A 135,470-nucleotide genomic window follows, 5' to 3' on the forward strand; every position below is an offset into this window, starting at 1 on the left:
AGAATAAGACTTGCATTTCAACTGAAAATTCCCAAGAGAAATAAGTCTGACTTTGTTCTTGTATGGAATAAAAATAGTGCATGCACATATCTACATATTCAGAGAAAAATGGCATTCACTGAGATCGGCTTCAGGGAGAGAAGACACACTGATGAGGCGGCAGGAAGATATCTGTTTTTGGAGTATACCGCAGTGGGAGCTTGATCTGATCTATTTGTTTTGGTCCCTCATCTCCGCAGTGCCTTTGAGTTAAAGAGTCAGATCACTGTTATTACAGAGTCGTATCACTATGTTACTGCATACTGTAGGGTAGAACCGGGACGAACGACGCGCAGGGACGGTTGCAACACGGACCTTTTTTCATGCTACACTTAAAATTCGTCACATCCGGCGACGTCACCCTCTTCGTCTTCGGTCGAAAACATCAGACACGATTTCCCCAGTTCTGATCAAAATTGGCAGAGTTGAAGCCACTTTTGTGTATTTCCACACTGTAGTAAAAAATACCCTATTTGAGTGTTTTCCATTTGTACTGCTGTGTTTATTTGGTGCCGATTGTAAATGGATTTTGTCTGTTAGGCTAATCTGTGGGCTAACTCTCAGTGAAGGTTCCATTGAAAAATATTCATTAGCTTTTGTGCTAGCTAGCAAAACATCCGGGGAGGGCAGGGAGGGACGAACGGCGCATTAAGCCACTCGATGCATTACGGACAGGGAGGGACGAACGGTGCATGTGTAAAACACAAAGTTGAGGAAACAGACAGAGGGGACATTAACATGATACATTTATTTGACTATCAGCATGGTCATTTGCTCGTAGGGTTCTACTGAAGCATCAATGAGAGTTAGATGCCAGAAATTTAATGTTTGTGCTTGTTATAGGACATTTCATCCGACCGCGCCGTCCGACCCCCGTGTATGCACCGTTCGTCCCGACTGGCGGCCGTGTGCGGAGAGTAGCGCAACGTCACTTTACTTACCGATTGCGTTCGACTCGTTTCACTAAAATTAAAACGGACTGCGGGTAATGGGAGAGGACAAGTGTCTCTTGTTCACAAAAAAAGTATGGTTACATGAAATTAAGTAATCTCTGTGCAGGGAGGGAAATAGAAAAGGGTGCGTCGTTGGACCCCACTCTCCCCTACTGTATAATAAGGTTGGTTGGCCCTCCCTTGCGAATAGGAGAGATCAGCATTGTTTTTTGGGTTATTTATTAAGTTTTAATTGGGAGTTTACCCTCTTATATAAATTCTCTTTATATGGAAAACTAGTGCCTATCATACGCACTTTCAGGACTGTTTGATGCTTGAGATTCTGCGTGTCTCCACTGAGTTTGGAAAGTCTGCTTTCAAGTGTTGTGCCCCGCATACCTGGAACACCTTACAGGCTTTGCTTGAGTACAGCTCTCTTGTTCCCCTTGGTCGCTTTCAGTCAGATATATCAACTTATATGTTCAATCAAAATTGTACCTTTAATTGATGTTGATAAATCAGGTTATTTTATTTATTTATTCATTTCGTATTTCATATTCTTTCTTTTCTCGACGGCACCACTGGAAAAGAGGGTCTCAGCCCCTGTGTTTTCTGATAATTAAATAAAGGTGGAAATGAAATGAAATACTATAAACAGAGTCAGATGATTACATTATATCACTGTTACTACACAGAGTCACATCACTATGTTACAGAGTCACATTATGTTACTAACCTAAGTGTCAGATCACCTTGTGTTACTACAGAATCAGAACACCTTGCTGTGACGCTGAGCATCCAAAGTTGCTTATTTTTAGATTGTAGTCAAACAGAAGAACCTTAATAGAACACCTTTGACATAACTGCGTGTGTCAGCCGTCAACTGAGGCAACGTTGCCTGTAATCTAAAACAGAAACACACTGTAGCTCCCATTAAAATAGATTTTATTTAGGATATAAAAAACATGACGTTTCGAGCGGCTGCTTTTCTCACTTTTTGGGACCAGCACCTGCCCTTAAGAGGTTATTTGGATGTGCGCAACCTTCTTTGATCTTGTTTAGTACTCTAAAACAGCTTGCACAGCGTGCACACACAGCTTTTGTCTTCGAGTAGGGGTCGGGTTGGGCTGAGGTGGGGTTAGTGTTTATTATAGCACTAATGAAGGAGCGATTCAAATAACGCACATTGCATTTCACGTCCTCACAGGACAGGGAGCATACAGTATGGGTGGAGCTAGAGGAACAGCCATGGGGTTACCAAAATCACTAGAGTTTGTCCTTTTGGGGGCCATAACCAAAGTAGTGGACAGACTTTTCTACACATTAAATTGAATTGGTCACAGAGGGCTACAAGCCATCAGTTTTTAAACAAATCTCTCCTAGCTAAATTAATATTACAACAATAATATTTTTTATTTTAAATCATTTCATGTAATATATACCCCCAGGGCTTTAACATTTGATGTACCACCCCCAATTTGAGCCACACACACGCACAACACGCACAGCACGCACGCGCACACACACACACACACACACACACACACACACACACACACACACACACACACACACACACACACACACACACACACACACACACACACACACACACACACACACACACACACACACACACACACACACACACACACACAATTAGCACACACACACACACACACACACACACACACACACACACACACACACACACACACACACAATTAGCACACACACACAAATAATATGGTTTTCTTCTAGATTTAAGGTTAGGAAATGATTTAGGGCTAGACTAGTCGAGGTAAGAGTTTGTAACATAAAATGTTAAAGGTGTAAATAAAAGGGTGACCAAGCAATTGGTTTTACGATGCAAACATATGTACTGTATTTACAATACACATAAACAAGTGTATTGAATGTATTGAATAAAAAAAAGAAAGACAACTGAAACATCAAAACAAAAGCCTGCCTACCTAACTACTCTAACCAGTTGGCGACGCCCCTAGTTGCCAAGTTGAAAAGTTTGCTTTTGTACTCTCTTGGTGTTTTGTTGTGTTTGGGGATTATCTGGCATATGTATCTGTTATGAAAGAGAAATTGTATCATGAGTAGTTAGTAGCTAGTCCTTGGGCCAGACCAGATATTGGTACCATTTGAGTGGGCAAAACCTTACAGGTAACTAAATAGTCTATACTAAACAAACATAAACTTTATAGGGTCATTATAAGTAAATTAATATGTGAAAGCCTTTCCTTAGGAGTAGCTTTTTACTACTGTATATACGCAGATTTTCATTATTTACGAAAAGAACACAAACAGCCAAGCATATTTAAAATGATTTAATCTTGAACCTAAGGCAACTAAAACAATTATAAAGGTTGTTTGCTGTAGTAAAAGCAGTGTGTTTGAATCTGCATACATATTTTGTTGTTTTGATATTAAATAAAAGCTGTTAAAACCGTACAGACTTTCAGGCGCAGGCTCGCGCTCCCCCCCAGCCGCCCAAGCCCGGTTGCAAAAGCGGGTGCGTGTTAAACCAGCACAACCACACTACAAACAGACAGTTGAAGTGGATGAGCACGAGTGGGCAGTTGTCAGCAGATGGATTGGATGGAGTGAGGAAGTGAAGCTTTGTAGATGGAAGATGATTGGACACATACTAAGGCAGGACCAAAACAACAACTGCAACATAGCAATGGCTTGGGCACCAGAACGAAAAAGAAGAAAAGTAAGACCAAAGACTACAGTACATGGCGTAAATATGTGAAAGCAAGCAGGATGGAAAGAAATGGCCTGAAGTGAGGACTGCAGCAGCTGCAGCACTGGAAGTGGAAAGCGGAAGCACTCACTGAAGGCCTCATGTGCCACAAGGCAGGAAGTGGGTAGGTGACAGGTAACAGATGGATTGGATTGGTTCAGTATACGTTCAGTCAGTGGAGCAGAACCAGAGAATGGGGAGGGAAAGCACAATTGAGGGAGAAGGGACCAGTTAATGGGTTGACTGACTGGCAGTAACTGACAAGATGATTGATGACTGGAGGTGCCTGCAGTTAAAGATAGAGGGGGGGACAGACAGGGAGGACACAGAAAACCCTCCCAGACACAACAAAACCACATGGAATGTAACAGCGTACGTCTGGGTGTTACAGGTGTTGAACTTTTCTGCACTTCATCTTTTTATGTTGCAGTTGTTCATTCACAGCTTTAGGTTTAATTTGTAGTAAAATGTTAGGGAGGGCAAAATATATTTATATATATATGGGAGAGACCAGAAAGGAAGATAACACCTTTAGCTGTGATCTGTTCTCTCAAACTTGCCGACCCACGTTCAGGTGCTTCAAAACTATGTTCATGGTTAGAATTTTACAATAATATATTGACTTTGTTTTACACTATACTCACATACTTTTAACTGGTAAAGAATAATCGGGTACATACAAGGAAAATCATTTGTATTGCACCTGCACGGTCTCCATCTGCATTTGGCTCTTTCCCCCCTGTGTGCCTAGTGTTGTATTGTTGAATGGCATTTCGTTTCCTGCAAGATGAAAAGCTTTTAAATTTTTTATTTTATATTTCAATTAAACAAAAGTCTTTCAGTGGTATACAATAAACCATTCCACATACAACAGTTTTTATGACATACTGTAGGCACCAGAAATGTACTGGAAATGTATTCATTAACTACAACTTGTTGCTGAAATATGTTCTTTATTGTAAAGTTACACTTTTAGGGATAGGATTTTAGTTCTATAGTTTTAAACTACTAACATCTATACTGTGCCATCTCGTAGCACAAATAGCGATATGCAATCAGCTGCTACAGGTGTGCCTTGAGCTTTTTTGTTGTCCATTTCGAGCAAAACTTTTAGCTGACCATCTTTCAGACAGTTTCTAAGTGGAGTCTTGACCTAACCATGAAATTGTTAATATCAGCATCTTCATTGTTGCACTTCGGAGGCCGGCCTCTTTGATGTGGGACCTGAGACGATTGCGTCAGGGAAGTGCAGAGAATATTAGAGAGGCAGGGGCAAAAAAATGCGGATCTACAAGCTCTCAACACGTTGTAGCGCGACACGTTGTGAGCTTGTAGATCCGCTATTTTCGGGGCGTGACCCCGCACTCTTTAGCTACTGAAGATGCGGCCTACGACATGGATTTCTACACAAGAACACAAATTATTTTAACGCAAAATGTAATTTGGGTTGAAGTTCAGGAGAGTTCGGAAAAAGGCAATTCTCCTGAATGCTGCCTTCGGGTATGGCATGGAAAGGGAGGCATTTGCATTTCTTTCACCATAGAAAATGCTGCATTCATGGTCTGGAGAGGGCAGGACTTTACAGATGGGTAAAAGGGCATGGGGGCTCAAGCCCCCTTTGATGTCTATATATGCACGTGCCTGGAGGGCGTGGCTGCACAACACTAAGCTGGACATCGATGATGATACTCGAAAGAAAAAGATGAATGGGGCCATGACCTAAAAACTTAGCAAAATGAAACAATGAGCTATTTGCTTCATCAGCTCAATCAATCTAATAATTTATTTTCAGAGTTCAAAAAACATGCATTGCAGAGAATCTGTCCCAGAAACCGTCTGCGGAAGTAGGCAAGCGACCTCATTTTGTAATGGCTGCAGGCCAGATTCATCATTCAGCCCCATGCAGCTTTCCCATTTCTCCTTCACCTGTGCCTGTGTCCTCGTGTTTCTCAATGAAGCAATCAGTGCAGTCACCCAAAATAACAATATAAGCACTCCACCTGATTTGTAATGTTGTGCGATGGTGCTGTACTACTCGCCTTGTTCCATTGATAAAATACTCTCCTCACCTTCTGCTCAACCTGAGTAAAGAACAGGTTCCTCTTCTGAGTTCTGTGTTTAAAGAGCCTGCAAAGGCCCTCCACAGTTGGCTGCATTCTGTTTTGGAAAGTACTTTTTTAACCACTTAAACCTTATATGGTTTACTGGAGTACCTTGGGGATCTATTCTAGTGTATTTTCAGTTTTCTGTTATTGTGGGGAAAGCTTTCGCTGAAAATAGCTGATTGACAAGCTTGTCGATCTGTACCTTTTACAACTATAAAACATTCATTATCCTATTGTATACTCTACAAGTCTACAAGTTTCACAACGCGTTGTGAGCTATTCAGCTACTTTTGAACAAAGTTGGACAAATGTTTAAAAATGTTAGTACCTTTGGAAGTATATTTCACCAGGTATGGCACTCCTTTCTGCATCTTGATGAGATCTGCTATACTGCCATCAGGCGGTGGGCAACTCAATGTACTGCGATGAGGCCAGGGTAAAGGTCCGACGATAAATGTGTGTGTGTGTGTGTGTGTGTGTGTGTGTGTGTGTGTGTGTGTGTGTGTGTGTGTGTGTGTGTGTGTGTGTGTGTGTGTGTGTGTGTGTGTGTGTGTGTGGATGGGTCGGATTGTTAATCAACTTATTTTCATTGTGTGGAAAATAATCTTTCTTACATACATTTAGGCCTATTTACTAAATTACAAAGACTGCAAAGGCACAATCAATTAAAGGACTTGAACGTTATCATAGTCTATGGCCTCCAGAATGACCTCTGTCCCCTGCTGAAACGTCAAATTCACACCAGTGACTATACCGTTGCTGGTGTGAATTGTTGTGAATTGTTGCCGGTTTTCTGCAAGACAGTTTTCCATTAATTTATCGAGTAGATTTTTCAGTTTGAGTGCTGAACGGTATAAAGGTTTTTTTTCTTCCTTTTCCATATCTCCTGTCAATTCTGCTTAGATGCTGCGCATAAGTATTTGAATAGCAGTGAAAACCTTTTGTTTTGCATGGTGCACCACTTTGTTACATTTTATATTTGACAGTTACAGACGCTACTGTAGCCTATAAGGTCAAAGATATATTTAGGAAAAAAAGTACAGTTTAAGCCTCCCGTGGTCCAGCAAGCTAAGGCATTCTGAGAAAAGAAATTCTTCTCAGCAATAGGACTACTTCGTATTGCTTTGTTGAGAACAATGTTCTGATAACAAGTTCATCCTCTGTAGTCTGTGTGATATGGAGAGACTCTGAAGGTTATGGTTAGGTTTTGTGGTTATCTGTCCTGGGGCCAGTCTCACCTTCAGCTGAGGCAAGGTTTACTGCTACTGCTTTACTCCCCTCTGTAGTGTACGCACGCGCGCGCGCGCACACGCACACACGCACACACACACACACACACACACACACACACACACACACACACACACACACACACACACACACACACACACACACACACACACACACACACACACAGAGAGAGAGAGTTACAGTTTGTGTGTGGGTACATAAACCCACACACAAAAGCACACATGCACATTCACATATGCACACACATTACTTTTTCACATTCTGCAGAGCAGCAAAACGCTAGTCTTAGAGTAGGTAGCCTAGTTCATCATGCCAGAAATGTGGTGCAGAGCTTCACCTGCACTCTCAATTTTTGTTTAAAGATGGCAGCTGGTCAACAGGCCTTGAGCAAGTTTATTCCTCTATTTCTAGTACAGCAATGTGCTAGCGAAAGTAACAAAAATGCTTACATTATATGTTCGAGCTACAGTACCTCAACTGGATCGCATCATGGCAGTCAAATATGAGCTGTACATGAGAGGGAATTCTCATCTTGGCAGGACAACAAGAGAAGCTTCTCTTCTATTGAAGCTATTGTCTCAGAGGAGTTAAGTGCCACTTCACTGAATGTCTTTTGACGGCTGGATGTGTTTTTGTATAGGTTAGCTGTATTGATTTCAGACGGAAACAACCACAGCATAAGGATGTACAGTATACAGCATACAATATACATCAAACCTTGCTTTATTCTCTTCTCTGAAGACTCAGCAAAGCCAAGAGAAGTATCCAGTTCTTCCTTACAGTATTTTGTTTGTAGAGATGGATTTTAGGCTCTGCAGGTGTGACCTAGTGGTATTCTGCACCAAGCTTTTTAGCAGTGGTGGAAGAATTACACAATCAGATTTTGTACTTTTCATGGTCAGAATCATGTCAGTATCATGTCAGTATCATGTCAATATCATGTTAGTATCATGTCAGTATCATGGTCAGTATCATGGTCAGTATCATGTCAATATCATGGTCAGTATCATGTCACTATCATGGTCAGTATCATGGTCAGTATCAGTTGAGAAACAATAGCTTACATACTCAAAAAAGTACAACACTCAAGTAAACTTACTTTGTTACTGTCCACCACTGCTAAACACTAATGATTATGCAAAATGAAAATGTACTCAGCTGTTCTTACCACAGCTGGTGACGGCAGTGATGCTGTGTCACTCTACAGGGGGTCTCTGCACACACACACATACTGTCCAAGTGGACGCGTCAATTCAGTCGATGCATGTGGCGCTGCCTCTCATGCACTGCCAGATACAAAGTGACGTTTGCTCGCAGCCCGCGGTGCAGCCATCAGAACAATACGCTGTAATTGAATCCCTGCTGCCATTGTGTACAATCCTCTCTGTATCACTGCTACTCTGGCTGTCTCACGCCCTTGTCTCACTTCCACCAAATCTGGTGTTGTGTTGAAAAGCTTTGCATTTGCTTGTCTTTCTATAGGTTTTAAGTGGGGGCACCAGGGAGGGGGAATTAGAAGGGAGAGGAAGGTAGAGTGGCTGTCTGGGCACGGCTTGATCGCCGGCATCTCCTGACATTCAAGGGGGTCTTTGCTCAAGTGTCCTTGAGCAAAGACACTGAACCCAGAACTGCTCCCAATGAGTGGGATGGTACTCCACCATCTGTGAGTGAATGGGTGACTATAACGTGGTTCATCTTCCAGGGGTCACTCGACCTCATCACCTGACTGGAGTTGAGTCCTCCAATACCTGGCAGCTACCTCCTATTTAACCACTTAAACACTCTAGTCTTAGAGAACCGGACTTGAGTTACAACTGTACTTTGCTTTTTTTCCATCTACACCAAATCTCTTCACCAAACTGACTGTGATTTATAAACAAATTTAGCTGGGGACCCCGTGGAACCCCTTCAAGGACTCCTGGTGGTCCCCGGACCCCACTTTGAGAACCACTGCTTTACCACACTGTCAAGTCCTTTTGTGTGAGCCGTTGTTAAATGGAAGAGGAATAGGTAAGATTGGGGTTCCCTTTACATGTTGCACACATAGGTAAACTCAAGAGTGCCACCCAGTGTATGTTTTGTTTGGCTGTTGTTAGTGTTTTTGTTTGTATATTTCTACTCTGTTTAGTGCATGTTTTTTAGTTTTTTAGTTAATTACTTTGATTTGGTACCATCAGTCCTATCAATTGGGGCTTTGTAAATATTGTATATTTGTTGGCACCGGTTACCTGTGCACTCTTTCCTTTATTAATACCCACTAATAATCATGGATATCCATCAGGCTATGTTAGATAATTTGCCTGTTGAAGACCTACAGTATGAGGTCGAAAAGTTGCGCCAATAAAGAAAATACATTTTGGGAGCTTTAAACCAGTGCACGGATGTTTTTACCTTCTTCTCCATCAGGTTATGTTTACATTCTTTATCCAGGATAGTGTTATTGTCCTTTTACCCCACCACCATTGTGGCACATTTGCCCTGCTAGCTCAATGGTAAATGGTATAGCACCTTTCTCCAAAGGTCTTTACAATGTGCCAATTCTTACACACTGAATCCATTGCATTTGTCAACAAACTATTGACAATTGTGTTTTTTGCTCGGCACAGCTAGGACATTGTTAAACTAGTGTGGATAATGGATAGTCGCAACCTTGTGGCTGCTGAATAAGGAGCCAAACAAATGTGTCTATATTATTGGCTACAGCCTGAAAAAGATAGGTTGTTGTTACGGTGAACTTGGTGACTTACCGAGTTATGTGAATCCGATGCAGTACCGAAGATGAAGGAACGATGCTTCTAACAACAGATCAAGAGCTGTGGTTCCCATCACACAACTTCATTATTGAGTTTGAAAATGCTCATCCAAACTAAAGTTTTAAGGGATGGCAGAACTTTAGACAACAACGCCTGTAGCCATCCCTAGCCTGTTTTCACCTGTACAAAGCTAAATGAGAAAACTTTTAGTTGATTTTAACTTTACATTTCTTAAATAATAGAACAGTAAAAAGCCTTATAAGAATATAATTGAGTGTACTGAAATGGAATCCATTGCATTTGTCAACAAGCAATTTTTTTTAATGAATGACAAAGTTGGGAAATAATTGAGACTGAAACCCGCCAGCCATATCAGACTCCCAACTACGTATCTACCATAATTACACCAATAGGCACACAACTTAACACCAACGGTCATGGATACACAAACTGTGCCACACTTGACTGCAATTTTAATGCAGGATGAACAGAAATCTAATGATGAATATGTGCACTCTGGCATAAATAAATAAATACAATAAATAAAGAAGAAACACAAACACCCTGAAGAGCACCTCTACCCCCCCCCCCCCCCAACATCAGTTTTGTGAATTTATAGCTGAATAAATTCATGTCCCAACCGCCTTTCTCATACAACATGTTCTCTTTAAATGCCAGGCAGACTTTGAACTTGGCATTGTTGTCTGTGTGACTGTTTATACTGCTAAAATATAAGCCTTTGTAGTCCATTTGTTGTACTGTAGTAGTGCAAGTTGTAGGTTTGGCCGAATGTAGTCTGTGTTGAATAACTTTGTGTGATGCTGTGAGGTCTAGATATACTTTTGGTTCCATAAGTTGGGTGACGTTACACAGTGCACATCAAGTTTTCCTAAGTGTAAAGGTCGGCAACAAGCCATACAATGTAATAGTCCCACTCACACAGGCTACGGGCATGTGTTGCTGCAATAGCAGTAATGACGAATGATTGATTTTCCTGGAGAAATACGTTGTTCGCTCTGTGAGGAAGGGAAAAGTAGTGAAAGTAGTGAAAGGTTGAATTTTGACTGATGACGTACTATGTAGGTATAGGTGTCTGTGTCTATTAAGTGGCATACACACAGTATATTGGATGTCTTCATTCTTCAAAATGGTCAGTCTTGTCGACATCCACTTGCAAATTGTAACAACATTTTCTATAACTCATTTCCCATAATCATTGGGACACATTCTGGTACACGCACACAAGCGCACGCGCACACACACACACACACACACACACACACACACACACACACACACACACACACACACACACACACACACACACACACACACACACACACACACACACACACACACACACACACACACACACACACACACACACACACACACACACACACACAGCTCTGCACACTTCCGGCTACAGCTTCAGTCTTGGACTTCAACCGCTATTACTGAATTTACAGGCAGCAATCTCCTTCCGTCTACTAAAACTGCTCCTCTGGGACTTATAAGTTCCAACTCAGCACTGACAGGCTGTCTCATTCTTCTGCACATTTCGCGTCGGCTATTTTTGTCTTTAGTCTTCTTGCCAATTTTTCTCCACCAGGTCAGGTAGGTTATTGTGGGCCGGCAATGTTTAGAATTCAGTCATGACTAGACATAATGTGTACCGATTTGCATATTTGGACAAAATATGTAGAAGTCATATAAAAAGATTTGTTTAGCAAAATTCGGCCTCCTGGGGGCACTATAAAGGCTGATGTGAAAAATGTGGGCAACTGGTTCTTCTTCATATTCACTCATGCTACCTGATTAGACCAGAAGCAGCTATCAGTTAATATTGACAAATAGGGACTCAAAATGCAAAATACGTAGACCTGGTTGTGGAGTGCATGGGAACTGGATGGTGCACAAGGACTCTTGCTGGGACGACGAGACAAGGGGAGTAACTAAGATCTAAATAAGTTCAGCTAAAATGTTTTGGTATGCGGTCAGGCTTAGGCCTGGCTCAGGGAAGAGGACGGCCCTGCCATGCATAGGGTTAGGGTCCACCATGGGCACCGTTGGAAGGTCGACAGGCCTAAGGCCTAGCAGGAAGACCATCCCTCTGTATAGGTTAATAACAAATAGGAAAAGCTCATGCACAAAAGTGGAGATTTACACATTATAAAAGGCAACTGCATGTTATCTATTTTTTATTTATTATTATTATTAACAATTTTAGAAAGGGCAGTAATAGAAAGGGAAATATACATAATATGTGTTTTTATATGTTATCGTAACGCAGAGAGAGAATATTCAATTCTTTCTTTTTTAAGACAATAGTTTGAGGGCTAACTTTGGGTGGAGAGTTGAAGAGGAGGGACAAAAGGGAATAGCGCCAAAGCAGGAAGAGGAACACTTTTTGATCTCGTTCTAAGAATATATTAAAATGGGGAATAAAAAAGAATAGCAACTGAACCTTATTTTTGTCTGGACCTGAATTATTCATCTTAGAATATTGGTACTGGTAGTCAGAAAATGTGATGTCTTAATGCTAACTGATGGAAAAGGAGCAATTAGGCAGGCTGTGAACAGAAAAATGTAGAACAAGTAAAGAGCGGGAGGATTAACAAATGAGCACATGGTGGCATGGTGCAACCTCTGAAAAATGTATAAGTATAACGCAGACATCTATCACCGGGCAAATCAGAATCAGCTTCATTGTCACATAAAAGGTTTACAGAAGTAAAAAAAAGTGGGTGAAATTAGTTTTTGTGCATAGTTCCCATCATATCGTTATTTCCATAGAAAAGAAAGGGAAGAGGATGAGGGGCAGGGGCGGTGGGGGGTGGAGGGCAAGTGGGAAAGGAGATCGAAGAAGAGAAAAAAAAAGAAAAAGTTATCTACATATTCACACAAGTACCTGATATGATATAAAGGTGTGTGAGCATACATTAGCAGCAGATGTAGCCTATACTGTGCATGATATACTATGGACGTTAGTTAAGGTGCTAGCAAAAAAACAAACAATAAAAAGACAAAAAGTCAGTGGTTTACAGAGATGTGCATATTTTCGCAGTTTTGAGCTGTAAACAGATCTTCCATAATCTTTCACTTAGAATGGGAAACGCTGCAATCACTATTCACCACCCAACCAGTCTGGACCATGGCATCCCTTACCTGGAATCCGGCAAAATAGTGGCCACAACAACCAGCATGATCCGATTGGAGAAGAAAGATGGAGCTGCAGTGGGCTGTGGTGGCCGGGTCCAATTCAAGAAGACAGTGTCGGAGAGCAACTGGACCTACAGCGTCACTAAACAAATCTCTAACAATTTTGGCATTGGTGAAGAAATAACTGTCACAGCCTACACCCAGCCGGAGGCAACACGCAAGATTGCTACGAAGTTTGGCATCTCAATATCTGAAGCAACAGAGAGTCTAACCTTTATCAAGAGCAATGTATCTAACGAAAATACCTACTCTGAGCTGTACTGTTATGTCGACTACCAGGGAAAGAATTGCGGAACGCACCGCTGGACCAGGAATGATCTAAACCTCAACGCTAAGCACAGATGGGCTGAAGATTCAGAGATGATTATCGACATCACTTTTTAAAAAAGTTGCAATTCTGTTTTCTCTTGTCCACATTCATATTGTTGTACTCATATCTACTATTAAAAGGCTCATAGCCGAAACGCGTAAGCCTATAAAAAAGTGCAAATAATGTGAGTACTTTGTCCTTCATTGATTTGCTACCCTTTTGGGATTTTTTCAATTCCTATTTTTTATATGTATACTGTATTTTGGGTCTGGCACTCCACTGAGAAAACGTTTTCTTATTCACCTACTATTAAGGTTGGCTTGTGGTAATAACTTGGTCTAATTTATTCTGATTTATTCTCTTGAATATCAGAAATCATTGTAGAGGTTTCACCTGGGAACCCCTTTTCCTTCCTGAAGGGAAAGGTATACAGAGCTTTGATCAGCCTGATCGTAAGAGAAAACTTTGGTGCTGTATGTTTAGTTCCTTATGCTTTGATTTAAAATGTTGTTGAATTTTTTTGAAGATTTGCAAAACTATACATTTTTGGAAAGGTTATTGTCTAAGGAATCAGAAAATCAATGTTTCCATTTGCCCAGATGTGTATATGGCGGCCATATTGGCAATTACAAAATGGCCACCCTAAAATGTACGTTTTTTAATATTTCTGCCTCTAAATAAGCTGGAACATTGATTTTAACTCCTAAACCTACATTTTCAGTGTCGAGGAATCCAATGGTGGTAATTATAAAGCTACAAAACTTTACAACATTAACCCTTAGATGCATGACTGAGTCCAAAATGACCAGATGTGGTTGTTTTCTTGCAATATCTTTGTAATAAAAAAATCTTTTATCAATTCATATTCCAGCTGTTCCTAAAAACATGTTTCACTTGCTCATTAAAATTAAAGAAAATGTTAACTTACCACTGATACTTTTAAAGACATGTTAGTTTTTGTATTATTGCTACTCTAAGCTTCCATAAGTGTGTCCAAAATGATCAAACTGTGGCTGATGTTTATTGCGGACATTATTACAAAGACATCCAAATCCTACTAGGATGGGTGCTGAATCAAAAAGTGTAGCCTACACTTAGTGTATACTTGAGAGTAGATCCACACACCAAGTAGTTCCCGTTGCAAGCATTTATTTGCAATGACTGTACAAAAGGCCAGTAATCATTGCCCTCGGACTGTATTTGTTAATTATTTTACGTTGTGGCATGTTCAGGCATTCCAGACCCCCACACTCCAGACCCCCGCGCGAGGGTGCCGGACAGAATGGTAATGATCCTTCCGCAGGTTCACCTACGGAAACCTTGTTACAACTTTTACTTCCTCTAGATAGTCAAGTTCGGGCGTCTTCCGAGCGCTCCGCCGGGGCCGTGACCGACTCCGGCGGGGCCCCTCCGAGGACCTCACTAAGCCATCTGATCTGTAGTAGCGACGGGCGGTGTGTACAAAGGGCAGGGACTTAATCAACGAGAGCTGGTGACTCGTGCTTACTGGGAATTCCTCGTTCATGGGGAATAATTTCAATCCCCAATCCCCATCACGAGCGGGGCTCAGCGGGTTACCCGCGCCTCTCGGCGAAGGGTAGACGCACGCTGATCCGCTCAGTGTGGTGCGCGTGCAGCCCCGGACATCTAAGGGCTCGCGAGTCGGCATCGTTTTTGGTCGGAACTATGTCGGTATCTGATCGTCTTCGTTCTTGATTAATGAAAACATTCTTGGCAAATGCTTTCGCTTTTGTCCGTCTTGCGCCGGTCCAAGAATTTCACCTCTAGCGGCGCAATACGAATGCCCCCGGCTGTCCCTCTTAATCATGGCCCCAGTTCAGATAATAAAACCCACAAAATAGAACCAGGGTCCTATTCCATTATTCCTCGCTGCGGTATTCAGGCGACTCGGGCCTGCTTTGAACACTCTATTTTTTTCAAAGTAAACGCTCCGGACCCCAAGCAGGACACTCAGCTAAGAGCATCGGGGGGGTGCCGGAAGGCAGGGACAGGGACGGACGGTGGCTCGACTGGCGTCGGACCATCAGCTCGATCCCGAGATCCAACTAGGAGCTTTTTAACTGGTCCATATATCCGTGCTGGGAAATGTTGCCGATAGTCCCGGGAGAGAATTTCAAAGGAGGGGGCCACGGCCGAGCTCGGTCCTGGGCTCGCCGAGCACCTCCAGGGTGCCAGGCCGCCCGGCCACGTCCGACGGGAGGCCTCTCTCTCGCCTGCCGTCGGCCCGTCCTCGGCGTCCGCACGCCTGTTCCATATATCCGGGCTGGGAAAAGTTGGGTCTGGAGTGCTTTTGGATGAAGCAGAAATTACAGAAGGAATGCTGTCAACACTGGAGTCCTTTGTATGTGCAGCTTACTCACCCAAGGGTATCAACATCAAGACAATCCCTGAACTGCGATGGCATCTGTTCTGCAAACACAGGGCAGAAATTGACAAGCTCCCTCCAACACCTGGAGCTCTGAAGCAGCACATCTTGAGAGTCCATGTCCAAACAAGGGCATGGGCACAAGCAGCCATTGCTCTGCAGGATCCACAGCTGGATCCCCTGCAAAATGGGTACTTCAAACACTTGGATGGCATGCTGAAACCAACGACCACAGAGGTCCTCCCAGCTCCAAAGGCCATCCTTGAGATGGTTCAATGCAAGTGTAAATCTGACTGTTCTTCTGGCAGATGTTCCTGCAAAGCTAAAGACTTAGCCTGTACTGAAATGTGTCAGTGCAGCAGCCAGTGCCAGAACGATGACGATTCCCAAGCTGTGATGCACGAAAGTGATGATGATGATGATGATGATGATGATTATGATGATGCATAGAGACTGTCTATGATTACACATGTCATGATGTTTAATATGGTTACACAAACATCCAAAGTTCACAGTTAAAATAAATAAAAAGAACAGTTAGTATCTGACTGACTGCCTGGGCTGTGCTGTTTTTTACCCATATGGTGGATTATATCAATGGGATGATACAAAAAAATGTAATATATAATAATAATATTATATATTATATTATAATAATAATATAATAACTTGCACCATTGGATTCCTTGACCCTGAAAATTTAGGTTTAGCAGTTAAAATCAATGTTCCAGCTTATTTAGAGGCCGAGATATTAAAAGACGTACATTTTAGGGTGGCCATTTTGTAATTGCCAATATGGCCGCCATATACACATCTGGGCAAATGGAAACAGAGATTTTCTGATTCCTTAGACAATAACCTTTACAAAAATGTATAGTTTTGCAAATCTTCAAAAAAATCCAACAAAAGTACATAGTGAACCAGACTAGTTTCTGCAAATCAGCAACAAGGGCTAACTGGAGAGGGAAAGGGAGGGCAGAGTGAACTCAGAGGCAATCTGGAGAGGAACAGAGGCCACAACCATGACATTAATTTTGTATAGTAGATTCAAGTGGGCTAAAGTCAAGAATCTCTGTCTATATATCTGTGTGTATCTGTCTCTCAATATGCCAACATATTGAGATGACTGATGTCATAGTGCTGATGTTATAGACTGGTCTCTAAGTACTCTGACAATGGGTACTGACATTGTAGTATTGGCGTCATTGTACTGATGTCATACGATTGACGTCATAAACTGTCATCTCTGACAACGAGTACTTCACTAGTATACCACACGCACGCACGCACGCACGCACGCACGCACGCACGCACGCACGCACGCACGCACGCACGCACGCACGCACGCACGCACGCACGCACGCACACACACACACACACACACACACACGCACACGCACACGCACACGCACACAACACGTATAAATATCGTCACTCCCGGCCGAAAACCTCTTATCTCCATATTCTTTTGTAAACTAATGCCCTAGGCTACTTCATAAAATAGCACATCTAAAATCTCACAATGCATCGCAATGCGACACGTTGTGAACTTGTAGATTGGCTATTTTCACAATTTTAATAGTTATTTTTTTATAATAATAAGAAACAAATGGTTTTGTTACTCAGGTATAAAGAGAGAGAGAGAGGGAATGAGACAAGCTTTCATTGGGACTGGCCCCCCCAGCCAGCAAGGACAATCTGGTGCCCGCCACATTCTGGAGGTTTCTCAGGTTGCTCACAGTGTGACAGTACAGATGCAAACACACACACACACACACACACACACACACACACACACACACACACACACACACACACACACTTCATGTCCTGGTGTGTGATAAGGTAATCCATTTACTGGTAGAGGCTTGTATCCTGCCATCATACTGAGCCACTAAAACCAGCCTTCATCTCTGACTGTTTGTGTCACACACACATGCATGGTGGAGAGAATGGTGAGTTTGCTTTGTTGACTTTCGTTCAGGTCTGCAGGCTGGTAGATAACTTCCACTCATTGATTGAGCATGGTCTTTCCCTCACACATACCTCTCTCTCTCTCTCTCTCTCTCTCTCTCTCTCTCTCTCTCTCTCTCTCTCTCTCTCTCTCTCTCTCTCTCTCTCTCTCTCTCTCTCTCTCTCTCTCTCTCTCTCTCTCTCTCTCTCCAGTTAGATCTCAACTTCACCAGTAAGGAGCTGATTCCAAGAAAAGTCTTGTTGACCATTAACCCAGTTATTAAACTAAGACCTCTCAGTCATTTAGATTTTAGAACGCTGATTCTAAACCTGTGGGCCGCCAAATGACTGATAAATAGGAATACTGTGTTAGTTCCATTGACCCATGCAGACCGGAACACAATCGATTGATTGATCATTAAACTAAACATGCTCTGAAAACGCACGCGGCCCACCCATCTGACCACTTAACACGGCAGATTTTCAAGTGCGCCCTGATCCAGATAAGGTCGATAACCTTAAGAACTATAAGTCTGTCTACAGTGTGACACGTCTGACAGTGATGGCATTAACTCTGGGGGTATCAAAAGCAGAGGCACCCCCCGCCACCAAACAAATCTAACCTTGAAGTGTTACATGTTACGAGACACCTAAGAAATGTTCTGTTTCTAACTCCTCTATTGAGATCAGTTCCTGCCCATCAACTTAAAGATTGGCTTTCGATTCCTCCACGGTGCCGCCGACTTGGCCAAGCGTTCCAAAAAACACACTTGGCTATCTTCACAGGTGGGAAGCTGGCAGGACTTCCCCTGCCAGCTTCCCACCTGAAAACATTATTCTCTTTTGTACCATTTAGGAATATACTACCAAACTGGTCTCAGATCTCAGATTCTGCTGTTAGCAGAATCTGTCAGCACCACTGCCCAAAACATGTAATGTTGTTGTTAGTAGGAATAAACACAAAGCACCCGGGAGGAAGTGGACTAAGAAAGGGGAGGAGCCGAACCGAGTTCCTGTTTCTACACAAAAAAGGTGGTGCCCTCAGAGGCTTTTAAGAGATAGTGTCTTCATGCAAAATGTATTTGGGGTTAAACATTAATAAGATATTTTATTTTAGTGAAGACGGGTAATTTTAGACCTGTAGGACAAGGGGAGTGAACAAAATGTGACTATACAAGGGTATTGCTGCTGGATGGTGGAATGTAATTTTCCTTTTGCATCTCCTCCACATTTGTTGTTCATTGCGCTAGGATAAAGGCTCAGCTACGTCTTAAAGGCAATGGCAGCCAACACTTCGATTTGTTTAATTCATGTAAAACCCAAAACAAACCCATGGCTAAGTAGAGGGTTAATACCAATTAGCCATTAGCACCGTGCGCTGGTGTAACTATTGGTGTGGACACACATCCCCGACACAGATTGCACCTTGCGTTCCGACAAGTCTCCTATTTTTGTCCATTTTAAATCTGCCAACCATTATCTGAGGAGCTTTTGGGCAGTCGAGTTGATCATCACCATGATACCTAATGTTATGAATGAGGGCTGAGAGTAAGGTTAACACCTTTGTGTGCGTGCGTGCGATTTAGTGTGGATATACGTGTATATGCGTGCCTGTGCGTGTATGTGATGCACTGAAGAAATCACACTTTAGTTTTATTATGTAAATGAACGTGTTCTTCTTTGTCCTACAGCCTGTTTCTTTGGCAGTGGATTCACCTTCTATTATTTGATCGTCTGTTATACAGTACAGCTAGAGCTCAGTGAGTAATTATTCTGCCCCATGGCCATTTGTGCTTCAGTCTCCCCTTTCAAATACTTGTTTGGCTCGGAAGAGGCTTGTGCCTGATTTATACTTGGGTGCCCTCGAAATAGACGATCCACAAGCTCCACAACGCGTAGCAGCGTGATGCGTTGTGAACTTGTTGATCTGCTATTTCCGGTGCACGACACTGGTATGCAACCAAGTATAACTCAGGGTTTACAATGCTTACGGTATAACGCGATCGCAGTTGTTGTGGGTGACATTTAAACCTTCACAATCTGAGGTGGCATTGTGCCAATGCTTGGCTGGTACAGCAGCCTCTGCTTGAGTGACAGTGCGGGGGCGAGGAAAGGCAGAATTTGTATTCCTTTTAAAATTAAATCACTCTTACAGATGTAGTCGGCAAGTTGCGCTTTCTGTATAGAACTCAGGGAGGTTTGATTCCTAACCAGTAGGCTACGTACCTTCGGAGGTTCTGTGTGTATCAGACTTGAAAATGAAATGAATTATTCATTTGAATTTGTTCTTTCAATTTTGACCACTGCAGCAAGACGGTCTTAAATCTGAGCAATCAAGGCCATAGTCTAGAGCTTTGTGGGGAAATGGACCAGGTAAGTGGAAGTGGGTTCACCCTGAGTACCAACATCACTTTAAAATAATTCTTTTTTTTAATCATATACTACATATCTTTGACCTGACTGAACTCTCACTGTGCGATCTGCAATATTTTGGTTTCTGTACTTTTATCTTTGCACTTTAAGATTTATTATATTTTACTTATCACTATCATTTATTTTCATCTGGAAAGATGTATTATATTGTTTCACTACGCTCTATAAACCAGTTGCACCCTGGCATCAAATATTGTGGGCATGTCATTATAGGCGGAAATGTAAAAAAAATAAAAAGATAAAAGGGGTTGCACAGCTCATAGTCATGATGCAGAAAGTTATTTACAAAACAGGTAACCAACATTTCAACAAAAGTCTTAAATCTGGGTTATTGATTAGTTTTGATTTTTAGTGTTTGTATTTGCTGTGGTCAGCACCTCTTCAGTGTTGGTCTGCTCACCATCTCCTTTATAAAAAAAAACAGAACTTTTCTTGAATTTATAAAATAGGGTATACAGTAAGTGGTTAGTTCTCCACTCTCATTATTCTTATATTTTCTATCAGTATTATGGACATATTGTCTTTTTATTTTATTGTGTTCATTGTGTTGTGGATTGAGACAGATGCATATGGGAACAATTAATCTTACTGTCATGTCTACGCCGTGTGTGTGTGTGTGTGTGTGTGTGTGTGTGTGTGTGTGTGTGTGTGTGTGTGTGTGTGTGTGTGTGTGTGTGTGTGTGTGTGTGTGTGTGTGTGTGTGATCAATATCTGTGTAAGCCTTGGACCTCCCTCTCAAAGCAATGATAAGTTGATGGCCAAAGAAAGTACCACAATACTTTACCACAAACAATACGACAAAGGCACAGTACCTCCTCACAGGAAGTTGAGGAGCCTTTCTCCCCAACATGGAGATACAGTAACATGTTTAAAGCTACAATCCGTAGTTTATTTTACTGAACTTTATTTCAACCAATCTGAAAGGTAAACTCAGGCAGTTTTTGTTTAAGCAATAAGTCTGCAGTCTTATCCACCATACTAGCTCTGCCACACACCGTTTAGTAAAGTCTCTCTCTCTCTCTACACCTTTAAGTAAAGTCTCTCTCTCTCTCTCTCTCTCTCTCTCTCTCTCTCTCTCTCTCTCTCTCTCTCTCATGCACACACACACAAGCACGCATGCACCTTTCACAGGAGAGCAACTTTTATATCTTTGTTAAAAGGATTTCAGTGCAGTGGCTGTCCATCTGTCATTCACTTTTAAAGCTGTCTGACTGTCTTGGTGAGTGCAGACACGTGCGCACGCACGCACGCACGCACGCACGCACGCACGCACGCACGCACGCACGCACGCACGCACACACACACACACACACACACACACACACACACACACACACACACACACACACACACACACACACACACACACACACACACACACACACACACACACACACACACACACACACACAAATATGTGATGTTTGTACATGTTTGTACATGTACAAACATGTGTGCAACACGTTGTACGACAAAGTAAATAATAGGGCTTAAGTAGCTAATCAGACTAATCGACAGACTAAATAAAATTTTACGCGTCGATTCGTTCATATTAAAAAACACGCTTCTTGATTATTCAAAAATGTAAATAATCGATAGCTGCAGCCCTACTCTCCGACATGTTCTGTAACAACACAGCGCCCACACATTGCAGGGAAGCTACAGCCTTTGGACACCCTGTGATCACACGTAGATGCTCTGAGATGTGCATGTGCCCCTAGGCACATCATTGCGGTAAGCATGCTGACACGCATATTCAGCCTCTCCCCATGTTGACGGATGAAAGTGCACCTACATCAATGGAAGGGGAGGCGTGTGTAAGCGCTTGCATTGGAGAGATAAAAGCAGTATGAAATGTGCGCCATCCTGCAACCAACCACCCTGTAAAGAACTTCGGGTGACATACGCGTGTCTGCAGATACACCAGACGAAACAAAACAAATGATCCATGTCATTAGCCCTACTGCAGGGATGTGTTCCTTTTTAGGGCCTCCATGTGTCTACTGTACATCTGTACAGGGTCTGACTGGAGGGAAAGATTGGACCGTGTGCTCCATTGAGAGATGGCTTCTATAGGTTAGATGGACAGAGAGACAAATAGGCTGGGAACCAAACAGAATGACAAACAGAAGCAGCTCTGATGACTTCATATCTTTTCTCTATTTATTCAACATCAATACTGTGCGCATAGTAGAAGTTCCTTCTCCATGGATTTATCCTGCATCCTGCTGTCCCATTATTTATTTATACAGTGTGGAGACAATTCTTTCTTGAGCCTCGGAGAGAAGAAACTAATTAGAATGTCGAACGACAAAACCACAGTATTTACTAACTGGAAGAAAAATAAAGTAAAGCAACAGTAACATCAGCTGCATAGTGACTAGACTGTTTGTCCAGTGAATTCCTCCTGCGGATGCATCCAGCATGCTGAAGCTGTGTCCCTAAGCTTTGCAGTAAACACTGGGAGATCAACTCCTCTCTGGTGCTTGGCCAACAATGATGAGGAATTGTTCCTTGTGGATTAAAACTGTGTTCTTCAAACATTTTCATGTCAAGGATTCCCAAATTTGAGGGGGAGGATTTCAACTGAAATACTACCTACAATGAATCAATTTCTGTCTCTCGCTGATTCTGTTCGCAGGATGACGCAGCTAGTTGTGACCCACACTCAGCACGAACTTCAGAAGCTGATGGACCACCTTTCCTAGGCCTGCAAAGACTTTGGACTGACCAACAGCCTGACAAAGACAAATGTCCTACCTATAGGACAGAGCCCTGAGCCCATCGACAACTACGATCTGGATGCTGTCCATAAGTGCACCTACCTCGGGTCAACCATGCATGGGTTAAAGCAAAATAAAATCTCACGACTGACAATGCGGCCCAATGTGTGATTTGAGAAAGGAGCCCCCACACTAGCACTGTTTCCTAAACAATTAACACAATATGTATAATTATGTTTTAGTGATATATTGTTCCAGGTGTAACCAGGTGAATAAATCACAGATTGAGGCTTTATCCTTTGCTTTTATGAAATATCTGAGGCCATTAGGGTTTTATGGATGATGCCTCTGAATACATTGCTAGTTTGACCACTTACTGTGAATAACTCATCTTAAACTAATAACCAAAAATAGCCTATCTACAAGCTCTCATTTGTAGATAGGCAATTTTCACTGCGCAACATGCTTCCATATAGAAGACATGCTGGCTTCTATGGAATCCAAATGACTGAAATCAGTCATGGCGAGGATTGGGAAAGCAGCAACACCACTCTCCCGTCTCACCAAACGAGTGTGGGGAAAACACAAAGCTGACTGTTAAAACCAAGATGACAGTGTACAACGCCTGCGTTGTCAGCACACTACTACTGTATGGCAGCGAGACGTGGACAACATATATACTGTATGCCAGGCAGGAGGGAAGACTCAACTCCTTCCATCTGAGAAGCCTCCGCCGCATCCTGGGCATAGATCTCCTGGTAAGACAAAGTGTGCAACACTGACATTTTGACGTGTGCTGGCCTCCCCAGCAGTGTTGATTTTGACAGCAAATTTTGATTTAGTTTTAGTCATAGTATTTTGAATGAAATTCCATTTAGTTTTAGTCATCTGAAATGTTTTACCGTAAGTCTAGTTTTAGTTGACTAAATATCATACGATTTTAGTCGACCAAATCTACAGTTGATTTAGTCGACTAAAATGTATTTTGGTAGGCCTTGATGGCGTCGTAATGGCTGATTTTACATGCTGAAAATAGCCGATCTACAAGCTCACAACGCGTCGCAGCGCAACGCGTTGCGAGCTTGTAGATCTGCTATTTTCAGAGCGCAACACCCGAGCTCAACCAAACCTATAATGACTTGTCTTAGTTCTACTGGATCTCTGGCCTGGTTCCAGACCATAGACCCCGCCCACTCTCTGAGTGGACTGCTCCTCTTGGTCTGGTGTGAGCCTATGGCTTTTCACGGTCGAAGAAAAACCTGTCAAATCAGAGTCGGAGGTGGGAGTGGTCTAACTACAAGCCAATCAGCGAATATCTGCTAAAACAAGCTGTGCGATGACGTCAGATGTAGGCGGATCCGTGGATCTCTTGTGACTGATTTAGGGAAATTTGAATCCCCTCCCCCTGGTAATCGCGGACACTGCAGCCAATGTCAGACTGAAGCTCCACGCAGCTTCAGGCTGATAATCAGGCTACTGGATCTCTTCTCGACTAGTCTATTTTTTATTTGTTGACGAAATTGTCACTATATTTAGTCTTATCGCAGCTTAGTTTTTATCTAGTTTTTATTTTGTTTACGTCAGTGAAAAAAGGTAGTCGACGAAAAAATTTCGTCATAGTTTTGGTCGACGAAATCAACACTGCTCCCCAGCATATATATGTTACAGGGAAATTGGAGAACCAGGAAAATTGGAGAAGGAGCACTCGTTTTCACCACCCCCCCCCAAGCAATTCTGTTGAACCAACACTAGAAGGCAATGCAAGCCACGAGGCTTCCCAACCACAGTGCACTAACATATATGGCCCTGACCACACACACACACACACACACACACGCACGCACACGCGCTCATGCTTTCAATTTGGTTTATTGAAAGCATGACTGTTAAGATTTTATTGTGTTCTGGCTTTTAACATTTGTTTTAGTTTATCCCTGACACACACACACACACATGGATAGTGATCCATGAAAAGATCTATTCTCTCCCTATCGGTTTAAAACTCGGACAGCGCTGATTCAACTAGCAGAGTATCGGCCGGTCGGCCTCCTCGGCCTGAAGCTCTGCTAAGTCGGCGCGCCTCCGTCATGGACAATAACTATTATCGCGTGTGCGCGTGAACGCGTGTTCAGCGTTCCCCTAGCGTAGCTTCCTGGTTCCTATGTGGGGAGAACAACAAAAACCAGGTCCGCCCCGCCTCGCGGCGCCGCCTCCTCCTCCTCCTCATCACGCCGCCTCGCATTAAAGCCCCGCCTCGCGGCGCCGCGTCCTCAAAGACTTCCTCTATGGAGAACTGGCATGTGGGAGGAGAACAACGGGTCGTCCCCACCTGCGCTACAGACATGTCCGCGAGAGAGACACGAAGGCCCTTGAGTCATCGACATCCTCTGAAGCTCTAGCATCCGACCGCACGAGGTGGAGAACACAGAGAGATAGAGAGATAGAGATATAGATAGATGTCATATTGGACCCATTTTTCTCTTTCTTTTTCTTTTTCTTTCTTTCTCTCTTTATACCTTTCCTCAATCTGCAATGATGGAGCTAGTACGACAACGTCGTATAAACCTGTAATGTGACAATAGGGCTGAGTTGAATTGAAACGTTCCCTGTAGAATACTTAAAGGTAGGGTAAGTGATTACTTTGGTTAAAATAAGTGTTAAATAGCTCTATATTCTGATAGTCCTCATTGCTATAGAGTGTTTGTTCAGTAAAAGGAGTCTCCCATATGTCTCTCCAGCTCTTTATTAAACAGAAAATGCATTTTCAGTGCTCTCTCCTGATTGGCTTACATTTTGTCACCTACCTGAAAATGATTCTGTTTACTAAAGAGCTGGAGAGACCCCTGTGACCAAACAAAGGCTCTGTAGCAATGATCACAATATAGTACTTTAACCTTTTTAACAAACAAAAAAAGGACAGAGAGGGTCCATATACAGGATGGTCTCCATCCATCCTCTATAAGGGTCAGCAAAGGACAATGAGAAATCGTCTACTCCAATTCTAAATCTACAAAAGCCATTATTGTAGCATTGGGAAATCTTCTCAGCCATTGTGTCAGTCGACTATATACAGTTGGCCTCGGAGTTCAGAGAGAAAGCCAGATAATGAGGTGGGGAAACAAGCTTCCTTTTCTTGCATCATGTGACAAGCTTTAGGATAAATCCCACGCCGTAACTGAAAAAGAGCACAATCCCACATGAGGAACAACCACTTACAGCACTACTCTAATCCACCCTTTGTAAGCATTGGATTTCAACTGAGATACGACCTACAATGAATCAATTTCTGTCTTTGTCTGTCTCCGTCTCTCTCTCTCCAAGTCGAGTTTCAAAAGCACACCCCCTGGTTTTTTAATCAGTTCATGTAAGAATGAGTCTGGGCATTCTTTCAGGGAGGCTCGGTATCTGGTTTTCAACCTTTTCTGGAGCCCATGGGCCCACTTGAATATCTTGAAAGCATTCACGACCTTTCGGCTCCCGTGTTAAGTGGTCAGATGGGTGGGCAGAGTGCCTTTTCAGAGCATATTTCAATGATCGATCAATCGATTGTGTTCTGGCTTGGATGAGTGGAACAATGGAACAATTTATTGGCCTCACAAATGAAACACATTTTCATCAAGGTTTGAAAGAAATAAAAATACCATGACATTTAAAAAATATATATATTAATTATATTATATTAGTTATATTATCATTAAAAATCTTAGTGTTTTGTCAATGATTTGGGGGCCCACTAGCAATGCCCTCGTGGCCCACAGGTTGAGAACCACAGACGTGACCCAGAAGACCCGTGTGGACCCAGAAGCAGACGGCAGGGTCACGTCCAGTATTCAAAAAGATTTAAAAAGACTTATGGGTCCGTGATACAGGCAAGGGGTACAAACACAGAAGCCGTCCAGACAACAAACAAACAAATCCATAAGAGCAAGCAAACTCCAGACTCCAATGTAAAGGCAAAAAAGAGATAACCGCAGATAACAAAACAAAAACAAGCCAAGATACAAAAACACACAGTAACACACTTTTAGCGTCTGATAGGGAACAGTGAAAATGGAAGTAGTACACACAAACACACGCACACACACAAAAGGTGAACACGATTCTGCAGGATTGGTTGGAGGGGAATGACATGAACAGGAGAGTCAAGACCAAGGACCCCAATGGAAACAAGACCGCAAGGACTTTTTTGGACGGACCTTTTAGACAAAGTATTATAAATGTAATTGTGATGTTTACATTTTTTTCGCCTAATAAAATATTCAATCAATCAATCAAGACAGGTAACAGCAGGGGTGGACTGACCAATTGGGAGTACCGGGAGAAATGCATATCCCCCCCCACCCCACCCAACATAATTATGCAGATAACCACACCACCCAGGTAATTTCATTGGCTAAGGTAAATGTCACGGGCGGAGCTTAGCGCAAAGACGAAGCCAGAAGATGAGAACTACCGTCAGTTGTCTATATGCATTTCTTTCCTATAGTAGAAACAACAAAAGTAGTTTCTGATAACATTTAGATGCTAATGAACTATTACATCTTTTATTTTTACAAGTGCACCTGAGCTGCTGACGAATCAGAGCCATTCGAGTTGCATACCAGCTGGAATCAGTTATGTATTCTGGAATAAATGTTGTAGTTTGTTTTAGTTTTGTAAACACACAATACATTTTCAGTTATTGATATTTTTTTATTTGTATTTCAGTTAACTGCAATAAATACAGCTGTAACCAATAACCTTGGCGGGAGCTGTGGCAGACTAAAGCTTGCCCACAAAAAAATCAGCAAACGGAAGAATTCAGCAAATCAATTCTCGCCCACATTCAACTGGTTTCTCTCACACACACAAATCTGTTAAGGTTCAAGGTTTCTTTATACTGTAGTTACATCTTGAGTACTAGGCAATGCATTACAAAGATGGTTGACAGTCTTGACGGTGGTTGTATTCTATTGCCTGTTACTTTTCCTGTCACAACAGCTCACAAATATTGCTGCTGTGTTGCATTTCTGTACTTCTTCCAGAAGTTATGGAGGTATTTTGTTATTAGTCATGTTTTTATGCTCTTTTTTGGTGTTCTGACAACATGTCACGCTGCGATGTGAGCTTGCAGATCTTGAGAGAGCTTGGGAGAGAAGGTATATTTTTTATTTGATCTTTTTTTGACCAAAATGCATATGAACCTGTACATCTGTCAAACGGATTAAAACACAATAAAGCTTTCAGAGAACTACAAAGCCCAAAAGAAGCGACTTAATAGGCCACATAAGCACCTTCAAACCAACATGCATCAGCTATTTGAAAATAGCCAATCTATAAGCTCATAACGCATTGCATCTGCTATTTTCCAAAATAGTCTTGGACAAATACATATCAATTTGGGGGCCCTTGACAAATGTTTGAGAACCATGGGTTAAACAACATTAAAAAGCAAACCCCAAAAAGCAACTGCACTTTAGAAACAAGCAACAAAAAAACCCGCAACCCGCAACGACCAACAGCAGACATGACAACACTGGTCTCTACCTCCTGTGAATGGGTGAATGTAATGCACATCGTAAAGTGCTTTGGAGAAAGGCATTATATAAATGCACCGTTTACCTGTGTTCGCATTGTCACACACAATGCACACACGCAATGCACACATGCACGCACATGCGCGCGCGCACGCACACACACACACACACACAAAACTGCATACATAGTGCCAGGAGCTCTGGTTGAATGGCCTAACTCTCCTCACAGTGTGTGTGTGTGTGTGTGTGTGTGTGTGTGTGTGTGTGTGTGTGTGTGTGTGTGTGTGTGTGTGTGTGTGTGTGTGTGTGTGTGTGTGTGGGATGGAAAGAATGTGTTTGTTTGTTTGTTTGTGTGGTGTAAAGCCCAGGTGGTACTTGTTGTCCTGGATAGAACTATCACCAAGGGGACAACTGTGCCAGCTTAGCTGCTCCACTGCAACCCACACACACACACACACACACACACACACACACACACACACACACACACACACACACACACACACACACACACACACACACACACACACACACACACACACACACACACACACAATTTAGTGGTGTCATGGTGTTTGAGAGTGGCAAGAGAAGGAGAGAAAAACAAAGGGAGCGAGACGCGGAAAAAGGAGGGGGGAAGCAGAGGTCGGAACAGTAGAGCGAAGAAAGGAGGGATGAGAGGTAAACGGAGAGAGAAACAGGCAAAACAGGCGAGGGGAGCGAAAGTAGAGGAGGAGGAGAGGAGGTGAACTGGGATGAGAAAGGGGCGGGGAAAAGAGGGGGAAAAGAGGGGAGGAGGGTGGGCAGAGGATGGAGGGATGAGCCGACACAACCCTGGAGGAGGGAGGCGTGCAGAGGAAAGGCCAGGGAGGAGGTGAAATGGGGAGGATAGACGGAGGAGAGCAGAGGTGGTTCCAGGAGAGACGTGATGTGTGAGACCTAAGTGTGAGGAGCTTGGGTAGAGGGACGGATGGAGGTTATGGATGAGGTGAGAGAGAGGACATGCAGGTGGCAGCAGGAGTGAGCAATGAAGATGCAGAGAACAGAAACATATGGAGACTGATGGGAATCAATAATAATAATAACTTTAACTTATATAGTTCCTTTCAAGACACCCAAGGATGCTTAACATCAACAAATAAATAAACTAGCTGCCAAACGCCTGTGTGAATAAGTGTCTCTTCAGTGCAGGCTTAAAAGAGTCCAGTGTTGGCGGCTGGCGAATCTCCATGGGGAGCCAGAGAGTTCATTTTCAATTCATTTTTTCATTTATTTCAAACATATTAAAAATATAAATGAGAAAAAGACAAAGGAGAAAAAAGGGGGGGAAAAACTAATAAACAAAACAAACAAACAATCAAGCATACAAGACAGTCGAAATGATGCTCCAGATCTAAACCTACATCTGTTATACTTAACTAGTTCCAGAGGGTAGGGGAATTAGCCGGAAGAAGAAGAAGAAGGGTAGACGGATGATTAATCACTTAAGCGTGGTTTATACGTTGTTGTCTGATGGTGTCGCACGGCAAAAAAAGCTGATCGACAAGCTTGTACAACAGCTATTTTCAAGATGTCATTTGACAAACATTTTGGAGGTTTTTCCGCCTATAAAGGATATTTACCCAAAAGGGAGAGATTTCAAGTGAAATGCCAGGAAAAAACGAATATTTGAGAACATCAGGTTCCAGCCAGGAATGTCAAGGCACGGGCGCTCCGCCTACTTGAAGAGTTATTATCCTCACCTGCTCCGTACCATGCAGAGCGGCCTTGTGGGTAAAATGTATACAGCACACGCCCCCACAAGTGAGTCTGTTCTATACATGGCTACTATACATGCAGTGGTGTAAAGTAACTAAGCACATTTACTCAAGTACTGTACTTGAGTAGTACTGTAATTTAGATTTTTACTTTTCTGGAGTATTTCCAATTGTCTATACTTTTACTTCTATTCTACTAGATCTCAGAGGCAAATATTGTACTTTTACTCCACTGCAATTGAAAACTTTAGTTACTAGTTACTTTGCAGATATAAATTATTACATTATAAAACATACATTAACCACTTTAGCCCTATTTTATTCATAGGCTATTTGAAAATAGCCGATATACAAGCTCACAAGGCTTAGATTATTATTACAAAACATACATCAAACGCATAAATCCCATTTTATGTTTGATTATGGCCATTCAAAAATAGCCGACCTACACGTTTTGTACTGTAATCGTGATAACAATACGTTTGTACTTTTACTCAAGTAAAACAGGCCTATAAGTTGTGACAGAGTATTTGTATTTCTACATTGTGATAAAGCTACTTGAGCACTCAAGCAAACACTGAAATATGCTCACGCATGCAAACAATGATCTCCCTGTTGTCTCCGCCGTTGACAACAGCCTGTACTCCTGATGTACGCTGAGTCCTGCTCAAACAAACAGTGGCAGCAGGGCTCCATGTGCCCAGATGATGACTGAGCATGCCTTGACCAAATCCCAACCCCTGTTGTTAGTGCATACTGTCAGATTCCAATCCTATGAACAACACTTAACCACCTAAAGGGGAATACCACTCATTTTCAACATTGAACCATGTCATAATATACCTTAGAGCATATTCTATGTCGCCTAGAACTGGAGAATTGATTGTTGGGGTCATGTGATCAGTGACATACGGAAGGTGTACTCTTTGGCCCGCCCTCTAGGCTGCCTCATTCACTTCCAGCTGAAACAGTCCGTATGTCACTGATCACATAGAGGGGGGGGGGGACTTTTTTTCTTATTTCCACACAACAGCTCTAAGGTATATTATGACATCGTTCAATGTTGAAAATGAGTGGTATTCCCCTTTAAACCCTCTATTCTTAGTGAAACAGACCTGAGTGGCAACTGTACTTGGTGCGCTGTTGACTTCTACACCGAATCTCTTTGCCAGAAATAGTAGATCTACAAGCTCACAGCATGTCGCGCTGTGACACGCTGAGAAAATAGATCGGCTATTTCTGGCGAATGTTCCCCCCAGAAAAGTAATAATATTACTTTTACTATATTATAGTAATAGTTGGGGTAGTTGGGGTTTAAGTGGTTAATAATATAATGATAATAATACTATCTATAAAGCACTTAACGTGATCCAGAGCAGTGTTGGGCAGTAATATATTACATAGTAATATATTACTGTAATATTATTCCCCAGTAACAAGTTAGTGCAACTTATTACAATTGCCAAAACAGCAATATTATTACATATTACTGATCCAAGTATGGTGCATTACTGCGTTACATTGAACGCGATTTGTTTTTGACCGAGGTAAGAGCTCTCTCCTTTCTGTATTGTTTGTCTATGAGCCATCCGTCCGTCTGGCTGTGTGTGTGAAGCGCCATAGTAAGAGGTTGTCACATGCACAACAAGAACAGATCTACAACTACCAACTATCAACATGTTGCAATGCGTAATTGTATTCTTGCTCTGTAAAGCACTTTGAGCTGCATTTCATGTCATGAAAGGTGCTATACAAATAAAGTTTATTATTGTTAGCTTGTAGATCTGTTCTATCTGTTCGATCTTAGAGCATGCGCCATGTGAAAAAGTAATATAATATGTAGGCCTAATATAACTATATAAGCTTTAAAGGTAGTAATAGTAACTAGTAACATATTACTCTTCCTGAATAATATGCCCAACACTGTTCCAGAGTGGAAGAGTCCTGACAGCATTTGTCTTCAGTCTCCACTCAGGAAACAACCAGCAGGGGTTTAATGACTCTAAAACATAATTAGGAACCAGGCAATGGAAGTGCCTTAAAAACAATCGGTAAAATCTTAAAAATCTATTCTAAAGAGATTAAAATGTTATTTAACTCTAATGAGTAGGCTACATTATGCACAAGCAGCAGGGCAAGAGATCTGGGGTAACACTGCCCCCCTATGGTTTGCTCAAGAAGGTACGCATGTATAATTCTCCCCCCAAAAACTGACATGATTCAAGGCCACACATGTGGGGAGTGAAATTCATGTGTGGGTGAGAGAATACATTAAAACATTTGCATAGGTATAAGAGGTCACAGGGGCTCTTTTATGTCTTCTTATATGGCTTGTCAAGCAGTGTCATTCATCCTCATGGTATGAATGTCCTCATGCTGAACCAAGGGCTTTCCCATTTGTCTCCATCTCACATTTTCTTCTGTCTGTCTCCCTCTTAGCTTCCTTAATGTCTGTCTCAACTGCACAGTCTCCATCTCAGCTTTCCTACGGTTTGTCTCCCCTACACTGTGTTTCTCTGAGCTTTCCTTCTGTCTCTCTTTCTCTTACACTGTCATTCTTTGGCATTTTACCAAGCTTCAGTGTAGTGCCCTGAAATGAGCAGCCCTGATCATCTTCATCAAACAGTCAGCCAGACAGACAGAGACAGACAATCGCTGAAGTACTTTTCCTTCCTCACTCACAAATCGGATTCAGAACACAAGTCTTCCTGCTTGTTGATTTTACCGCTCTGATTTTACTGCTCTCTCCCCACCCACACTGAACAAGAGCCAATCTAGCGCATTGTCACTCGCTCACAATCAGTCACCACTTCCCCAGCCTTCTTAAACAATAAGATAATCAATCACGTGACTATTATTTCTTTTTCGGAAAACATTTATTTAATTCCAATTGGATGGTTCTACCACGATCAAGAGACCCCTGGGCACATGCCCAAAGTGCCCATATGGTAGATCTGGCCCTGGTCCTAATGAGGATTTATGTAAGGGCAATGGCTACCATTTATTATGTAGGATCCACACGCTGGGCCACCCCACACCCAGGACATAAGAGTTTAGCCAACTTCTAGTAGATAGACACATGGTGACATGTTATTGGTCCAGAAACACAGGAATGCTACAATATTGTAATTCTATTCATTTATTAGGGGGCCAAGCCTGCAGGTGCATAGGCACCCTATGGTGTATCAGTTAGTTTTATTCTTCCGCTGTTAACTGCATAACTTCCCAGTCACTTTTTATTAAACTTTGTAGAATAGTAGAGGGTCATGCTAAATGGCATTGAGACGAATCATACTCCGATTGGCCAATCTCAGCGGAATATGTTCGCTTATCGAGCAGGGTGAGGGGTGCTGCCGACGTGATTGGGAACATTTTTCCCAAACTTCAGCAGCCCCAGGACATTATGTCGGCGCTGCTACTTGCAGTAGTCCAGTCTTTTTTCAATTTTGGTCAGGCGTTTTGGTGCCCCCCAGAGCTTGGTTCCCTGGGCTGCAGTCCCTAAATCCCATGCAGGAAGCGGGGCCTGGCTATACTGTATATCATTTTGTGATTTCCTACATTTGTGGGTCATGTAATGTTTATTTCACTTTTGTTGATTGGAAAGGGTTTTGTAAACCTTGATTTTTAAAAGGAATACACAAATTACCCCCACCCTCGAACACCTACACTGGCTTCCGGTTAAGTTCTGCATCACCTACAAACTGCTCCTCCTCACCTACAAAGCTCTCCATGCCCTAGCCCCACAGTACCGGTCAGACCTCCTCCAGAATTACATCCCAGTGTGGAACCTGAGGTCTTCTGACTTGGGACTCATCTCCATCCCTCACACCAATAAGCGGACCCTCTGCGATAAGAGCTTTCCGTGTGGCAGCCCCAACCCTCTGGAACTCTTTCAAGTCTGCACTGAAGAGACACTTGTTCACTCAGGCTTTTGGCAAATAGTTTGTTTATTTTTGTTGATATAAAGAGTGCTTGGGTTTTTGAAAGATGCTATAAATTCAAGTTATTATTATTATGAAATTAAACCACATAGAAAGAAAAGCCATCAGTCTGTTCAAAACTAACACTAAACCCAACTCTAACCGGAAGCCTAACCCTAAACTGAGAGAACAAAGGGAGGAGTGTGGCTCTCCATGGATAACAGCTGCTAAAAAGAAAATGTTAACATAATATACATTTAGTTAACACACAATATGGTTGAAAAATACACACACACAATGTGTGTATATGTGTGTGTGTGTGTGTGTGTGTGTGTGTGTGTGTGTGTGTGTGTGTGTGTGTGTGTGTGTGTGTGTGTGTGTGTGTGTGTGTGTGTGTGTGTGTGTGTGTGTGTGTGTGATATCAATACAATCACGGTTCAGGCAACTGAATCCCAATCCTCGCAAGTTAAGTAATCACATATTTGGCCTCTGGGGGATCTATCTGCTTTGTGCGTAAATAACGTTTTCTTATCCAGCCAGTGATGGGTGCACCCACCCTCGCTACGTGACATTTCAGGTTGAGGGAGCCACTCCACACAGTTGTGTTGGATGAATTATAAAATGTATTGAACGCCTGAGGGTCAGATGGGGAACTCGGCGAGAAAAGGAATAATAGAAATATGCAAATGCACTTTAATATCATCACAGTGCACTTTGAAGGGTGGCGAGGGGGTGTGTTGTAATCTACGAGACGTTGTGGCTTATAGACTGAGACTTGAGACAGGTTGCGGTGCTGAAGCTCTGAATGAGTAGATGGTGTGCGTGCAGTGGTGGAAAGTAACTAAGTACATGTACTCAAGTACTGTACTTAAGTACACATTTATATAAACGAATCAACTCGACTTTTTTATAATCTATTAAATTGATTAGTCTGATTCAAGGTAGGGTAAGTGAAATGTTTTGAAATGTTTTTTGTTAAAAGGTTAAAGCACTAGATTCTGATAGTACTCATTGCTATAAACATAGTGTATGACTATGTTCAGTAAATGTCCTGTCCCCGTCTCTCCACTGCTTCAATAAACAGAAAATACATTTCTAGGGGGGTTGCAAATTGTCAACCAATCAGGAGAGAGTACCCATTCATCAGCTTACATTTTTATAGTGTTCCAGTTCCAAATTTGTCTGCTCATTTCTTTGTATCATCACTTCCATTTCCACTTTTAATCTGTATCCTGTCTGAGTTCTCTATCCTGATTGGACAAAAATGGTATCCTGACCTGAAAATGCAATGTCTGTTTTACTAAAGTGCTGGAGAGACAAGGAGACTCCTGTTACTGAACAAACACTGTACAGTATATCAATGAGGACTAGCAGAATATAGGGATATACTTATTTTAATAACAAAAAGATCACTTACCCTACCTTTAACCACTTTAGCTGTTTTATATTTTGTGTTAAAACGGTGTGTCGCAGAAATTGTGAAAATAACCGATCTACAAGTTGTTGTTTCTTTATGTTGAATACATTAAATTAGATTTACAAACCGTCTTAAGCACGCACTGACACGCACTCAGACCTGTACGGAAACAGTGAGATGCGCGAGTACCTTTGCAATGTCAATGTGTCAAAGTCTTAATTCTAAAGGCTAAAGCTCTGCTTAATGACAGATGTGGTTTCAGTAAGAGAAAGCAGTAAGGTTTTATGCTTTCATGAGGAAAAGCAGACACTTTAAATAGCTCATACGCTGTGTTTGAGACCGACACTTCAAAAGCTCAGGTCCTTTCATTCAAATGACATACTTTCTACCTTGCAAAATTGGGAGAAATATGCCCCTGGCACAGTCGTACCAATTTCTGCCAATTGTTCCGTATTGCAAAATGTGCTCTGGAAAGCTTTGATTTGGTATCACAGTAACTTTAAGCAACTTGGACCATCTGGTCCATGCCATGGTCAGAGAAACGCAAATCAACTTCAACACCCTCATCAAGAAACATGAGAAGCACTCCTCGACCAGAGGGTCATGAGATATTCTCAAAGATTCACACACCATCTTGTTTTCTATAACAGTGTTTGATGAAACTGCATTTCCAGACGTAGAGTAAAATCCCATAGTTCTGTTTCTTTGTGCTTAACCACTTACAATTGGGCATTTAGCAGAAGCTCTTATCCAGAGTAGAAAATAATAGTCTATACATTGAAACTATAGGATACCAGGTAATCATTATTACCTGGTATCATTATTAAACATTAAACCCTATACTTAGTTGACAGGATACCCAAGTGCCCTATACTTAGTTGATCGCATTCCCAAGGGCTCTAAACAAAATGTTTTTGCCGGGAAATAGCTGATCTACAAGCAACGAACTGTGAGCTTGTAGCAATTCTTCGCCTAATGTCTGCCCCAGAATAGGGATGCTACGGTTGCTAAAGGGATGCTAAGTTGTTAATTATTCACTAAATCCAGATACTTTGTACAGTATATTTATTATGAAATGATAATAGGAAAATGGACACACACACACACACACACCCCACACACACACACACACACACACACACACACACACACACACACACACACACACACACACACACACACACACACACACACACACACACACACACACACACGATATCGTGTAATTCACTGTTCCTCAACATCGCGTTCGGCGATCACCAGGGGTCGACATGGACCGGTGCGGGTCTGCAACTCTGATGGTGTACAAACGGTAACAAATGGACCCATAATGGTTCCGCTTGTACACTCTGAGTTAGATAAACACGGAGGATTTTACAGTGTAGATTGGCATCGCAGAAATGAATGAAAACAGAAATTGTATCAAATAGGGGTCAGTGGCCTAGTCTAGTGCACATCAAACTTGGGGTCCTTGAAATAAATGTAAAAAAAGGTTGAGAGTCACGGTTTGAGAGTTCACGCTGCGTAAAGGAGTGCAGTCTCCTGCTGAGTTGCAAAGCCTTTGGTTTAACTGGGCCTCCGTGGGCCGGATTCCAGGGCGGTGGACACCTGGTACGTCTGAGTCTTCATCCTCCTCTTCATCTCTCTGATCATCTGACAGACGGCCAGGGGATAGCAGCAGCACACCGTGGTCCAGTCCTCACACACACTGCCCTGTGAACGTGCACGCACGCACGCACACACACAGTGGTGGAAAGTTACTATGTGCATTTACTCAAGTACTGTACTTAAGTACAATTTTGAGGTACCTTTACTTTACTGGAGTATTTCCAATTTTCACTACCAGTGGCGTCGTTACGCGGGGGCTTCGGTGGCTATAGCCACCAATGTTTTATCTAAAGCCACCAATAAAAAATATATATATATTAAAAAACTAAGCTAAAGCTGGGGGACACGCGGGGGGGACACATGCACGTGCGCTGGGGGACACGCGGGGGGGACACATGCACGCGCGCTGTGTCTGTTGCCTGGGGGGCTAAGCCCCCAACCTAGTAGAGACCTAGCAACGCCTCTGTTCAATACTTTGACTGATACCCCACTACATCTCAGAGGCAAATATTGTAGTTTTTACTCCACTACAATTATTTGAAAACGTTAGTTACTAGTTACTTTGTAGATTTTGATTATTATTACAAAACACACATAACCACTTCAGCTGTATATATATTTCGGCCATTTGAAAATTACAGATCTACAAGCTCACAATGTGACGCATTGTGAGCTTGTAGAAGATTTTTTTATACATTTTGAACTTGTGAAATGGGACATTCTGCACATATTGATACTTTTACTTAAGTAAAACATGTGAGTACTTCTTCCATCACTGCACACACACGCACGCACGTACGCACGCACGCACGCACGTACGCACGCACGCACGCACGCATGCACTCATCTGTGTGTTAACATCTGTGCCAAGCATCGGAAGTGCTCCATCAGCCCCTATAGACCACCCGCGTAGGCTGGATTACAAATTTGACCGGGCCAGGCCGATGCGGTGCGGGCAACATGCACCAAAAATGTATTCAATTAATTAGTTAAACAACCATAAAACAACAGTAACAACACACTCTTCCAGCCTTTGTATTGATAATCTACATGGTTCTGTGTCAGCTTGACTTTGTCGCTTGTCACAGCAAGTGAGCACACACGCCCTTATCCGCACGCGCACGCACACACACACACAATATCTTTCATTTTCATTTCCTCATAACTGAACTGAACTGCTGGAGCAACTTTAGGCTTTAAAGGTCCCTTAGTATAATACGATGGCAGAATAATTGTCTTTATTTATTATTTTTCATCACAGGTCATTCTAAGGAGTCATGGAATCAGGGACTGTCTGGAAACGGGCCTGTTTGTCTGAGCTTAGGGCTCCAGAGAATGCCCACATTTCAGTCCGTCATCATGGTATTGTGAGACACCATTACACCTAAGACAGACAGCCTCTGTGGATAGCTTTAAAGCACAGCTCAAGACCTATTTCTTCACTCTTGCTTTTAGCTGATTTTTAAATCTCTGCTTTTGCTTTTCTTTTTTTGCTTTATTGTTAAATTATATGTGCTTTTTCTGTAATTGTATTCTTGCTCTGTAAAGCACTTTGAGCTGCATTTCATGTCATGAAAGGTGCTATACAAATAACGTTTATTATTACTAGTTGGCCACAAAGCCTCTAACAATGGCTTGGTTAAAGCCAATAAAGCTTCCAAAATCTGGATTGGCATCGGATCCAAAAACCTGGCATCGGCTGGGCACTATAAAATACAGGTTCAGATCACATTATTTGTACCCGCAGTTACATTTAGTTACATAAACATTTTACAAATGCAGACAATAGACACACATGAAAAAGTGCTAAAATAATCAGACGTAAAAGGAAACAAAAACCCTCTAGTCTAAACCAAACTCACCACACACGGTCAAATACAGCTAAGGAATAGAAAAGTGCACGCCTCTGAGATCACACTGGGAGTGTGAAGGCAAAGTTTAATGCCAATCGGTCCAGCAGTGCCCGAGATTAACTGACACACACACACACACACACACACACACACACACACACACACACACACACACACACACACACACACACACACACACACACACACACACACACACACACACACACACACACACACACACACACACACACACACACACACACAGCACTCCCTGACAGGAGCTGTAGGCTCTGAGGTATTGATCTCAGCAGGATGCTCCCCAGCCTTGGTTAGTCCTGGCTATAAAGAGCTGTGAGACACACGCACGCACACACTTTCATGCCCAATTTAGTCATTATGCCATATTCCTCCCCTCACTCATTTCTGTGTTGTCACTGCTGTTGTATCCTACTGACTCACCATCTATCCATTCTGTTTTGGACTGCTTCAGGACATCTGACAGTAGCCTATGCCTCCTACAGACTACAGCGCTTAACAGGTCACACATTGACCATTGATATGCACGACTCGGCAGCTTTTGGAGCTTGGTAAAAGGTGCGAAAGGGGCAGGCAATGTATCTATTGTTGTCGGAGGAGCAGAATTCTTTTTTCTCGCCTTCGTCTTTCAGCAGCTAATTGGCAAACATTCGGTGAAAACAGAGTTGATGTAGAGGAGGGAAAAAAGGAGGGGATCAAGTATAGACCCATGGGGGACCCCGGTTAAATAATAATATATACTAATACACATACAGTGTACTATAGAGTTTTTTAAGTGGTTTTAAAGACTGCAGTCACCTTGAAAGAGTGTGATTGAGTTTTAAGTTTTTTACTGGATGCTACTGTGTTTTACATTCAGGAATAAATGTATTCATCTTAGAGCCCTGCATTGGGATCGGGATCCCGCAGGTCCCATGGGACCCCAACGCAAATCTAACGGGAGCAAGCGTTTTTTAGAATTGCTGTGGGCAAGAATGGGCGGTCAAAAAGAAAAGAGTGTCCTACAATAACCAAGGAGTATTGACATACAACTGTATGAATAACCACTATCCTATATTAAAATTGGTTAATGGGAGGCCCGGCAAACACTTCAGTGTTTGTGAAGATCATCCATTGCCTGCATTCACTCCTTAACCCTTAGCCAAAAACTGATGTGATTTGTCTTCAAAATATACGAAAAATGCCACCAAAAATATGAAGCTAGAACATTTTTTTCTTATTATTATTGTGGGATAATACATGTGCCCAGTGTGTTAATATATTTTAAAACAAATATATTTTCTGTCTTTTTTTTTCTTCTAAACCTTTTCTCTGTGTTTGGATATTTGGTCCTGTGGGAGGAATTCCATTTACACACAGATTTGCACACACTCACCCGTATTTTGTATCTCTCCCTGATGCCCACCCGCATGGCGAAGGTGGATCCAGGTAGCAGAGGCAGGCACAGACACTCTCCAAACTGGTGGGCTAAACGCAGGTCCAGACAGCATGGCACCAATGCCCCCAAAATACCTACAAGAACAAACAGATACAGCACAGCTTTATGTTTCTGACAGCCAGTGAAATCTATTCTCCACAGGTCTTGAACAACTCCAAAATCCTATATTTGATTGTGCATCTTAAATGATTTTAAGTAAAATCCTGAGGGTTTTATTTATTTATTATTATATAATTGTAAAAGTGGATAAATTAGCGCTCACATTTCTACTGCGTAATTGCTTTAACCTGTTTCACCAGTTCAGTGTCTGGCAATTTTCCAGATTAGAATCAAGAATCCAGGGGGGTTTATTTGTCACTCAGTCACTAATACAGGCACAAGCAGTGTGGCATGCTCCACTAGACTGTACAACATCACCAATGCAGTATAAACATATTACATTCGGTAGATAAGATCAAAATATGGTTAGAATATACAGACACACTCTAACCCTCTTTAAAAGCTCTTACTGTAGCAGCCATGGGGAATGTACAGAAAGGAGGGGAGGTAAAGTATAAACACATACATCAAATACACTTATCTATGCGTATATGTATTAGTGCAAGTACTGTAATAGTGTGAGCAAAACAAGCATGGTTATTTTCCAGATGAATGCAGTTGTTATTGTTTGTTCTTTTGTTTTGTTTTTGTAATTGTTCAGGTCTATGAAAAAGCTCTCTCTAAGCCTTGAGCAGGGCTTTGAGAGATTATATCCTATAAATGCACAGTAAGCTACTCCAAACCCAAACAGTAAACCATACTGGTTAAACAAGTGCTGAGGATAACTGTCTTAACACTAATGGTGGTGTCTTCTTTCCTGATTGAACCACTAAGGTGACTGAACAATGTAAGGGATAATATACACTGTCAGTGTATATTATCCCTTACATTGTTCAGCACTGAGGCGGTCATTACTGTAAACTAAACCCAGACACGATGATGTGATTTAATTTCCAATAATGACCCCCTCACTGTACATTATCCTCGGCTACTTACAAACAAAATCAATAATTTGAAATGAACATAAGCCAAAGCAGATCTCTGGTCAGTTCTACGAAATGTGCCTTGAATAACCATATTCAACAAAGCCAGATAAAAGGACTAAGATGGAGATGTGAGCTGATTGGTCAGCTGCCATATCTTCCCTGAGTTGGGATAATGCAAGTCCGGCTATGTGCCTATCATAGAGTTATAAAGGTGCCTATAGCCTGAATCACTTGGTTGCGCAACCGTTTGACACAACGGGACTCCCCTGCGTCGGACATTGACGCGACAGGGCTCTCCTGTCTCGTTGCATGTTGATGAGGACGGATGATTTACAATTCCAAGCCGATCGATATGCAACTGGAACAGCTCAGAGTCTTCAGAAGCAGACATTGCAACCGCTTGGTATTTGGCAATCAGCACGGCCACTCGCTCAGCTAACGGCTCGCTCAACTTAGTCCACTTCTGATAGCTTTTTTAATGTTTTTTTTTCTGATAGCCTTTTTTATGTTTTTACCAGACACGTGCGAGTTCAGAGTGAGAACAGCGGTTCGGCATTCTAGTCTAGTGGTTGGGAATACCGCGAACATTGAAAGCGGTCAAGGATGACACAACGGATGAATTATATAGCAGTCAGCGACCTGAGTGAGGTTATGTAGGCCTATTCTATTCTCATTGTATTTGTGAATGAATAAGGCTATGGATGTGTGATAAACAAACTATCATTTAACCTTCAGTTGGATAACAACTGCCTGGGTAATATTATATCATTTGACAGTATTCTCCTGCTCATTGCACACATTCGCACCTGGGAACTGCCCTTTACCACCACAGTCTGCTACTGTCAGTCAGCCACTGACAACAAACGCAAGTTCAAATCAGTTCCAATGCCTTACTCTATTAGTGTGTGTGTGTGTGTGTGTGTGTGTGTGTGTGTGTGTGTGTGTGTGTGTGTGTGTGTGTGTGTGTGTGTGTGTGTGTGTGTGTGTGTGTGTGTGTGTGTGTGTGTGTTACAGGTAGTCTTGTCTCTGCAGATATCAAACAGGCCAGAACTCCAGTCCCCTCCCGTCTGTGTAATGGTGGTGATGGTTGTCGTAGTGATTCCCAGGCCAGGCTGTGTGAGGAAGGGGTCCGGCGAGCCCTTCGTTGCACGGTCATCACCAACACCCGTGGTGGAACCGTCCGCTTCCTGTTCCACAAATGTCGGTGTCAGAGCATGAGTCTGTTTTGGTCTGGAATTAGAGGGGAGACAAAAAATGACAAGAACACATATAAGTGTGTCAGAGAGAAGAATGGCTGGGACACTGCTTATATTTTCCCCAGTACTTTTTTGCCTTAATGTCTTTTACATTTACGACTAATAAAGCGTTCAATCAATCAATCAAAACGACTGTCTGTTTTCCGAGGAACATATAATATAGTTAATATTGTTAACTTTTATTACAATATAGATTCAAAACAACATTCTTCCACAGTTGACTAGTTGGCTGTCTGTTTACGATACTGCGTGTCCCAGAGCACTATTCATGGTTCTGAAAGCTTTCGCTTTGACCGCTGTACTTTTCAAATACAAAATAAGCCTAAATAACTCATTTGAGTTATCCCACACAATATTGGTAAAACAACCATTAGCACCATTAGCATAATGGTGCGCGTGCTTCATAATTATAGCGTGCACGATTAGGGCCTGTCATAATAACGTGCACTGGGGCCTATCGTAACTATCTTACGCCACTTGGAAACACACAATGTAATGGCGTACAGTACCAACAGCACCGATACAATCCAAAAAATAATGCTGCTACCTACGTTTTGGGGGTCTGCCAAGAAAAAACTATAATAATAGTACGCCAAATAAATATTTGAATAAGTTGGGCTCCGCTATACACATTTATTATTCACAAGGTGGGAAGGGGAAATAAAACCCAGCTCATTTTTATAACTCAAATGAGCAATTCATGGGCTTATGTCCCCTTTTATTTCTTGGGTCCCGTTCCCTCCATCATATGCATAATTCATAAAGGTAGTCGCAAGTTCCACTTCTTAAATTAGCTATTGATTATGGTCTGGCGGCTGGCCTGCAATCTAATGGCTTTAAAAAAAAGTCCCGAGGCCAACTTAGCTGCCGACCCCTGGTCTAAAGGTTAGGGTGCTAGCAGGTAGGCTTTAAGCACCTCATTTTGGATTCAATCATTCTGAAAAAGCTTTTTTTTTTCCCGAGCAAATAAAGAGTTTGGTTATACGCTCTCCTTATTTGCCTGTATCAGCAATTTGTTTTGTATCTGTCAGGGGCAGTGGTGGAAAAAGTACTGTTTTACAAGTAAAAGTCCGGAATTCCAAATCTACTTGAGCAAAAGAACAAAAGTATTGGCATCAAAATATACTTGAAGACGTAGAAACGTAGAAACGTAAAAGTACTCATTGTGCTCAAAATGTATGAAAATCTTTTGAAATCTGCTATTTTCAAATGGCCGAAATGTATATAGGGCTGAAGTGGTTAATGTGCGTTATGTAATAATAATCAAAATCTACAAAGTAAGTAGTAACTAAAGTTTTCAAATAATTGTAGTGGAGTAAAAGTATAATATTTGTCTCTGAGATGTAGTGGAGTACTGACAATTGGAAATACTGAAGAAAGTAAAAATACCTTAATAGACTTAGTTACTTTACACCACAGGTCAGGGGGCTACTGGCACTAGCATTGCTATGGTGTTGGGAAGTGCACTAGATGTATACATTATTTGGCCTCATCCTAAGCTGTGCAGATCTGGTGACTGTCTATAGAGGACAACTACAGGTCCTTACCCAGGTAGTCCTTATCAGACAGTTAACAGCACTTGTACACCCGTCTCCTGTGTTTGCACCCATAGAAAGGCCCAATTGTTTAGCATTTTCTAATCTTTCTATGTATTTTAGTCCATATGAAAAATAATCTTTTTACCTTTATTGGAGGAAAATTGCCTATTTTGCTATCTAAGGATGACCAGGTTGGTCGGTCCATCTGTCCATCCAACACTCTAAACTACTTCTAATACTGGAATTTGGTGTGCACCTTCATGCTCCCCAGAGGATGACCCCTCCTGAAAGGCAGATTCTAAGATTAACCTTTCCTTGAGGGCCACACTTGAGCCAATATCTCCATTTCCCCAAGCCATTGACCGGAGGGGATGTGGTCCTCTCAACTTGCATGTGTCAACTCAACGTCATCTTTTATTTGCATGGCACATTTGATACAAATGGAAACCCACCGAGAGAGCTACAGGTAGAAAGGAAAATGTGCTTGATGTTGAAATAATGTTTTTTTTATTTAACAATCCCCTTAACGTTACTGTTAAAGCAACATTTTTACCTTACTGTATATAGAACCTCTTACATTCATTCTCGGTGAATGTACTTCAATTCATTCTACTCATTCCATTTTGTTACAGTAACCTGCATTCCTGTCCTCGGATAACATAGAAACTCCATCGATGGTACTGTGAGTAAATGCACATTGGGAACCCTCTGTAAATAAGTGATACAGCACAACACTTTCAAAGATCTCATAATGTATAGTGTCACGTGGCTGACCGTGACACTAGAAGGATCATGATTGGCCGTGAAGGGCTAGCTATGGACACAATAACACAGGAGGAAGCACCCTGATGTATAATAATAGTTATGATAATTGTGCAGCCGTGACCCATGTGTGCACTGATAGGGACAAAAATGACACTTACTGCTCTGTGACTGTCGTCTGTTCCATGGCTGCAAACAACTCTACCCTTCTTCTCCCTGCCAGGGCCGTGTATGCGTTTGCATTTGTGTATTAGTAGCGTGCATGTGTGTGTGTGAGTGTATTTGGAGGCACACACATGCATGTGTTATGGTGATTCAAAATGAGGAGCAATAGAAAGGGAATTAAAGGAGGGAGAACAAACGGGTACGAGGAGAGAGAGAGAGAGAGAGAGAGAGAGAGAGATCAGGATGTGATGATGGTGGGGGTGAGTGGGAGGAGGAGATAATGTGGCGTGGTGCTGGCTGGACCAGCGGCTGTGTGGCGGAGATAACCACTGTGGCTCTGTAGTCTGTACTGCTGCATGAATGAGAGAGGCTTACACACACACACACACACACACACACACACACGTACGTACGCACGCACGCACACACGCAGATGCAGACACTCCAGGCACACACACTGACAGAAAAGTATGTACATGAAGCGACTGCATGAATGCACATTTCTGCATGGCGAAGATACACACACACACACGGTAAGCAGTTCATGCAAACACGCCAAAGCGATACATGGTCTAAACTGATGGCTCCAGCATGACTGTATATATACTGTACACTGTATAATCGTGCTGGCCTGGGTTTGAATCCAGTTGAGTCAGATACAAAACCCAAGAGCAAGCATTCTACTGTATGACCTACAGCATAATGAACCCTCACCTCCTTCTCTTGCTACTCACATCCGAATACAACAAAAAAATGCCCCAAAGGATAGTTTTTTTATGGCCAAAACGTGGTTACATGATCCATGTTCTTTCCTTTTGCCTGGTGGCCTTGGTATTCTGGCTGTTTAACTATAGGGACTAGTTATACCTGGTATTTATTTACAATGTACAATTCAGGCATTTCGCAGAAACTCTTATTATGTAGAGTGACTTACTAAGTTCAGGATCAGACGACAAACGACTAACTAATGGACTGCAAAGAAAACAGAGGCTATACCAAGCACTATACAGTATAACAATAACAATAGTTGTCAAAGATGTAGGGGATTCTGCAATCCACTCGAGTTAGAAAGTTTAAAAAAAAAGTTATCTTTTATAGTTATTGTTATAGCTGTAATGTTTGGTGTGAACAGCCCGTAGGTGCTACAACTATAACTATACCAGGTACAGCATGTGATGCGTTACATTAGGCGACTGCACTTAACTACCCGGGTCCTGGAACATGTGGATTTAGAACCAATGAAAACAAATGACACATATGTGTTCCCGGTCTTAAACGGGTTACGTTTAAGACCGGGAACACATATGTCATTTTAAGATTTATTTGGCTATTGCACTCGGTGCTGCGCAATGAGCTTGTAGATCTGTACAAACTACATTTTGTGCAAATCTTTGAATACATATATTTTTTGAAACAACATTTTTAACGAAAATCTTTGCTTCTGGAGGTCCCTGGAACAAGATATTGTCAAAATTAATATTGTAAGATTTGCACACATTTTCACGATTAAATTGTTTTGGTCATAGCGCGGCACCCAGTGCCACTCTATGAGCTTGTATATCTGCTATTTTTGAATAGCCAAAGAAATCTAAAATGACACACAGATACTTTCCCGGTCTAAATGGGTTAAAAGACTGTCAAAGCAAGAGAGAGAGAGAGAGAGAGAGAGTGAGCGACAGATACACACAAGTGGCTGTGGTATCTCAGCCAGTCGGTCAGTTTGCCTGGGAGCATTTGACAGAAGCAGAGGCAGTGCAACCCAGAGGATTAAGCTTGGCAGGCCAGCAAAACAAAACACCACACAGAGATAGTCACACACACACACACACACACACACACACACACACAGACACGCACACACACACACACACACACACACACACACACTTACCTAGAGACTAGTGAGACAATGTGGTTCAATAGGTCATCCTTGCATAATGATCCACAGTTCACATGCATTAGAATATTTATAGCATTAAAAAATCACACCCTGTGTGAAGTGGGCGGTGTCTTGCTAGCTAATCACAATACTGAATGGAGTCAACCAATCATGTACAAAAGATAAATACATTTATTGAAACACTCTTTATGATGGACGAAACCATAACTTGAAAAAAACAAATTTTTGTTTTTTTTCAAGTTATGGTTTCTTATATAGGGCTATGCACATGTGTCATGTGACACTGGCCAATCACAGTCCTGAATAGACTGTGATTGGCCAATCACAGCGCAGGATAATTGTACAAATTTCCTGGGCCCAGATCACAGAGCAGGAAAATGTACATTTTTCCAAATCTCACTTATAGGGGCGGTTTCACCGCCCAAAAAAACAGAATTTGCTTCAGGGGTTCAATCAGGGTCAATCATGCAACATTGTATCTTTTACCCAATTTACTGCATCATGAGAAGGAAAAAAGGGGGGGGGGAGATTTTCAATGCGAAACAAACAATTTAAATTAAAACAGGATGAGTGCAAAGGAACATTTGATCTCTTCCAAAATGCTCAGTTGCCATTGGATGTGTAAATTAACCCATATGGGTTAATTAAAATAACGATTTCAATACATAATAATTATAGCCACCAATGGGTCTCGGTTGAATCCATCTATTGAACAGAAATTCTAAACTCACCAGTAGAAACACACGCAGACAACGCATGAGGCTTAAGACTTAATTTATACATCGCTGGAGGCTGTCACTTGTCAAAAAGAACAGATAAGCTATAAAAGCGTTGAGATGGAATGCATTGATAGCTTGTAGATTTGTTCTGACGAGTGAAACCATTTTAAAATAGAGTACAAATTAGAGGAACCAGCTGCTCAAGGACTAAAAATTTCCTGTACTCAGACACTGACCTCGTTATGGTCTTATTTTAACTATCTTATAGTGCAGCACTGGCGCCTGCGCAATGGAGCCAAGGAGAGCACCGGCTCTCGCACTTTATTAATGGGGGGAGCCGGGCTGACCCCACCCCATGAGTTATTTATGGGTTATTTCGAATAATAATAAATAAATAACATTTAAATACTTTTGAAATCATTCACACAAACACGATGCTTTTTTAAACACAACAGTGGAGTTCAAACACGGAAAGACAAAAAACATGTGGAATTGGCAATATTTAAACGGACTGTCACACATTTTGCAATTTAGTAAAGTTTGAATGACAGTAGGCTATGTGTTTCCATCACCAACGCAAGAATAAAATGTTATCTGCTGTGAGGTTTTTGTGCTCCTGCAGTCAACGTCAAAGTTAGGCGAGGCTGTACTGCAGGGCAGCTTATGACCCCCCATCAATATATTCTTATCTTAATCTATAAAAATCTAAATTATTTTGTTTGCATTGTTAATCTAAATAGCAAACTATAAGGAATGAACTAAGTAAAAAAAAAAAAACATTTACAGTTCACACCAAATTCCATGGCAATCCATGCAGTGGATGGATAAACCGACTGACATATCCATCCTTAGACCCCCACCGATAGTGGGGTTAAAAATAATGCATGACGCAGAGGCTAACTAGTCAATTAGCCTCTGCATCATGCATTTCTTTTTGATAACCCCAAGGCTAGTTTCCTACCATTCCACTTGCTTGACTGTGTATGGGTAGAATTTTTGGGGAATAATTCGGATCCCTCCTGCTGTATTTGCTCAGGGCCACGCTTGACGCTTCTTGTCCAAGGCACTGCTTTCATCGCAACATCTCGCCTTTCACAAAACAGGGGCCCGTGGCTACAAAAACGTACTGACATCTGATGCAGGTCTTCCGTCTAGTGGGGCGACGCTCTGCTTGTTTTATATTATGGATAGAAACCGAGCAGAACAGGTAAACAGAGACCGACTGCATGTTTCATGGGTTTTTTTATTATTATTTTCTTGAAAAAAGCACAATCCAATTTAACTGTCAACCACTGCTAGAAAATAGAAAAGCTGTCCGACACGCGTTTCTCCACCAAACATCAGGGCGAAAAACACTCCACGATGTAAAAAATAACAGCAGACGTTTTAACATGAGTAATCAGAGCGATGACCCCGCAGGCAAGGGCTAGCCAACAGCAATGCAGGATAACAGGACGGCAAAGGGACAATCTATTTCTTTTGATATTTTCTCCTTAACAAGTTCAAGCAGACGTTCGCTGAAAGCTCATTTAATTTCCCAGAGGGCCACAAAAAGGCCGGACGAAAATGCTCTAGCTATGCTGAGCTCGCTCGCACTTTATTTGGAGTCGAGATGAGCAGATAGAACAAACTGAGAAGTTTTGTTTTCTCTGTGTGACCGTGACAGAAAGAACAAAAAAAGGTGAACTTAAACAGAAGGGAACCAAATAGCACCTCCCACTGAAGGACAAGCAAAAACGTTTTGCACCTCACAGTTTATTTAGCAACCAACATGAGGCTTATGTATCCGACTCTTAAAAATCCCCAGGCGTCCTCTGCTTTATTTCGTACGAAGCAGAGTATCAAATCTAACATGTTGCTAGAGTCTAAGTACATTAATAGGTCCCATATTCATCTGGTTCTCCAGGCATTTACTGTGACCATGTTGGGGAAAACTTAGTTGAAATGTTCAAAAACAGAATAAGGACAGACTGCATATCTGATAAACCTCAGTGTGTATGGCAGCGGATGGTACAAGTACAGAAACACATGTGAAGCCAGAGTTATACTTGATTGTGCGCCGTGTCGCGACACCAGCATGCAACTAAGTATAAATCACCCTTAAAAGAAATCACATAAACCGCCTCCGTCTTGTTGTGAAGACGTGTGCTTCTGCTGGGTGGCACAGAGTGATGTGTTGTTCTACTGGAGGAGAAGGTAAACCAGGGAGTCTCCGATTTCCACGGTGAGGCCGCTATCAGCCATGGTGACCCTCTTGTCTTCCAGGTTGATGCTGAACACAGACTTGTCTGAGACGGGCAGCTTGCCCTCTTCCTCGCGACCCAGAATAGGAACCCGTCGGGGACCCAGGACTGGGTCCTCATAACGCATTAACTTCACCCTGGACAGGTCTGAAGGAGGGCAGGGAGAGAGAGGGAGGGAGAGAGAGAGAGTGTGTCAGAGAGAAAGACAGTGAGACAAGGAGAAAGACAGGAGAGTGAACGTTGGGTGAAAATAGTTAGAAAGTGACATTTGAAGGGAAGAGTAAGAGCTATTTTTGAATGTCCAAAAATCTAAAATGAAACGGATGCTTTGAAGGGAAGAGGGAGGGAAGCAGAGGTGAAGGGCGGCACAGCAAGAGCGAAGGAAAGAGAGGTAGAGACGGAGCAAGGGATGACGGAGGACAGAAGAGAACGCTGGTTAAGAACCCAGGTCAGAATGACAAGCATCTTTAAACGGCGCAATGATGGGAGAAACAATTCACCAACATGAACGGTTTCACTAAATGAAGGAATAGAAAACACAGAGGTACTGTAGGCTGTGGAATTGTGTCATTAAGGAATAATTAAAGAACAGTTCACCGCACTGTGTGTGTGCGTGTGTGTGTGTGCCACTGCTAGCATCGCCTGTGAAAGTCCACAACACTTCTTGCCCCGGCGATATCACCATGGACCATTTCCGGCGTGTTGTTTATTGCATTCGGCGAATACAGTGATTGAGATTAAATGAGCCACGACCCAGGGACACTGCCTTCATAAAATCTGGGCGGAAACGTTGTCGCCTACTTAGACGACAGGGATGAATGTACCGTCCTTACACTACTGACCTTTTATGAGTCTGTTGACTTTGGCTAGTCGGCGAATGACGCTGTCTCTGTCGTCTCCTTGTCGAATGTCAACCCTGGTTGAAAACAACCCGTTGAACGGCTGGGGGTTGATGAAAGACACAGACACGGCAGGCTAGAGAGAGAGACAGACAGAAAGAAAGAGAGACAGACAGACAGACAGACATACAGAGAGAGAGAGAGAGAGAGAGTGAGATAGAGTGTTCTGATAGGCTGTACCACAGTGTGGTTCGGCAACCTGACTGCTCAGGGCAAGTCATTATAGGCAAAAACGTTTTCAAAAATAGATACGACACAATGGTTGGAGGAAAACCAATCTACCTGGTTATGGATTTTAGACCATACATTCTCACAGTGCTGTAACTATTTAGGTCTCATAGTAACATTGCTATTAACACATATATATATATATTTCTTTCAATTAAAATAGCTACTAAATTAGCCCATTATTTCAAGCTTGCTGCGCCAATCGGAGGTTGTTTCTGGGCCAGATGTGGCCCGCGGGCCGCCAATTGAATAGGTGTGATGTACATAGTCTATGTAGGTCTGTAGTTAATTTTGGGACGGTGTATCAGGGAGAGCCAGAGCACAAGTATTTAATTGTATTTTTAATACACATGACAATTAAGTTGAACATGAACATGAACGTAAAGATAAAGTGAGAGAAACATACACTGCATAAGAATGGAAGACTTATTGGACAACAGTTCATCTCGTTAGTCATGGACACCTAGACACTACTGCAGAGATGGTGCATGGACACACACACACACACACACACGGTTAAAAATAACTGTTTGTCAGGTACACACTTAGCTGCAGACACACAAAACTTTCCACTGGGTGGCTGATGCAGAGACGAGAACACAGAATGCTTTTACAAGAAGTGTGTGGGTTACATATACTTGTTAAAGTAGTGTGTGTTCCTTGAAACTACCCAGTGGGTAGTTTTAAAACACCTGTGTGTGTGTGTGTGTGTGTGTGTGTGTGTGTGTGTGTGTGTGTGTGTGTGTGTGTGTGTGTGTGTGTGTGTGTGTGTGTGTGTGTGTGTGTGTGTGTGTGTGTGTGTGTGTGGTACATACATACGCATGCGACAGTTAAGACACAAGCGCCTACCTCTGATCTGAACACACTGAAGGGTTTCCCTGGGCAACAGTCCTCCTTCACCTTGTCATCAGCCTCCGACGCAGGCAGCACGTCAATCTGATCCAGCTGTCAGAGAGAAACAAACACACATTCATTCTGGATGACAAAAAGGCCTTGCAATAAGAACACCTCTCCAGAGAGAGAAACACAGAAATTGCTTTCAGTTTATTGGTCTGATGCTCGTTTTCCTTGAGACTGGGCTGGGGTCCATTAACCACCCTATATACTGTACTTCGTTGACCGGGGTCCCCCAGGGGTCTATACTTGGTGGCCCCCTCCTTTTTACCCCACTACATCAAATCTCTTCATTTTAGATCTGCTATTTTCGGTGAAGAGTTCTGCTATTTGTTGCGAAATGTCTGCCTATTTTCGATGAACGTTCACCTAATATGACATGGCCAGAATAGAGACAGTAGGGTTTAGTTACAGAGGTTCAGCCAAACCCAATCAAATGAGATGAAAAGTTCGGTTCCTCTCTGGACCATGGCAGATCTACAAGATGGGTGCCAAAGGCTAAACCAGATTGTATTAACCACTTAAACCCTATGTGATTAGTTGACCCGGGTTCAACCATGGCTTTATAGAGCGTAATAGTGGCGGCCATGTTTTTCACCGGCATAGTTTCCACAGACAGAAATCCCATTCCTTATATTAAGAAAATCCTTATATTAAGGGTTTTAATTGATATTTGATGTTTATTGAGTTTGCTTTCCCCCCCACCCCTAAAATTGTAACAAACCCCCTAATAAACGCTGTGCACTTGAACTGCCTCTGCCTCTGTCTTCAAAGTACCTCCAGGGAGTTGGTGAGATACACCAGGTTCTTCTCCAGCACGTCACACTCGTCAAACTCCAGCTGCAGGTCCAGAACCCTGGCGCCGTTCTTCTCCAGGTCCCCCTGTGGATCACAGGTAAGGTTGTCACCATCATTACAACGTAATTGACGATTAACTGTCGCTAACTCGACTATTAATTGGGATGGCTGAAGGGGGAAGACAGAGTCTTCCACCTGGGCCTGGTCTTTAAGATCCTCAAAGGAGCAGTGCCCCCTGTACCTGTCAAACTACTAGTGAGAGATGCCCACGGGCACAACACTAGAGGGAGCTCCTCTGACCTTGTCCCCCCCAATATTCAGCACAACCATGGGGAAAAATGCATTCTACTATGCTGCCACCAAAATGTGGAATGCCCTTCCAACAGCCATTAAAGATCTTGACTCCTATGCACACTTAAAACGAAACTAAAATCATGGCTGACCTCAAATTACAACTGGTCTTAGATTCCTACCCCCACCAACTTGCCCCCTCCCCTACTTTCTCAGTAAATATATGTTTCTGCTACTGGAGCTTTTACCGTTATGTTATGTAATGTAACATATGTATTGTATGTCTTACTTAACTGTTGAATTGAGTACAATGGACAATAGATTGAATTTGTTCAATCAATTAATCAATCCAAATAATTACCTTAAAAAAAATCAAATCTTTGCGAAAATACATGACAAGCTCACAACGCGCCACATTGCGACGCATTGTGCGCTTGTAGATCACCCACCTATATTTGCTACTTTTCAACAGATTTAATTTACAGATGAATGGAAATTATTCTGATGATCGTGCTAAATAATTGAGATTATCTCAAATAATTCTGATCAGGTGATTATTATGTCATAATTGTGACAGGCATAATCACAGGGAGGTAGAACCCATAGACACATATCGTTGCTGTCGGGCAGAAACCTCTCATCTCCATACAAAAACTTTGTGTACGTAAATTACAGCATCACACAAAAGCATCAAAAGTAGCAGATCTACAAGCTGGAAACGCGGCGCGAAGTGATGCGTTTTGAGCTTGTAGATCTGCTACTTTTGACGTTTTTGAATTTGAATCCTGAAAAGTAACAGTTTTGGACATATGAGGTTTCCACCCGACAGAGATGATATTACAACACTGAAAGATGGATCAGTGACTGTGGTGTGAAAGTGTGTGTGTGTGTGTGTGTGTGTGTGTGTGTGTAATTGTGAGCACTGTAAGTGTGGAAGAGAGAGGGACAGCATGTTTTATCATTCTTGATTGGAAAGCACTTTGGGTCAACTTCTGTTGTTTTTAAATATGCTATATATATATATATATATATATATATAGCATAATATATATATGCTGTTGTAGGTCATACAGTAGAATGCTTGCTCTTTGGTTTTGTATCTGACTCAACTAGATTCAAACCCAGGCCAGCACGATTATACAGTGTACAGTATATACAGTCATGCTGGAGCCATCAGTTTAGACCATGTATCGCTTTGGCGTGTTTGCATGAACTGCTTACCGTGTGTGTGTATCTTCGCCATGCAGAAATGTGCATTCATGCAGTCGCTTCATGTACATACTTTTCTGTCAGTGTGTGTGCCTGGAGTGTCTGCATCTGCGCGTGCGTGCGTGCGTGCGTGCGTGCGTGCGTGCGTGCGTGCGTGCGTGCGTGCGTGCGTGCGTGCGTGCGTGCGTGCGTGCGTGCGTGCGTGCGTGCGTGCGTGCGTGCGTGCGTGCGTGCGTGCGTGCTAAGCGAGTGACTGACTGAATTGCTGGGGAAATGTATTGTTTTCTATTTATCAAGTAGATGAGAGTGAATGAGTGAGCGAGTTACTTTGTGACCACATGCGTGATTAAGGACATGAATCGTCTGCACAATAACACAATAAAACCCACGCTGTCATTATTTACTCCCACAGTTGACAGCAAAGGACAAAGGACGACTAAACCGCCCACATTCTGTAGAGATTCTTTTTTGGATTTTGGACAAAGAACACTCAAGCAAACTCATTATCAGACCAAAGCTTTCATCTACAAACAAGTCAACAAGAACACCAGCAGGGAGAGACCAAAAGACCTGACAACCGAAGGGACACCTTCAGAGTTGCACCGCAGGCTATCGCTGGGCCATCACTGGGTTCATCAATATTCATTCTGTATTTGTTAGCCTTCTTTCAGCTTGATTTCCACTATGTGACAGTTAGGGCTGTCACAATTATGACATTTTACTTGTCGATTAGTTGTCATACAAATGATTGCAATTAACAATTTAATTGTGTGGCTTTTAAGCTTTGTAAACTAGAGTTGCTCAGGGCAGTTATGACAAAAACATCTAAATACACAAAGAAATGACTGACAATGACCGATCGCAATAATCAAAATAAATAATGTGCTATGGACAAAATATGAGAGAAAAAGAGTACAAAAGCAAGGTGATGTCGAAATCAATCATGGCTGCATAATAGAATAGACTTAAAAACGAAAGTTTAAAACACTGAATTTATTGCACCCACCAAGTGCCTGTGTACACAGGGCAGGCACGGGTGCAATAAATTAAATATTTTAAATTGTCACAGTGTGACAATATTCTTTTTTTTTTAACTCTGTTTTGTTTTCCGCTCAGCACCTGCAACATTATTCCACAGATCTCAATAGTACGACTGAAATTCCATGCGTAATGACAGCCGGATGATGGGAGGCAGGAGAGGAGAGGAGAAGAGAGGAGACGAGACAAGACGAGAGGAGGAGACGAGAGGAGAGGAGTGAAGCCGGGAGGAGAAGAGGAGAAGAAAATAATATTAAGGAAAATGAAGGAGATGAGGCAACACGAGAAAAGGGGGGTCTCTGGCAACTTGCCAAAGCTATACCTCTACACAGACACTTTAATATACACACACCCGTCTGCCTTCAATCTTACCTTGATCATAGCTACGAAGGGCATGACTCTTTTCATGTATTTCTTGAGTTCCGGCAGGGCTCCCAGCTCAACGGCGATCACCTTGTTGTCTGGAAGGACTCCGCTGTTACTCTGAGAAGACATCAATCACACAGGCAAGAGGGAACACCAGGGAGAGAGAGAGGGAAACATTAGCTTTCTAGTCAAGTTCCTGTCTTGTGTTTTAACAAGACATTCACGTTCCTAAAGAGCATTACAGACAGACAGTAATATAATCTTTATCCACAAAGCACTTTTCAGAACTGTTACAAATCTGTATAAAACAGGAAATAACTAGATAAAGTGCTCCTCGGAGCACAGGTCTCCGCCAGGTCAGGTACGTTATTGTGGCCTCCTGGTGGCACTATAATAGGCCAATGTGAAAAGGGTGCCATTTATTCTTAGGCCTTTCACGGCAATCGGACACCGAATTCATGATTTGAGGCATTTTGTTCCAAAAATGTGTTTTGCTAAATTAGACCTGCTGGTGGCGCTGTAACAGGCCAATGTGAAAAGGGTGACATTTCTTCCTCGGCCTAGTGGGAATGTGCGTGTGAAATTTCACGGAGATCGCAAGCTGCGTTCATGATTTGAGGCATTTTGTTCAAAACGTACCAATCCTGCAAACTTTGGAAGCCAACCTTAGCCAATGAGGATGGAATATGGGAAATCGGACAGATCCATGTTGATGACATAACTATAGAGATACTGAGTACCAATTTGCATGACGTTTGGATAAAATTTGTAGGAGTATTATAAAAAAAAATGTTTTGCACACATCGGCCTCCTGGTGCCTCCTGGTGCGGGTTCTGAATTGGCATCCAGGGAGTGTGTGTGCACAGTTTCGCAGCGACCGGGCCAACGGTGCCGGAGATTAGCTGCTAACGGACCACACGCGACGGGACGCGACAGGGGGGGGGGCAATAACCCCACGTTTGCAACTACTTTCGCCTGCGCACTTCACCGGGTATGGACTAGTATATATAAACGAGGAGAATGTTAAAAAGGTAAAAATAAAAATTACAGTGAAAATAGCCGATCTACAAGCTCACAACTGAAAAGGACACCTGTAGCTGTAGTATTCTACAGTCAAACTGACCCTGCCATAGGAACCACAGGCAGTGCTCCAATGCAAAAGGGGTTAACACCTCCAATATGTAACTGGAGGGACTTTGGTGAGAAGAGCTTGGGAGATGCGATACTCATTGATTTGGTCTCGGTAGCTAAAAGCGGGAGAGGTTTTTGTGTGTGACTCAGACAACAAAGGAGGGAGTTGCAGCCGTCTAGGCCTGAAGAAAATGGTTGTCAATAGTTGGCTTTTTGAGGTCCACACTCCATAGATGATAGGAAATTACCTTCAGCTGGAAATATTTATTGATAAAAAATATGTGCCTGGGAAATTCCACAAATTATACAAAAGTATAAGTGAAAAAGGCACCTCCTTTAGCAGCAGAAGTTTACTACGTTTAAAGATTAACCACTTAAACCTTATACTTAGTTGACCGGGGACCCACAGGGTCTATACTAGTAGGTGCCCTCCTCCCTGTATACCAAATCTCTTTGACGAAAATAGCACGTTGTGAGCTTGTAGAGTGTCTATTTTCGCCAGAACAGGGACACTACGGTTCATGCTGTTAAAATTTTAAGTATACAGGTTGAATGGACGAACTCTGGTGACCTTGATCTGCCACCAGTTGATCTGCCACCGATCTGCCATCGTATAGTCTCTCAAGCTAGACTTGGATTACAATGCTAATGTAAATAGTGTGTAATTACACCTGCTAAAAGTTCAGAAGAGGAAGCTGTCATCTACTCTTCAGACCGGAAGGATATTTGACCAGTCATTCACGACACAGTGTTCACGAACATGTATTTTAAAATACGTTTAAAATATATTTTAATTTAATTTCTATTTCTAGCAAGATAGGCTTAGACCAATTTGTTTTCTATTAGGAATTATTTACGCAACTGCACATGCGAAACGGAGTGTGTCGGTGCTTGTCCATCTGATATGTGTTGTGGACATGTTCCTTACCTTGTAGTATTTGCCTAGTAGTGACAAGGCGCTGTGCTGCCAGGGAGGGTAACTCTTGGCCACGTAGACGGTGCAGTGGGAGGGCTTGGCTGGGGGCTTGCAATCCCCTTTCTGTCAGGGGGGAGAAACAGAGAATTTGAATTAATTTGAATCTTTTCGTGTCAATTCAGTGATATATGAAAAAGTAAAATACCACATAAAAATAAATAAGCAAATAAATGAGCTTCTCAATTATGTATTTATTTTTTCTAAATTGTTATCCCACGATTTTGAAACCCAATTTTTTTTACCCAGTGCCAATTGTCTAAGTAATCCTGGGCGCTACACTCCCTCTGCCAGCCTAGGGAGAGCCCAGAGCCAAGCTCATGCCTCCTTCAATGCATGAGAGCTAACAAGCCTTCGTATGACCCAACCGGGGAGTTTAGACGTAGCGCGTGGAAGGAACACGTTATTCCAACCAGTTCCTTTCCCCTCCATCAGGCACCCCGGCTGATCAGGGGGAAGCAGTATAGAGACCAGGATTACTGCACACAGAAAGGCCCTCTCACCAACCCCACCTAGGGTATGGGCACTGAACACGGGACCTTCTAGCTGTGAGGCTACAGCGCTACCGACTGCGCCACCGTGCCCCCCTTAATTATTTGTTTAATCGAAAAAGTTGTCAATATAATAATCGCTAAGATGATCATCAATATTTGCAATTTTCCTTCCAGACATTACTATGCTGCTATGTTGTGACCAATATGGTGCAATGATAATCTACTATGCCAATTTTCTCTTTTGCATAAGCCTCAACTTTAGTCTACACGTGTTTTTAATTATTTAAGGCGGCAGTGTGTGATGGTGCGTCACCTTATGAAACTGAACATACACTCACTCATTTTACAAGAAAACTGTCAACTCTGCTATGCTGTGTGTGCACACATTCCCTCAGATAAGTGAAGGGATGTGGTAATAGCTCATCACACTGCCTTCAATTAAATATGTTCTTGCTCCATTTCAATCTCTCTCTCTCTGTGTGTCTGTGTGTGTGTGTGTGTGTGTGTGTGTGTGTGTGTGTGTGTGTGTGTGTGTGTGTGTGTGTGTGTGTGTGTGTGTGTGTGTGTGTGTGTGTGTGTGTGTGTGTGTGTGTGTGTGGGGTGTGCATGCGTGCTGCAGCTATTTAGATTTTTTAACTGATTCAGGTTTTAAAGGGAAGTATACTGAATAATATTCATGTACCATGTGCCATTTACCAACAGCATAACACATTAGAAAGTACTTTCACCCTTTCAAAAGGATTTACGTTAGGTATAGTTAGGCGAGCTATTAGTGTCGAGTCAACAGTGATCAGAATGTTGTATTCATTATAAAGCCATTAGCATTACTAGGCTCCATTCATCTTGCTTTGTTTTGTTTTGGTTAAACCTGGAGTCACCAGGTTTAACAGTAGATAATCTCTCAAGAACAGATTCTGCTCTGCGTTGGAATCTGTCGGGGAGGTTCGTCATAACGAGTGCGCATTCAGATCAGGAAGCAGGCCGCGCTTTACCCAATCACATGTAGTGGGCGGGATTCACATGTCCGTCGATCTTTCCCCCTCGAAACAAACCGAAACTAATTTAACAATAGCGTCCGTGGAGCAGACAAAACCACGGAAAGATATTCACATTTTAACTTACTCTTTCATCATAGAAACAAGTGGGCTTATAACCAAAACGATCCATGTTCTCTGGGAGAAGTGGTGTTAGTGTTCCGTGTAGAAATATTGTTAGTGGGAATGAAAACATAGTCGCACCAACCGGAAGTGATGCGCTGAAGGCGCATCACAAACACCGGTTTCCTTGTGCTCTGGTGTTACGTTATCGTCCGCCCAGAGCCAACAGACATAGAACAAACAGCAGAGGGCGCTGTTTTTCATTTTCAGTTGGCGATGGGTTCCCAGATTGAACAGTAGATGACAGGATACTGAGAACAATTAGTAAATGTCAGATCATTTCAGCAGAAAATACTTTCAGGAAACTTTGCTCTCTGATAAAGGGCATTTTGAGATTTCAGCTGTAATTTTTTATGAGGTATTTACACTATATAAACAAAAATGCTTTTTCATACATATAGCTCCAGGCGCTTTAAAGAGCTGAAATACACAAGCCAACATAGAAATTGCAGTTAAAGCTTGCTCCAGACGAATAATAATAGTAATAATGATAATGTTATTTATAAAGCACATATACATGTACAGAGACTGCAGCTCTGTGTGCTGTACATGAGAAAATCATTAGTAAACCCAAGACAAACAGATCAATAATAAATGAATGAACGAATGAATTCCCTCAAATAATAAGTCGCATTAGAGGAGGATCAGCTCTACGAGTCAACCAACAAGTAGCTCTCAAAACACTGGTCAACTTTAACTGATGTACTGTGATGTACAGTACTGTTGTGTAGGGCTGGCAGAATTCTCCAAGATGAAAATATATGGTGAGCGACTGAGCGTTATAATTCATTAGCATGTATCAGACAGCTTCATGTATTCTAGATTCAGCATTCAGCAAAGCTAGCGATGAGCTAATGTCAGCATTGGACCATCAACCTGTCAATCAAAGAGCAGTTGCTAATGTAAATGATGCATGCACGCTGGCTGATAGAATAAGTATTGTTGTTTGTTTAGTTTTTATGTAAATATGAAGCCAAACTGGCACCTAGACTTTAAGCAAATGGAATGGGTCTGTCAATCATACAATGCTGTCTCTGGGGGTAATTTACAAAAGTATGATCCTCTCCCTCCTCTTCCCCGCTTTTCCCTCAACGGTAACAAGACCGTAACAAGACCTGCCCAGCGTGAATCAATCGCAGCAGCAGTCTGGCGGCCTGAGATATCTGCCAACATACATCTTGTCAATACCTTGTTTTATGTCGTCTGCTTTCTACCTGAGGCCACTTATCGGAGCACTGAATTGTTAATACACGATAAACTAACTTTCCTACCATGCAAATGCCGGGACCTTTCGGGGCATTTCACTTCGTACCAAGCACAGCTCAAGTACAATTCCAGCAACTGCTGACCTCTCCTGAATACCAAACCTCAATAATGATCAATAATTTGGAAAAGGGGACACCATTCCTGTTGGAAAGTTACATTCAAGTATATAATCCAAGGTCATTGTTTTGTTTTTGTGATTGTTCTTCTTCACGGTAATTTTACAATCTTATTTTCTGTTTTTGTTTCCAATCTACAAGTTTGTGAGCAGCGTAGATTGGCTATTTTTGACTAATGTTCTCCCCAGAATATGGATGCTGGGGTTCAAGTGGTTAAATGTCCCGTCATAATGTGTTAATTTTGCTCCCTGCATGTCTTCATGCCATATGTTTTAAAAAATTTAAATAAAGCACTTTGAATAGCCTTGTTGTTGAAATATGCTATAAAAAATAAAGCATGACCCTCAACTGATTTCAAACTGGTAGAGTTTGAGCCTTGACCATCAAGTCAGACCCAATAAATCACATCAAATTGCTGAATCAAAGCAGTTATTTTATTTGTCCACAACTCTTCAGAGAACACTGAACCGTCCTATAATGCTGCTATGCAGCAAATAGTGGAAAATCTCATTTGTAACAAGCACGTCTTTTATTACTTTCCCCCTCGCTGTGCTGTGCCACCCCACACAACCATGAAGATGCTAGCTACATATCACCTACACAACACATTGCCAACTCGGTCTTTCAATCATCAAAAACATTAATCCATTAAGACCGTGAACACATCTGTATCATTTAAAGATTTCAAAAATAGCAGATACACAAGCTTATAGCGCAGCACTGAGTGCCGCGCTATGAGCTTGTAGATCTGCAATTTTTCTTTAAATCGTAGACAATTTGTGCAAATCTTTGAATACATATATATACGTTTTAAAGCGAACATTTTAAACTCTGTGCTTCTGGGGGTCCCTGGAACAACATATTTTGAGATGGGGGTCCGTGTTCAAATACATATCATTTTGAAATTGAAGAGTTGGAGCACCACTGATATACAGTAGCAACATACTGTTAGGATTTAGAAATCATTTTTAGATATGTATTTGGCCACAGACCCCCATCTCAAAATGTTTTGAGAAGCAAAGAGTTACAAATGTTCGCTTTAAAAAAAAATATATATATATATATATATATATATATATATATATATATATGAACAAGATTTGCACAAATGTTCAAGATTTTTTGTTTTTTTTGCAGATCTACAACCTCATAGCCTCTACTAACTCATAACTCGGTGCCGAGCTATGAGCTTGTATATCTGCTATTTTCAAAGACCCATTTTGAAACATCAATTGCCAGCTCTATCTCTGCCTCTGAAAAAACCAATTCAAAACCAATTTCGTGACGATGACCGGGGCCACACTGACGCGAGTACACACACTACCACTCATAAACCCTGTGCGCATACAGATGCACATGCATGCAGATCTTACTTTGCTCTTGGGCGGTTGCAGGTAGGCCTTCAAGCGCAGTCGGAGGTCGTGGGCGGTCTCCATCAGATACTGGGAGGAACGGATCAGAACCTCGTCGACGGGACCCGCCGCGGGCCATGACGCCTTCATCAGGGCAGTGGGCTGCGAGGGTAGGAGGAATGGTTGAGAAAGAGCTGTTATTTGACCAGTTAAACCCTATATACTGACCGGGGTCCCCCAGAGGTTTATACGTCCTTTTTTCCTCCTCTACACCAAATCTCTTTGCCGAACATAGCCGATCTACAAGCTCTATATCTGCTATTTTTGTTCACCTATTATAATAGGCCCAAAATAGGGATGCTAGGGCTCAGGTCGCATCGATATTTTGGAGGGAACATTAGATTTCCCCCCAAAACCGGCTATTTTTGTAGAAGAGATTTGATGTACACGGAAAAAAGCGGGTCCAGTTTACTGTCCAGAGGGTTTAAAGGGTAAGACCAATTTAGTAGAGGTTTGGGTTGTGTAGTTACCTTGCCATGATGTAACTCCAAAGGTGGGCAAGAAATAAAAAATAATTGATCCATTGATTAGAAATTGATAATTCTAAATATGCTCCTCATTGACTTACATTGTACGGTAAAACAGCTCTCAAAGTCACTCTTTTAGCACATAAATGAACCCAAACATAGCTGATTCAGACAATATAGAGCATCACCAAACCCAGTACTGTTTGTTTTTTTAATAAAAATGTCAACTTCCTGTTGATTTTACTATTTGAAGATCTGGATCCGGATCCGCCGATCCAGTCCGGGTTTTCTACTTATTAAAAATGGCTAAATCAACAGGAAGTTGACATTTTTATTTTTAAAAAAAAACAGTACTGGGTTTGGTGATGTTCTATATTGTCTGAATCAACTTTGTTTGCGTTCGTTTTTGTGCTAAAAGAGTGACTTTGAGAGCTGTTTTACCGTACAATGTAAGTCAATGAGGAGCATATTTTGAATTATCAATTTCTAATCAATGGAGCAATTTTTTTTTTTTCTAGCCCACCTTTGGAGTTACATCATGGCAAGGTAACTACACAACCCAAACCTCTACCAAAATGGTCTTGCCCTTTAAGTGGTTAAGCTGAGGGACTGCCTTGGGAAAAGCAAGGATTTAAAAATAGCAACAGAGAATCACTGATGGAAAAGAACCAGAGAGGGTCATTATCATACTGGAGCCGACTCCAGGGTCACCCCGCCTTTGTAGGAAAGAGAGGAGACACGCAAACGCATGTGGGTATTTGCACCCCCACAAACTACAGAGGGTAAAGATACACACACATACAATAAAGTTTATCAAAATAGGCATACATTTGTGCATGAGGCTCCCTGATGTGCGAGTCTGGCAGAACAGAGACAATATGGTTAGCTATTTGAGGAGGTGTGTCCACAGAGATAGTCCCTGCAGATGAAGCCTGTACTTCTTTCTTTGCTGAGCAGACCACAACTCTATTCAATAACTTAAGAACTAGCATCCCGCGAGTTAAACTGTAGATTTTTTTTTTATCTATTGTGCTATTGTGTATTATTCACTCAAGTGTAGAGAAGTGTAACTACACTAGTCCCTACAGTGACCTCCAGAATTGGTGGCACCCTTGGTAAAGATGAGCAAAAAAAGACTATGAAAAATAAACAACAGGCTGCCACCAGGGTGCCACCAATTGTGGAGAACACAACACATTGTCACCTACAGTAGAGTGAGTAACTTGTGTGTCACCTTGCCGAGGAGGCCCCAAGTGTACTCGCAGAGATGTGGGCAGATGGGTGCCAACAGTAGAGTCTGTCTCTCAATGAACTGGAAGACAAGGTCTCTGTGCATACCCTCGATGGCCAGCTCACGATACTTGTCCTTGGCTGCCTGCAGAAGTGTACAGAAAGAAAAAACACACACACACAGACACACACACACACACACTCGTAAGTAAGAGGGGAGCCGAAGAAAACAAAAGAAAGAGTCACCGGCTTTCTGAGTTCTTGCTCATCGTCAAAATGCTACTTTGCAGTCACAAAGCTGTTCAAATTGTATTTTACTTCTTAACAAAACACAAAACAAGACACTGAAGATAAATCCTAGGACTTGATCTGGCCATGTAGATCTGGCTTGGATTTCCTTGAGCTTTCGGGATTACATAGCGTTTTGGGGCCTGGCACAGTTTACAGAACACACACCCAGAACCACGTTGGAATCTAGTGTTCTGCCGTTTTATGCTTTATCGTTATCGCTATTTTTATTTGTCAACTGTTATTAAACATCCAATCTAACAATGTGCCCGACCAGACAGGCTGCATTTGTTGATAGAATGTATAATTGTGTACATTTTTTAAGCTATGTTGATGAATTACATAGTGTAGGACCACAATGGAAACAAGTCCCCAGGACTTTTTTGTATTATCCTTTTAGCCTTAACCCATTTAGACCGGGAAAGCTTATACGTCTGTGTCATTTTAGGTGTCGCAATGTATATAGCAACAGAATTTAATTTTTTATTTTTTGAACAACAAATCGAAAAATTTCTGAAAACTTAGGTTAGGATTTAACCTACAAGCCCACACGTCACCCAATGTTCGGCCCTGTTAGGGAGTGTGGTTAACACATTGCCTGCCAGGGGCGCCCGCTGGCCTAGCGGTCCAGGCGCATATGCTGGTAATCCAGCTTGACGGCGTGTTGCGGGTTTGACTCCCGACTACCTTTGCTGTGTGTCACCCCCCCATCTTTCTCCCCATTTCCTGTCAGCCTACTGTCCTGTCAAATAAAGGCATAAAAGCCCCCAAAAAAAACTAAAAAAACATTGCCTGCCAAAAACGTATAATATGCGTTCTTTCAAATCCATCACTTGCCTGCCAAGAATGGATTAATTTTTTTTTAAATTCCACAAGAGGGCGCTCTAACACAGTTTAGGAATGATCACTCGACACTCAGAGAAGAAATAGATGGATGTGACGTCATCCCAAAAAACGTCACGTCCATCCGCCCCAACGTTAGGATTTTTAGAAAAACACTTCTAACTCAGATTATTATTTTTTGTTGAGGAAAACCACCCATTTCCAACGAGCCATAGCTCCAAAATGGCCGATTGCGGTAGAAATGTTATTGTTCCAGTGTTCCAGTGGATACACAGCACTCTAGCCCACCCCACAGACACTTTTTTTTGGTTACATTTGTGTACACAACGTGGCTTCCACGGCTTTTCAAAGATCGTCTATTGAAGGTAATAAAAATAAACGCTGGCAAGGGGATAAAAAACTATGTTTTAATATCAGGCACTCAATGTGCTAAGAGACATTTCTCCAAAGGTCAAGTCATTTACCTGGAATTCGAAGAAGCCGCTCTTCAGTGCCTCCTTGTACATCATCCTGTCATAGTGCTGCTCTGTCTTCAGGATGCCTGCGTTCATCTCACTGGACAATCACACACAAACAGTCAAATAGTCAGTCAGTCAGTCAGTCAGTCAGTCAGTCAGTCTCTTAGCACTGTCATTTGATGCCATTCAAACTCTCATCCCTTGCTCTCATTCATTCATCTCTCACTTACATCCCCGCTTTCCCCAACAGCATGCTCTCTCTTCATTCATTCATTCATTCATTCATCTATCTATCTCTACCTGGAGAACACTCTGTCGTTAAAGGTGTCTGCGGGGCCGGTCCTCAAGTTGTTCTGGTTGGCGATCATCTCCTTCACCCACTCCACCCAGGTGTAGAGGCGCAGGATGCCCGCGTCCGCCATGGTCTCCACGAAGTTGGCGTCCTCCACCGTGTCGCCAGCGTCGGCCAGGGCCAGACGCATGCCTGGAGCAGAGGATGGACCACAGGGACAGGGTGGAGAGGTTAAAACAACACAGACGTTCCACCAGAAGTGTGCCCAGTGCTCAGGAACCAGACACCTGCTCAAGCGTGACGCTGTATACATTAGGAATAACTGCTTCTCACATGGCGTAATTAACTCTTTGACTGCCATGGACGAGTTAACGCGTCGAATTCTGCCAAGGCTCAGCCTGCCGTCGACGAGTTTGGACAAGTTTTTGTTTTCAGTGGTTTTCCACTAGATGGCGCTGTTACCTATCCTATGATGATGCTCTCACTGCCTGATGACGTCAGACCCGGAAATGACGTCATAATAAAAAAAAAAGATTGTTTACTTCCTGTTTATTTTCCTGCAGTGAAACGGCCATCTCTGTTAGATCTCCGTTCCTCCTTTTTTTCCCCTCTATGCGTGTAACGAGCCTATCTTTGTGAGGACAGCGGTCACAGAGAATATTCCAGGTACAGTGTCATTTTAGATTTTAGCTAAAGCCATTATTTTATACTTTGGCTATTTAAAAATAGCAGAGTGCAGAGCTATTTTGGAAAAATGATGAAAATGTGTGCAAATCACAACATTTTAACTCAAATCTTTGCTTCTGGAGGTCCCTGGAACAGCATATTTTGAGATGGGGGTCCGCTGCCAAATAAATATCATTTTTAGGGTCCTTGAAATGAAAAAGTTACAACTTCTGCAACTTTTGCGTTTTTCAGAAAACTGTTAAGTAGGGTAATATGCTTCTAGGGCTTCTACTGGTTCTACCGAGTGAAGACCCACCCTCGCTGCCCTTCCAGCCAATAGCATTTGTTTTCGGTTTCTTTTCGGGACTGGAAGTTCCAAGATGGTAAATTTGAATTGAAATAGTGGCTTCAAAAGGGGTCTGTAGAAACCAATGGGTGGCGTCACGGCTCCCTTCGTACATATTTTCCATATTTTTATGCTAGTAACGAACCTGCCACATTATGATGACATTACGTTTTCCCCAGGACCTCTTTCCAAAGGACCTCAAAGGTTTTGAGGTGGGGCCAAATGGAATATTTAACAATCCTCTGCTGGGGAGCCGTTACAAGTGTGTCACCGGCATGTCCCTCTCTAATGTAAAATGACCCACCCAGTGAAAAGAGCTCTTCTGAGGCTAACCTCTTGCTCTAATGTCCTCATAAATATTCCTCCCATCATTTCCCTTCCCTCTCACATCACTTAGTTGCCATCAAAGAGCGCAACAGCAGTGGTGCAGAAAGAGAGACAGAGAGAGAGAGACAGAGACAGAGAGAGTGAGAGAGAAAATGAATGCATCAGTGAACATTAAAACACTGAAATAACGCCTATTCTGATGTAACATCCCAGTATTATTTGAGCAGTTGGTTTAAGTTGAAATTGTATTTCAAAGGACTGGACAATGGCTCTGTAGAATTATAAACTAAATGAGGGAATGCTTCAGAAACAATCAACTCCTCTTCCTCTATAATAATAATAATAATAATAATAATAATACAATTATTATTATAATTAGACTCCACAGAACTCTTTCAAACAGCTAATTTATACAGAAGCAACAGTATTTATTGTGGCTGTATAAGCTGCCATTACAATATCCACAGGAGGCTATAAGAATAACAGGGTGAGATTAGCTGAAAGACAAACAAAACAATTACAAGCTGAAAGAAACATACCGTCTGCTGAGAACTTCTCAATAGCTTCACTGAGGGTGAGGAAGTTTCCTGTAGATTTGGACATCTGGGGAATATTAAAAACAGGGATGTTAGTAGAATATTGCACGCACACGCACACTTTAAAAGTGCCATTGACCATATTCATACCGCTGCCTTTTGCTCTTATACTATTAAATCATACTCTGAGGTCTGATATGATCAAGACGCAATGCAAAATCCAATTTAGATTTAGCAACTTTTACAAACAACCATGCGACAAACAAACAAGCGTGGAGGAGACTTTAAGGGCTAATGACGCACCTTTTCAGAGTTGAGCAGCAGGTGTCCGTTGGCGCGTACCGCCTGTGGCCACTTCCCACTGCGAAGAAGAACACATCGGTGTCACCATCACATTATTCAACATGCATTAGGACTGCCATTCAGCAGCATCGTGCTCATGTTCACTCAACGTGTGAGGTGGCAGTGGTAGATACGTTATGGGTTCGATGTAAACCAACCACTGGTAATGGCTGTCTGATGAATAAGATAGTTGCTGTCGGGCAGAAAACATATATGTCTACAACCGTTACTTTTCAGGAAATGGAGAAAAATAAATATACTTGTGTTCCAATGGATTATTGTCACATTTAGTTGTATTATTTGTATTATCATCATTACAAGAGCGGTGCTCCGGCCTACTCGTGAACGATGCAAGTCGGGAACATGCAAGTTGGAAATGCATGCCCCACCCAATTATGCAAACCCGCTGTACCCGTTGTCAGACACCCATTGTATCCGTCTTGATGATGATTTGTGGAGGTAATGACCAGTAGGCAGCCCAGAAGAGATGATTAACTTGTGGGTCAAAAAGTTCAGCATTCAAGGTCATATTTTGAATTAACAGTTGTCCAGATTGTCATAAAACTTGGTGGGAATTAATATAGGTAATTAGCTGTCAAAAAGATATTATGAACAACATTAAAAAAAAAGTGAATTTTCATGAAACTTAGTGGGAATTATCAGCTGGCTGTCCCGAAGTGATGATTAACTTTAGAGTCACAAGAGACCAAGGACAAGGGGAAAAGTAGTCAACATTAATGTACACAATTTCATAGTGCTAGCAGAGGTGCGCACTCTACAGAGTACAATATTTATAGTTAATGGACATACAATGCATGGACTAAACTTTTGACATTTTCATAAAATATAGTTGTTTAAGGACAAAGTTTCCAAAGCTGTTAAAGAGTCAGACGTATGGTTTTACCGTAATTGGCAAAGTGTCTTAGAAAATAAATGCTCAACTCTGCTACATTGCTTGGGAATAGCGTATTTTCCTTGCTTTCGTTAACACACAGGTGACACGGAAAATGATGACAGTGTAAATCGCCAACTTGGGATCAGCCAACCATTTTTCGAAACTGCTGAATATTTGGATTGCTCAACCACTTTTAGTATTTTGCTGCACCCTAGTACATCGCAGGGCATACCAGTCCTCATTATCCCTCTCCGTCTGTCTCACTATTTTTTATTTCAGTAAAGCATTCTTAAGCTATGGACTGGTACTATAAAAATACAATTTATTATCTTATATCTTTCTCTTATCTTTCTTTTATTACTATATTTCTCTCGTACTCTGTATCTGTGTGTGTGTCTCTCTCAGCATCCCTTATGCTCATTTATGAGGCACTAATGACATATACTGCTCAAAAAAATAAAAGGGAACACTCTGATCCCTTAATTCTTTTTAGTTTTTCGTTAGCAGTATGTACACAGTTCATGAAAAAACTCAAAAGAATTAAGGGATCAAAGTGTTCCCTTTATTTTTTTGAGCAGTGTATTTACATCTGAAATTCAATTTAAACCAGGCCATTTTGGTCAAGCAACACTTGTGTAAAGGCTCTTGAGTTGTAAGTAAGTAGGTCGGAGAGGCGTATTGTCGGTATCAGCCAGAGTGCGGGAATCTATCCCCGTTTCGCAGTGCGCTAGACCCCTGGGAGATGGACTGCTGAACACACACCAACACCTATCCTCAGCTCCCAGGACTTACCACACCGCATGCCACACCCAAGCTGTGCTACTCATTCGCCGACTTGGCGGTGCCCGGGATCGAACCCATGTGGTCAAGAGGCAAGTGCTCTACCGACTGAGCTAAGACAAGTGTTTTTTACCAACGTACTTGTCTTTGGGCCACATGGCCACGTGGTTGTACAGGTAGTAAGACAGGTGGTTTGGCACGAGGTCTTTTCCGGACACGCGCACGTCCACGGGATACCAGTAGGCAAACTCCCTCCGAAGCTTCTGCAGGTGCTCGTTAGGGATGTCCGTCTTAGGGAACGGAGACGTCTTAAAGAAGATAAAGTCCCACACCTCTCTGGTCATCTGCTCTGGCCTGGGGGTGGGGGGGTGAGAGAGAGAGTGAGGGAGATAGATCTTTATTACTTGTGAAAGGAAATGGCCCTCATTTACAATAGTGCCAAGCTAAGAATACACTTAAAGCCAACATTTGAGGGTAAAATAAATACGCAAATAATATTAATGAAAATTGCACTAGTTGTCATCAAGTAGCCAATGTGGAACTGTGCTGACTACAAGGTTCCTCCGATTCCGGATCCCAACCCTAGTTGTAGGCGTACCTGATGCCCAGCGGTGAGGGCCCCTGTCCGTTGAGCACACCACCCTGCAGGAGGTGAGCCACCGTGTAGTACGCCATGTAGATGGTGGAGTCTGACAGAGACTCGATCAACCACTTGTCGTCCCACGGCAGACGTGTTCCTGTAGCAACAAAGGAACAACGTTACAGGCCTGTCACAATTATTACATAATCAACCGATCGCAATTGTTTGAGATAATCACAATTGTTTTTGAGCGTCAGAATCGTTTCCAGTCATCACAGTATAAATTAATCAGTTGAAAAACCACGACGCGTCACAATGTGACTCATTGTGAGCTTGTAGATTGGCTATTCTTGCAAAACTATATTTACTGGCCGTTATGTGGCCTTCAAATCTAGTCCCGTTGATCAGAGCAATAGTCACCGGGCTATGGCCATTTGAAGTGTTAGATACAGCTGTAACACTGCTGTAGTGCCCCATATGTGTGCAATTTAAGTTTTTGGGTTTGACTATTCATGCCAGACCCCTGAACAGCGTTTGTGCCAGATTTGGTGTGGATTGGAGAAACAGAGCCACTAGGGCCACACTTATGTGACTATTTCCATGGCAGACCCTTGAACAGAGTGAGTTTTTGCCAACTTAGGTCTGGATCGTAGCAACGGTGCACCTGTGCCGGGGACCACATGTGGCCCCTGGTGTGACTATTCTCATAGCAGACCCCTAAACAAACAGTTTGTGCCAACTTAGGTCTGGATCGGAAGAAAGGTGCGTCTCGCAAGTCCAGATTTACGTTTGTGAAGTCCACTGTCGGTCCACCATCAACCCACGCTCTAGGCAATTTTAATATAGGATGATTTTTGGAGTAAGAATAAAGTTAGACTTATTAATGCCTGTTTTGGCCATTACATCTTTTGTTTGCAAAGCTTAAAAAGGCAAAAAGATCTTTCAATATTTAGTGCCAAAAACACAATTAAATTGTTAATCACAATTCATTTGTACGACAATTAATTGCCAACAAAAATTGCATGATCGTGACCAGTTCTGACAACCCTACATGCACACGCACACACAGTGATAAAGATGGGCAGTGACAAGCACATAAAGCCATGCAAAAGCAAATCAGTCACAGTCTACTTTGTACTGAGCGGGAGGTGTTTTATGTGAAGTTTAACCTGCAAAGACAAATCTTTGGACGGAAAATGCAACAAACAGCATGAGCTGATGTTTGAACAATTTACCTGTGGGACTTGGTGTTTTACCTTGCTAAATATATGAGGAGTTACTGGTGGTTATTGAGTTTGTTTAGCGAGTTTGTTTAGCGTGTCTGTCTATTCCTGTGTGGCAGTGGTTTCATCAGAAGTCCTCTAGCTCCCTCTACAGTCCACAGACAATCTACCATTAAACAGCTTAAGCACATGAACCCTACTGTCCCTATGTTGGAGCAAACATTCTGCAAATTATCAATGAGATTTGGTGTAGAGGGAAAAAAGGAGGGGGCCAATTATAGACCTCTGGGGGCCCCTGGTCAATGTATATAGTTTAAGTTGTTACAGAGCTATTACTTCCTATTCACATTGTGTGAATAATCTCTCTATGTGAGACAAGACAGTGTACAGGGCATTACATGGGCTATCAAATGTAAGATATCCAAAGAAACTGAACATCATTCAAACATTGATTTTGTGGAGACCTGTTCTTTCAGGGCACTGGACTTTAAAACAAATGTAAAGTATGTTTGATGAAGCTGATCTTTCATTTTGCAATCAAACCTGAATTCATGATCTACTTCAAAAACTACCCTGCAGTGGTTGGAGGTGCTACTCTTCCAAACATACAGACAAACCGACATACACGCACACACTCACCGAGGCCATAGGTGCGAGAGCAGGCATGCTCCTGGAGCCAAGCCAGTGTTGCTTCGAAGTTCTTCCTGGTCTCCTCACAGAACCTGCACAGTGGAACCAACGCACAGCACATACTGTCAGTGGTGGAAAGTAACTAAGTACATTTACTTAAGTACTTTACTTAAAGTACCATTTCGAGGCAGTTTACTTGAGTATTCCCAACGTCCAATACTTTTACTTCTACTCCACTATATCTCAGAGGCAAATATTGTACTTTTACTCCACTACAATTATTTGAAAACTTTAGTTACTAGTTACTTTGTAGATTTTGATTATTACAAAACATACATTACCCACTTCAGCCCTATCTACATTTTGCCCATTTGAAAACAAGCTCACAATGCGTCGCAAACTTCAAATGGGACATTCTGCATAATGAGTACTTTTTAATTTTGGTACTTTAAGTACATTTTAATACCAATACTCTTGTACTTTCACTCAAGAAAATTTTGAATTACAGACTTTTACTTGTAACAGAGTATTTCTATATTGCAGTATTGATACTTTTACTTTTACTACGTAAGAAATGGGTGTACTTTTTCCACCACTGCATACTGTGTAGAGAACACTAACAGTACACACACACACACACAGTAAAGAATACTCTGTAAAGAACGCTCTAACAGCAGCCCCACATTGCAGAGAAGGCCAGGAGACAAGGGACATGCAGGTGTCTTACGTCTCCAAAGACTTGAGGGCTTCATTGGCCTGCTGCTTCCACTCCACGTTACCATAGTCCAGGTACCTGAAAGACCAGACGGAAATACAATCGATGTTCATTAAAAACAACAGCTGTTTTAAAAAGAACTTTCTGCTGAATTGAGATTTGAACCTGCTGGCGTCGGACTACATATTTGTGGCTAAAAGGACCAACGCAGGATTAAGTAGGCATTTATCACCAATAGCACAACAATTATTATAGTAGCAATAAAATTTAACTTTCTTTAAGAGGAGACTCTTTTTACGTTTCAGTTCAAAATTTGTCAACTCGCTTTTTTGTTTAATTACTTCCAATTTCCCTTGTTTAATCTGTATCGTGAATGAGTTCTCTCTCCTGAATTGGTTAAAATTGGTATCCCGACCTGAAGAGCTGGAGAGACCCCTGTTACTGAACAAACAAACTACAGCAATGATTGAATATAGAGCTATTTAACACTTATTTTAACAAACAAATATCAATTACAGCACCTTTAACTAGTGTTATCTAACCCTCTGCCATAAAGCTACTGAGTTTATCTTAGAAACATAGTGTTTTTTTCCAGCACTCACCACTGGTCACAGAGGGCCACCACACACTCGTCGGCTGATCGGGACATGACCTGCTTTTCAGGCTCCATGTAGACCAGGGCATCTCCCTGGGATGGAGAAATAAACAAGATATTACTCTACTATGTTCAGCTTCATTTACTGCATACTCCATCGAACGCTGTGTTGCTTGCCAGCCAGCACTGAGCTACAGGCACAATTTAGGCTTTAATCACCACATGCAAACTCACAGACAAGACTCACAAAATAACCATGGAACTTTGGGTGCACTCCTGGAACTTCTGAACTCTAAAAAGGTACTACTTTTTAGGTTTGTTTATCACTTAAGCCTTATATAATAGACGATCTACCTGCTCACAACACGTTGCATCCCGAAGTGTTGTGAGCTTGTTGATCTGCTATGTTTGCTATGTTTTGAATTTGTTTGCCTAAAATGACCAGGTTCACAGTGGTTAACCCATTTAGAAGGTCGATTCTACAAATGTTTTCTAAACAGTTTTCTGAAAAACTATCGTTGCTATATCAGTGGTGCTCAAACTTTTTCATGTAAACGCCAACGGCCACCCAAAATGATATGTATTTGGCCGCGGACCCCCATCTCAAAATATTTTCTTCCAGGGACCCCCAGAAGCAAAGATTTGAGTCAAAGATGTTCCCTTTAAAAATGTGTATATATATATATATATATATATATATATATATATATATATATATATATATATATATATATATATATATATATATATATTCAAATATTTGCACAAATGTTCAAGATTTTACAAAACATTTTGAATAGCCCAAAGTATAAAATATGGATAAAGTGGTTGCACAGATGCTTTCCCGGTTTTAACGGGTTAAGTTCGCACACAGCTTTGAAGTCATGTTGGGGTGGCAGTACCTTGTCTATCAACATCTTCTGGATGGGTTTCTTGACATCCTGGACCTTCTGGCCCTTGTAGCCATCCACCAGCATGATCTAAAGGAGAGAGGAACATAAACAGTTTACGTGACCGACTGTCCGTAGTACGCAAAAATGTACAATTCTCTGGATACTGGGCTGGACGCGTCAAAGGTTTACTCAGTGCTGTTTCTCACGACTGAAAAATGTTGTTAGGCCAAGTCCTACGAAAACAGTGTGAAAGGAGCCACCACACTAGTTTTGGTAGCCATACAGCCAACCAGTTGAAGAAATTGCAGGTTGAGGTTTTAACCTTTGCTTTTATGAAATATCCGAGATCATTAGGGTTTTCTGGAAGATTGAACATAATATTCTATTGCTAGTTTGACCAAATACTCTTTAATCTTAAAATAACAAATAACCGTAAATAGGCTATCTATATGCTTACAACGAGTAGTAAGTATAGTAGCCTATTTTTGGTGCGGGACATGTTTCCATAGAAGATATGCTGACATAGAATGCAAATGACTGAAATCAGTCGTGGTCACTGAGAACTTAAATCCATGAATACATACACGTATTACACATACAGTATCTAATGAGTGCCCGGGTGCAAACACCATTATTGGCTATGGACACATTAATTTGCATTCATCTGGCCAAGCCTAATGCACAGCAGAGGAATCAAACCATAGAATCCTTCACGGTAGAATGAAACTCACGCCTTCATAGAATCCTTTAAGGTAGACCTTCTCCTTGGCTTCGGCCAACTTCTCTCTGTCATTCTGACTCTGAATCTTCAGTTCGTCACACACCAGAGGAGCAGACAAGCTCCCATAGCCTGGAATTTCAATTATGGGAACCTGACGTGGACACAGACACACACACACACACAGACACAGACACACACACACACACACACACACACAGAGCATTTCAACAGACTGAACCAAATTACTTTCTCTCTGTGCTGAAGATGGTTGGGTGAAATATAAAATTGTAAGTTCATGGAGGATATTAACTTACTGGCTCAAAAGGCAATACCATCTTGTCTTCAATTCCATACTTCTCCCTCAGGGCCTTTGGGAGAAAAAGAAGAAAAAAACAGCATCAATAGCCACTTGATTAATAGTGTGCAGAGTATGTCATGTGCAGTGTGTAACATAGCAACATCAAAATGGAACAATTCACAAAAAAATTATTCCCGTTTCTGTGCTATTGAATGAAATAGCAGACCTTAGTATTTCTTTGATATTTACCTGGCATTCCAAGTCGGCAGCTTATATTCTTTCAAGATATGTCAACACCTTCTCAGATTTCTTTCTATGCTGAAGCTACAGGTGTCAGGTTACCACATATTGGACTATTATGGATTATTATGTTTGACCTATTGGTGACATCATACATCGTCCTGTTGACATTACACATGCAACTCAGATTTCAGATTTAAACTCACCTGCTTCTTCTTGATGTCTCTAAGAGCAGCAATGTCATCAGGAGCATCAGATGGAACGCTGGTCACCACCCCGGTACCTGAGGAGCACAAGGAACACCACACAGGATAGGTCTTGGTTAAGGGACTCGTTTTTGCTGAGCGGGTGCGGGTGTCTCATTCATGTTATCTGGCTGGATGTCCCTTGCTGGTCTAGGAATTCAAACAAGCAATTTTCTGGGCTCAAGCCCAACATGTTTGCCATCGTCATATGTATAACAAAGAAGTGTTACTTCATCAAAAAGCTGTCAACCAATGCAGATATGAAAACATCTACTGAGATATTCTATCGACGGATGGAAGTTGAAATCCCAATGAAATCCCTAAAGCAACAAAGGCTGCTATGATTCATAGAACTGACAAATCAGAAAATAAATGAATAACGAGCACATTTTGAAGTGTATGCGTATCCCAGTGCACAACCAGCTGAAAATTTTGGACAAATATGATGATACATATTATTAATGTAATAAGCAGTTAAGCACCTGTTGTATTGTACTTTAGTATTTTGCAAATATACATTTTCAGTATCCTTTCTAGCAGGTTGACACATACAGATTATCACCAGGGCATTCGCCCTGGTGATAATCGAGGCATAATAGGGCAAGGGCGAATGCCAATGGCCGATAATATGTTCATCACATATCAATGCCACAACTGTGGCGGACAAGAGTTCCTTCCACAGCAAGGTTGCACACGCTCAGCCCGTGGTGACATTATAGCTTGCGTTGATGGGTCAGTTACGGCCCTATCAGCCCTAGGATTGATAACAGCTATCAGCCCCAGGGCTCAGTTATCACTCTCTCAATCCTTTTATCACACCCCTCACACAGGATACGTGATAAACATGCATAGATGAGGTGTACTTTCCGAGAGGCACGCTGGCAGTGTTTAGCAGTAGTGTTCTGACATCCATCGTTTTTTTGTAATACATCATTTGGATTGTGTTATAAAATAAATGTCTTAAACCCATACCTTTGTCCTCCTTGATGGTGAGCATGGGAAGAGCATAGATGACCTTGTAAGAGGTCAGAGGGGCATTCAGTGCACAGCCCAAAATATCCTGGTGAGAGAGAGAGACTTAGAACCACTCGTACAAATCATATCGGTTACTGAATGAAACCTTCAGTGACAGAGCCTCGTACACAACCTAATATACAATATGTCATGCAGCTGGGAGCTACGATTTAGGTACCGTTATACTGATTTCGACAACGTTTCCAAGGTCCCTCCAGGCTAACAAATAGAAAAATAAAATAAAAAACATCATCTGCAGTAGGGCTGGGCAATAGTGACATGAGAGTAGATACCATGCATGATTTAGCATATTGTAATATTATGATATGGCATAAATGTTGTATTTTCCTGGTTTTAAAGGCTACATTACAGTGATATTTATTTTTAAACTTCCCTGACTGTTTCTAGTTGTTCTATTATTTGCCAAAAATCTCATTATTTAAGTATTGTGTGAAAGAACCCATAGTCATCCTCACAATATCGTCACAAAATCGATATCGAAGTATTTGGTCAAACATATTGTGAATTTGTGTTCATATCGCCTAAGCCTAATCCGCAGGAGAGCATTAACCCATTAAAACCAGGAAAGCATCCGTGTCATTTCAGTAGTTAATATAGTGTCACAATCATTTTATTCACTTTAACCATATTCTATACTTTGCTATTCAAAAATAGCAGATATACAAGCTCATAGTGAGTGACTTTGTGCCACGCTATGAGCTTGTAGGTCTGCTATTTTTGAAAAATCATGTAAATGTGTATATATTTTTAAAGTGATTTTCTTTACTCAAATCCTTGCTTCTGGGGGTTCCTGGAACCATTTTTTTTAGATGGGGTCTGCGGCCAAATATATATAATTTTGGGGGTCCTTTAATGAGGTTTTTTTTTTTCAGAAAACTGTTAGGCTTTAGAAGACATTTGTAGAATCGGCCTCAGGTCTTAATGGGTTAAGTGCAGAGTTAAAAAGCCGGATACCTGTCCCAGTATCTCCATAACCACTGGCACCACTCCATCGTCCTTGGTGAATCCCTGGTAGCTCATGTTTCTGGCAGACCTCCTGGTGCTGATGAACACGTCTCCGTTGGCCGTCTCAAAGGCAATGTACTTCATGTCCGGTCTCACCCAACAGTTGGTCTGGCCGAACATGGTCTCTGGTCTCATGGTGGCTGCCACCAGGTAGATGTTCTTGCCTTTCAGAGCGCTGAACGGAAGCCATGATGATATAGTGTCAAAGTTGCACAGGTGTTATTATGACAGTGTTGTTAACCACACAAGCTGTAGCATCCCTATTCTGGGCATGTCACAATAGGTGAACATTCAGCAAAAAAAAGCCGTTCTTCAGAATATAACAGCACGTATAAACGGTTAGAATCTTGTGTATAAATTCATGCATCATTTTCCAGTAATTTACTCAAACATCAATCATCTGACAAGCCTTAAAAGAACATTTAAATGCAGGCTTTTTTTTTCTTCTTTTTTTTTACTGCTGCTGGCTATGTGTAAACATTTGACAAATCAGCTTAACTGAAACCACCAATTGGCATTTCCAAAAACACACAGTAACCATTTTGACAGGTAAACGTAGCTGCAGGTAAAATGGCTTCTGAAGAGGGCCTATAGAGTATATAGCAGAACTGCGCTGTTGTTCTTGATATGCGGTTTGTACTAAAACAAGAATTGCTATATACTGTACAAATACTTGAATTTGATTGTTACTGCCTCTTTAGAAACACAGTAAATTAACTTCACGTAAGCTAGAGCAAAGCTAGTATTGTCAGAGCATATCCTGGAAATAAATCAAAGCTACTACTACCAGAGCAATCCTGAAACTAAATCAATGCTTCCACTATCAGAGCATGTCCTGAAAATAAATCCATGCTAGTACTACTGTCAGAGCATATCCTGAATATAAATCCATGGTTCTACTGTCAGAGCATATCCTCAAAATACATCCATATGACCTAGAAAGCTGAGACCGGAGCAAATAAGGACAAAGTAAAATACATATAATTGTTTTGAATGGTCAGTATTACTTATATTTCTGAAATATTCTTTAACAATGTAAAGGAAAGAATCTTTCTGAATCATCTCCCGAATCCATCCAATGAATGCTATTCCTCTTGAGAAATGTATTGCAGAACAGAGCTCTGCACCTCCAGCAAATTCAAATCAGAATCACATTTCTTTCCTGTGCTCATACATTTTTCATTTCAGCAGTAAACGTGTTATAGTTATTGCACAGCTTGGTTGAATGCTTGATTCTGATTGGGCAATCACAACGTACTATGATGAACAGACTGTTGCTTTGGATAGAGACTGAGGACCTGGATCATATCAATCCAAGGTGCTTGGTTTTTGCTGTATCCAACATGCCGGCCAAATAAACACACATTGTCATTTTACAGCTAAACAGTACACTAAACAATGTCTATAGATGAGAAATAACATAATCATGGTTCCTATTTGATGAGCACTTCCTACCAGAGTTTCACGAGCTGGCCTTGTTGTGCCTGAAGGACCTCATTGGCATTATCTAACTATTTTCTTTACAGTGAGCAATCCAGTGAGCAAATCATTTAAAGAAAATCAATGACATAATGACGTTGTTATAACTTGTGTTAAAGTATTGATTTGTTGGCCTGGGCTGTAGCGTGACGGTCCAGGCACCCTAGGCTGCAATGCCAGCCTGACAGCGTGTCGCGGGTTCGACTCCCGTTCCCGACGACCTTTGCTGCGTGTCACCCCCCATCTCTCTCCCCATTTCCTGTCAGCCTACTTTCCCTATCCCTCTCTAAATAAAGGTATTAAAAAGCCCCAAAAAATATCTATTAGAAAAAGTATTGATTTGTTTTTTAAAGGACCACTTCACCCATTTTCAACCTATCTGCATAAAATTGGTCCTTACTAATGCTCATTATAAATATAATATGGCACTGTTTACGTCTACTCGCTCTGTGAGGAGGGCTGTGGACAGTTCAATAACCTACCAGTGCCTACCAGTGACATCATCAGTAGGCAGGTTTGGTCATTTCAAAGAAGATTCCAAACTTTTTTTATTATTAATGCAAGCTTCTACTTCAGCATGCTGCTAACTTTCCAGGAAGAAAAAGGCTGTAGTTTCTATTAGCTTGGAAACCCCATGGACAATGTCATTGGTAGGGAGGTTTCTGTCCAGTGTCCACAGTCCGCCGATGAGACGCCAAGTGAGTAGACCGAAATTTTGCCATCTTAAAATATAATAACTAATTATTATAAAGATAAGGTTGAAAATGGGTGAAGTGCTCCTTCAAGTAGCTGTGAAATAAGCGGTATAATTGAAAAATGAGCCAGTGACCCCTTCAGGGAGATTAGACCCCTTGCATCACCCTGTCAGGGTTATTTTCTCAATAATGACTGACTCATTGTTCATTATCCCTTACATACTGTGAATCCCTGGCGACGCTTTCACACAGCATTACCTTTTCCCTGCACAGTTGCAGGCAGAATAAGCAGTAATAGCTTTAAAGGCCAATTAAGTGAGAAGGCAAACAGTTTGTTACCTGCTATAGAATACTTTGGTCTTGAATTTCGCTGGGTAGGGCTCAACAATCTTCATCTTGATGAGAGTGTACTCTTGTGGTGCAACTCCCTAGAAATGGAGGGTAGGGGAGGGCGGTGTTACTATCATAGCAGAGCCCAAATCTTTGCCCAGCTTAGTTCCTTTTTCCGCACTATAACAAAAATACAGAATTTGGCAATGGCTAGCTTTTGTGAACATTTTAAAAGTGCTTAGTGGTATGTGGTGGTAAAAACAGAGGCTTCAAGTTGGTGGGTGGTAAATTGGCATTAACAAACCAACACTGTGTTTGCTAACGAAATATCCCATCTAGTGGTAACTGATCAATGAAGCATTTGAAGCAATAGCACCACTACTAAAAGTATATATATGAAGCATTACTCTTCAGATCAACCCCCACCCCTCCACAACCAACCAACCAACCAGTATAACTCAGGCTTTAACCTTGCACACAGAGTCCACATTATTATATTACTTGCAAAACTTTCACCTAACAAAACAAAACGGAGTCATCAAGCAGTGAGGGTGATCGTGTGGTCCTCTAACTTATATAAAAAAAATTAAAAAAGAAGGAATGAAGTATTGGATCCATCCAATCCTGAGAATGAATAAAGGAGGAGAGTTTCACCTGCTGATCAAGAAGCTGTGGAATTATCCCGATCGTTTCAAGGTTTATTTCAGTGGCCAAGTTTGATGCTTTGTTAGCAATACTGGAGCCACAAATTAAAAAGAAAAACGACCAATTTCCGTGACCCGATCGATCCCCAATAGTGGCTGGCAGTAGATGTGCGTGCGTGCACACACAGAGTTTAACTGGCATTTCAAATTGTGTCATCGCACTGGAAAAGTGCACACTAGGCAATGAGGCTTTCCTGAATCCGCAGATATTCAGGGCAGGGCAAGACGATGTGAAAAATGCAGAAAACCTTATCGGACATCTTGTATGACAGATGAAAGTTTTGGAGGCGGTGAGTAAACATGATTGACACAACATGAGATCAGATTAAAAAAATTACGCATGCCAATTTTGGACTCAGTATGGAAGAGCCTTTAGCGTCAGCTGTGCTGATTCCGCTGCTGTGTGTCAAACTTCCGAACCCATCAATAGCCGACAGACATTACTGTTACCACCCGCAAACTAGAAACCAGAGTTACAGTCCACAGTTGCAGTACCTCTCCAGTCTGCCTGTCATGGTCCATGCACGGCTGTCCATCCTTGGGCGAGTAGATGGTGTACCTGCAGAGGGTTAGTGAATGGCAAAGCCTTCAGAAATACATAATTCGCCACATTTAACACAATGTGTCGCCACAAGTTCTAAGCTTGGCAAAGAAATGTACAGGGTACAATTGACGATAGAGAAAAAGTAATAAGACACAAATGTCTTATTATCTGACCTTTTGCCAAACTTGATCTTCCCCCTCTCCTTTAGAGTCATGAACTGCCATCTGACGAAGGAATCATAGAAGGGGTTGACATCTGTGGTGATGAATGAACGCCTCCAATCCACCTGAGAGAAGCATAACATGATGTTATTCAGCTGAGGAGGACAAGTAACCCGTTATCAATTTATTATAGCAATGGTGTTTTTTCACCAATTTCAGCTTAAGTTTTATGTCTCGTCTCCCTCTACTGACAGAGAGAGGTAATTGCAACAATGTCCAAACTACAATAAAGACATGTTATCTGTTGTCCAATCCGGTGCAACGTCTGCTTCAAAAAACTTTACATTGACATCATCAACTAGTACGTGTCCTACCCAACACCAGGGTCTACATTTCTCAATTTAAGAGTAGGGGGACCACTTCCAAACATGTGCTAGTTATATTGTATTACTATTAACATATTCTACCATACATACTGGTTAAATTATTATGTTGTATTCATTAAAATAAGTCCTGGGACCTGGATTATAGTTTTAACTGAAACAAAACACGACTTTCAGCAAAGGACTCTGTTATTATTACCAATTAGAAAGTGGTAATGTATTGCAACGAAGTGATGATAAAACTCAGTGGAAAGAAATATTGAAAAAAATAAGGAGGCACATACTTTTGAAGCTTCAAATTACATCCTCGAATAGGGATGAATAATTAGTATAATAAAAAAGTCAAATACTGGCTAAGTAGGCTAATCAGTTCAGTGATGAAAGTACACATCACTGAAATATACACATTTCTAATATTAACAGAAATCTAAATGTTAATGCTTTTCTTTGTTCCAAATATATAATACAGTTAATGACTTGTGTTTTTCATTGCTGGGTAAACATAGCTCCACTCATATTTTCCCACTACACCAAATCTCTTACCTGAAAACAACTGATTTACAAGCTCACGTGTAGCAAACGCTACACAATGTGAGCTTGTAGATGATCTGCTATTTTTGCTAGAATAGGGACAATAGGGTTCATGTGGGTAATATGCAGCACACTCAGCACTTTGGTCAACTATGGTTGTTTTTAAATGTGCTTCATCAATAGAATTGGCCTGACTATAATAGTTCTCCTCAGCAGTGTGTAGCTGGAAGCGGTCTTTTTCAACTGCACACAGAAGCACAGTGACTTTACAATGTGTATTCACTATACACATATTTGCTAACCAAAGCTCATAAGAAGAAGCACATTATACTGAAATGTTAAGGTTTCATGAAGGTCTGTTGGACACCAGTAGTCACTTACCTTGACCCCCATGTCTTTGAGGTCTTTGATGGCCAGAGGAGGAAAGTAGTCCAGCCAGTGTTCAGCGTGGGCAAACTTGACAATGTCTTTGTCCGCCAGCCCGAGGGATTTCATTATGTCCCACTGGAACTTGGAGCCGCCAGCCTTGGCTGCTGCTTTACTCTGACAGAACCAGAGAGAACACAAGAGAATGGTATTGAGAACAATGCAAATTGGATATACTTGGCATGCCTGGCATGCTGCTTCGGAGACAGAAAGGGGACAACGCGGATGAATGCACAAAATGCTGTGTTGAAATAGCTGTCAATGCTTATTAAAGCCTACAAGGGTTACCAGATTGGTTTTCCACACCAGATTAATTCAGAGAGTGTCAGGTACATTGTTTGATCACACAAAGTATATTAAACTGACTTTCACAAGTCTTCTCTGCAAATATAAACTCTGTGATTGATTTTGTCCTATTCGCCCACTGACAAGAGTCTTTGTACGTGAAAAGTGTCCATGCACAACCATTTTAGAGAGTTGAGCTAATAACATATAATATGGCGACTATGGGAACAGTCATGTAAGGTCACCATTCCATATTCATCTTGATATGTAAGAACCTTGGTATTTTGTATGGTCACATGGGTACATTCACCACCAGATAGTAGACACCCTATCCAGAACCAAAAAAAAAAATGTGTTTACATGAGGTTTTCAGAAGTGTAATAAAAGTAGACTAGACCAGTGGTTCCCAAACTTTTAGCTCAAGACCCGACCCAAAAGAGAAATTAAACGTTTGCCTGGGACTACTAGTGGACACAAACTAGTGAAAATAACAGATCTACAAGCTCACAACGTTGTGAGCTTGTAGATCTGCTATTTTCATTACTCCTTATTTATGGAAATTATTATTTTTTTCATTTTAATCATGAAATACTTTTAAAAAATGTTGGAATTGTTCTTAATTGTATTAAAGTTTTGGTCCGCGACCCAAATATGGGTCCCGACCCACTGTTTGGGAAACAATGGACTAGAGTAGACAACAAAAACAAAACATACACAGTGTCCCAACATTGTACAGCAGAGAACCTTTATTACTAATGACTGAATTTTTTACGGTGTCACACAAGAATAGTGAAAATATCTGCTATTCTCTCTCATTTTCAAATCTTTGGAAATCTTTTTGCAGATTTTCACCTATAATGACAATATAGGGACGACAGGTTGAAAGTGGTTAACAAACCTATAATTGTTGTAACTACTGATGATTATCTTGCTGTTCAATCTCACCTTCTTGCTCTTGGCCTTGTCCTTGATGATGATTTCATCAGCAAACTTGGGCTTCTCTTCCTCCTCTTCCTCCTCATCTGGGAACTGTGGAGGGTTTCCATACACCTCCATCTCTCTCTTCAGCTTGTCTGAACAGGCCTGGGTACATGAGAAGATGGAGATCAAGAGAGCCACGAGGAAAAGTCGTTAGTAGTGTTAGGGAATTGGAGATGGCCATAAATTAAAGTACCAAAGTACTGCCCTGAGGGTGATTTTGTTTTCTAGTGACACAAGTATATTGTATAGCTGATATCAAATTAATTAATAATATGTCAAGGCCAAAAGGATCAAACATTGCCAATACAACTGTTCTCAACTATACAGTATGAATTATAGTGAATTAATAATTGAATGAATGGTTTGTTTTCCTGTTTGAAAACCTTTTTTTAATGTAAACCTCATCTAGCCAGGCTGGTGTGTTAAGAATATACCAATCACAACATAGAGACATATTAAATTTACTGTCATACTCTAGGTCATAGGAAAAAAGTTATGAATTGTTTTGATGCTTTGTGACTAATCATGCCATGGCTTTATTATTTATTAACTTTTTTTTTATTCATCAACACTTACTGCGGAGTTTCAGAAAGATATCACCAAGGCACTCCATCTTGCATATAAAATAGCTATTACTTGATTCAAACTACTGGACCACAACGATGACAGTCCAGAAGGTAACAATGTTAATGATTACTTTATAAGTCAATACACCACAGTATTATTCCTTTGAGGCTGTTAAAAGCCAAGGAGTTTTAAACTATTACTATTTTTTAGTACACCTACAGTATTGTGACTATGCAGTGGAGTGAAAGATAAGACTCACTTTGATGGGCATTCCTGTGCAATGCAGCCCAAATGGAAAGAGACATTGCTTCCCTTTCATACGCTGGTATCCAACACCAAACTGTAGAGCATAAGAGGCATACAGTTTAGAATAGAGTGAATCCACATGAGTCAACATGAGCAGATGTGTCTAATCTACCAGCATCTCCAACAAGTTACAGACAATCGGAAGCAGATACTGACTAGTAGTGGATGGAAATTATAGTCTTTTGTTGCCTGCCTGAAAGCTACAATCCGGGACTTATTTAAAAGAATATGTATGGTAGAGCAGGGTTTGCTTTGTAAAAAACAACATTTTCTTATATGTACCTTAGGCCCTATATACAGTACGTTGTTGTACGGCAAATAGCAAAAATAGCATGCGGTACAAATAACAAAAATAGCCTATATACACATTGGTGTGACTTTTACATCACTTGACAACAAGGCAGGCGTTGAGGCTCGTGAGGTCAATGGCCTTGAGGGTCGAAAAGCACGCTGTCTGAGTTGGCAAGCCGTGGAGGATGGAATATGTTATCACCCGTTTCCAAATTGCACAGAGTACTTGAAAATGACATGCACATTAGGCTACCCAAAGGGAGTGCAGCATAGCCATAGCCAATGAAAACGATCAGAGTGTGGTTTGCAGAATAATTTTATAATAATAAAATAATAATTATTTGTTGGAGGGAATAGCATACACGCAGATTGGAAACGAGAAGCGCTGTCATCTTGATTGTCCTTCAGACACCATTAAAATGGCCTCTCTCCATCAGGGGAGGGAGACGGCGGACATAAAACTTAATTGGAAAGTAGTTTGTGCAGGTGTGCTGTGGGATTATGAATCATTGTAAATCGATCGTAAGTGACCTTACCTCGCACTTGGACATACTGAATGTGTGGCCTAGATGCAGTCTTCCATTCATGTATGGGTAGGGGAAGGTGACAAGGTACTTATTTTTGCTGTGGTACACAAAAACAAGTGAATAAAAAATGCAACGGTTAGACCACCAGGGGTTGAAATATAAGAAACAGCATAAGAAATATAGCTGCTATCTAAACACTAAACAGCTAGTATAATTACTTTGTGCTTTCTCCAATAGTGGTTGGTGCATCACACTCAAAAGTCTTCTCCTGTTCCCATTTCTGCTGGATCTCCAGCTCGATCTTCCTCAAAAAGTCCAACTTCGCTGTACCCTTCCGCTCCTAACATGCAGAGGTGAGGGCGGAATTGAAATCAGCATGGTAAGGAGTAAGCACAATCCCTCAGTCGTCTCCACCAGAAATACCCATTCCCCAGATACTTTATAAGTCAAAAGCCTGCTCAGATAATAGAATACACAGTACATTTGTACACTCTCAGTTATATTAACTGATGATTTTCCATTGTAGAATAGCACAGAACAGCTATGGCTTTAAAGCTAAAAACAACAAGTCACATTATCATAAAACTCGATGGTTTTCATAGTTTGCTCCGGGGACCCCTAGCTGCAAGCAACTTAGATATTATCTGCATCGAAAAATCATGGCTGCATGGAGTTTATTGCCAGAAAGTTGCTCATAACATGATAACGGTGGATTTAATATTTTATTTTTTAAACAAAGTCTTGACAGAGACAAAGAAGATAACCCATGCTGTCCGAGGTGCAATATGTGTGAGTTTATCGCCATTCAATACAATCAGAGATAGGACTTTTCTGTTTCATGTATGGGCTGTCAATGCTGCTACTTAGATGCAGCCATGGATGCTTGAGGAGGAGGTCCCCATGCAAAATGAGTAGTTTAATTGAATTATTTCACTTGAAACTATTGTAATACAAGAACAATACATGTATGAGTAATGTATGCATAATGTAAACTGTATTCAATATGTTTCAGTATCACCACCACTATGTTTTTCATGTGAAATTATGACATTTACTTAAATGTATCAAGCATAATATGAAAGTCAATTTGGGGGTCCATGTCATGATAAAGTTAGAAAACCCCAGAGATAGTAAAACAGTTCAGTTATTATTATTACACACATGCTCTGCATGTAGCCTTGGATCAAGACTATCATGGATGTATTTAATCAATGTTGATATTTTTATAAATATAAAAAAAATCTATGATAGTCTTGATCCAAGGCTAGCTCTGCATCCATCTGTCCAGCTGCTGCAGCAGAGCTAACGTTGGCTAGCTAAGTTAGCATGCAATGTTATGTTAAAGACTACAACCACATGGCTACACGTCAACTCAACACGTTTGGGAGTGGCAGGTGATGACATGGCTGGCTGCGACCTACCGTCATTTTTATTCTGAAACGTTGAGTTACTTTGCTGTCGTTTTAATTCACACACACAAGAAGAGCCAACAGTTGTAGTGAGAAACCCACGCGATGGCAGGCAGCAGACACCGGTACTCTGGTCGGCTGATGACATCTATCTACGGGGCAAAGCCCACACGCATTGATTTCTGGGAAATGTAGTGCATGCTTGTGTACACATTTTTGTTGCCCTCCCCAACGAAACCGCCGTTATTATTGTTGTATATATTTTTTTTTTGTAAATGTTTTTTCAAATTTAAATGTTTCGTTATTTATTTATTTATTTATTTATTTATTTATTTATTTATTTATTAGTATTATTATTAAGCTCACAACGCGTCGCTTTGTGTCGTGTTGTGGGCGAGTAGAGCGGCTATTTTCATTACTTCGTAAACTTAAAAAAATATATATGTATTTATGGAAATTATTCGATTTTATTTATCAAATACTTTTGAAAGATTTTCGAATTGAGAAGGAGAATGATGTACAGGGGGGGGGGGCGACATTGCATCGGCGTTGCGACAGCGCCGCTCTCGTTACCATGCCGACGATGCCGTAAATCGCCTCGTCCCGACCTGACTGACTGACTGACTACTGCTGCAAAGTGAAGAAGAAGAAGCAACGAACGAAGGCCTCTCTCTCTCGCTCTCTCTCACTCTCTTGCTGAAGCTTCAACATTTATCCCTACAGATGAAGAGAGAAGGATTCACACTGTTATAGTCTCTCTCCCCCTCGAACCCACACACCACGATGATCATAGACAACGTGGACGCTCTGAAGTCGTGGCTGGCCAAACTCCTGGAGCCTATGTGAGTTTAATAGCAGCATGCTAAGTGATGATGCCTCTCTAGAATGAACCGCTAGCCTGTTAGCCTAGCCATGCTAGTAGCCAGTGGGACTGTCTGTGTGAGTGATGCGGTTGGTATTAATGAACCAACCGTTAGCCTGTGTTGGCCATGCTATCAGCAGCAGCTGCTGCTGCTGCTAGCCAGCCACAGCAAGACAGCCGTGTGTGTGCGTGTGAGAGAGAGTGTTGGCACATTAAATCCACGAATTCGTCCACTGTTGGCACAGACAGCCTGGCCCGGTTCCAAGTCACTTTTTATAATGTAAAAGTTGCATAACCGGTGCAGTTTGCGGTGTAAAACTGTCGTCCCAGGTTGTTGGTTTAGTTAGCAGCACTATCAGAGGTTTGTGTGTGTGTGTGTGTGTGTGTGTGTGTGTGTGTGTGTGTGTGTGCGCAGCCTGGTGCTGCTGCTGCTTGCAGGGGTGATGTTCACGTAAGCTTCATGCTGTCACTGTTTACTGAACTCTGAGGGCCTCACAGAGACACCACTCATGTTTTACAGGTGTTTAAGTGCATCATCTGGGGACCAGGTGACACATCTGGAGGATTGTGCACAGCAGTGGTTCTCAAACTTCTTAATGTCAAGGACCCCCATAACTCTTGAGAGTGTACAAAAGTTTGTACACTTTCTGAGTTACATACTTGTAAGGGTCTATTTGGAGCCCTCTCAAGGAACCCAGAGAGTCCCTGGACCCCACTTTGAGAACCACTGGTGCACAGTAACATCCCCAGAGCTCATGTAACTCTTGAGTGTACAAAATGTAACCAAAATGGACCCGTTGAGGGTCCATTTGGTTACATTGTTTGTACACACTCTGAGTTACAAATGGATACTTTTTAACGCTGAGATTGCTACAGTATTGTTGAATGAATTGAGACATTGTATGTTTTCCAGTAGGTTTGTGATGGACATCTAGAGTTGCGCAACAATGGCATCTATGATCTGGCTATGTCCTGTTGACAGTTTGTTTTAACAAGTCACCATAGTGACAAAGTCCCCTCTCCCCCGTCTCTATCAATTAACAACTAATTCTTTCTTTGTCAACTAATGGTCTTAGGAATTTGTCAACTAGTAATGGAGTTGTTGATTTGTAATCAACCAATCTGTACTTTTGAGTTTGCTGCATACAATCATGCAGAGACCAACCTTTTAAGGTTGGTGTCTTGGTGAGGTTGATGTTCTAATGTTGATTTAGCAATGGCTAAATAGACTGGTAGAATTAAAAGGTTAGTCTTTGTCGACAAAGATCAAGCCGACCAATTCATCGACTATGAGGGAACCGTCAATTAAATGACATAACTAAGTGGCTTTCAAACCTTTTCATTTCAAAGGCCCACAGTTTACTACTGTATGCATTAGACCCCTGTACACTTAGTTACCAATCGTTTAGCTGGGGACCCCCTAGAAACCCCTCAAGGACCCCTTGACTGGTGGGTCCCCGGACCCCACTTTGAGAACCACTGACTTAGAGTTGAGAAGCCAATCTATTTCATTGTATTTTTTAAATATGTATTTTTGGCATTTTCATGCTTTATTCAGACTGATACAGTGAAGAGATAAATAGGAAATGCAGACCGAGAGTAGGGGAGTCATGACCATGCAGCAACTGGTCCCGCCTGCCGGGAATCAAACCACGTACTTGCCGTCAGGCATCAGAGCCCTTGTGGTATGCAGTCTAATCACTTGGATATTGGGTTGTCCCAAGAAGCCCATCTTAACCACTTAAACCCTCTATTCTTAGTGAAACTGACCTGGGTCCGTTCTTTTCCCATCTACACCAAGTCTCTTCGCCAGAAATGGCAAATCCACAATCCCACAACGTGAGCTTGTAGATCTGCAATTTTTTGGCGAATGTTCCCCCCCAGAATTGGGGTTCAATTTGTTGAGTAGAACTGATGATGTGTGTTGCTCCACAGATGTGATGCGGACCCCTCTGCCTTAGCCAACTATGTTGTGGCTCTCGTGAAGAAGGACAAGCCTGAGAAAGATCTGAAAGCTCTCTGTGCTGACCAACTTGACGTCTTCCTTCAGAAAGGTAAAGACTGTATACGGTTTTGTCGACTAGTGAATGTCCGAAACATTGTACACAACTCTGATTCTCTGACAACTGATTATTTTAATTTTTTTAAGGATGCACGATTAATCGGTCGTCCTATCAGTATCAGCAATATCAGCCTTAAAAATGCAATATCGAACCGATATCCAAAATTATATATTGGTCTTAGCCGATATTTAATTTAGTCATATTTGAATGTGAAGCTGTAAAAGCCTTGCGATGATGAAGGCTTCAGATTCCTCAGTATTTTCTGTGGAAGGGTCCACCTGTAGAGAAAATAATAGCAAACCAGTTGGATTGTTTTTAATTACATTACAGTTGTTTGAACTAATATGTGCACCAGTAGGCCTAATAAATCTTTTTTGGAAGTCTGAATCTGCATCCAGAATCACAGTTACTGTACAACTGGTGTAAGGAAAAACCCTACTGGAAACTTGTATTGCAATATCGGAATCGGTCGATTTGACCATGCAATTTATAAGTAATCTGATATCGGCCAAAATCTCAATATTGTGCAGCCACAGTAAACAAACTCTTCCTTTCCTCAAGGCCATAGCCTACTTTATATAATACAGCGGTGCATTTACATGATGCTGAAAGACTAGCCTGGAATCCAGACTGAGTCGCTGCGTTTTTCTTTAGTTTTCACTGCTCTTCTCAGTCTGGTACTCTTCATAATGTGAAAGGGCCGGGTTCTGACACCAGGGAGCTGAGGATTCTGATTGATCTGTGGGTCGGGACCACAGACCAGAGTCTTCCAATGTAAAATTCACTATCCAATCAGCAATGCCATGCCTACCTAACAGGTGACGTTAGGAAATCGGGCTCAAATGGAAGCTCTCAGACGAAGAAAAGTGCAGTAAAAAAAACACCCAAAAAAAAGCAGTGACCTGGATTCCAAGACATCATCTCCCAGTGTGTCAGCTGCCTGTTGTTTCAGAGTTACTGTAAATATTTTACTTTTTCCCTGTGAGACTCGCCTCATTCATACCTCTGACCTGTTCCCCTTTTATGAGACAATGCACAGCCTAAAGGCCAGACCGCACCAATGCAACTATTCGCAACTCTTTGCAACAAGATAGTTTTAAGGCCAGTCCACACCATTTTTTAGCAAAACTAAACAATAAAAGCCTGGAGATCGAGGCTAGTGTGGACTGGCCTTAACCCATTTAGGGCGGGAACCCCTATTTGTGACTATACCTTTCAAGACGGGAACCCCATTTGGGGTGCTTGTTGCTATGTACAGTACATAGCAACATAATTGTTTTGTCATTTTTAAAAAAAATATTTGAAGTTTTTCGGAAAACTTAGGTCAGGATTTAGGAGACGTTTTTAGAATCGGCCTCAGGTCTAAATGGGTTTAGAGGATCAGGTAATAAGGCAGTATTTAGTTGGTTGTAATACGTTATATAATAGTTATAAAGGCCAAACAATTGAAGCACTCGATCCTTTACCCCCCCATTGGAACAACTTGCTTAAGCAATTCAAACACACTTCTTAGCATATTTTAATGTTAGCTGCTTTTACTTATGCCGTTCAAGTGTAATTGCTGTGTAGACTTTCTATTTTGCATTCATTGAGGTTTTATTTTCTATGGAGTTGTTTTCCCCCCTTTTCTTTGTCATTGCATGCTGTCTCTGCTGTTTTCCTGCACACTATTCTTTTAATTACTCTTCTACGGGGAATCTGCCTGGGATACATTGGCCTGGCATAAGTAATTCAGAGGAAATGTCAGGTTGTTGAGTACCATGGGTTGGTCTATTAATGGAAGAACATTCTGAATGAGAATATTGATAGAATATTAGTCACAGAATAAGTCTTAAGATTGTAATCCGCCATTTCATTGCAGAGACAACAGGATTTGTCGATAAACTCTTTGAATGTCTGACAACCAAGAACTACTTGGGCAATCCTCCTGCCACGGACACACCCAAGGAGGAGGTCAAACCAGCTGTGGTCAAAGTAGAGGTAGAGGTAAGAATTGTAAATGAATAGATTCAGTGCCCTATCCTGCGTGCCGTGCCGCCTTACCCCTTATGCCTAAACCTTTTATGCATTTTTTTACTATTTTGAAAGACCTTTTAAAATGGCTCAAATAGCCGAACTACAAGCTCACAACACAGCTATTTTCACTATTTTAAAATGTTTTTGAAAATAGTAAAAAATGCCAAAAGTGTTTAGGCATAATTGGTAAGCGGCGTGCAAGATAGGGCGCTCGGTGTCATTACATACTAAGGCCTCTTTGCAGTGGTTGTGTATACATGTAAAAAAAGTGTGGGGATGTATTAGATGCCACAAATGTAATATTGCTTGATAATTGGAAGCAACTACAATTATCTTGCCTCACAACAAGTATTCCTTAGGGGTGCAACCGTTAATTGAACTAATCAATTGAATGTATTTATTATAATTTATACTTGTTTAAATACAGTTGCATAAATGGACCATGTAGTCCATTTTCCTATTTTTCTCATCCATTTGGCGCTTTTAATTCGATGTACTGCTGTACATTAAAAATGTCAATAAAATATAATATTCAGTCAAATCAGTCAATCAAGTAGGGCCGCAACAGTTAATCACTTTCATCCTGTCATAGCTGTTTTTGGGCATGTCATTATGGATAAACATTTTCAAAAATCCCTAAAATTGCAAGCTCGGCTACAAGCTATACTAGGCTTATTTTGTAAAGTACTTTCTACAGTATATACTGGTAGAAGGTCACCATGGGTGGACTTGAGACCACAAAGGACTGGAGGAGTTAAAGTTTTAATGTCTGCATTTGTGTGGTTTTGTTTTATTTTCCTCTCAAGGCTGAAACGGCCCAGGAGCAGAGAGACGTCAGGCAGAGGAGAAGTCCTCTTAGAAACCGTCCCGACTTCAATGAGTCCAGGTATGAGATCTAGATTGTTTCTCAATCATTGGGTTTGTGTGATTCTCTGACGGGGTCAAGGACAAAGAGCAGCTTTAATAAATGATGAAGAATGTAACCATTCAGGCTCAAGTTTCAAGTTCAGTGCATACCTCCCTTAGATATATATACATACGTATGTGCAGATGAGCAATCATGGCATCAAAGTGGAATGGAGCAGACTTGACTTTACAGTAAAAATTCACCAAAGAAATATGTGCTTCCATGTTGGCTACCGCTTTAAGGTCCAAACACATAGAGACATGAATGGGCAATATGGACTAAATCAAATATATTTGACCAAATACCTCTATCAATATTGTGTCAATTTCTTCTCCAAAATATTTTCAAAAATAACAGATCTAAAAGCTCACAACGCATTGCGATGTGATGCAGTGTGAGTTTGTAAATCACCTACTTCACATAGTTTTGAACACATTCATATTCAGTCACAATATGACCATATCCCAGACAATATCTATTGTCAGGTCACAATATAAGACAATATCTATTCTCAGGTCACGATATAAGACAATATCTATTATCAGGTCACGATATAAGACAATATCTATTCTCAGGTCACAATATAAGACGATATCTATTCTCAGGTCACAATATAAGACGATATCTATTCTCAGGTCACGATATAAGACAATATCTATTCTCAGGTCACGATATAAGACAATATCTATTCTCAGGTCACGATATAAGACAATATCTATTATCAGGTCACGATATATTGCCCAGCCCTACATGAAAGTCTTACACAACGTACATTGTCACCAACCTTTTGCTGCTTGTACCTGTAGGGGTGAGACAAATGAAACCTTCTTGATTGACTAACTACATATAAGACAAATCCCACCCTCAATCCTCCTCATCCACCCAACAAAACATAGTTAGTCTGTGGTTTTCTTCATAGCCCCCTTGAGGCCAACTGTTGCTATTTTCTCTGTCATTGTGTGTGTGTCCGGTGTACAGGGATTAGCACCTTGTGTACATCTCCATGGTTACATGGAGGTACAGTGGATTCCTGTGAGACCCACTTATAGCTTGATTAAGGCCCTGGTGTCCCTTGTCCCTGAAACACCACATACATCACTGTCAAGGAAACATTCTGCATACTGGGGATGGCATGGCAGAAATGGCTGAACCCATTTAGACCCGAGGCCGAAGTTTTCTGAAAAACTTACATTTTTATTCAAATAAATTACAAACAATAATGTTGCTGTATACTGTATACAGCAACAACTACACCAAAAGGGGTTCCCGGATTGAAAGTTATAGTTATGTAGTGGTGTTCCAGGTCTAAATGGGTTAATTCTTATATAAAAGTTAAATTATCTCAAAATCCGCCTACAGTACTAGTAGACCAAGAAAAATCTGTATCTAACACTATGATAGATATTAATATGTATTATTAATTATGCCCATAGATGAGAAATGTGGATCTACAAAACTGTATTTCCTACCTAGACTATCACACACACACACACACACACACACACACACACACACACACACACACACACACACACACACACACACAACCTGTGTGTGTAGGTGTTGCATTGGTGTGTATTAGATTTAGTTTTAGGATTTCGATGTTGTACGTGTCACCTATCTATAACTAAATAACACGCACACAGGAGCCACGACGACAGGAGGCGAGACGAGCGCAAGCGGCGCGAGCTGGAGCGCCATGGGAAAGGCGGTGGCGGCATCGGCGGTGGCGGCATCGGCGGTGGCGGCATCGGCGGAGTTGGCGAGTACCACCGGGAGCGAGAGCGTCACGAGCGCCGCAGGGGAAGCCCCCGCAGGCGGAGCTACAGCCGGAGCCGGAGTCGCAGCGGCAGCCGAGGGAAGAGCAGAGAGCGCGAGCACAGAGGAGGCAGAGGAGGTGAGACGCGAGCCAACAGAGACCTGAATCTGACGCACACTTTTCTGTCTTGTTCTCTTTCTCTGGAGAAGCCTTGTGGCTTTGTGCAGCACATAGGCCTTTAGTGTCTCGGAGAGAGCACTGGACGCAGCAGGTTGCATAGTATTTGTTTGTCTATGAGGTGCCATGCAGACGATGCTGAAGACTTATAACTGGGGAGTTAACAACATGGACTGGAATTGGGACTGTTACCTACAAGGTTGTTTGTTCACCACAACGATCAGCTGCTTTTGTCGGTTTGTCCACCTCGCGTGGATAGCGTAACGTTTAGTTGAGATCCAGATACATATGTTTTTTTAGCTTAACATTTGTTGCTGCTTAACCACTTAAGCCCTATATACAAGTTTATTTTATGATAATAGTGAAAATGTCCGCTCTATCTGGAGCTTTTAGAGCTGCTATTTTTGTCCAAATGTTTGTCTGTTTTCGCTGAATATTTGTCTGTCTAATAATATAAGGTGACAATATTTGTCACCTGTTACGACATTCACAGAATAGGGACGCCCGGGTTCATTTGGTTAATTAGCATCACAGCGTTGCCATAGCAAATATCTATCTAGAAATGTGCATTACATTTACATTACATCTACATGAAATTGACCAGTTGAAAGTATGTCGTTGAACCACGTGATACTAAAACAAATCGGATCAGTTGTCTGACGTTTCTCTGTCTCTCTCTGTGTGCTCTAGCAGACTTCAAGTCAAAGTTTGAGGTGGAGAGGAAGGACACCTCCGGCACCTCTGGCTCTCAGCCGCAGCCGCACCCCTCCCCTCTCCTCCCAACCCCCCAGCACCAGTTCACCTCTCTCCCCTCGTGCTCTGCCGCTGGGGTGCCGGGCACCGGGGGCGTCCCCATATCCACCCTGGCTCACCTGCCGGACAGCACTACGGACAGCTGGTCCGGTTACTACGGAAACCAGAGGCAAGATGGCAACAAAGTGTTCATCAGCAAGGGCGCGTTGCTCAAGCAGCGCTGTCGGGACTACGATGGTACGGACCATTCCCTGTTTGTTTTTATGTGACCGTGCATGTGGTTCATTTAGGGGTTACTGTGTGGCAGCATGAATAACTGTACCGTTCACAACGTCATGCTAGCACACACACAAACCTCAATGAAGCAAGCACACGACACAACTAACATTATTACCTTCAGCTGTGTTTACTTGTCAAAATGACTTTTTTTGTTTGTTCTGGTTATTCTGTGCCACTGCTGTGGTCCTTGTTTAGATTGCTGCTAATGACCCCTGTTTAATGTTCTCCCTCTCCTGGGTCCCCAGCCACCCCTCCACAGGGACATACCAGTCACTTCATTCTTATCTCAGTGTCCCACAGGCTTAAAACAGACCACCAGCAACCACACAGCATTTAACAAATGAGTTAACAAAATCCATAAAAAAGAATCTACAGAAAAAAAATCTACAGAAACAGAAAACTAAAGATCTTTTGCTCCCTTGCTGTTTGTCCATCTTTCCCTCTCCCTTCACTTAACTCTCCATCTCCTTTTGTCGTCTTGCCGCTCTACAATCATACCAGAGCGTCAGGGAGCCAGTCTCGCAAAGAAGTCGTTTGCTAGTGGATTCCCAGGAGGCAGCACCTTACGAGAGGATATGCTGGAAAAGATTTATTTTAAAGACTCCCCATTGGATTATATTGAAACATTACCATCTTAGATTATTCTAATTTCAGCTCACTCATCCATAATAAGATATGTTATGATCTTAATATATTAAGTTGTATATGTGACATGAGTCGACATACACTTAACACATTGATTGATTGCCAAGATTGCCAAGTTAAAAAATTTTTTTTTCGAAGATCTAGACTCCTATCCACTTCCTTGTTAACTTAAAACTAAAAAATTCTGTATCTCGGCTCCTGAGTCCTTTTTCTTTCTCAATGAAAATTCTCTGGCAATAAACTGCAAAAAATCTGAAATAATTCTGTCAGGTTAAGTGTTAAGACTCAATTAGGTACACCTGTGCATTAATGTTGCTCGTTAACACATAGTCCGCTCCTCCGAATAAAATGGCCATGTGTCTGAAAATAAGTGTATAATTCATGCAGACATGGTCAGGAGGCTCACTTGCTGTTTGACTGAACACTAGTGTAAGCGCAAGCCACGTGATGTAAGCTACTTCGAACATGGTATGATTGTTGGTACAATGGATTGTTGGTACAATGGACAATTATTATTTTACTTATTTTTCCATGTTCTATCTTTTTATCAATGTTAGAAGTCTTAATTAAATCCACTGTGACTCAAAAGATGAAAACGTGGTGAACACCTCATATACCCACTATAATATGCTAGAGGTACCTTGTTTAAGAGTTTAAGTTTGAATGCAACAAAATGGAGAGACATGTTGGATATTATCGTTTGGTCCATGAATGTGTTGTTATACTGCTCAAATCTTGGAACAAGATGGTGGTTATTTTGTTGGTGACATGTTTGTGCTCAACGCTCTCTTCCCCTCTGCTTTTCAGAGAAAGGTTTCTGTGTCCGCGGCGACCTTTGCCCTTTCGACCACGGCAACGACCCCCTTGTCGTCGACGACGTGACGCTGCCGGCCATGATTCCCTTCCCACCTCCGCCCGTCATGCCCCCCGCCGGGATGCCCCCACCTGCTGGGATGCCCCCACCTGCCGGCATGCCCCCACCTGCCGGCATGCCCCCCCCTGCCGGCATGCCCATGCCCCCCATCACAGAGCCCCCGCCTCCCCTCCGGATGCCCTCCATGCCCCACTACGGCCAGCCACCTCCACCCGGGGTCTTCCCCATGACTGGTAAGCACTGGTTTAACATTGGCCATGGTTACATGCACAGAAATACAATCCGAAACGTATCAAACAAAACGTATCCCAGCTACGGTCTTATATTGAATATCCTTGCTGTCGGGCAGAAACCTTGTATATCCATATTTCAACTTTTTATGTGTTTTTTTTTCCCCTTCCATAAATGGATGCCCTAGTTCGTTGTACAGCAGTGTTACACAAATAGTAGCGGAAATAGCCAACCTTCGAGCTCACAACGCGTCGAGATGCAATTTCCATTGGAACACAGGTTCTTTTTTCCACTTCCTAAAAATAGTTTCAAACATAAAATGTTTCCGCCTAACGGCGACAATATGCTGTTTATATGCAATCTTTTTTACAACCCAAATTTCAAATGACCTTGTTTCTACTGCATGTGACCACAAATATACTGATTTCATGGTTAACTTTGCTCACTGCTAGCAAGTGACGTAAGCTAGACGTTACAGAAATGTATTGTTTCCAGTGGCAATTTACTCCTTTAGACAATACATTTACGTGCAATCCCCACATATAGTACCTGACTATCGCTGTGATTAGGGATGTCTGATATTATCGGCCTCCCGATATTATCGGCAGATAATGGCATAAAAAAGTCATATTGACAAAAAAAAAATCTACAGCAGAAGAATTTCGCTATGCGTCGCATTGTGAGCTCATAAATCTGCAATTTATTTCTTCGTAACACCGGCACGCAACTACGTCTAAATCACCCTTAACGTTGAGGCATCAGTTAAGGGCCCTTGTGTCTCCTTCAGGGCCCCCACTGATAGCCACCAGTGGGATAGAAACCCCCACCCACCAGTCGGCGATCACAGCCGCCGCTCCCATCGGACCGCCTGGTGTGGGGCTGCCGCCTACTCTTCCTCCTCTTCCGCCTCCTCCTCCTCCTCTGTCCTCCTCGTCATCTGTGTCTCTGCTACGTCCCCAATATGTCCAGTCTGAATGTAAGCAGCGATGCTTTTCCTCTTCAGATTGTGTCTTTGGGGGAGGCACTTGTCCTCATTTCTGTCATTTAAGTACTTTTTTGTTTTGTGACAGGAGTTCTTGTAAGAACTACACGCATGCTTTGGCCATTTCAGGTTGCAATTGTAGCTTTTGGCCCGAGGGTGGCGCCTTTTTATAAACTTTTTTTTTTTGGGTGGGGGGGGGGTAAGAGCAGTCAGTAAACCAGGAAAAAAAAAAAAACTTCTTCTACCAAGTATGAGGTTTGTACATTTCTTTAGCATTTGATAAAGCAACAACAAAATATTTAAAGCTGCAATGCTTAACTTTTTTAGTGAATAAAATATTTCAATACAATATAACTAACACAGCTGCGGTTGTTGTAGTCCATCTGCTCTTCTATTGAGAAAATGTACATCCTGTGGTTGTGGCTTCTCCCCAGTCCCCGCTTTACCCTATAGCGGACCAGTACAAATTCCACCGCTCGTGCAGGGAACCCAGGTTTGATTCCTGTGTAGGACCTAAAAGTTACAGATTGCAGCTTTAACAATTGATGTATAACTACTGACACGGTATGGACAGGGCTCCAAATGAGTACATTGCAGAACATTCATTCAGACAATGGACTACATACTAGACAGACAAAGCTCACAAGGAACTATTTTTAGCATACATTTTAAATCCTATTAAAGTTTCCCATTATTCGCTTGATCTTAACACCTAATCTGCCAGAATTATGTCAGATTTTTTGCTGTAGACTGCCAGAGATTTTTCATTGAAAAAAAAAGTACTCAGGAGCCGAGATATAGAATTTTTAAGTTTTAAGTTAACAAGGAAGTGGATAGGAGTTTAAATCTTCGATAAATCATATCTCCTTGGTCTTTGGGTAAAAAAAAAAAAAAAAAACGAAACGCGTCTTTGGCAGCCAGGCGAGGGATTAAATAGAACGCAGATATGCGTCTTTGGCAGCCATGTGTTAAGACATGTCGCAGATGAAAAGAAACACTAATATGAGATATATTGAGGGCTTTTGTCAGACTGTAGGCAAATCTTATTTGTGTCTCAAATATGGTATTTCAACTGTCCATTATTATTTGCAAGTAATCAGATCGGATTTATGTATTCAGACGCTGAATACATAAATCGCTGAAAATGTCAGATAAACAAGCTCATTATTCTCAGCAAGCAACATCAACGATGAATGGAATTTCAAAGCACATTCTTTGGTGGTTTGAAATGCCACCCAGGAATGTGGTTCCTAAGTAGTGATTTTTGGCCTATCCAGAATGGATAGGCTACCACTCTGAACATAGCCCAAGTTTGTCCTATTTGCCAACAGAGGTGTTTGTTTATGCTGCTTCATAAGTTTCTGCATTGTATCCTAGCATTGTCTTAATTCCTAAAAATAATTGTAGTAGTTGTACAGTATGTATGTATAATGCATATCCATTTCTATATACTAAGTGTGTGCATGCATATACTGTATACTGTTTGTTTAAAGAAAAATGTCAATCTATTAAAACCTCTGTGTGTGTGTGTGTGTGCGTGTCTGGTTGTCTCTCTCTCCATTAGATAACTACGACCCAGAGGGCTACAACCCAGAGTCTCCAGGTCTGACTGGAGCGAGTCGTAACCAGTACCGTCAATTCATCCCTCGGGTCCAGACCCAGCGCTCCAACCTCATTGGTCTCACCTCAGGAGATGGACAGAGCTCCAGAGGTAGTCATTATAAAAGCCTGATAACGCGCATAACATTTTATTTCAAAGAGCCTAGCCCAGAACCGTGGTTCTCAACCTGTGGGTCGGGACCACCAGGGGATTTTCCCCACATGATTTTTGGGGGGTCCCCAGATGACAGTGAAGTGACAATTAAAGGACTTTTAAGACCTGTTTAAAACCAAAAAAAAAGTAATCAACAAACTATACTATACTATACAAACTGGTCAAACATTGGCCAAATTGTCATATAATAAGAAAGAGTCAAACATTTATCTGTGGAACCCGAGTTAAACGAAATGTAATGCCTCAACTCCTGCAATTCCAAGTGCTTGTCAGGATGGGGGTTTCATAATAGGCGACCATTCGGTGAAAATAGTCGATCTTGATCGGCTATTTTTGACAAAGAGATTTGATGTGGAGGGGAAAAAGCAGGGAACCAAATATGCACCCCTGAGGGACTCTGGTCAACTGTATACATAGTTTAAGTGGTTAAAATGGTAGTACACAAATGTCAGATGTCTAGATTTTTAGGGCAGAAAAGACTACTGGTAGTTTAATTTGTAAATATCATTGCCTAATTCAGATTAGGAATTTATTTTGAAACTAGTAGATAACATTTTTTTCCTCTTGTCAAAACAAAACCATAACATCGTAATCGTGTCCTTGTGATTTTTGTGTGTGTTTATTATCTAGCTGCCAACATAGTGATACAGACAGAACCTGCGGTCGCCGCCAGCACTGCCATCAGCATCACGTCACGCTTCAGCGCCGAGCAGGACAACAGGAAAAGACCTATGGGAGCCGTTATCACTGAGGCTCCGCCCGTTAAAAAAACCTGGATGGACAAGTAAGGATTCACCACGATACAGGGTGGTGCTATTAATAGTACATTTGTGTTCAGTGGTTCATTTCAAACAACATTGCAGACCCCCAATTGATGGAAGAACAATGGCTTCTATTTCAGCACGCAAACTTTCCAGGAAGAGAGAGCTGCCCACAGCCCACCTCTGACACACAGAGCGAGTAGACCATCTTATAATGAGCATTGGTGAGGACCAATTGTATGAATATACGGTTGAAAATGGGTAAAGTGCTCCTTATAATCATAACCTGAATCTGTGCACGGTGTGGTGATGGCATCGGCCTGGTGGAAAAACATCTGTCGTTCCATCTGTGTAAGTGCCGATGTGTGATTTCCGTCTCGCCGATCAGCACAACCCTAATGTTCACATAGGAACACATCTCCCCTTTTGGTCTTATCCGAGTTATCGGGGCAGTCTGCTCAATGTTGGGACAACCCCTCGGGTGAGTCTGGAACGTAGGCGTTCATCCAGGCTTCGCCCTGACCATCGATCACTCATAGGACATCCTTGGCATACAATTATTAAAATGAGGCTGTAAAATAAGTATGAATCATTCATTTGATATCGCAAGAGAGCGCACTTCTCAGCACCAACCGTGGACAGCACATATTCACCTGTTTCCTAGGCCGTGTGTGTTTCACTTCCTGTCGATTTGATCCAATGAAATCCAATGAAACTGGTCTGATGACCAATGAAATCGACAGGAAGTGAAACACACACAGCCTAGGAAACGGGTGAATAGAGAAAGAAAGAGACTTATGCTGTGTTTGAAGTTTTACGGCATACAATATTTTATATTAGAAAGCAATATACTGTACATTCAAAACTCGATAGGTTCAAATGGATCGAACCCACGTGGTGTTTTAACCCATTAAAACCGGGAAAGCATCTTTGTCATTTTAGATTTTAGCTATATATATATATATCCATTGGTTGGCTATTCAAAAATGGCAGATATACAAGCTCATAGTGCGGCACGGAGTGAGCTTGTAGATCTGCTATTGTTCTGCTATTTTTGTAAAATCGTTAACATTTGTGCAAATCTTTGAATATATAAATTATATTTTTAAAGCTCTTTTTTTTTACTCAAATCTTCACTTATGGGGGACCCTGGAACAAAATATTTGGGGGGTCCGGCGCCAAATACATTTAATTTTGGTTGGTCATAAAAAAAAAGCACCACTGAATCTAATATAGCAACATACGTTTTTCAGAAAACTGTTTAGAAGGCATTTGTAGACTCGGCCTCAGGTCTAAATAAAGAATATTCAAAAGACGGCCTTACCTCTAAGAGGCTAAGAGTGCACAAACACAGTTTGTGCACTCTTAGCCACAGATCTAGAGCCCATACCACTGATTACAATTTCTAGTAACTGCCCATGGCGGCGATCGACATGATACAGGCTTCATCTTTTCCTGGCATTTTCTTTCTAAATTGTTTGCCAGCAAACCAAAATATATCTGAACGCTAACGCTTATCTCTCTCTCTCGCTCTCTCTCTGTTTTAGGCCTAACTTCAACAACCAACACAAGGGCAGCTTCCCTAAGAGGAACCACTACGTCAACACTAAGTTGGAGGTGCGCAAGATTCCCAGAGAGCTCAACAACATCACCAAGCTCAACGAGCACTTCAGCAAGTTCGGCACCATCGTCAACATCCAGGTAACGTCAGTGAAACCACGCACCATATCTTGACTTGGAGCTGGAGGTTACACCATTGGAGCAGTTAAGACGTATTGGATGAGTGTTGCGTGGTAGTGGTCGAGGCTAGATTATTAAAACCCATGTCTAGAATAGCGATGGGTAAAGTTGTATTTACATGGGATGGGAAGAGGGAATAAAGAAATAAGAAATCCGCTCTCTGTAAAGTGACTTTCTCCCAGTCAGTTGTAGTTTCATTTAACATACGTTTCGACCAAAATAGGGTCTTCTTCATCATTCTAATGAAGACCACACTTGATGAGCCTATGGTTTTTATAGTGGATGTGCAAGCTGTTTTTCTTTTAACGTGAAGAGCGAATATAACATGCAAATCGGGTCTTCAGATTTCACACCCACCTTTCACATGGTTGAGCCAGCAGGGTTCCCCCAGAACAATCCATGCATCCATCCATCCATTCTATGGAACAATCCATAGAAATGTTGACCAGGGGTCATCGCCATGCTGGCTTGTGGTTGACATTTTTGACAAAATTAAATTTTTGCCATGGACATGCAATATAGACAAACATAAAGAGCTAGCCCTAAATGACCATTACAGGTCTGTCCATTTGGTTCCATCTGTACACACCCAGAGTTATGGGGGTCCTTGAAAATAAAATGTTTGAGAACCACTGCACCAGTGGACTCATTAGCTAATGTGCTATACAATACATAGTGTCATAGTAAATCAGTGTCATACATAATCTGAAGAAAACCTGGAGACTGACATTCAGTAATTGGGTGTTATGATCAAAATAAGAACATTATAATGGTGTGTAAAAACAAAATCATATTCATGATCATATTTTCCTGATGAAGACCTAGAAGGTCGAAACGTTGCAAAAATAAAAAGTGAGTTTCTTGGAGCTTGAGAACAGTGTGCGAACTTTCCTCTTTTTTTCTCCCTTGATTCTTCCCTTGATGTCCAGCACCTGGCCTAAATGCAGGCGTGGGATGTGCACACAATCTTCTCTTTAAAAACAAAATCAAACATTTGGCACAGACCAGGCCAAGTCTTGCCACGGACACATTGATGACCCCTGATGTTGACTCAAGCACTACATCCCTGGAAATGTCCAGTTCTGTGGAGAAATGTGTTTTGTTTGTCATGCAAATCCAAACACTGTCTCCCTGCAGGTGGTGTTTGGTGGAGACCCAGAGGCGGCGCTGATCCAGTACACGGCCAACGAAGAAGCCAAACGGGCCATCTCCAGCACCGAGGCCGTCCTTAACAACCGCTTCATCCGCGTCTACTGGCACCGTGAGGCCGGGGCCATCAACACGGCGCCCCAGCAGCAGGAGCAGATTTCTGGAGTGACTCAGGGAGGCGTGCCGGGCCCCAGCCTGGGACCACAGCACAGCACTTTGCATAAGGTTAATACAGGGAGCATAACCACTTAAGCCCTATTTTATACTTTGTTGCACAATGTTGTTTTGTGCGAAAATAGACTATCCATTTTGGCCTTTCACTTATAATGACACCCAAAATAGGGACGTCAAGTTGAAAGCGATTAAGAAAACGTTCGGCCGCTGCGATGAAAGAATAAATACAATTTTATGGATACATTTCATTTGGACTTACACATGACTTTAAACCTAAAAGTAAATTAACTGGGACATGATGAGCACCTGACATTTGCCAAGTGCAAATATTTCTGTTTCGGTGTCTCGTTATGAAACCATGTGAAAAAATATTGCCCCTGAGGGGGTCTGGCTGTGTGTGTCTGTCACAATCTATTGGACCAATCAGTGCCGTACTTTTTATGCATGCCACGCTGCCAGTAGGCCACAGAAATACCTCTGCCCATTTCTATATTTTTCATATTTAACTTTTTATTTTATAATGGAAGCCAAATCTGATCTGGCACAGTTTTGCTATATGAAATGCAAAGCTATCATACCACATTAAACAGTTTGACCTACTATATTTTCCGTTAGAACTCCTTTTGGCTGCAGGGAGCAAAAGACTAGTCATTTCCTCATTGTCTCATCCTCAATGCATTTCCCGCACCGTGAACACCTTTTTGTTCATTCTCTCTACAGGGGATCAAGCAACACAACCCGGCAGCTTACGTGTTGAACAAAACCATTCCCAAGCACCGGCTAGTGGGAACGACGGGTGCCGCGGCTGCAAGCAAGCTGGACGGCTTTCACCCCAGCACGGATCCTGCCGCGGTATGACTCGCTCTCCTTCGTACACATGTCATCGGACTGAGATCCTGTCCTAGGTCAAAAATGTGTTGTTGTATAGCTGCAATCCCCCACTTTTTTTTGTGAATAAAACGTTACTTTAACCAGTCTGTATGGTAGAGTATGTTAATGCATAATATTTGCAGTGGTTGGAGGTTGTGCAGTGGTTCTAGGTAGTCTCCCTGCTCTTCTATTGAGAAATGTAGGACATCTACTGATTGAGAGAGGTATTGAAATGTTCGCCCTCGCACGAGAGACCCAGGTTCGAAATCTCACGGGTTGCAGCTTTAACCCGTATGGGGTTAGAATCTTTTAGGATTTTAACGATTCACTCTTAACGCCACCCTTTAACGTGTTGTATATTCAATTTAATCTTAATCTTTTTTTTTTTTTCATTAAAGTCTTCATTAAAGTTTTTGATTAACACAAATTCAATCATACATACAATACAGTATTGCATACATATTATTGTAGTAATTAAAATTAGTATTGTAGTCAACTAGGCGTAAGCAAGCATTTGCTTGCTTCCTTCCGAGGATGTTGTTTTTACGTGACCGTCGTCTGCCATTACATTGGCATCTTTGTCCTAGACATTGCTCCAAAAATGTTGTTCTCATCACGTTTGTGTCCTAGGTGTCCACATCAGCGTTGACGGCCACCCAAAAGGGCCCCTACGCGTCCATGGCCCACAAGTCCTCCAAGAGCCTTGGGAAGACGGGCAAAGCACTGGAAGCACAGGAGGCCCTGAGGAAAAAACAGGCACGTTCATGGGTCACCTCCAAGCATTCTGCTAGATTTATGAAAAGGATCCATCTGAAATGCATTGCAGAGTCAGTGGTCTTCAGGCTGGTGTTAATCTGATATTGATATCCTCAATCACTCAGCCTGTTATTGGTTGACTATGGATCGTGGCACTTAATCTGGTCTTGCACTTTATCACTGCAGTAATAATGCATTTGCCCTTTTTATTGGGGCAGATGCTACTACTAGCTTGTTATGTGTGAATGCTCACTAGACCGACAATTAATTATTACAGTCATTAATGTCTCACTCTTAATATAGTCCAGTCTCTAGTTATTGTGCTTCATAGCTACAGTATATTTTTATGGCGGTGAAAATGAAGTATTAGTGATTGTTTGGATTTGACCACCCGTGGTAAAAATGTCCACTCATGTTTAGGGTTGAGATCCTTTTAGGATTGTAACGATTCTGGTTCATTAATGATTCCCTGTTAATGGCCCGACTCCTTAACAATTCCTGTAGGGGGTTCCAAATGGACCCTTACAGGTCTGTAACTATGAGAGTGTACAAATGGAACCTTACGGGTCCATTTGGTTCCAAATGTACACTCAGAGTTATGGTGGTCCTTGAAATTACGTTTTTCTTTTAGAACCAACAGTATTGTAATTGTATGGCAGTCAGACATTAAGTCCACATACCGGCTCTGACAGTGTGATAAACCGGTTCCAGAAACGGTTCCAAATGTGATGGAACTGATTCCGCTTCCATCCAAAATCCATCAAAAGTAGGAGGACATTATGCACATATTGCTTATCTACAAGCTTGTGATACGTTGTGAGCTTGTTAGGTAGGCTATTTTCTGTAAAGAGCTTTGGTGATGAGGGGAAAAAAGGAGCTCCACCAACGTTCCGGCCCACATCAGTAAATGTCTGCGTTTTATTTTGTCCAGGAGACGATGAAGCTCCAGCAGGACATGAGGAAGAAGAAACAGGAGATGTTGGAGACCCAGATTGAGTGTCAGAAGGTGAGACAAACGTTTTTGAACCACTTTAACCATTATTTTATACTTTGGCTATTCAAAAATAGCAGATACGATATAGAGATATAGCGTATGCGCTTGTAGATCTGCTATTTTTGAAAAATCATGAACATTTTTGCAAATCATTATATATTTTGAAAGCGAACATTTGTAACTCAAATCTTTTCTTCTGGGGGTCCATGGCACAAAATATTTTGAGATGGGGGTCCGCGGCCAAATAGATATATAATTTTGGGGGTCTTTGACATGAAAAAGTTTCAGAACCACTGATATTATAGCAACATAAATGTTTCAGAAAACTTTTAGGATTTAGAAGACATTTGTAGAATCGGCCTCAGGTCTTAATGGCTTAAAAGTGGTATAGACAACATTCAGCCACTAGATGCTGCACTATTACTCCACATCACAGCACCTCTGTTGCATACGTTTCTTAATTTCCTGAGTCACAGGCAGCACTTCTGTAGTTTGCACCATTGTAACCTAGGGCCGTCCTCCAGGGAAAAATAATAATACCGTCCCCAACAAAAATGGAAGCAACATGGATAATGGCTGCCGCCAGCTTACACTAGAGCTGCCAAAAAATATTCCATATCATATATAATATAAAAAATAAAAGAAGGTTTGACTATAAAAATTAAGGTTCAAATTTAAATAAAAACAATAAAATAGTCAGCCTTGTGAGGCATTGTTATCATTGAATATTTGTTTATAATGGATTAAATCGATTTGTTCGGTCAACTCTTGCACCACTATTTTTGATTCCTCCTCCTTTTCCCGTAGGCGCTGATAAACCGCCTGGAGAAGAACAGGGGGATGAAGCCAGAAGACCGAGCCAACATCATGAAAACCCTCAAGGAGCTGACGGAGAAGATCTCCCAGCTGCAGAACGAGATGAACCCGGCCTCCCATGGGTCCCAGTCCGCCAGCAGCCAGCCCAAGACCAAGACAGACGTGAGTCCCCTGACTCCCCTCACCGCGCACCCACACACGAGCTTTGACTAGGGTTGGGATCCTTTCGGATTGTAGCGATTCTGGTTCCTTAGCGATTACCCCTTAACCGATTCCGGTTCCTCAATGTTGATTCTGGTTTCAGAACAGAGTTTCAGAACCGATCTACAAGCTTGCACGCATTGTGAGCTTGTAGATCAGCTATCTTCGGTGAAGGGATTTGGTGTAGAGGGGAAAAAAGGAGGAGACCCAAGTATAGAGCCCTAGGGTACACCGGTCAAGGAAGTACGGTATATAGGGTTTAAGTGGTCAAGGGTGTGACACAAAGTATATCGTGGATGACGAACAAACCTTGCGAAGTGCCCAGCTTTAGCCAAATTCATCATTCCACGTGTCCCATTCTATTACATAATGTTAATCCAGGCCCAGAAGGAGCTGTTGGATGCTGAGTTGGACTTCCATAAGAAGATGAGCTCTGGAGAGGACACCACAGACCTGAGAAGGAAACTAGGACAGCTGCAGGTGGAGGTAGGGTACACGCCAGTGTTGATGCCATACTGCAATTTCTAAATCTGATGCAAAACCTCAGAAAGCAATATTTTGTTACCACATGGAGAGGGAAACGCACAGTGCCGACCAAATGAAAGTAATTATGGTGTCGTCATTCCCCCATTGGTGGAGAATTGGTGATTTCTGTTGTTGCCGTTGTGTTTGCAAGTGGCACAATGCTAGACGTGCGACTGGCACATGTTTACATTGGTAAACAAACACCAGTGCACAGAAAAGCTGACATTGTACTTAATGTCAGAAAACAAAAAAATGCAGTGTGGCATTTTGGATTTGAAGCTGGCAAAAGAGGGCATAAAATGGATACAAATAACGATTTTGTATGACATTTATCTGACAAACCTGAAAGGCTTCGCTGTGTGGCGTTAGAGTCGATATGTAATGAATGCAGGACCTAGACACAACCAGAAAACAACAGTGTTTCCTTCATGTTCCACTCAGCTAGATCACATGTGTGTGTACCTAGTGTGGAAAAGCAGAATTACTGGTATGATCCACTATTTGGCTAAATATCTAACCATTGTTGTTTTTTAAACCAACCCACCAACACTTTGAGGTATTTTGCTTGCAAAAAAAAAGGTGTTGGCATCTTTGGTTGACACTGTTCCGTAGCATCGCTTGCATGTGGGCTGGCTGGCTGTCCTTTACCTTCGTCATGGAGACTCTGCATTTGGCTGTTCGTAACGCACACACTGTGACAATGTTCTGTAGCTAATGAGACAAATGATGAGTGCTTAGAGTGTGTGTGTGTGTGTGTGTGTGTGTGTGTGTGTGCTCGTGTGTCGCTGTCAGAGCAAGAAAATGCTGCTGGTTTACTTGACTTTTTCTTGAACTTTCCACTTTGTCAAAAAGTAGGTTATAAGGGTTCTGTTTTTCATTAGCCACAAGCCAAAGAAAATAACAATTGAGTTTGATCCTGAGTGGAGGTCCAGGTGTGCAGGGTTTAGTTTTCAGTAACCCATATGACTTTCAAACACTTACGTGATTAACAGAATCTCATGTGTAGTGTTCTACATGGAATGAAGCCCACCCTCTCATTCTCTTGGACCCCAAACACACATACATAAAGCATCAAGCCTGTTAAGACCATTACAGACTGGCAGTGGAGAAGTCACACAAATGTGCCCACGCACACACTCTGAGAGGAAGACAGACTTATTCGTAATCTGACCTTGAGCAAGTAATGCTATACTATCACATCAGTAGATGACTTCTAGCTTTGGGCTGTAAGCAATTGCTTCCAGAAATCTTGTAGCAGTCAGATTAGCCAGATGATGCTAGCAGTGGAGACGAACGGAAGGCAGACCCTAACCCAAACTATCCCTCATCTCAGTCGATTGATTGTCATTTTTATTAACTAAAATACATATACATTAACTAGTATACCGTATATGTACTTATCTCTTAAAAGGGTCAAACAAAATCTTGAGAGCTTATTTCTATCGTGGTCCACTTGCGTTTTAACAACATACTAGAAGGACCCCACAGCATTGACACATGTCTGTGCATAATACAGACAGAATTCTCCCTTTCAGATAGTTACACTATCACCTCTTACAATTTCAGATGCAAAACGGTGATGTCCTTGGCTACATGTTGCATGTCTAAGATGCATTTTACTCCAAAAGGATGCATTAAACTCACTATCAATGTATTGATCATATTTTAACCCGACAAAACAAAAATCTACTGAAGAATCAACACATACACCATCTGTGAGGTTCGAGTCGGAACTTATTAAAGGGGTAGTTCACCCCCAAAATAACTTTTTTTCTATTGATTACTCACCCCATGGAGCCTTGAATTCATGGATTTTTTTTTTGTTTTTGTCGCATTCCTTCCTTTATTATTTGATTATAATAAATTTGTCCCCATTGATTCCGGTAGGAGACACAAATGCATTTGTGTCTCCTACCGGAATCAATGGGGACAAATTTATTAAAATCAAATTATTGGCTTAGGAATGTGACAAAAACTAAAAAAAATCTATGAATTCAAGGCTCCAGGTGGTGAGGAATCAATAGAAAAAAAGTATTATTTTGGGGGTGAACTACCCCTTTAATAATAATTCACTATGCGTGTATATTTTCAAACACTGAAAACTGTTTGCTTCAGGCGTGAGTTTAATGCCATGAATGTGTATGTGTTGGGGTAGGTGTTAAACAAGCCTTCATGAGTCAAAAGATATAAATCACATTCACTTGGATAATTACATTTAATGACCATGTGAAAAGCTCAATGTTTTGACGTGAAAAAGTGCATGTAATTTGTTGTAGTGTAACTGGCTCCACTCTACCTACTGACAATTTGCAATACACAGTAACATGATTAAAAGTTAAATATCTCAAATCTATAAAAGATGAAGCTGCGATGGGAGTAGTGCCAAGACCAAAGCTCCTTCTAAGGCGTGAACAGCGTTTTCCTAGGGAGTTGAAGGCAAGGGGGCGGGGGGCAGGTGGGGAGAGAGAGTCGGCGCACAGAAGTCAAAGCACAGACGGCTGTGTTGTTGACGGACAACGGATGCACGCTTATGAGAAACAACAAAAATAAAACTTGGTGAAACAGTTGCGTGCATTAGTGCAAGATGAGGATAAAGGAAACATTCAGTCTAAATGTCCAGTTTACTAATTCACAACTACTACTACTACTACTTTTGTATTCGCCCCCTTGCCTTCAACTTCCTAGGAAAACGCTGTTCGCTTCTAAGGCAAACACCATGACCGTGGACTCTAACACTCAAAGCAAGACATGCACACGCCAAGAAAATGGCTTGTGTTCGCAAATCCCCATCTGGCATGAGTGCCACCGCCCTCACTCTTCCTGCCCTGCGGGTTTAAATTAGCCCCATTGTTAAATATGCATGCCCCCACCCCATCCAACCCTAGCCTCATTCTGCACATTAAACTGCAGCCACTTAAGGAAGCCCAGAGGATTGTCAGCTAAGGAACCAAATAAAGATACCGCTTGCCAGACTCGATAGAGGCACGCCTCATTAAAGTTTGAGCCGCCACTCTTCATGCCGGGACTCAAGGGGGGGGTTACAATTAGTGTGCGGGGAGAGAGTGGGTGAGGAAGAGATAAAATGGATGGGAGGAGAGGCTGTGAGGTTCTGGCATGATGGAAGATGTCACTTTAAAAATGGAGGAGTGACAGCCATTTGTAAAGAAGGTAAGGGAAGGAGGGAGGAAGTGTTGGGTATTTTTAGATTTTACCACGTGCCAAATACGTATTTTCATTTTGCTGTAAAAAAGATAAATAATAATAATTTGATTACTTATCTTTAGATCATTGGATCAACATTCTAGGTGATACAATTGTGCTTGGGTGAATACAGTAATTCAGCTTCACGTGCGCACCTAGTCCCCTTGGTCTTTTTTAAGGAGAGTGGGGACTAGTATTTTTTCTTTATTGAGATAGCACTGTCTCCCTGAAGCTGAGGGAGACGATGTCGGAGAGATAGACAGGGAAGCTGAGAGGGAGACGGTGTAGAAAAGACAGACCGTAGGGAATCTGAGAGGAAGAGTTTGGGAGAGAGACTGTAGAGACACAGTGTATGAGTGGCAGACGGTAGGAAAGTTGAGAGAGAGACAGTGTAGCAGGAAAGCTGAGAGGGAGTTGGCATTGACGAGACACCGGAGAGAAGGATCTGTCGAACTGTGGAGAGCATTTTAACCGACACTGGCAAGCCACTTTAGTGTGATAAATAGATTGTGATGACCATTCCTACCACACTGGCCAACACACCATTATCTAAAGCTCAGATTCCATTTTATGAATATGGGTTCATGTTTATTTAGCTTATTGCCAGTGAGGCTAAAACAACACTGTCAGTCCAAAGACAATGCCGGCTGGCTGGTGCATAGTTTAACACATCTGTCTCAAATAATGTGTGTGTGTGTGTGTGTGTGTGTGTGTTTGTGTGTGCGTGCGCACACGCAAATATGCGGATGCTTTCATGCTTGTGTGCAAGAATGAAGCATGTGTGAAGCAAGTGAATCTAAAACCTAAATAAACAAGTCAATTCATGTCTTCATTTATCAATGAACGACAGCATTTCCCCGGGACTCGGTCCACAAGTGTACTTTGATGACTTTTTAACTTCCTCTTCCAGGCGACGTGGCTGGGTCTGATCCGACCTCCTGGGGGTCGGGGACGGGGCAGAGGGAGGATGGCCTTGGATCCCGGTTCTGTGCACATGGGCCACAGCAGGGGACGGAGCAGGGACATGATGTCCCGGGGCGGGAACCGCATGTCGGTGGACCACCGAACCCGGGCCCTGGCCATCCTGGGGGTCACCCAAGAAGAGAAAGAGGAATTGATGCCGCACTTTGTGGTAAGTACAGGAAATGACCTTACATTCACAAAAGCGTTCAAGAGCGCCAATACCTGTCATCGAAAAAGAGTTAGTCAGTACTTTAAGGGTTAGGGTTAGGGTTAGATTTCATAGTTTTTCTTTTTCTTTTTTTACCTGATGTTGAGTCGTAAGCCATTGTTTGAGCTAAGCTATTTGTGCAAATAACACGACGGTCATTCGAACATTGCGCTTGTGAATAAATGCTCTGTGTGTGTGCGCTATGGACATGATATCCAAAGCGCTCCCCCCCGGGTTTCAGCAGGCTGTCAGGAATTAAACCATTATGATAGGTTTAATGATTGTAAACTACGTATTGCAATCATGCAATGTTGTGTTACTTTATCCGAATAAAATAATAACATTAACACATTCCATGCCAGTCGCGTAGATCTACGCAAACCTAATTAAAGCCGCAGCATGCCGATCGCGTAGATCTACGCGAAGTGGTCTTTTGTGGTTTAATAGACAATCGTGCTGTTTTCTGTACCATCCTTGATTTTTTCCTCTTCCCTTTCCGCTTTTGACGCATCCTTGAAGAAAATATCCATAACCCGTTTCCGGTTCCGGGTTTATCTTGAATTAACTGTTTTTTCCTGGTTTTGGCCAGACATCATGGTTTTACCACGGTATAAAAAACGAACGGAGAGCTCCGATTATATTTTCGTTTCTCTGGACGACGATCAGTTATCCTCTTTGTGTTTACCAACGATCTGAAACCCGATCATAAGCTAAGCTAAGATGGCCGGCGGGGAGGGGGGTGAAAGCACAGCGCAGCCAAACGGATATGACTTCTGCAGCTGTGTTGGGCTGTGGAGAGAGAGACCGGGGAGAGACGGAGAAAAACCGTAACCCTTAAGGGCTGGTCGATCTGTCCTGTTTGTTTATAAACAGCATCCGACCGCGGATTGTAATGGATATAAAATGTTTGTGACCGGTTGAAAAAGGTTATTAAACACACAACCCTGGCACTGGGTGAGTACATTAAGTGGCATTACTCTGGCAGGGAATGTGTTAATAATAGGCTTAAATGATGAAATAGCCTAAGCATTTTGTCAATCGGCCACTGTGGCCGGTGATGTTTATAATTAAATATTTTATCGGTCAATGGCCGATAAATACCGGCTAACGGAAACCCTGGCTCCCCCGCTCATAAAACGTTTTGTATGGACACGGCTCCAAAACCAAAGTCCTCTATAACTTAAGCGCTGTCTGTACTGCTGCTGTTCTTCTCTGTGTGGCATTGTGTACAAGCGTGGTTACTCGACTAAGTCCACCCACCGACTGGGACCGTGACAGAGCAGATCCCGTAGCCCATGGTTCAGTAACCGTGACAAGATGCCGTAGCCACACATGCCCAAACACAGCAGAATTCACAAAAACGCTAATAAAGAGCTTAAATTTGGGGAAGGTTTGTGGCTGTCTTCACATGCTAATGGTCAATGCCCTTGTGGTTCTCAAACGTTTAAATTTCAAGGACCTCCATAACTCTTGAGAGTGTACACTCAATTTGTACACTCTCAAGAGTGTTACAGGCCTGTAAGTGTCTTATTTAGAACCCCCTCAAGGAACCCTGAGGGTCCCTTGACCCCATTGTTTTCAGCCTAAAATCAAGCACTTCACGCCTCGTTCATCGTTTGTTTTTCTGTCCCAGAAATTTGGCGAGATCGAGGATCTGCGTGACCAGGACGCCACCAGTGTGGTGATGACCTTTAAGACACGAAGCGAAGCAGAGAATGTAAGTCACACAGAATGGAACATCACTCCCTCTCTCACATAATCTCTCTTAACAGCAAATAAGTTCTAAGAATTTTAATTTGTTTGCTTGCTTGTATAAACATATTTGGCCATTACCATTTACATTTGAATGTACTGTTGCATACATCAGCCAACAAGCTTGGTGGGCACAGATTATCAGATCAGATAGTCCAATAGCTTTTATGCTGTTCAATATTTCCCATTGTTTTCAGCCACAGCCTAATCACACACTTCTTGCTTCTTTAGGCAGCAAACCAAGGGGCCAAGTTCAAAGGTCGCGTGTTGCAGATATCCTGGTACAAGCCCAAGATGCCATCCGTCTCAGCTGAGCCAGAGGAAGAAGAGGGTGCGAAGGAGGAAGACAACACGGTACGACACTCTTCATCACTTTCACCACATAAGCCCTATATTATTGCGTATGACAAATGAAATAGTGAAAATGGCTGATCTACACGCTCACAACGCATCATGATGTGATACTTTTTGAGCTTGTGGATCAGTTATTTTCACTATTTCTGAATGACATATAATCACATGCCCAAAATAGGGATGCCAGTTTGAAAGAGGTTAAAACATTTCGGAACAAGGTTTTACTATGCTGCTGTCTTAGTAGAATATGCAGCTCAATATAATGCACACTACCTAGGAGAGTATACATGGATTAAAGTTCTCAGTTGCCACGACCGATTTCAGTCATTTGGATTCCATAGAAGTCAGCATGTCTTCTATGGAAGCGTGTCACTCACCGCAAATAGGCTATCTACAAGCTTACAACGTGTCACTGACAGCCTTTTTTTGGTTATTCGTTATTTCAAGATTAAAGACTATTTGAAGTGGTCAAACTAGCAATAGAATACAATCTGCCAGAAAGCCCTAATGATCTCGGATATTTCGTAAAAGCAAAGGTTAAAACCTCAATATGCATTTTCTTCAACTGGCCGGCTGTATGGCTACCAAAACATAATCATTTTCATACTAGGCCCTGTTGCCTAGCCCTAGTGTGTGTGTGGGGGGGGGGGGGTCCTTTCACAAAAATGTTTCAGTCGTGAGATTTTATTTAGCTTTAATCCATGAGTATACAATTATCTATGAATTAAGACTCAAAGTTGGGCTAGGAATTTACGACGATTGCTGCCCTACTCGCCAGATTGAATATACATATGATTTGGTGCGATGTTAGAAATGAGAAAAAGGTCCCTGAAATCAGAGGGGGTTGGGGGCAGAAATTGACCCCAATATTTTATATTGTGGTTTTTCCCCAAATTGTCTTAGATGGCACTAGATTTGAGACGGTAATGCAAAATTTGCCCGGCAAAAGAAAATGTTGCTGCCTTGGAGAGTACAGTAAAACGTGCCTGCAGAGAGCGGTGTTGTAAAGTTAGTTTTTGGGGCATTTGTATTCTTTATTTCACATAGGTCTGTGTAGAGAGACATATAAAACCAAGGGCAGAGAGAAGGGAGAGACATGCGAGACAAGTCGGGGGTTCTGAATCAAACACGGGTCCTCACACATGTGCCTACCAGGGATAGACGATTATCTCGAGCATTAGTCCATTCACAAGTGTTATACCATGTAGCTCAGAAAATCCACGTGCAGGACCATGGGCCTTGCATTGGATGTAGCTCTGTTCACTTCAGGTGCCCTGAACTAAAGATCCAAATCAATTTAATCCATGATGTTCAGTGTGTCCCCCCCCCCCCCCCCCCAAAAAAAAAAACATGACGCAAAGCCCACACACTCCTGCAACACAACACCAGCAGCAGAGTGAATAAATGGTATTGCGTTGCAAAAGCAGCATGTGGGATTTCCTTTACGTTTGATCTCAGATGCTTCACTCAATACACTTGAACCATTCACAATATTCTTACCTTCTTACCGTAGTGTTTTCAAATCTGAGAATCAGTGTCTTCTCCTGTTTTTCATTAATCTATGGATTCGACATTACTCCTCTATACCACCCGGTGTGGGTAAAATGTGCGAGGATGTATTGCCTAACGAGTGAATAAACAGACGTCTGAAGTATCAAGACAATGTAAATCCCACCAAATGTATGGTAATATTGAACGTGTCGCTCAAAATACGAGAAGGGGCCCACTTGAGAAGGGGAGATATTGCACTTTGAGGTCCAGGCAATACCACTTGCCAACCAGCAGTGTTGGTACCCGAACACAGGGTCTGCATTCCTCAATAGAAGAGCTGAGAGACCACCTCCAACCACTGCAGTTATGCTAGTTATAATGTATTAACATACTTTACCGTACAAATTGGTTAAAATAATGTTTATTTATTCAAAAAGTCCTTGAATGCAGCCTTAAAGGATAAATCTGCCCTGTTTTCTTCTTACTGTAACTGTGTTGCCATCCTGAATGGTTATGATTCATTGTAGAGCTTCACATGCCTGACTTGGCAGAGTTGCATTCATAAAATAGTTGGTCTACAAGCTCACAACACGTTACATCGCAACGCATTGTAAGCTTGTAGATAGGCTATTTGCATTGTGCGACTGAGTATAAACAGGGCCTTAGTCAGTATGGGGGCAAGACCTAGGAAAATGAGGCCCACATTGAAAAAGCAGATTTGTCATTCAAGCTCTGATAAGAAATACATTCGTTTTTTGGTCGTTTCTGGGTCCCATTGGGTACTAATTTCTCTCCATCCCACAGGAGGAGAGTAGCTCTTATTTGCCTGAAGAGGAAGAAGAGGAGGAAGACGAGGATGAAGAAGACGACTACGAGAGCCGGTCATGGAGACGATGAAGGCAAAGCCAAACCACAAACCCCTTATTCTACTCACAGATGGCCGGTTCTCTTCTTTTCGTCCTGAGTTGCTGCGACTTGAATTCACCTTTTTACTCCTTTTCCAGTGTTTTGAGACTTGAGGCTTCTAATGAAAATGACTAATGTCTTGACTTGAGTTATTTGTGTAAAGAAACCTGGAGGGCAAAGCTTTTTTTTTTTGTATCCCTTGACTTGACGGAAGGCATATTTAAAACGTCTCACTTTTGCTGAGAATTATTAAGTGTTAAGTTGTACTTATAAATAGAAAACAAAAATCTATATGTCTGTAAGTTTCAGTGTGGTTTAAGCAGATGATATCAGTAATGCACAACATTTGTGTCTACTGTGAATAGGTATTTTTATACATATTTAAGCTATCCTCTATCGTTCCCAGTTTTGTCCCTAACTCGGGGACAGCGATCTTAAATAGGACCCCCCTCCCCCCACCCAACTACCTAAAGTTACTGTGCCGTCCCTGTACCGCTGTAGTGAGGTATGATCATCCACTATCTAGTGCTAAGAGTTTATGAACTGAAAGTGTGCATTCATGAAGCATCCAAACATACATTACTACCAGCCCACGTGCAAATGAGTACAGGCAATCTCACCCTATTCACATGGCAGCCATGCTGAGCAAAATGGCTGCCATGTGAATACGGTACCAGTATGGGGTGTTGACACTGTATCACAACTGCATGTATGTCTTTTGCCCCCGAAAATGTCACAAACCACGGCCTCCTCACTGAGTTTTCGCATCACTTGACAGCCAGGCAGGTGCGAGCAGTCGCGTGAGCGAGTGCCTGCTCCGAGCACCCGATGGCCTCGCACGTTGACAAGCGTGCCATCTGAGTTGGCAAGCTATGGTGGACAGAACAGCTTAGCGGGCTTGCTAGCTACATAATGTAAACGGACTGGTTACAAACAGGCGCACGTCCCTTCCACCCAGCCAAAGTGAGGACAGCGTAGCCTGTGAATACAGTGGGGGTCGTTTTCTGGTGCAAAAGGCATACACACATCACATCTTTAGCACAGGTACAGAGCAGTCATTGTGCAAAGGTTCGAGAGACAAACCCCAAACAATGTTTACAAATGGCATCCCCTCTTGATTGTTTTTGTTTTGTTTTTCCTGACTTGACGTCTGGTGCCACTTTCTGTACATATTAGCCTAAATAATTACGTGGGTGTTCCACATTTTTCTAGTGTGACCGTTTTTGAGTTCTTAAATAGGCTCTGTGCATAACTGTAGTCCCGGGTTTCCCGAGGGTGGCATACCGTTTCATGTTCCAGTTGATTTTCCCATCACTTTGTTTGATTGGCTCGGCAGCAATCAATCAAATGAGCCAATCAATTGAAGCTATGGGAAAATGAGCTGGAACAGGAAACTGGGTATACCACCTTCTGGAAACCCGGGACTACAGTTGGGCACACAGCCCATTCCCCAGTCCATGTCCTGGCCGTCCAAGAGGCCTGTCAGGACGAGGATCATGTCACCCATGTCAAACATTTCTGACATCTATAGATGGGTGTTTGAATGTAATATTGAACATTTGATTTTAATATATAATTTCCTTCTCGCCTTACATAATCAGCTCGAGGCTGGATTTTTACAAGAATTTGTGATTTACTTTTGTAAATTTTGTAAATGTTTGAAAGAGAAATTACTGTTGATACTTTTTTTTTTTTACTTTGTCTTTCATTTCTTAGTTGTTTTGAGTGAGTGGGGTTTTGTCAGGGGGGCAAAGAGTCGTGTAGCAGTGTGGTTTTAGTGCTAAACCAGCCCATGTACTTTGTAACGTCACCCAACAGTCATTTTCTGTGAACATTCACGACTTCACTGAGCAGTTGAATATTGGTTTCTCAAAGGGCATCGTGATTCACGCACAGTGCTGCAGAGTTGGTAGATTAAAAGTTAGCAAGACGGCGCCCTTAGCGACAAGCTTTTCAGAAAGTGCCCCTTTTCATGACAAAAGCTATATTTTGTATTTTGTCTTGCGTATACTGTATTTAGTAATCCTCGGGTGGGAGAAATTCTTAATCTCTAACACGGTAGACCCATATGACAAGTTAATACTTTTCTGTCTAGATGTGTTTTGTTTTGTGAGAGTGTTGTGTTGACAATATTATGTTATTATACAACCTATCATCTGCTACTAGAGCCAGTAGCCAGGCTATCCCAAGTCACAATACCAAAATATGATATATATTACTGCTTATGTCAACAAGGCATTGAACCCAACCTTCTCCTGTTCTACACATACATAGGTAGAAAAGATGACCCTGTTTTCAGCCTGTGTGGAAACCTAGTCATCGTTGCCTCAGAGAAACACATTTTGTTGTTGTGGAGGTAGAAGTTAACAGCTAACTCGAGAGCACTTTCTATTTCATTTGTGAATGTACAGTGGTACACTACCATTCACCTTTAGTTCTACGTAAAGGTGTAGAACTTCCTGACAATACATTTAGTTTTTCTTTTTTCCTGCATTTATCTCCATCGTTCCTCTTAGAGATGTGCCGTTTGCTCTAATGTTTGTGTTACATATCTCACAGAATGCAGTCTGGTATCTCAAGGCCTTCGCCAGTGACCGAATCACCTTGTATTACTAAGTAATACTTTAGTTTACTCCATCAATTAATTCCAATGATGGGGGTGCATGCTTTAGTTTTTTTTTTCTTTTACATGGGTTACTTTTTCCCATCTGTATGTTTGTAATATGATTGTCAATGTTGATTAACTCTGCTTTGAAACCTACAGGTGGCAGATTTCAAGGCCCTCTTAAAATAACATGCATTAGGTCTAAGCGAGATACCACACCATCTGCCAGAGCTACAATAACAATAAACTTATTTTAAACAGTGTGGAGCTGTAATTATGTTAAACTTTAGATCACGTTTTTAGATTTACAAAAGCAGCTCCAAGGCGCACAAGATTATCTGTTTTCAGTTTGCAGGAATCGGCTATCCTTTTCTATTTTTAGAAAACTTTTTTTTTAGAGCATTGATTGATAAATGCTTGAAATAGTTTGGTTAGGTCACTGGCGGTAGCCTTTATATAAGGAATTATCTACTGTCAGGCTTCTTGTGTAAATGAAGTTTCAGAAAGGATGTCCGTCTCTCTCTCCCCCCTAATGCCTAGTTAATGCTCCTTCATAATGGTGGTGTTGCAGTCGCGCACCGAAAATAGTCGATCTGCATGATGCAACACCGTTGTACTCCGAAGTGTAGATCTGGCTTATCTTTTTGTACTATACTGTATGCTACTACGACACAACTGTAAAAATGTAAAACATTTATTGGATAATAGTTTTGGATTTGTTACTGTTTATATTTGCAGGATGTGGATGTATTTTCTTGATTTATTCTGTTTGTAAAAAAAAAAAGGATTTCTAATTTACTAGCATGTCTGCTTTTGCCAATAAAGATGAAGGAATGGGCTGTGTGGAGGGCGATCAAGAAAAGAAAAACACCAACGATTCATATGAATTGGAAATTCAAAACATCTATATTTTTAAAATATCTGATTTAAAAGATAAAAAAAGAAAAAAAGAAAAAAAAATGATTGCTCAACATTGGTGGGGGAAAAAGAGAAACCATTCCGCAATATTACCTTAAAATCTTGTGTGGTCTCCTTTCTTTGGTTCCTACTTCCTACCCGTTGACATCACAACGTCCAGATTTAAAGGTAGGGTATTAGTGATATTTTTTTGGTTTAAAAAAAAACTTTTTGTTAAAAGGTTAAATCACTATATTCTGATGGTAATCATTGTTATAAGAGTGTTTAGTAACAGGGGTCTCCCCTTCTCTAGCTCTTTAATAAACACAATACATTTTCAGTGTGGTACACTCAGTGGTGAGGTCCATGAAAGTAGCCTTTGAGGACATCGGTGTTGACCACAACAGTCGTTAGATCAGCAGTCATTGCACAGGATGACAGGGACGTACCATAGGAAGCACCATAGATGACAGGGAGGCACCATAGGAAGCACCATAGATGACAGGGAGGCACCATAGGAAGCACCATAAATGACAGGGAGGCAACATTGGAAGCACCATATATGACAGGGAAGTACCATTGGAAGCACCATAGATGACAGGGAAGTACCATTGGAAGCACCATAGATAACGGGGACGCACCATAGGAAGCACCGTAGGAAGCACCATAGAAGACAGGGAAGCACCACAGGTAGCACCATGTTTATAAGACATTCCATTTCATATTCTTAAAGTATAAAAACAAAATACGAATACTTAAGTAAAGTACAGATACTCAAAATATTTCACTACACTACAGTGCTTAAGTAAATGTACTTTGTTACCGTCCACCACAGATTTTTTTTATCATATCAGAAAATGTTATATGTGAACATGTAGGCCTAGTGGCCTAAATGTAGTAGGATGGCATGGACACTTTTTATAGGGAAGATTCTATTCTATTGCTGATTTATGTGTCAGAAGAACATGATTCTATGTCCTCAGACTCACTAATTCTAAATAGGCCCGACAGCGCAGTAGAAGTAGAACCAACAATGTCTGTCTGGTAGACCTATGATAATGTGGCTTCGGTGACTCCGACATATTCAAATGTTGAATAATGCATGGCCATTTCTTACTTTAAGAAGGCAAGTGAAACCACTCACAACCTGTTTTAACGCAAGAACTGTCGCCTTCCCCCGGGGGAGGCCTTGTCAAACCTATACCTGCCCCTGGCCCCTGATGGGGTATAGGGGCTGGGGTGGGGGGGGTGTACAGTAGTGGTGTCAAGTAACTAAGTACATGTACTCAAGTACTGTACTTAAGTACAATTTTGAGATATTTTGACTTTACTGGAGTATTTCCAATTTTCTGTATTTTTACTTCTACTCCACTACATCTCGGATCCAAATATTGTACTTTTACTCCACTACAATTATTTGAAAACTTTATTTAGGCTACTAGTTACTTTGTAGATTTTGATTATTATTACAAAACATACATTACCCACTTCAGCCCTATATATGATTTCAAAGAAAAAATCTCAAGCATGCATGTCCACAGTAAGGGTGGAATTTTAAAATTGTGAATCAAGTTTATAGGTTAAAGTATGAAGGAACAGCTAGGTGCCAAAGTTTTCAGATATAAGTTTTAACAGTTCAATATCTCAAAAACTACAAAACATTTCAAAGTAAAAAGTTCAAGCATGTGTGTCCACAGTAAGTTGAATTATAAAAAGTGTGAATGGAGTTTCAAGGTGAAAGTTTTTTTAGGTGCCAAAATCCTCCATTGACCTCCATCATACATTTCTGAACTTGTAAAGGAGTATATTTCTTAAACTATAAAACATTTCAAAGATTCATTTTCAGTGAAACATGTCCACAGTAAGATGAACATTTTAAAGTATGAATGGGGTTACTAGGTGTAAGTATGTAGGATTAGTAGCCTGCCAAAGTTTGTACTTGTTTCCCTTTAAATGTCCATTGCTGCATTGACAATGCATTGGGCGCTTAAAGTTAAATATCTCCAAAACTACAAAAGGCCATTTGAAAATAGCCGATGTGACGCATTGTGAGCTTGTAGATCTGCTATTTTCAAAAGATGTTTATACATTTGAAAACTTAAAATGGGACATTCTGCATAATGAGTACTTTTACTTTTGGTACTTTAATTACATTTTGATGCCAATACTTTTGTACTTTTACTCAAGTACATTTTGAATTCCATACTTTTACTTGTAACGGAGTGCTTCTATATTGCAGTATTGATACTTTAACTTAAGTAAAGAATTTGAGTACTTTTTTCCACCACTGGTGAAGCCTGTGTACACAATAAAATCCTGTTAATTTAACACTCGCTGAGTTAAATGGACACTAAAAGGCAGTGGTTCTCAAACTTGTTTTTGTGTTCAAGTTCAAGCAGGGCCCCCATAACTCTGAGAGTGTGCAGATAGTACCGGACCAGAGTGTACCATTTGTACACTCTCAGAGTTACAGATCTGTACTAAGGGTCCATTTAATTGGAATCCCCCCCCTCAAAGGGACCCTGAGGATCCCTGCATGGACCCCACTTTGAGAAGGATCTCACTGTGCAGTCTATCATGTCTGCAGGGCCAGGCGAGGAAGCAAAGGGTGCTGCAGTGCTGTCACATTTCCCAACAAGCGAATCCATAAAACATGTCTGATGCGATCTTCAGGGCGCGAATGCACACAGATGACAAGTCGTAAACATTCCACAATGACCACTGAATTATGAATGGGCCGAGCTAGTTATTAAGAGAGAAAAAAGAAAAAGAAAAAAAAACAAAGAAAGATGTGTTGAGAGTGAGAAGGGGACTTCATGTGTTATTTAGGGAAACATTCGTTTTTTAGATCAAGAGTAAATTTACCATGCGTAAATAAACCAAAAGTGACATTCACATCTGGTAGGCCTACTGTATGTGGACATATTTATCCTGAAGATGACCTAGCCTATATGATGGGGTGTGTGTGTGTGTGTGTGTGTGTGTGTGTGTGTGTGTGTGTGTGTGTGTGTGTGTGTGTATATATATATATATATATATATATATATATATATATATATATAGGCTATATACACACACACATACACACACACACACACACACACACACACACACACACACACACACACACACACACACACACACACACACACACACACACAGGCTATAGCCTAGTTAGTAAACCAGTAGATCATATCCAGGTGTGGTGTGTGTGAGTAGCCTATAGTTGCGAGGTGAGAAAAGATGGGTGAGTGTTTTTAATCTGTATAATGAATAAGAACATGCCAACGTGGTAATGGATGCCTGCCACCGCACTGCTGAATTATTGACGGTCTGAGGGAACCGGAGAGTCGGCACCGAGGATCGGATGGAACCTCTGTGTCATCATTGGTCCCTCTCCGGCCACCATGGGCTCTTCTTTCTGCTGGAGGAGTTACTGTTTGTATAGTGACCCGATGGATGGATGGATGGATGGTCCTGGATGATAGCTTACAGGAGAGGCTGTAGAGTAGTGGTGGAAAAAGTAGTCTACTCACATTTTTTTTTACTTTAAGTAAAAGTATCAATACTGCAATGTATCTATCTGCTATTTTCAAATGGTCGACATGCATATAGGGCTGAAGTGGTTAATGTTTTTTAATAATAATCCAAATCTGCAAAGTAACTAGTAACTAAAGTTTTCAAATAATTGTAGTGGAGTAAAAAGTACAATATTTGCCTCTGAGATGTAATGGAGTAGAAGTAAAAGTACTGAAAATTGGAAACACTCCTGTAAAGTAAAGAATACCTCAACATTGTAGGACTACTTAAGTACAGTACTTGAGTATATGTACATATAGTTACTTTGCACCGCTGTTAAGTAGGCTGCTAAATGAGGCCTATAGAACTGGAGGACAGACAGACACACAATTGAAAAGCTGCGGAGAGGCCGTCCAATTAGTGTAAAGTGGTGGCAGCCTATATTCCATCAGAGTAGCCTTTAGCCCCAGACGAGGAGTGTAAAATAGAAAAGACTTGCAAAGATTCAAACAAAACAGTTATTTTTTAAATTTGTATTTAATAGAAGCCTGTCCAAAATTGACCTGAGTTGAAACGCATGGTGTAAAAGCAAGGTTTTTAATGTAGCCTAATCAAATTATTTAAAGCTGCAATCCAGAACTTATTTCAATGATTTAAACGTTATATTTTCACCAATCTATAGAATATGTATGTAGCTCTAGACCTTTGACAACATCTGCAGTGGTTTTTGAGGTGGTCTCCCTATGCCTATAGGCTACTCTTCCATTGAGAAATGTAGACCCTGGTGTCGGATATAGAGCACCTATTAGTTGGCAAGTAAACTCCTAAGCATACTCCCACATATACGTAAAGGCATTCCCGCACACAATAGTCCCATTATGCAATATTAAAGAAACGTAGGACCTTGAACCTTGTCAGATTGGTCCCATGGAGACCAGAAAAATTATTAAATGTTTACACACATAGCCCTACAAACGTGTGTCTTTGATCTAATGTGAGGTGCTCCTGCTAATCCCATAGCTGCAGGCACAAACTAATTTCACCCACTGTTTTTACCTGTGATGTGACAATAAAGTTGATTCTGATACTGTGATTGGATTGTCACAGCAGACGTCATTTCTGAAGAGGGCACGCACGCACGCACGCACACACGCATGCATGCAGGCACGCACACGCACACGCACACGCGCGCCCGCACACACACACACACACACACACACACACACACACACACACACACACACACACACACACACACACACGCGCGCGCGCGCGCGCGCTCACACACAAAAAGACCAACCAACCTCCAGGATATGGGATACATGTACTGTATATAACAGACGCTGTCCGAGGTGCTGAAGGGAAACAAACAACATGTTGGCCTTGTTGCATAGAAACCATTCAACGTGCTATTATGATTGTTCCTCCCTCGTGTGTGTATTAAACCAACTCTACAATTATTTCAAAGAAAAGGTGACTTTCGACACACACAAATGACTCATAGGATATTTGAATATTTCCATTAGGCGTTGCATGTAGATTACAAATAGAGCACGGGCTGTTATAAATGTTCTTTCTTTCTTTCTTTCTTTCTTTCTTACTTTCTTTCTTTCTTTCTTTCTTTCTTTCTTTCTTGCTTTCTTTCTTTCTTTCTTTCTTTCGTTGTCTTACCTACAAAAGATTAGTTCATTAGCTACATCGAACACATTTGCATTGTGGTGGAAAAGGAAATGTTGAATAATGTGTATTTTCCCAGGCGAATAAATAAATAAACGAAAGGAGTAATAGACCTCCTAGACACTTCCACGTCCAATGTTCATTTCCAGCAAATGTACTGTAGTCTGGGGTCCATTTTTGCATTCTCAGACTTAAATTGTCAGAAAGAATATTTCAGTATATATGAAATTCTGTATACTTTTTTTTAACTTGAAACAGCTCAGGTCACAATCATCTCTTGCCCAAGTAAAAAACACTAGCAACACTAACCGTTCATCTATAAGATTTTTGTCTCGGCCAGACCGAAGGCATGGCAGAGACCAGAGCAGAACCTCTGCCCCATGGCCTGTTATAGCGATGAAGAAATGTCACTTAAATGTTTTCAAATAAGCCTCATGGTGGCGCTATAACAGGCCAATTCGTGTTTTTACCTATAACTGCACTGATCTGCGTGAAACTTTGCACGCACACTCGCTAGAGGCCAAGGAAAAACCTATGCCCTGCATATTTCACATTTACCTTTTATAGCGCCACCAGGAGGCCGACTTTTGTAAAACACATTTTTTATATTACCCCTTCAGATTTTGTCTGAAAATTACACAAATCGGTACACTCATGTGATCAACACGGATATTTTTCATATTACATCCTGATTGGCTAACATTGGCTTCCAAAGTTTGCAGGATTGGTCCGTTTTGAACAAAATGCCCCAAATCATGAACACAGCCTGGGAGTTCCGTGTTTTTGCTTTTGCATGCACATTTTTACTAGGCCGAGGAAGAAATTCCACCCTTTTTACATTGGCCTGTTATAGCGCCACCAGCAGGTCGTTTTGGCAAAACACTTTTTTGGAACAAAATGCCTAAGAAATAGCACCCTTTTCACATTGGCCATTATAGTGCCACCAGGTCGTTTTGGCAAAACACTTTTTTGGAACAAAATGCCTAGGAAGAAATAGCACCCTTTTTCACATTGGCCATTATAGTGCCACCAGGTGCCTACTTGACCTGGCGGAGACCTGCGCTTCGAGGAGCACTTTTTAGTTACTTTTATTTTTTCCACACCGTAAACTACAGCTACAGCCACACACACAGCCACATAGCCACACAGCCCCACACACACACACACACACACACACACACACACACACACACACACACACACACACACACACACACACACACACACACACACACACACACACACACACACACACACACACACACACACACACACACACACACACAATTCAATTCAATTCAAAGGGCTTTATTGGCATGAGAAAACATACGTTTACATTGCCAAAGCAGAAAGCATAATACAACAATACAGCAATACAATCAAAACAAAAAATATGTACATTTGAAAGTCAGAATCTTCAATAGATCAATTTCTATGTACCAAGATCACTGGGTGCAGGTATAGTGCCGGAATATACCCAATGATTAGTCTTTAGGGTGGTTGTGTTCCGTTTGATATCCTTTTCCTATCACAGCAACTCACGAATCTTGTTGCTGTGTTTGCACATTGTTGTACTTCGCCCAGCAGATATGGGAGTTTTTTGTCATTGGTCATGTTTTCAAAATCTCCGTGTGTGGTTGTAATCTGTGGGAAGTATGTGTCTCTGATGTCTTGGTACAATGGACAGACGGTTAGGAAGTGTAGCTCGGTTTCCACTTCATTTTGTGTGCAGTGGGTGCATAGTCTGTCTTCTCTCGGGATACAGGTCTGCCTGTGACGACCTTTCTCGATCGCAAGACTGTGCTCACTGAGTCTGTACCTAGTTAAGATTTTTCTTTGTTTTGGGTCAGTCACGGTGCTCACACACACACACACACTGACACACACACACACACACACACACACACACACACACACACACACACACACACACACACACACACACACACACACACACACACACACACACACACACACACACACACACACACACACACACACACACACACACACACACACACACACACACACAGTACAGAAGAGAGCCATTGCTTCCCCCCTTGACTTGCGGTATAACTTGTAAGCTGAGTACACTAGCAGGTGGAGGGTGAGGGAGGGCTGGAGGAGGAGGAGGGAGGGATGGACGGACGGATAGATGGATGGATGGATGGAGAGAGCAAAGGAGGGAGGGAGGGAGGGAAGCCGCGGAGGGAGAGAGGGAGGGAGGGAGGGAGGGAGGGAGGGAGGGGAGGGGAGGCGCTGCCCCGGTGTTGCAGCTCAGTCCGTGCTGAGGTGAGAGAGAGAGTGAGGGAGCAGCCATAGTTCCCTGTGTGCGTCCGTGTCTCCATGTCCCCTGGCTGTATGTCAGGGCCACACAGGGGCCACAGCTCGTAGGGAGGACGATGATGACCATGAACGGCAAGCAGCAGCACTTCTCCTCCATGCACCCGCCTCTGCACGAGCCCAAGTACCAAGGCCTGCACGCGGGCACGGAGGGCATGCGCAGGGTCTGCCTTCCCGCCCCGCAGGTAGGTTAGTTAGGTTAGGGTGGGGTTAGTCTTCGGTTCGGGGAGTGATCATTATTGTGTGGAGCGTTCACTGAGTGTTATATTGGCCTATATCAACTCTGAGAGTGTTACAAAATGGTTTGTACACTCACAGAGTTACATATGGGCAAATTAACGCCCGAGGGTTTGAAGAAGAAAATTGACTTTAAACTCGTTTTCTGACAGAAATTCGTTTCAGCTTTCGTCTTCTTTTACTTTATGTTTGTAGCCTATACTCTCTCTTCCATCTACTAGCCTACTCCCCCCCTCCTCCTCCCACCCCCTCCCACACCCCTCCACCCCTCTCCCCCCTCTCACTCCCCTTCCTCTCTCATCCACTGTCTGTCTATTCGAGCAAAACTGCTTTCATATGATTTTTCCCCTCTTTTTTTTCTCTCCCCTTCCTGCTTCAGCTTTTGCCTTTAGGGGGGAGAAAAGAAAAAAAAATGTTGTTTGAAATCATCCCTAGAATTCCCCACTGACTGACAGCATGATGCGTGCTGCTCTCTCTTGTTCCAGCTGCAGGCCAACCTCTTCTCTGGCTTCGATGAGAGCCTGTTGGTGCAACGCGCTGCCGCGGACAGCGGCAAGAGTCACCCGTTCAAGCCCGACGTCACGTACCATACCATGAGCAGCGTGCCCTGCACCTCCGCCTGCACCACCTCCTCCTCGTCCGCCTCCTCCACCACCGGGTAGGCCTGGCTGTCATCGCAATTATTACATAATCGGTCTTCGTCTAATCGCAATTATTTGAGATAATCGCAATTATTTGTTTTGAATTAATCGTCATAATCGTAAAAAAAAAAAAACCTTAAATAGCTGATCTACAAGCTTACAATGCGTCACTTCGTGACGCATTGTAAGCTTGTAGATCAGCCATTTCCGTTATTTTTTTTTTTAAAGTATAAAATTAATAAATGTGTCAGTAATTTCTTTGTACATTTCAATCTGTCATATCTGCCTTGTGGAATTTTTGATTACAAAGGCTAACTTTTATTTTATTTTGATTCATAATGTTCCAAATGTTCAATGGCCAAAAACACAATCAAATCATTAATCGATCAATTATTTGTATGACAATTAATCGTCAACTTTAAATCTTCTATCCGTGACAGCCCGACCAGCGGGGTGTCCCACCATCAGCACCACCTCAACTCCACCATCGCCGCGCAGCTCAGCCACCACCACCACCACCACCTCGGAGGACACCAGAGCCTGGACGCCGGCGACCTTCTGGAGCACCTGTCCTCCAGCTTGTCCTCCGTGACCGGCCTGGGCATGGGGGGCCCTCCCCCGGAGCCCCCTCCTCCACCTCCGCCGGGGATGGGCCACCACGGACACGGGCACGGGCACCATCACCACCACCACCACCACCACCTCCAGACCATGGGGCAGCTCCACCAGGCGATGGCCACCATGGGCTCCATCTCGGGGATCCACGGCGGCGTGATGCCGTCGCCCTGCGCGGGAGGGATCATCAACGACGTGGAGTCGGACCCGCGGGAGCTGGAGGCGTTCGCCGAGCGCTTCAAGCAGCGGCGGATCAAGCTCGGCGTCACGCAGGCGGACGTGGGCTCGGCGCTCGCCAACCTGAAGATCCCCGGCGTGGGCTCGCTGAGTCAGAGCACCATCTGCCGGTTCGAGTCCCTCACGCTGTCGCACAACAACATGATCGCGCTCAAGCCCGTGCTGCAGGCCTGGCTGGAGGAGGCCGAGGCCGCGTACCGGGAGAAGAACAGCAAGCCGTCGGACCCGTTCGGCAACGGCAGCGAGAGGAAGCGCAAGCGCACGTCCATTGCCGCGCCGGAGAAGCGCTCCCTGGAGGCGTATTTCGCCATCCAGCCGCGGCCCTCGTCGGAGAAGATCGCCGCGATCGCCGAGAAACTGGACCTGAAAAAGAACGTGGTTCGGGTGTGGTTCTGCAACCAGCGGCAAAAACAGAAACGGATGAAATACTCGGCGGTGCATTGAGTTTTATTCAACAGTCATGAATAAAATACAACATTTTTTGATCGAGTGATTCACCACTTAAACCCCAGCATCCCTGTGGGGAAAGCTTTCGCAGAAAACAGCAGATCGACAAGCTCACAATTTGACATAGCAGGTGGCATCGTGAGCTTGTTGATCGACTATTTTCAGCGAAAGCTTTCCCCACAATAACAGAAAACAGAAAAGACACTTGTATCGAGCCCTGAGGGACTACGCTCGACCACATGGGGTTTAAGTGGTTAATAATAAATAATAATAACAATAACAACAACGGCAGCCCCCACTGGCTGGGATTTATCAGCATCTCGTCACGTTTCGTCTTCTGGGATATTTTTCTTCTCGCAAAACAAAAAGACTTTGCAGGATTTATTATCAATTTTAATCGAGTTCATTTTGGTGTCCTTTATTCACTCTTCGTCTGTCTTATTATTACTATGCACATTTCTACTTGTTTATTGGTGTTGAACATAACATATAGACTCTATATAATTGTGCTAAAGGTCTGTGATGGGAAAGTTTTTGATGTTCATTGTGTAGTATTATTATTATTGTTATTATTACACCCCTCTTCCTACACTGAGTAATGGGAGGTGAATTGATCATAATCCATTGATTCATAGATCATATCCTGGGACTTGTTTTAGCCTCTCTTACAGCCACTTAAACCCTTCAGTAAAACAGACCTGAGTTATACTTTTTCCACGTTACACACCAAATATTTTCACCAAAAATAGCCGATCTACAAGCTCACAACTCATTGCATTGTGATGCATTGTGTGCTTGTAGATCTGCTATTTCTGGCTAACGCTCCCCCCAGAATATGCATTGGGGTTCAAAGTGGTTAATCAAACACCACTTCTTTTTTTTGTGCAAATGATCTTGCTCTCTTCTTACCTTAACCATGCACTTAAACCCCAGCATCGGTATTGTGGGCAAAGCTTTTGCTGAAAATAACAGATCGACAAGCTCACAATGCAACGCCTTGCGTCTATTTTCAGCGAAAGCTTTCCCCACAATAACAGAGAAACCAGAAAAGACACTAGTAGCGCTATTGAGCCCTGAGGGACTCCGGTTACCCATATGAGGTTTAAGTGGTTCACTGTAATAATTCACACGCACAGTAGCTACACTGTACAATCCTCGTCAGTGTCAATATAACTCTGAGAGGGTACACATGGAACTCCTACGGGTCCATTTGGTTCCATTTTGTACACTTTAAGAGAGGATTTTACTGTGTAACATTTCCACATAATATCTATGAGACACACAGTCTGTTTATCCTAAATAATTTACCAGTGATACGGTATTATGGGTCTTTTTTGGAGGCTGCTGCTATATTTTTTTGACATAATAATAATATCATGCGTTATTTTGATGTGAACATGCATTAGGGAGTAATCACCCGAAATACTTTGAGTATTTCCTCCTGCACTCTTTGATTTCACTTGATAAAACATGTGTGTTAAGTTTAACCTTAATAAATTATTGACTATTTTCTAAAAATTCAATCAGACGCAGTTATTATATTATCAATTATTATTATTATTATTATTATTATTATTATTATTATTATTATTATTACTGTATATGTTTTAGGCAAACGGCTGTGTTATTGTATTATTTGACTGTTGAACAGGCTATGCAATAGTTGTTTTGAAATAGGCTAATTGTGGGAAATAAACAACGATCCTTTCTAAGGCCTATAATCATTGTGCGGTGATTGTAATATAGGCTCTACTATATTATATATTATTATGTTTGAGCATAATATAAATATACTAAAATATAATATATTAATACTATAAGTATGATCAAAAGCCACTCCATTGTGAGCCATAAAATTAACAAACTAACTGTTTCACAGGAGATTATATACTGGATTGTTTTATTTATGACTCCCTGAAGCTCTGCTGGGATTAAAAATGTATCGGAGGAGATATGCCTACAAACACATTGGAAATATACATGTTCACACTATAGCCAGACCTGTGAATGTTTTAACAACCATTCAATCCGGGAAAGCATCTGTGTCATTTTAGATGTCTTTGGCTATTCAAAAATAGCAGATATACAAGCTCATAGTGGCACCGACACTTATGAGCTTGTAGATCTGCTATTTTTGGAAAAATCGTGAAAATGTGTGCACATCTTTGAATATATATATATTTTTTAAAAGAAAACATTTGTAACTCAAATCTTTGCTTCTGGGGGTCCCTGGAACAAATATTTTTTAGATGGGGGTCCGCAGCCAAAATACATATAATTTTGGGGGTCCTTGACATGAAAAGGTTTGAGAACCACTGATATACCGCAGCAAACTGTTAGGATTTAGAAGACATTTGTAGAATCGGCCTCAGGTCTTAATGTTTTAACGCGGTGCCAAAGGGCCTCTTCCTTCCCCTAATTAGTTAAAGTTTTAATTATGGATGCCCCCCCATGTCACCGGGGTTTGAAATTATTAAGTAATGACGATGCAATATTAATTATATATTGGTATAAAACGAAGTAAAGGAGCGATGTTAGAGAGGAGTTCTCCTGGGACTGTGGATATAACTGACTAACAGGTGACCCGGAGGACACTGGAAAACAACTAACGGGTTTTTCTTTTCGTTTCTTCCGCTGGGATGAACGCTTCCGTTGTAATCATAAACTATAGCTTTCTTTGTTTTATTTTTATTTCGTTTTTATTTGTTGTCTTACGGTCTATTGTAATTATTCAGTTAAAGGTAGGCAAAGCTATCTTCATTTGAACTGCTTATTATTATTATTATTATTATTATTATTATTATTATTATTATTATTATTAACAAACTATATCTTTCTTTATTTAATTTTAATTTGTTATCTTACATCTATTGTAATTATTCAGTTAAAGGTAGGCAACGTTATCTTCATTTGCAATGCTTATTATCATTATTATTATTAACACCTGCAAATAATGTCCTATTCATTGATTCTAATTTGGGTATAAATGCGTCTTACTACTAAGCCCGTTCTTCTTAGTTCACTCAGATCGTATACATTGGCATAAGCCTATAACAGACACAATAAGTGACATGGTTGTACAATTAAAGCCTAATAGACACAATAAGTGACATGATTGTACAATTAAAGCCTAATAGACACAATAAGTGACATGATTGTACAATTAGTAACAGAGATATTCACGAGCTTTTATGTTTTCCGTAACTCTTCTTCTGCAAGCAGAACAGTAAACATAACCGCAGGTTGTGTGATTTCTCCCAGTGAGACTGCAGTTGTTCTCTCTACGGGTTGTTGTAGTCATCATGGGGGATCGATGGTTTTCAGATAGAAATACATGGGGCCCTTATTAATATTCTCTTTGATGATAGAAGACGATTAATTAGAAGCTATACTTAATTTATGATGCTAAAGAGGATTTTGTAAGTGGGCAAAATTAAATGCAAATAAGGCTATATGGTTATTGTTTTTCGTCATTAATAATAGGCCTCTTTTAGATCTCTTTTTTTCTGCCACGGATATATGAATAGGCTACTGTAGGCTATTTCAACTGATATATTAATACGCTACTGTAGGCTATTTCAACTGATATATTAATATGCTATTGTATGTATTTCAACTGATATATTAATAGGCTACTGTAGGCTATTTCAACTGATGTCGAAATTCTATACTCTGTTACACCGATTTAACACCCTGAAAATGTTCAGTATTTAAAGGTTCCTTTGAAACTATAGACATTATACCCTTCACACAGTTAAATCATCAGTGTTTATTGTAACTCACATATTGTACAAAATGTAACACCATCGGAGTTAAATTCAGTGGAAAAACACTCACATTTTTTACTTAAGTAAAAGTATCAATACTGCAATGTAGAAATACTCTGTTAAAAGTAAAAGTCCGGAATTAAAAATGTTCTTGAGTAAAAGTACAAAAGTATCAAAATGTACTTAAAGTACCGACAGTAGCCATTATGCAGAATGTCCCATTTCACACATTTTCAAATCTATAAAATGTTCAAAAATCTTTTGAATTTGGCAGATCTACAAGCTCGATGCAAGGCATTGTGAGCTTGTAGATCGTCTATTTTCAAATGGCCGAAATGTATATAGGGGTGGAGTGGTTAATGTAGCCTATGTGTTGTAATAATAATCAAAATCTACAAAGTAACTAAAGTTTTCGAATAATGTAGTGGAGTAAAAAAGTACAATATTCGCATGAGATGTAGTGGGTAGAAGTAAAAGTACAGAAAATTTGAAATACTCCAGTAAAGTAAATAAAATACCTAAAAATTGTATAAGTAGCCTGCTGTACTTGAGTACATGTACTTAGTTACTTGACACCACTGGATCTTTGTAATACTGCGTGTTGATATCATAACCCACCTCGCCATGTGGTAAGTTGAGCTGAAGGCTGGGAGCCATGTGGCGAGTGAAGGCCACCTCAATTATTCATCATGCAGCTGAAAGGTATAGTGAGGGTTTCTCGTGCAATAATTGAGGTGCACCGG

The 135,470-nt window shown here is 41.8% G+C and overlaps 4 protein-coding genes across 7 annotated transcripts; 2 read left to right on the forward strand and 2 right to left on the reverse strand.

The window, feature by feature from the left end:
- Positions 1-36,717: 36,717 nt before the first annotated feature.
- On the reverse strand, positions 36,718-45,298 carry plac8l1 (PLAC8 like 1). The gene is made up of 4 exons (XM_080434925.1): positions 45,153-45,298; positions 42,448-42,665; positions 40,348-40,484; positions 36,718-37,188 (listed from the first exon to the last, which is right to left on the reverse strand). Exons 1-4 carry the CDS (start codon positions 45,176-45,178, stop codon positions 37,042-37,044), a joined length of 528 nt encoding a protein of 175 aa, XP_080291051.1. The 5' UTR covers positions 45,179-45,298; the 3' UTR covers positions 36,718-37,041.
- Positions 45,299-48,998: 3,700 nt separating this feature from the next.
- Positions 48,999-87,691, reverse strand: lars1b (leucyl-tRNA synthetase 1b). The gene is made up of 32 exons (XM_080434590.1): positions 87,572-87,691; positions 86,369-86,490; positions 86,160-86,247; positions 85,286-85,366; positions 84,424-84,561; positions 83,149-83,310; positions 81,866-81,978; positions 81,644-81,707; positions 80,454-80,542; positions 77,890-78,115; positions 76,873-76,960; positions 75,862-75,938; positions 75,432-75,485; positions 75,128-75,268; positions 74,406-74,483; positions 73,511-73,596; positions 72,921-72,986; positions 72,203-72,285; positions 70,359-70,497; positions 69,902-70,114; positions 68,047-68,104; positions 67,747-67,810; positions 65,877-66,060; positions 65,583-65,673; positions 63,992-64,132; positions 62,252-62,392; positions 57,801-57,911; positions 55,748-55,858; positions 52,817-52,921; positions 51,995-52,090; positions 50,861-50,993; positions 48,999-50,165 (listed from the first exon to the last, which is right to left on the reverse strand). Exons 1-32 carry the CDS (start codon positions 87,575-87,577, stop codon positions 49,957-49,959), a joined length of 3,558 nt encoding a protein of 1,185 aa, XP_080290716.1. The 5' UTR covers positions 87,578-87,691; the 3' UTR covers positions 48,999-49,956.
- Positions 87,692-88,210: 519 nt separating this feature from the next.
- rbm27 (RNA binding motif protein 27) lies at positions 88,211-121,347 on the forward strand. Of its 4 annotated transcripts, none has more exons than XM_080435895.1 (22): positions 88,211-88,401; positions 90,357-90,475; positions 92,346-92,470; positions 93,307-93,386; positions 95,054-95,304; positions 96,034-96,333; positions 97,828-98,127; positions 98,913-99,101; positions 100,672-100,818; positions 101,512-101,665; positions 101,783-101,866; positions 103,190-103,343; positions 104,520-104,756; positions 105,426-105,557; positions 106,206-106,331; positions 107,263-107,337; positions 108,133-108,303; positions 108,724-108,828; positions 112,979-113,200; positions 114,873-114,956; positions 115,223-115,345; positions 117,641-121,347. In XM_080435895.1, the coding sequence occupies exons 1-22, from the start codon at positions 88,343-88,345 to the stop codon at positions 117,731-117,733; spliced, it is 3,330 nt and encodes a 1,109-aa protein (XP_080292021.1). In that variant the 5' UTR covers positions 88,211-88,342; the 3' UTR covers positions 117,734-121,347. The 4 variants fall into 4 exon arrangements, with proteins under 4 accessions (XP_080292021.1, XP_080292022.1, XP_080292023.1 ...); XM_080435896.1 differs by having other exon boundaries at positions 96,037-96,333; XM_080435897.1 differs by lacking the exon at positions 108,724-108,828.
- A 7,495-nt stretch (positions 121,348-128,842) lies between these two features.
- On the forward strand, positions 128,843-130,957 carry pou4f3 (POU class 4 homeobox 3; the record flags this gene model as incomplete). The annotated part of the gene is made up of 3 exons (XM_080434960.1): positions 128,843-128,968; positions 129,506-129,678; positions 130,102-130,957. 3 exons carry the CDS (start codon positions 128,843-128,845, stop codon positions 130,955-130,957), a joined length of 1,155 nt encoding a protein of 384 aa, XP_080291086.1.
- Positions 130,958-135,470: the final 4,513 nt, after the last annotated feature.

The sequence above is a fragment of the Gymnoscopelus braueri genome (genome assembly GCF_963280865.1).
Source record: "Gymnoscopelus braueri genome assembly, chromosome: 8".
NCBI classification, from domain to species: Eukaryota; Metazoa; Chordata; class Actinopteri; order Myctophiformes; family Myctophidae; genus Gymnoscopelus; species Gymnoscopelus braueri.

Excerpts from the sequence above, each read along its gene's own strand:
- plac8l1 (XM_080434925.1), bottom strand. The coding sequence starts at position 45,178 with ATGGAACAGACGACAGTCACAGAGCA. Across the intron at positions 42,666-45,152 it reads CAGACGACAGTCACAGAGCA|ACCAAAACAGACTCATGCTC; the intron begins GTAAGTGTCATT and ends CTCTAATTCCAG. Across the intron at positions 37,189-40,347 it reads GGGAGAGATACAAAATACGG|GGCAGTGTGTGTGAGGACTG; the intron begins GTGAGTGTGTGC and ends GCACGTTCACAG.
- lars1b (XM_080434590.1), bottom strand. Across the intron at positions 81,979-83,148 it reads TCAAAGACATGGGGGTCAAG|GTGGATTGGAGGCGTTCATT; the intron begins GTAAGTGACTAC and ends TGCTTCTCTCAG. Across the intron at positions 50,166-50,860 it reads AGTCAACAGACTCATAAAAG|ACCTGTCCAGGGTGAAGTTA; the intron begins GTCAGTAGTGTA and ends GCCCTCCTTCAG.
- rbm27 (XM_080435895.1), top strand. The coding sequence starts at position 88,343 with ATGATCATAGACAACGTGGACGCTCTGAAGTCGTGGCTGGCCAAACTC. Across the intron at positions 99,102-100,671 it reads CCAATATGTCCAGTCTGAAT|ATAACTACGACCCAGAGGGC; the intron begins GTAAGCAGCGAT and ends TCTCTCCATTAG. Across the intron at positions 108,829-112,978 it reads TAGGACAGCTGCAGGTGGAG|GCGACGTGGCTGGGTCTGAT; the intron begins GTAGGGTACACG and ends TTCCTCTTCCAG.